Genomic DNA, 144,179 nt, shown 5'->3' on the forward strand with positions numbered 1-144,179 from the left:
CTGCTATATACATTCAATGCAATCCCAATTGAAATTCCAGCACCATACTTCCAGACCTTGAGAAAACAATCCAAAAATTCATTTGGAATAAGAAGATACCTAGAATAACAAAAAGGCAATTCTAGGCAATAAAGACAAGGCAGGAGGTATCACAATCCCCAACTTGAAATTATACTACAAAGCTACTGTGATAAAAACAGCATGGTACTGGCAAAGAAACAGACCTAAGGATTAGAGGAACAGATTAGAAGATGCAGAAACAACTCCAGACACACTCAGCCACCTCATCTTCAACAAAGGAGCCAAACTAGAGGAAAGATAGCCTCTTTAATAAATGGTGCTGGAAAAATTGATTTTCAACTTCACAAAGATTCAAACTAGAACTGTATCTCTCACCATGCACTAAACTAAAATCAAAATGGATTAAAGATCTAAATATCAAAACAAACACCAAACTGGAATGGTTGGAACAGAGCTTAGGTAGAACTCTGGAAGACAATGGCATAGGAAAAGATTTTTGTGAGCAAAACCTGAGTTGCACATGAACTAGCGCAAACAATGAACACGTGGGATCTCTTCTTATTAACAAGCTTCCACATAGCAAGAGAAACCACCAACAGTGTGAAGAGACAACCCACAATGTGGGAAAAAATTTTCACCAGCAGCTCCTCAAAGGTCTGCCATCTAGAATCTATAAAGAACTTTAAAAAGTGAGCATCTGAAATGAACAGACATTTCTCAGACAAAGAAGGAGAAATAGCAAATAAACATATGAAAAAAATATTCAACATCACTGGTCATTCGAGAGATGCAAATGAAAACAATGCTGAGATTCCATCTCACCCCTGAAAGAATGCCTGCTATCATGAAATCAACCAATAACAAATGCTTGTTGGGCTGTGGGGAACGAGGAACCTTGCTCCACTGCTGGTGTGAGTGTAGACTGGTGCAATCGCTGTGGAAATTAATATGGAGATACCTGAAAGAACTAGGATTGGAAGTCCCATTTGACCTATTTCCCTGCTTGGTATCTTCCCCAAAGAATTAAAAAGAATTATACCACAGGGATATATGTGCACCCATGCTCATAGCAGAAAAGTTTGTCATACTTAAATCTTTGAAACAGACTAAATGCCCATCAACTGGAGACTGCATAAAGAAAATGTGGTTTTTCTATAAAGTGGAGTACTTCTCAGCCATAAAGAATGAGAAATTAGAGACATTTATAGCTAAATGGATGCACATTGAGGAGATACTCTTAAGTGAAAACAATAGGATACACATGTGTAAGTCCCAAATATTTTCTCTGGTGTGAGAAACTGAAAGTCTAAATAAGTACTAAAAGGTAAAATAGATAATGTGAAATAGTAAGAAAAGGGGCAAAGGGGAAGAATGTGGGACTGGTAGGGGAAAGGAAAGTAGGGAATTGAATTAATATGAGAAAATTAAAAAATGAAAACAAATTCTTTGTAAGTAGGGAGGGGTGGAGGTGTTGAAGGGAGGGCACAGGAATGGGCAAAAAAATAAGAACCAAGATAAGAGTATGTAAAGATGAAAATTCCCAATGATGAATGTTATTATATTTTATACCTAAAATGTACCAATAAAATTAATAATATATTTTAAAAGATGCTACTGTATTTGCCAGTTATCTGACAGCTGTTGGCATTTTTGAAGATAGGGAATTCAGAAAAAGTAGCAAAGCATGATTTGGGTAAAGGGAAGAAGAGATGTAATGTGCAGGGCTTACAGCATGTAGGAAGGCTTATTTGCAATAAAAAGTGTTTCTGTTAGGAAAAAAAAAAGCATGAGAAGCAGCTGCATCCAGAAGCTGAAAGGTAACTGATAAAAACAGTAATCCACATATCCACATTCAGGGGTGCTAGGATGAGCACCAACTTTGTCCATATTGGCACTTAATCAAAAAAAAAAAATCTAAGGATTATTAGTGTCTTAGTTACTTCCCTCATCACTGGGACAAAATATCCAATACCCACAAATTAAAGGAGGAAAATTTTATTTGGCTCATGGTTTCAGTCCATACTCAGGCAACTCCAAGCCAGGATGGCATGGCAGAGGGGCCTGGAAGAGGAAAGTTGCTGATGGCATGGCAGACATGAAGCAGCAAGAGATCCAAAGAGAAGGGAAGGAGATAACCTTGCCAGGTCACACTTCAGGTGACAACCTCCTCCAACCAGGCCTCCCCTCCCAACATCACAGTTAGCTATAAACTTATCTGTGGCTATAGAGCTAGAAATAAATCATAAAGATTAGGTATATGAAAAGGTTTTCAACTTCCTTCTGGAGATGTTCCTTAAAACCCACTGGGATATACTGGGACACACCCACTAGAATAACTTAAATAAACTTGTAATTCCAAGGTTCAGTCAGAATGTAGTGGACTGTAGTGAAAAGCTGTTTGGTAATATTTATGAATGCTGGACACACTCTTTTGATATCATCATTGAACCCCCTTGGCATATGCCCCAAAGAAATCCATAAATATGTTTACCAAAGGCATGGATGTGAATTCCCCTGTTAGTGTTAATCACAGTCATCTCAAGATTTGGAAAATCACAAAATCCACAAAAAGTAGAATAGATAAATAAATGGTAACATATTCATATGAGGAATACTTTGCAAGAGTGAAAATAAATGAACTCAGTTACATGAATGAATCTCATACACATAAGATCGATGAAAAGATAAGCAAGAGAGTATATGTTTCACTATTTATATAATATTTTGCATAAAACTTCTACTTATGTAAAGTTCAAAAAACATACAAATCTATTTGTGGGATTAGAGTTGGGAAAATGATACATTTGGAGAGAGGTAAATAATGACTAGACAGAATATGAAGGGAATTTTTTTTCTGACAGCAGTGTTTAACCAATAAGCTCATTTTGTATATATTTAGATGTACGTTTATAATGTGCACACTTCCTGTATATATACTGTATTTAAATTTACTTTAAAATTTGCTTAAAACCATAGAAAACTTTACTTATAGGACAGAAAGGATTGTATGCTTTGGCAATCTCATAACTGATTCATGAAAATCTTTCCTAATAAGTTACTGAAAGGTCGTTGATTAAAAAATAAATGGCAGAAAGGGGAGGAGAAGTTTTTGATAAAAAGAATATGAAGCTTAAGTATCAAGACTCACAAGACAGAAATAAAAATATGATAGTTTAAATATTCCCTTTTTTGAAAAATATTCATAAAACCTACCTATTAATCAGGAAAGATGACACCATTATTTCTGGATTAACTTTGTCATTTGTATTAACATACTTTAAATAGGGGCACTCCAGAACTTCATGAGCAAGATTCATTATTATCTCAATTAAAAAATTTTGACATTACTCTCTCGTTTGATAAAAAATTTGAGATTCTCATTAAAATGATCTTGAACTTAGAAATGATCAATATTCAGAAACCAATCAGTATTTCTTGAATATCATCATATTGCAGACACACTATCAAGAATCCTAGGAAAATGTAGATAAATGTAAATTATTACTTTTGTCTTCTTTGAGTGTCTAATTTAGATAACAGAAAATTAAAAATAAAAGTAGATACTGTATACCCAAGTGGTGATCAAAATACATAGGGAATGTTCAAATTTTAAAATATTATAATAAAACCTATTGATCCTCTTCAAAATATCCCCTTGGCTTTATCTATGCTTATCTCATTATTTTGTCACTTTCAGAAGCAGTTTTGGAAGTCCTCTTTTGTTAGTGTCTTTATGAGGTGTGATAAAAAATAGGACATAAATACTGCTGCAGAGTGCTATGGAATAAGAAAGCAGGCTTATAAAATCATTATGATGTGTTTTCATCCACCTCATTCACTGGAACAGGCACCATGTAACTTCTGGCTTTGCCTCAAAGTCAAAATGACCATGAAAGGTACACATTTTGAATTGATTCAGAAAATGGAGGCAGCCATGATAATGCGACTAAAGACACTCATTGAAAGATTTCCAGAACTGTTTCATAAAGTGACAAAAACAATGGGATGAGTGTTCCAAGTGATGGAGTAGGGTTTTTTTAATTCATTAAATTTATTTGTACATTTTAGATATACAATATGATGACATTCATCATTGGGAATTTGTTTAATATCAAAACTAATAAATTGGCATCAGTACAGTCAACAAAGTTTCATTACCCCCAGTTATGTATACACTGTGTGTTTCTGTGGTTGTTCTGTGTGTATTTATGGCTCTATACAGTTCCATCAGCTTTGAAACCTTGTATAACCATCATCACAGTAAGACATTCAACAAGACTCCCACATAGTATCCCTTCATACACCTATCCTTCCCCTTCCCCTCAAATGTGAAACCCTGCAAGACACAGCATATATTCCATCTCAAAAATGTTACATAAGTGGAACTAAAAAATATCTATTCTATTAAAATTGGCTTTCTGTTTTCAGCATACTTTGTGTAAGTTCTATCCAAGTAATTGTGTTTAGGAAGACTGTCCTTGGTACTGCTGATATGGATATTCCACAGTTTGTTTAACCACTGACTCACTAAAGGGCACCTAAGTACTTTGTCATTTGAGGTTATTATGAAAAAGTGTCTAAGAATATCAGTGTACAATTCTTATGTGAAAATAAGTTTTCATTTCTCTGGGACAAATATTTGAGCACAACTGCCAGGATTTAGGTTAAGTCCATTTTAAGATAGTTTTTTTGCACCAGAAATTTAATGCAGGGCCTCACACTTTCCAGGTAGGCACTGCACTGCTGAGCTATATCCCCGGCCCAGGTCTATTTTAAGTTTTGCAATAAACTTTCAAACTATTCTCTAGAGAGGCTCTACCATCTTACATTCTCACCAACAATATCTAAATAATGGAATTTCTCCACACTCTTACCAGCAATTGGAATTATTATTTTTCATTTTAGCCATTATAATAGGTCCATAGCAATATCTTGTTGTGATTTTTAATTTGCACTCTTCCAATGACAAATGATATTGAATATTTTTCCCCCGTTAACTTTATTGGTACATTTTAGGTATAAAATATAGTTACATTCATCATTGGGATCTTGTACCATTAGATGAGTCTCTTGGTTCTTATTTTTTTCCCCTTCCCTTGCCCTCCCTTCACCCCCTCCAACCTTCCCTATTTGCAAAGACCTTGTTTCCATTTTTTCCTCTTCTCATATTTTTTCCTTTCCCTTTTTGCCCTTCCCCTACCCCTCACAATTCCCCTGTTCTTTTAGACCTTTTCTTCCTGTTACACAATATCAGTTATACATTTTTTAACTTACAATATTAAGATCTAGGAGACATTACCACAGATTTTACAGAATTTAAAAGGGTATAGAAAGCATATTACAAAAATTGTTTTTGAAATAAATTTGACAACTTCTAAGAAGTACCTTGGAAGACAAATTAATGAAACTAACTCTGGAGGAAATATAAAATTTGAATAGCACCTATTAAAGAAAGTATATTCCTAGCTTAAAAACCTAACTATATGACAACAACAGGCTCATAAACATTTTAACTGATAAATTATATCAAACATTTAAAGCAGAAAAAAGAAGGAACATTTCTCCCTTCATTTTAGGAAATCAACATTTCACTAATCCTAAAACTGGATAAAGATAATAGAAGAAAAAAGTATGAACATAGATATAAATTTGTTTAACAAAACAAACTCTTAGAAGTCAGATCTGGCAGTATGTAGAAAGTGGTTTTATTATAGGGATGGCAGTGTTGGTTCAGCATCGAAAGATCCACCCCCAAAAGTCATCATTTTAACAGAGGAAAGAAGAAAGCCATATGATCCTGTCACTAGTTGGAGAAAGAGTATTGGACTAAATTCTACAGCTGTTCATGGTAAAAGCTATCAGGAGACTAGAAGTAGAACAGAACCTTCTCAACAGATCAAAGACATGTACTCCATACTTCCAGCGAGAATGCCTTATATAAATGGAGAAGATATAATTTTCTCCTTAAGGTGGGGAACAAGGGTAGATATGCTTACTCTTTATCTGTCCATTAAACTTTGAAACCTAGTCCCCACCAAAATAGTCTGGCAATAAAATGACACAACTAGGATAGGATTGGCACAGCAAAAGCAAAATCTTTATATGTAGATGAAATGATCATCTACAGAGAAAATACTAAGAAATCTCTAGGAGCCCCTAGAACTTGTACTTGAATTTAGCAGGATCAGAAAACACAAGGTATATATAAAAATTCAGGTCTGTGTATACTTGCTATAAATGAAGAACTGGATATTGAAATTTAAAAGTTATGTAGGAGTACAAAGGACCCAGAAAAGCCAAAAACAAAAACAAAAACAAAAACAAGTGTTGGAAGACATTTAGCACCCAATTTTAAGACTTCTTCTAAAGCTACAGTAATCAAGGTAGTGTTGGTGTAAGGAAAGACATATAGATCATTGGAATAAAACAGAATCTAGAAATAGAACCACACATATATAGTCTACTGAGTTTTGAAAGATTATTTAACAGTAGCATTTTATAGAATATAGACTTGATTCAAGAGCTGAGGAAGAGAGAGTGCCTTCAGCAAATGGCACTAAAACACCTGGTATCCGTATATAAAAAATTAATCTCAACCCTTTTTTTCCATACATGAAAATAACTTGAAGGTATCTATGAACCTAAATGAGAAAGCCTAAAAGTGTAAAACTTTAAGAAGAAATTATAAGGGAAAATATCTGTGAATTCAGAGTACACAAAAACCACCTAGGATACAAAAAACATGATGTATAAAAGAAAAAAAATTGATAAATAAGATTCCATCAAAATTTAGAACTTTAAATGACATAATTGAAATGAAAAGTAGTCCTTAAACAGACCATATTTAAAATGCATATAACCTATGACCAGAATATATAAAGAATTCTTACAGCTCATTAATAGACAACCCAATTAAAATGTAGACATAAGAAGATGATAAATAGCCAGTATAGCACAAAGAATGGTGTGCAATTCTAGAATCAGAAAAATACTAATCAGTACAATAATAAGATTGAATTATACACTCATTAGGGAGATGAAGTCAAAAGTTTTAAAAGCCTTGTCATGACTTTTTCTTTTTGTTGGATTCTCCCCCTTTGTGTTTAATTTGTCATGCCCAATAGATTCATTCTGCTGGGTTTCCTGGGGTTGTGATCCTCATTGTCTTTTCCTAGGGTATTGTCTAAAAGTTTTTGGAGTGCCGGTTTGGTATTCATGAAGTTCCTGAGGTGCTCTTTATCATGAAAGTATCTTATTTCTCCATTAATTTTGAAAGATAGTTTTGCAGGGTACATCAATCTGGGTTGGAGGCTGTTTTCCTTTAGGGCTTGAAATACATCACTCCAAGCTCTTTTTGCCTTGAGGGTTTGCATTGAGAAGTCTGCTGTGATTCTGATGGGCTTTCCTTTGTATGTGATTTGTTTCTTTTCTCTCACTGCTTATAGAATTTTATTTTTCTGTTGGATTTCTGGAATCCTAACTATTATATGCCTATGTGTAGATTCTTTTTGATTAAGGCTAGCTGGAGTCCTATATGCCTCACTTATCTGTATGTCAAGTTCTTTTCCCCTCCTTGGGAAGTTTTCTGCCATCACTTCTGTATAGGGCACAGGGGATGGGGACATTACCAGAACCTCTGCAGTGAGTCCTGGTCTCCTGCGAGCCACAGCAGCACATGGTGAATTACAGGAAAGGTAGAAAAATGAGACTGATAAGAAGCTGAGCTTTGGGTCTGATCAGTGCTGCTCAGGGCAGCAAAGACAAAAGCCCCCAGCTTACTGCACCTTTTATTCAGTACATCAGGAGAAACAAAGGTAACAAATGGCTTGCAGAGAGTTCAGTACATCCGCGTAAACAAGATGGTAAAGGTCCAAGAATAATGAGAAACTGAGTGGATGTTTTGTTCCTCCCAGGATGTTTTCAGCTCCCAGGATGTTTCTTGTCCTGGAGAATCACAGCATCACCAGATCATTGAGGTCTCAGTTGTGACTGGAGGCCAAAATGCAATTATGTCTCGGAATTCCATAGCTGGGCTGTAGGCAGGAGAACTAGGCTAACCAAATGATTTTTCCCTAAAACTATGTAGCATTGCTCCCGACACTTCTGTAAACAGTTTTTTATGTCATTTGTACTCTCTCCTCTTTCTTCATTGACTCCAATCAGTCTTATGTTATTCTTCTTTGCATTGTCTAGCAGCTGCTGGATTGATTTCTCATGTTCCCTTACCATTTTAAAGCAATTTTTCTTTTCCTCCTCACTAATTGCAATCTTATCTTCAATATGTGAAATTCTATCCTCACATTGGTTCATTCTGCTGTGCAGACTTTTGATGGAGTTTTTAATCTCTTGGAAATCTGTTTGTATCTGTTTTATGGATTCCATTTGTTTCCTATGTTGGGATTCCATCATGTTCCTCAGATCCTCTATTTTTTTAATCTGTGTCCTCTCTAGATTTATTAATCATGTCTTGCACCATGAGCAAAATGTTTGCTGTTATCTGAGTAATTATTTCTGATTTCATTTTTCCCAGATCCCCTTTTGTTGCCAGTTCAGAGAGTCCAGGTTGTTGAGTATCAGATTGTTCCTTCTTGTTTCCCTTTGGGGTTGCTGTAGGTGATCTGGAAGTCTGTTTTTGAGGCTTGTTTATGTGTCTTCTCATTTCCACGGGGGGGGGGGTGTTTCTGATGCCCTCGCGGCTCACCTTCTCTGCCCTAGGAGCTTGGGATGGCAGCGGGGGAGCTTCCTTCTGGATGCTGGGACTGGCTCTGCTTCTCTGCCCTAGGAGCTTGGGATGGAACCGGCGAGCTTCCTTATGGGTGCTGGGACCGGCTGAGCTTCACTCAATATTGAATATTTTTTGATGTGTTTTATTTGCCATTTATCTTCTTGGCAAAAAGTGTATTTTCTCTCTTTCAAAATTGATGATTTTCCTGCATTCAACCCTCTACAAATACACCTCTTCTTGAAAGATAAACTTTATCCTGAATTTTTTTAATAATACCTCCAGCTGATTCTGATTTCAACAGCATTTAAAACTGAGAGTCCCAATGATGGGAAGAAGAGAAAGAGAGCCTGAGTAGACAGCCAAGTGACTTACTCCAATTATCCTGAGGCCAGCATTGCTCAGGGTAGGGAAGGGGAGGACAGGCAGATGCGAGAGTCTCAGAGGGAAGTAGAATAGTATCAAAGATGAATGTGATTTTCTTTGCATAATGCTCAGTCATCTGTGGTGGTGTTGAAAAGCATTCTAAGGAACAACTGCTCCTCAAGGGTGTCCTTTTGCTGGATTCAGCAGATATAAGCTATGACCTTTCTGAAGGCAGGAATGTGGGGCAAGTGAGCTTTCAGGGGTTTTGCATTTCTGAGGTAATAAAGACTATGGGAAAGTAAAGTGGAGAGTGCTCCAAAACCAGAGCTGTTAGCAAGAAATTGTAGCTGACCAAATTGGCACATTAACCTTAAAATCACCTTTAAGTCACTTTTCTTTAAGTCATTTTGTTGAATTATACTTTGCTCCTACAACAAAAGACACTTATACCTTTAGCGGAAAATGCTGTCACACTCAAGTGTAAAAGAACCAAAAAGAAGGAAGAGGCAAAACTCACAGGCTTTATTCAAGGGTGGCAAGAAACAAAAGTGGAACTTTGGACTGAAACAAGCTGAGTGAGAAAACTACTCCTCTGGTCTCAAAGGATTATTCACCAAGAGAGCTCACTGCATACTTGACCTTGATGGCTAACTTAATTTTTAAGAAGGGTAATGAACTGGACAGATTCCTACATCACTCTGTCGAAGGTAACAGAAGCCAGCTTGGAGAGTCTCCTTATCATATTTTAAATAGCTGTTGTGGACTTCATTGGTAAACTTTGGAGTTTAGATGTGCTATTCTCTCTCTCCCTCTCTTCTTCTCCCTCTCCCTCTCTGTCTCTACTGGAGTGTGGTAAAGTATAATGCCCCTCAAAAGGTGGGACTCACCTGGCCAGGCTTGGGATAGGGTCAGCCACTTAAAAACAGTAAAAGGATTTTTTTTCTCACACATTTCAATTGGAAAAGAAAAAGAAAAGCTTTTGAAAGCCAACTCTCCAAAAAGAGAGTTAAGTCCAAATGCCCCCTTTTCTCAGCAATCCTCAGCTGCATCAAGCACACTTCAGAAGCTGTTTCAGCAGAGATTTAGAATACAGCAAACCCTCAAGCCTGAGGGAATAGCATATCAAAGGTTAATGAGAAGTTAAGGCATCTTTTTTATTAAATTTCTGGTTGAAAATGTTTTAATGAATCAAGTTTTTTTTCTGTTTTTGTTTTAAAGCCTCCTGGCTTGAACCAGCAACCACATTGACCAAGTTCAGCATAATTGCCATGAGAAGAGAAATGCCTCTAGCCATCAGCAGCCTTAATTAGCTGTGACTGTAAGTTTCCAAGTAAAAGTTGTCATCATCATGTAGGGCAACAAGTTCCATAGTTTCTCTGTAGGGACACAATCAAGCAGCAACAGAGAGAGACACAAAAAAATGAATATTCTTTTAAGGTTCAATTTCATAAACAGCATAAATCTAATCCATTGTTATGATTACTTAGCCTTAACAAGTAGTGAAAGGAAAAAGAAAGAAGACTAAGAAGGTGAAGAAAAAAAAGGAAAGATCAGAGAAGAGACCAATTTAAACATAAGATGTTTACTCTCTATAGATTGTTAGTTCCCAGAGGCCTTGCAGATTTCTATGTATTTGTTATATCACTATTATATATCCATAGATAAGGCAGCCTCATGTAATGCTTGGTATTTCTTAGAATGATAATTATATTCTGCACTATTATAGAGAAAATGGGGCAAGTTACTACCAAGTATTATACATTAAATGCATGGATATAACTAGAGAAGGAAAGAGATAGGGTGCTACTTGATTAAGTGAGCACACCAGCCAGTAAACAGAATAGAGTAAGCAACTATCTCTGCAAGCCAAAATAGGTGGCCAGAGGGATGAGAAACAAGAATAGCAAGAGAGAATGACCTATCAACCCAGTGACACAGTGTTTGTGACACATGATCCTTTGTTCCATAGGATCAGCTACTCAACATTATGGCTTACAGAAGACAAAAGATTAAGTGATTGGGCTCAAGAAGGCTGGATCTAGAAAGATGCAAGAAGGCAGGACAGTGATGAAAAGAATTTAGTACTGAATTTTTGGCATATAACACAGGGTTAGCATGCCATAAACACTCAGTAGAAAAGTGACGCAGGTTTGATAGTGACAGAGCTGAGAAAGAATTCTTCTAAATGATAATCCATATTCTCTAGTTCTGGGGAATTAGGAAGGATTGGAAAATATAAAGAAAAGAACCCTATGCTTCTCAGAAAAAGAAGTGAAGAGTTACTGATTTTAAAATAAATATTTGAATAGATTTTACAGACTGAGAATTCATAGGCATTAATAATGGGTATGTATACTTTGTATATTTCAAATCCAGAGTTTTGGAAAAGTTAATTCTGTGACCTTAAAATAGTTTATGATACAAATTGCATTGGGAAATTGATATAAAATTACACAGAGAAAGGAGTTTTAAGTGAAATTTTAAAAATTCAGAGTAAGTGGACTAAACAAGCAGATTTCCTAGTCCATGACCAGAAAATGCACACACTGATGTCCACTTACCACCTCCCTGATCCTACTGGTGTACAGGAAGCAATCCTTCACAGTGCTCTCCTTTTATAAGTGTGCACAAGGCCACCTGATTCTCTGTCCTCTGCTCCAGAGAGCCATAAAGAATTTAGTAGGGCTGCTGTGTGGGATGAAACTTCTCATAATCCCAGATTCTGTCCATAAAAATCTAAGTAGCTGCTAAAATAAAACAATCCATATATTTGGCCTTAAACTTCCTAGTAGCCTAGGCAAAACCAGAGTAAGTTACATACTTCTTACTGACAAAAAAAGAAGTGAAATCAAGAGGAAGAAATGCATTTCTTAAACATATTTTTCTATAAAAGAAATTTCCCTTTAAATACATTTTAGACGAATATAACATTCTCAAAGATATGCACTTGGAAGATGCAATGGTTTCATGCAATCATAGAATATCTCAGTAAAACCCAGCTAAGAACACTCTTTGGTGGCAGAAAGACCAGTAAGATACTGTAGCCCAAGTGTCTGCTCCGTAGTACAAAAGCAGAGCATTCTGCCCTCTGGATCCAAAGACTGCCAGATCCTCAGAAAAAGCAGAAAAACATTAGAAAATGAAAGGTCCTATGTCTTTTAAAACACTTCTTCTCTCCATAATTTTGATAAGTTTGGGGTTGTAATGTGTAAATAGTGCTCATTCTTGTGTTTTTATTTTCATTAGAGATCGTGCTGCTGTTCTCCAGAAGATGAAAAGCACAAACAAGTTTTCTTACAGAATGCTTTCCTTGGAGGAATGTGGGCAAAGAGAAACTTTATTGATCTAAAAGGGTGTATTATGTAACTACAATGTAGAAACTTCTTTCCAGAACACCGAAGACAAAAGATAAACAAAAGTTCACAATTTTGATGAAATAAAATTAATGAAGGTAAGGAAGTAAATACACATTGAAATACAGACTACTCTTCCAAGACACATGATTGCAAAAGAAAAGAGCAGTACACAGTACAATGATCAATGCAGGTCAGGCTCACTTAAGTTATATTATAGAAATGCATATAACTTAAATTTACCCAGCTTCCTAATTGTATTTCCAATGTCTGTGATGTCTAGTATTATAGTTCTTTAGTATTAAATCATAAATCTTAAAAATGGTTTTAAAAGAATGAAAGACAATATTTTAAAAATAATGCATCCATTGATTAGGAACTAAATATATAGTTATTTATATTATAATATTCTCAAAAATAGTATGGCAGATTGGAAAGAGGGGAAATAGAAAATGTTCTCCAACTGCATAATATTCAAAGAAAAAGACTACAGCTAGAATTTCCATTTAAAAACACACCTTAAAAATCCATCAAGGATATGTGGTCCAAAATCTTCATTTTAAATGCAATTCTTAGAGGACTATATTCTCACTTAATTACCTTCTGCCTTCCTATGCAGTCTTACATTTATTGAACAATGAAGATTCAAGGGACCATAAGAGTTGCAACTAGCCTTCTTTAAAGAAAAGATAGAAGGATGGAGGCTACATCTTTAAGATTTGCAATATTAGGACCAAAGAACAACATGGAAAGAATTGCACAAGGAGCATCAAGGGTTCCATGAGATAGTTGGATGAGTTACAAATATATGAAAATCTTATTGTGTTGGTTTTCTATTGTTGCTGTAATAAATTAGCACAAATTTAGTGGTTTAAACCAACATATATTTATTCTCTGTTAACCCCAGAGGCCGGAAATGTGAAATCAGTTTCATTTGGCTAAAGTCAAGACATAACCAGGGCCATGATTCCTCTGGAGTCTCAAGGTTGATTTCCTTTCTTTGCCTTTTTTCAGCTTCTAGAGCTGCATTCTTTGGATCAGGGATCCTTCCTCCACCATTCAAGCCACCAGAATCACATCTTCAGATCTCTCTCTTTGCGTCATCACATCCCTTTCTCTTAGTGAATTTCCCCCTGCTTCTCCCTTATAATGACTTTTGTGATTAAAGACCCACATAGAAAATCCCAGATAACCACCCTATCTCAAGATCCATAGTTTAAACACATATCAAAGTCCTTTTTTTGCTGTATGAAAGTAACATTAGCAAGTTCCAGAATATTCATGTCTTGGGGGCCACTGACCGTGCTAACCCAAGGAAGTAGCACTTTCAAAGGGGCTATTGATGTTGTTCCAAAGGCACCTACACAGACATACTCCAGCTGTATTTATGACGGACATAACATAGTACCAATAGTTAATTATCCTCTCCCCACTTCCTCTTTTGCCTCTCATTCTTTTGTTTCAAAAGCATTTTAATGTATATGCTAATTTTTTATGTATGCTACTAGCTTCTCTTAGTTTATTGAAAAGAAAGTTTTATACTAATATCTGTTTGTTTCTTCTTTGTAAGAGAGCATTTTTGTCTATATCTTGTACTCTGAGCAAAGACTTTGAAGATAATGATATGCAGTGTATTAACAATTGTTATTCTTTTTTGTTATGAAATTTGTCTTGTTTTTTCATAAAATAAAAAAATGAAAAAAAAGCACAATACCAATAGCAAGAGGTAGTATGATTTGATTTGATATATTGGAAAGACTATGCATTCTTTTTTGGCATTTAAGTGAGTTACCTAGTGTATGAGCACAAGAAGAATATAAAAAGGAAATAATGAATCAGTAAATATTATATTTAACAAAGTACGCACTTGATAGATGAAAAATGGAGGTCCACTAATAAATTGTTTAAATTCATATAATCACCCCATATAGCATCATAGCAGAACTTGAATTCGAGGCAATTGACAATCCATCCCAGAAACTTTCATACATTAAGGAAATTCCTTTTGTTCTTCAGTAATTACTTTGGATTCATAAAAGAAAAATTAGGAAACAATAAAGAATGAGTGAAAATAATCCATCATAATTCTCCAACTCAAAGATAAAGAGCTTGCATTCTAGAGTTTATCTTTCTTATAAATATATGCTTACTTATATAAAACTTGTGCTATACAAATATACTCAGATGTGGAATCAAAATGTACAATTATACAACTTTTTTTCACTTAACAATAATGAACATCTGCTTCTACCTTCTACAACCTTAATTTTAACAGCTACTCAGTGGTTTATTGTTGAAAATAGCATTTGTCTTTATACATTTTTGAAGTAACATTCATGTATAATCTTTCTTTCTCTTTTCTCTCTGTGTGTGTGTGTGTGTGTGTGTGTGTGTGTGTGTGTGTATGTGTTTGGTACTGGGAATTGTACCCAGGGCCATTTCTTTATTATTATTTTTTAAAATTTTGAGACAAGATCTTTGTAAGTGACCAAATTGCCAAGGATAGACTTAAACTTGTAATCATTCTGCTTCAGTCTTCCAGAGTGTCGAGATTATAAGTAGATGCTACTTCGGTTACTTCTAGAATATTTATCCTAAGTATTCTAGAAAGAAAGGACACAAATAGTTAAGTTTTGATGTATATTTCTACCCATTCTTCATCTTCCATCGTGGCCTGCATCATGTCTTTGCTAACCCACTCTTCACACCCAACCCACAGGCAGAAGCATCATTTTCTGTTCTCTACTACCATGTACGATGTAGCTACACCATTGTGTCATTACTTGTTAATTTGCCCCTTTCCTCTACCATTGTGAGGTTCTTAAACAAGTAACATTTATTTCTTATTTTTTCTGTATCTCCAGCACAATAACTAACATTAAAAAAGAACATTTAAGACGCCGAATCAGCCCACTGCAGACAGGCAGGTCTGCGGACGCCCTACTGAGGTCGTGAGTCATGCAGAACACTCTGAATCAGCCCGCTGCAGACAGGCAGATCTGTAGATGCGGTCCCCAGGTTGCCAGTCATGCTGAAAACACCGAATCAACCCACTCCCCGGCAGCAATACACTGGACACCCTCCTCCCCCGACCTCTTCTCTGTACAGCCACCTGGTTCCACACTACAAAGACGCAGAGGACACCGCACCACCAGACCACGGTGCTGGGTAAGTTGGAGTCATCTTCACCTCCCATCAGGACTGGGTCTATGTTCAGGAGAAGGGCAGCTGGAACCTGCAATACAACTCTGCAGAGTTCAACCCTACAGGAGGACAGGGAGCTCAACTTGGGACTTGCAGCAAGAAATCTGCCTGAATCTCATGGGTCTGGGACTAGCTTGCTGAGACTCATTGATTTATATCTGCACACTGCTACCCACGTTGCCTATTGTGACAGTAGAGACATACCCTGAAAGAGGCCTTACATCTTCATTGTTTTTTTTATTCACAAAATTAGTATTATCAGTTTGGTTTTTTCTCTTTTCTTTTGCTCCTCTTATCTTTAATTTTTTTCCTACTCTTTGCAAATATTTGTTTTTCTCTCTATTTTTTCTTTTCTTTTCTTCTTTCTTTTCTCTTTCCTTTCTCTCTTACACTCACTCTCTTGCTCTCCCACACTGTTCATCTTCCCTTTTTGTCCCTGTTTTGGTCCTCATTTGGAGTTCTTTATTTTACTATTATTCTCTTTTTCCTTCTCACCTGTGTCCTCTGGCCATACTGTTAACCTTCCCCTATCCTTCTTCCCATCTGTCCCTCCCTCCCCAGCCCCTTCTAACTCCCCATCTCAAAGGGTAAAGTTGTTATATTGAAGAGTTTATTCACTATATGTTGGGTTGTTCCTCGATCTTGATTTAATTCACACAGCTAAAGGTGATAGATTAATAACTACCACAAAATGTCATTTTTGAAGATGTACTTGATGCAATGGTGTTGCTGATTGTATCCCTTGGGCTAAGGTGTTGTTATTGATCTAGTCAATGAACTGTCCTAGTATAAGGAAAATGAGATAGCCTTAAAGTCATTAGAGACTCAAAACTTAAAGACCAGCTATACGTGGAAGACACCTCTGAGAAGCAATCATTCCATAAGGGTTCTAATTACAAGAAACAAAGATACCTACAATAAGCAATTTCAAACAATCAACCCAGGAGTTAAACCAAGGACAGTACTAAAAACAAAAATGGGAAGACATTTAAGCAAGGCACAAACTCAGACTTCCATGCCACCAAGGGTAAATACTTGGAGAAATGAGATGGAAAAGTCCCATAAACAACCACCTCGATACCCTGAATTGATAGCACAGCAAGTAACAAAAGAGAGGAATGAGGGTCTAGAAAAATTCAAAGCAGAAATAATCTCCCAGATATCTACAGAGATGGTGAGCAGAGTGAAAGACATTATTAGAGGATCTAGAACAGAAACAGATTAAAAAAAAAAAAAAAAGATGAGCTCAGAAACATGCTGGAATCCATGAATACCCAGCATAAGAAAGAAATGGAATCCATGAAACAGATTCAAACAGATATTCAGGAGATGAAAAACTCCACTGAAAGTATCCACAGCATATTAAGGGAATCTGAAGATAGAATATCAGATATAGAAGACAGGATCATGGTTAGAGACCATGAAAATAGGCATTTCTTAAAAATAGTAAGGGACCATGAGAAATCAATCCAACAACTGCTAGACAATGCAAAGAAGAATAACATAAGACTGATAGGAGTCCGTGAAAAAACAGGAAAAACCACAATTGACATAAAAAATTCTTCACAGAAGTAATAGTGGAAAACTTCCCAGACAGAGGTAGAGAACTGGACATACAGATAAGTTAGGCATATAGAATTCCAATTAGCCATGATCAAAAAAAACTACATCTAGACATATAATAGTCAAGATCCTAGAAACCCAACAGAAAAACAAAATCCTACAAGCAGTTAGAGAACAGAAACAAATCACCTACAAAGGAAAGCCCTTCAGAATCACAGAAGACTTCTCAACACAAACTCTCAAATCAAGGAGTGAAGTATTTCAAGCCCTAAAAGAAAATAACTTCCAACCTAGACTGTTGAATCCTGCAAAATTATCTTTCAAAATTGATGGGGAAATTAGATACTTCCAGGACAAAGAACACCTGAGAAATTTCATGAACACCAAACCAGCACTACAAGCAATTCTAAACAATATCCTAGAAAAAACCAATCAAGGTCACAACTCCATGAGGCCCAACAGAGGGAAGCCACCAGGCAAGGTAAGACACTAATGGGAAAGGGGGAAAAAATAAGAAATAAAAGAGGCAACAAAAGTAAAGTAGCATGACAAGGACAAATCAATATCTATCAATTATAACCCTCAATGTTAATGGTCTCAATTCACCATGCAAACGAAATAGACTGGCAGAATGGATTAAAAAGGAAAATGCAACAATATGCTGTATATAAGAAACACACCTAACTCAAAAAGAAACTCATAGACTGAAAGTAAAAGGATGGAAAAGAGTTCTCCATGCAACAGGATCCCAGAAGAAAGCAGAGGTAGCAATCTTATTTGCAGACAAAGTAGATTTCAAACCAAAACTAATTAAGAGAGACAAAGAAGGTCACTACATCCTTGTGAAGGGAACAATCCAAGTGGAAAAGATGACAATCCTAAATATATATGCACCAAATATGAATGCCCCCAACTATGTAAAACAAATATTAATAAAAAAGGAAAAACCAAATAAACACTAACACAATTGTAATGGGGGACCTCAATACCCCACTATCACAAATAGATAGATCATCTAGACAAAAAGTTAACAAGGAAATTCTAGAACTGAACCAAGCTATTGAACAAATCGACTTCATAGATGTTTACAGAGTGTTCCACCCCACAAAATCAGAATACACATTCTTTTTGGCTACACACAGGTCATTCTCCAGAACAAACCACATGCTAGCTCATAGGACATGTCTAAGTAAATGTAAAAGAATTAAAGTTGCCCCCTGTATATTATCAGACCATAGTCCAATAAAATTGGAGATTGATAACATAAGAAATTGCAAAACCCCAACAAACTCATGGAAAGTGAATAACACCCTCTTGAACAACCAATGGGTCACAGAAGTAATTAAAGAAGAACTTAAACAGTTTCTACAAGTAAACAAAAATGCCAGTACAACATACAGGAATCTATGGGACAAAATGAAAGCAGTTCTATGCAGGAAATTCATAGCAGTGAATGCCCATATTAGTAAAACAGAGAAAACTCAGATAAATAACCTAATGCAGAACCTCAAGCTCCTAGAAAAAGAAGAGCATAACAAACCCAAAGCTCATACAAGAAAGGAAATTATAAAGATCAGAGCAGAAATCAATGCAATGGACACTAAGAGAACAATAAAAAAAATCAATGAATCAAAGAGTTGGTTTTTCAAAAGAATAAATAAAATCAATAAACCTTTAGCCAACCTTATCAAAAAAAGGAAAGAAAAGGCACAAGTACATGCAATTAAGAATGAAAAAGGTGAAGTCACAACAGATCCAACAGAAATCCAGAGGATCATCAATACCTACTTCGAGAGCCTCTACTCCAATAAAATGGAAAACACAGAAGAAATGGGCAGATTCCTAGATACATACAAATTGCCAAAGTTAAATGAAGAAGATATAGAAATTCTAAACACCCCAATTACAATGAGTGAAAGTGAAAATGTAATAAAATATTTACCAACAAAGAAAAGCCCAGGTCCAGATGGCTTCACTGCTGAATTTTACAAAACATTTAAAGAAGAACTATCACCATTACTCTTTAAACACATCAAGGAAATTGAAAGGGAAGCAAGGATTCCAAATTCATTCCTGGAAGCAAGTGTTACTTTGATTCCAAAGCCAGGGAAAGACCCAACCCAAAAAAAGAACTACAGGCCAATCTCCCTAACGAACATAGATGCAAAAATCCTCAACAAGATACTGGCAAACAGAATACAGAGGGTCATCAAGAAGATCATACACCCTGACCAAGTCAGATTTATCCCAGGGATGCAAGGATGGTTCAACATCCATAAATCAATACATGTAATACACCATATTAACAGAATAAAGGACAAAAACCATATGAACATCTCAAAAGATGCAGAAAAAGCATTTGACAAAATCCCAAACCTATTCATGATAAAAACCATATAGAAAATTGGCATAGAAGGTCTTTATCTCAACCTGATTAAGGCTATCTTTGAAAAGCCAACAGCCAATATCATACTAAATGGTCAAAAACTGAAAACTTTCATGCTAAAATCAGGAACAAGACAAGGATGCCCACTATCACCACTCCTGTTCAATATAGTTCTGGAAACATTAGCCAGAGCAATTAGACAAGAGAAAGAAATAAAAGGAAAAAAGATAGGAAAAGAAGAAGTTAAACTGTCATTATTTGTTGATGATATTATACTTTACATAGAAGACCCAAAAAACTCCACCAGAAGACTTCTAGACTTAATTGACAGATTCAGTAGAGTAGCTGGATACAAGGTCAATACTCAAAAACCAACAGCCTTCTTGTACACAAATAACAGACTCACTGAGAGAGAAATTAGGGAAACAATTCCATTTACCATAGCATCCAAAAAAATGAAATATCTAGGAGTCAATCTAACAAAGGAAGCAAAAGACCTCTTCACTGAAAATTACAGCACTCTGAAAAAAGAGATTGAAGAGGATACAAGAAAATGGAAAGACATCCCTTGCTACTGGCTAGGAAGAATCAATATAGTGAAAATGCCATACTTCCAAAACTACTATATAGATTCAATGCAATGCCAATTGAAATTCCACCAATATACTTCACAGAACTAGAGAAAACAATCCAAAAATTCATTTGGAACCATAAGAGACATAGAATAGCTAAAGCAATTCTAAGCAACAGAGACATGGCTGGGACTATCACAATCCCCAACTTGAAATTATACTACAAAGCTACTGTGATAAAATCAGCATGGTACAGGCAAAGGAACAGACCTGAGGATCAGTGGAATAGATTAGAAGATACAGAAACAAATCCAGACATGCTCAGCCACCATATCTTTGACAAAGGAGCCAACCACCATCACTGGGGGAAAGATAGCCTATTTAATAAATGGTGGAAAAACTGGATCTCAACTTGTCAAAGATTAAAACTAGACCCATACCTATCACCATGTACTAAACTAAGATTGAAGTGGATTAAAGATATAAATATTAAGACAGAAACACTAAACTTGCTGGAAGATAAGTTAGGTAGAACTCTTGAAGACATTGGCATAGGCAAAGACTTCATGAACAAAACCTCAGCAGCATGGGAACTAGCAGAAACAATCAGCAACTGGGATCTCATCTTATTAAAAATCTTCTGCACTGCAAAACAAACCACCAACAGAGGTAAGAGACAACCTACAACATGGGAAAAGATTTTTAGCAGCTGTACCTCAGACAAAGGACTACTATCTAGAATATATAAAGAATTGAAGGGGCTGTGGATTTGGCTCAGTTGTTCCACTGCCTGATGCGCAAGTGGAAGGATCTGAGTTCAATCCTCAGCACCCCCCAAAAAAAATAAATTAAAAAAAATCCAGCTAAAAAAAGAATTAAAAAAATCAGACTCCCCAAATTCAAAGACCCAATTCAAAAATGGGCATCTAAAATAAACAGACATTTCTCAGACAAAGAAGTAAAAGCAGCAAACAAATATATGAAAAATGTTCAACATCACTCGTCATTCAAGAGATGCAGATGAAAACAACACTGAGATTCCACCTCACCCCAGAAAGAATGGCTGCTATCAAGAAATCAACCAATAACAAATGCTGGCAGGGTTGTGGGGAGAAAGGAACCCTTCTCCATTGTTGATGGGAGTGCAGACTGGTGAAACCACTGTGGAAGTCAGTATGGAGATACCTCAAAGAACTAGGACTAGAGGTCCCATATGACCCAGCTATTCCCCTGCTGCATAACTTCCCTAAAGTATTAAAAGAATCATACCACAGTGATATATGTGCACCCATGTTCACAGCAGCACAGTTTGTAATAGCTAAAACTTGGAAGCAGCCCAAGTGACCATCAACTGGAAACTGGATAAAGAAAATGTGTTTTTTTTAATAAATGGAGTGCTACTCAGCCATAAAGAATGAAAAACTAGAGTCATTTATAGCTAAATGGATGCATATCGAGGCCATACTCTAAAGTGAAATATATAGGGTGCACAGGTGTAAATACCGAATAGTTTCACTAGTATGAGAAACTGATAGTGTAAACAAGGGTTAAAATGATTAAAATAAATAATTGATAATTTGGAATAGGAAAAAAGTCCAAAGATGAAGGAGTGAAGGGAGGAGAAGGGGAAAGGAAAAGAGGGAAAGGAAAAACTATGAGAAAAGTAAAAAAATGGAAATGAAATCTATGCAAATAGGTAAGGGCGGAGCGGGTGAAGGGCACACAGGTAATGGGGAAAAAAATAAGAACCAAGATACATCATGTGGAGGTACAAACACCCAATGATAAATGTAAATGAATTGTATACCTAAAATGTACCAATAAAATGTACCAATAAAATTAATTTTTTTTAAAAAAAGAACATTTAATAAATGCTCCTTGGATGGAGATTAGAATAAATGTATTAACAAATAAAATAATAAATGAAAGAATGAACAAAGAAAACTATTTAGCCTTAGCAAGTATTCAACTTAGGTTCTCCATTAACACTATATGGAAAATTCTTACCTCTCATTTTGTGAAGGGAAAGACAGTAATTTCTATACTTTCTTCAAACTTCCCTAATTCACTTGCCTGCTGAAAGACAGAGCCATTCATCTCAAAACACAGAGCCCTTTCATTGCCTAACAGACTGAGCCAAAATGATCTGGGCAGATATCATGAAGTAAAGAGAGATGGTGATCTCTTACTTTCCTATATTATACAATTTTCTCTGATAATCATCATTATCTTGGGGGAAAGTGGGGAGAGTGCCTTACATGTCATAGTCCTGTACTTACTTCCTTGAACTATAAAGGCATACTTTTTGGAAACATGATATAAAAATTTAATTATTCATTAAGAAGAAAAGTACACCATTTCAATTAGGATATGTCATCCAGCATCCACCAATGCTTACTTTTCATACACATTACTTTATATGGTACTTTAATCAAGACCAACAAAATAAGACACCAAGAAAAAATTGTTTTTCCCCATGGGAAGCAAAAAATAAAAGGACAACTCCTATTCAGGGCCACCCCCCCCATACAATACATAGATAGATTTATCTTCTTAATCTGCCAAAAGCTGTAGAAAAAAGAACTATTGTTTCATTCTCTGAGATCAAAATATATATTCCCTCCATGATCTCTTCTGTTTGATAGAAGCATCCCTCTATCTCACCTTGAGATAAAGATAGGGATGATACCATTGGCCTCTTTATCTCTCTCTGCTTTTCTGCATCACTCGCAGGTTTCCTTGTAGACTCCTGTCTCTTTCTATATGTACAGAACATGCATTAGCATCAGAATCACATAAGGAAACTTGCTATGGTTAACGGAAGAATACCAGCCCTTATGCTGACTTAGTTGTTGTCATGGGTTTCCACTTCTGTGGTGTTAAATCTCCAAATACTTGCACATTTGGGCAGCCTATTTGCTGTATCTGAGGGTTAAAGAGGGGAAGAACCGTGAAAGCCAAAGTGGTGAAAGTACTTGAGGTAAGAAAAGGCATTCAGAAAGGGTTAGCTTCTCAATTTCACTCTTCCATTCCTAGATATATCATTTCAAATATTTGAAGAAACTGACAGAGTCTGCATTTTCAAGGATGACTAGAATACACATGCTTAGAGAAATGTGTAAGGTTTTTCACAAATTTTATTTTTCCATATTAGGAAGTCACTAAGTCACTGTATTAGATTTTGTTTATATTTTGGAAAAGAGGGGGCTGTGGGTTGTAATCTTAATATTCTATTATACAAATATTACAAACAAATGTTTTTGATAAATCAAGGAAAAAGGGGCCAGAAGCATAAGATTAAGCATCTTTTGAAATCTTTGTTGTTTTGAATTTGTGAAAAAAATGTCTAACAAAACACATTGTATCATGGAAACTACTGGAAATCATCCTTAGTTGTTTGCTGAAGTTCATATACAATCTGGTTATGCTTTTGTTAAGAACTACGTATAAAAGTTTACCAGTCTCCACTTAAAATGGTAAGTTAGAACCTCTGACCTATTTTGTGATACTAGGTGTGGTTCACTGTCAGTGGACTAACTGTATTTCTTCCTCCAATTTCATTATGAATGGTGTTATGCTTTAGATCTAAAATGTCCCCCCAAAACCTCAGTGTTCAAAGAAGGGTCTTTTGGAAAGTAATTTGGCCATAGGAATGCTATAAATATCAGTGGATTAATCCATACTAGCTATTAGGAGGTAGGGCAAGGTTGAAATAGGCGGTTCACTAAGGGAATGATCTAGGGAAGGGTAGATCTCCCTCCCAGGTCCTCCCTTCTCTCTTTGCTTACTGACCACCATGATGAGAGCAACTTCCCTGCACCAAATCCATCCGCCTTTCCGTTCTTGGAGTCAGCTGACTATAAATTGAATCCTCTACAAAAATACTGTGAGCCAGAATAAAACTCTCCACCTTTAAGTTGTGAGTATCAGGTATTGTGTCTCAGCAATTAGAAAAGTTACTAAGACAAACAGTAATATCAATCCTGGTCACTATCTAAATCCTAAAATGATGTTCAAGTTACATTGTGCTAAAGGAATATATCCAGCTTTATTTGAATTTCCAATATACCACAGAGCCCCCCCCCCCAGAAGTATTCAAAACTTGATTTAAGAAGCACAGAGAATATTCTTTTTTAAGTATGGAGACATTTAAGTATGCTTGAAAGGCTACAGCTCCTACTTTCTGGAATAGATGCTTATGTTTTGGTTTCCCAACAGAGCAGGGATATTTTATATATCTGTTTCCTCAGTTTCCACAATCCAGATTGGTTTAAGATCTTTTGGAATCTTGCTACTCAAAGCACAAGCCACACACCAGCAGCATCCTGGGAGGTGAAGGAAGGAGGCTTGTTAGAGACACAGAATCTTGAGCTCCACTCCCAATGATCTTTTGAATCCAAATCTGCTTTTTAACAAGACCTCAAGATGATCCAAATGCACATTCAAGTTTGAGGAGTCTGCTGTAGAATAAAAAGAAACAACTAAATTCTACTGTCTTTCGGTCTCACATCAATGAGATAAAAGCAAATATGCAAAAGCCTACAAGGACAAATAACTGACTTCATAGGAAGGTGAGGTAGAGAGCAGACTACACAGTGTGATTTAATATTATCTGAAAGGAATTAAGCAACAGCTCATCTGTTGGAACAAACCTAAGTGAGAAGCTCTCACATTCATTTGCCATTTCACAAATATACTCTAGCATTTCAGTAGAAAACAACAAAGTGTGCAATTAAAAAACTTAATTTTCCTTTTGCAGAAATTTACCAAGAGTTTTTTCTACATGACTGGCTCTTGTGTTATACCTTTTATTTATGTTATCCCATTAAATCTCATGCAATTAATTACTCTATGGTGTTCCACCTTCATATCTCTATTATTTCTTCAGGACAGTGAAGCTACCAAATTGTGTTTATAACAGACAACCAATTTGAAAGGAGATGTTGGAGCAAGAAATCCAGAAAAATATCTTGGGCCTCAGGTTCCTCATTAGCTTTCAATCTCAGTAGAGATGTTACAAAATTCTGGTAGGTGACACAGAGGAGCCCAGGGTTGTAGAAAGAGCAAAGGCCAATAGAACATGTAAAACCACAGCAATAGAATGCAGTAAATACTATCAGTCCCAGAACCCAGAAGAAATAATACCAAAGGAATAATCAAGGCTGAAGATGCAAATTATACAGACATAGAATTCAAGACTTCCTATTTACAGGTGAAATCTTGATGGGAGTTCCTAGAGCACGATCTTGAGGCAAGGTTGGGCAGCCCTCTCTGTGACAATGACCTCCTCCACCCTACCTTGCACTGCACCCTGAAAACTAACTGTTCTCAGAAGCCACCATTTGGTACAAAGTGGACTCTGATAAAATGTTACATGCACTGATACTTATGCCGTGTAACTTAGCTTTATTTCCACATCAATCATAGGTGCTTGGGGTCTCAAAAGTATGAGTTATGATTACAATTTGTCCCAAATAACTCCAAAGGGCTCAATACACAAAAACATACACACACTTTAAAATACCTAGTTAATTATGTCTATGCAATTATAATTCTCCTCACTCCCAGGTGTTGTAAAGAAAGTTAATATTCAGATGGCATGATAAACGCTAATGACAGCTGAGCTGGCTGACTTATCACTTCCATAAATATTACCTTCTGGAAATGCTACTCTTCTGGGCACAAGTATCATTTTTTGAAGAACTGAAAGTCGAGGTTTGGGGGAAACTTTGCATTTTTATATGCCTTTGTGGCTTTAGGCATGCATAGTTAATAAGAACAAGCTTTTTAAATCCTAACAGCTGTCCCTTTAAAGCGAAAACACTGAAGCCTGCTTTACTCATTTTAAATGGTTCAGTCTGTATTTGCTATGCATGAAAAGCCAAGAGGTGTTTTCCTTACTATTAATGTCCAGTGAACCATGTAAGTAAACATAGAAGAAAATTAATATGTCTTGCCTGCACAGCAGCATCAATTAATATTAAGTTTGTCAGAAAGGAAAGAAGTCTGGGATTAGTTCCAGAGGGTGCTCTATAGGTACCAAGAAGAGTCCTGTAAAATCTCAAAAATTTCTATTTAAGGTATATGTATATTTTGACTTGTTTTCTCCCATTTTAACATAGAAATATACCTTACAATTATTATAATAATGCTAATAAATAAGTTTTATGGAATTTTACAGGATTTTTGCTAGTTTACCTGAATTATCTCATTTAACACTTACAACAACCGTACGAAGAGAAATTAATGTGCTTATTTGGTCATCTACAACATTGAAGCACAGAGTTATTTACCAACATGAAGTACAAGTTAAGAAATGATGAAGACTGAACTTAAATCCGAGTTTCCTCTGAGCCCAAGCTCTTAGCCCTCATGGTATGTCTATCCCAAAGGAAGAAATTGGTTTCCCAATCTTCTGTCCAGACCTTCAACCAGATGGGCAGGAGAAAAAGGTTCCAGCCCATCTGCTAGGTGAAGGAAGGGTTCTCTTCAATACTAGAATCCTCTAGATGCCCAACTGCTTGAAAGGGAGACCCATAACCCAGGACATTAGCTTTTATTTTCCTGAGAAGATTAATTTGTCGTAGTTTAAATGCAAAACAGTTAAACAATGACTATTAGTGGTCCTAAACATGAACACTGCTGTGCTAAGAATGACCGACTCTATAGCTCTGTATTTCCCAGAAAGTTAAAATAAGGACCTGGATCAAAATAATAGAAAAATAATTAAAGGCAGTCTTCTTCCATAGGAACCCAAATTGAACTAAGAAATAAAGGATATTTTAAGTCTGGCTAATAGCAACTAAAACACCGAGCTAATAATTTTCCAAAGAGTGAAGCAAGACTTGAAAGTTTCCTTGTGTAAGGTTTTGGGACAATTGACATCTATATGCTATAGTTGTTTTACTTTCTATGCACCTCCAGCCTCCCTAGCTGATGGTCAGCTCCACAAGGTTAGGGGACTAGTGCTCTGCATTTTGATTTGCTCATGCAATGCTAACAGGAAGAAGGAGCTCAAGAGGCAGTCTCTCTTCTCCCCACGTGCTCACCCTGTGACTCTGCTCAGCTGCTGTCTGCAGAATCTTCCGACAGAAATAAGATTCATTAAAACTGCTTTGTAAATGAAGAAAATGTATATGAATATTGTCATCTCAAGTGTCAAATCCTGTCTGTTCAAGTTAGAGATATTTCCCCAGTTATAGTTTCTATAATGGGGTAGTATTACAAGGCGTCTTTAATTCCAGTCTCTGCTAAGATAACCCAGGATGCTGTAGTGTGTGATTAAACTTGCAATCTGACATGCCTTCCAAATTCTCTACAGGTATGATTAATTCTAAGGGACGTCCAGAGGGTGCCTACTCACTAAAAAACCATAGAAATGGTTGTAGCTCACTCTTTTTTCCTTTTCTTTGTAGTGTTGGGGCTATTCTACTATGTCGCTACACGTGTGCTTCTTGCAAAAGCCTTGTATCTCGTGCCTCAGAAAATTCATAGAATACAGCTAGGCTGTCCCCATCACTAGCAATAGATAATAATCATTACCAAAACTTTTCTATCAAAATTGACTTCTTTCATGAACATTTAGAAAATCCACCCCTCTCAGAATAAATGCTGCTCTCAAAACTGGGAAGTCATTGGACTCCGTTGAGATAGGACGTAGGGTGTGGCTTTGGCTGGCTGGGAGGAGAGGTGTGGTAGGATGCCAGGAGTGACACAGTTCTGCCACTCAGGACCCCATATGTGGAACTTCCTGTGGATTCCTATGAGATGATGACTACATATAAGGACACAGACACCATGAGGAACCTGCTATCATGACTCTTTACAGTAGCCCACCTCAAGTCTCTCAAACATCTCAGACTTCTCTTTTCCTCTCTTCTTTGACCCAAGATTGCTCTGCAAAGCAAGTTACTCACTCCCACTTTTCAAATCAACTTTGGCACTGTTTTTGGCTTGTCTCCTTCAATTCTTTGTAAAAAGCCCAGAAGGACCTGGAATGCATTTAATTACTAAGCCATTTCTGAAAGGAACTATCCAAGCCCTTGATCAGGCAGATTAAATTTAGCACCACAACGTCAGGGTCCCCCCCCCCGAATTCCAGATTATTCCATTTTCCCTCACAATCTCTGGATTATACTAAATGATTTTTATTAAACCTTGTCTTAACTTTCACACTTATCAGATGTAGCTATTAAGCATCTTCTATGGAGTATGCTCTTTATCCTCCAATAGGCATCTGAAATTCTGGCTGATAGCTTGCTTCCTTTGTTAGCTCCCTTGAATATCAATATCAATGAGAACCCAGGCTCAGAAGGCAAGGCTAAAAATCTCAATCATATATAACCTTGGAGAAGTTTAACTCTCCTCATTCTGTGCACTTTTCTGAAAAGTCTGTATGAAAGTGGCTGTCTTATAGGGTAATGTGAAGATACGATGACATGCATCAGGCACTTAACTCAGTGTTTGGTATATGGATAATGCTACATAAGTGTTAGGTATGATTATCATCATCATTTCTACATAATGCATCCTCATCCACTTAATGCTTGAGTTTTAATTATCATACCCCTCTTTGCTAGCATTATGAACCTTCTTAAAATGTCACCTTGAAAGTATATGTGCTGCTGAAGCAAGCATAATGTCACCTTGAAAGTATTTGCTTCATATCAAGACACTGGAGATTGTCATTGAAGAAATTGCACTCCAATTTCCCACTAAGTATGTTTAATGTACAATTTCTCTTTACACAGAACTTCACTCACCTCTCTTCATTCTGAAGCTGACCCTGATTCAATCCCTGGTTATTTTGTGCTCATTGTTCCTTGAAGGCAGTTCCATCAACAGGTTTTAGTCTTGCTCTATCAGGTATGATTTATTGTATATCTTCAGGGTCTGGGTTAAAATAGTAAAAATGCGATTAGCTATGAATAAAAGCTAAACATGATAAAGAATGCCTCTGTCTTGTCCTCCAGGGTGTTAAGGGTGATCATATTTTCCTGTTTCAGTGAAAATAAAAGCTCATTGCACTGGAAGCATCAGGTCAATGTGATTAAGTGCTACTGTGTGTAATTTGATATTAGATAGTTTGCATAACACCTATGTCTTCCTGCCACTGAAGCTAAACTGTTTGCAAATATTAATGTGATATAATTGAATGCAAACTATTTTCTTTTGTGTCTCTTTGGCTGTAGTACAGTTAAAATGATAGCAATAATCATAAAATATGTGGTTTGTAAGGCATATGATTAACAATAAAGATGAATAATAACTTTTTATTAAAAATTAAAGTAAATAACAGATGGCTGAACCCTTGGATACCCCAACAGTAAAAAAAAATCCTTTGGTATTCTACATTGAACACTCTGGGAAATGTGTATGGTACTTACTTTCTGATGAGCAACAGCATGTAGCATTGTTAAGCTTGATTAAGCAAATTTAATTAGTGTTAGTCAATGCATTTTTGTAAGTGGATAAAATATATTTCAGTTTAGGTGTGACTGTTAATCTTTAATTTATGAAATAAAAGTTAAAATGTAACCATAAAATATTAAAACTCCAATAGGCTACATTTAAAGGAAACAGGTCCTTTTTGTAACATTTTCTCAGTTGGTTTTTAAACCTATAACTTAATAGAAATTGCTTTACCATTTTCCTCTTTCTTCCTATTCACTATTTTATGGAAGACAGTGGAGTAAAGTGGCAACATGGCTGTGAATTCATAATCAAAGATTTCTACCTTCTAAATGGCCCTAGGGCCACATTAATCCATGACTAGACTTTTGATAGTCTTCAAACATGGATTTTCTGTTTATAAGGCTTATTTAGGGTCCTCAAGACCAAAGACAGTAGGAGAATCTAGATCTTATCCTAGAAAATAAAATGACATTTGGGAAAATAAATGAAATAATGAATTTTAAAAATCCAAAAACTTTTCAAACAATATTCTCAAGGCTGGAGGATATCATATCACAAGATTAACGAGATTTTTCAAATCTAAATTAATTCTTTAACTACTAGTCACTAATACTTAAGTAGACCCTGACAGAGTGTAAGGACTTCTGCTCTACAATGAGCTTTTCTGACCAATACTACAGCTTGATCCAGGATAGGCAAAACTCCTGGAGTTTTGAAAGTTTGAAGGAATTTTCTGGAATGTATGTATCACCAGCAACATACTAAGATAAAGGTTTGGAAAAACATTACTCTATAACGTTGCTTAAAATGATTCTCCCTCTGACTCTTCTTTGCTCCAACTCTCTTTCTTAATCTCTTTTTCTTCCAGAAAATTACTGTTAAATTATAAAAAATGAGAATATTGATAATTATCAATTCTACCTCCCATAAGAAAAGTTATAAAGTCCCCCAAAGAATTCCAAATATGGCATCCACACACATTGTTCCCAAGAGCATGCCTTGCTTCATAGAGACTCCACTCCCCTAGAGTAGGAACAATGAAACTACAGACCTTCAGAGACATATGGTCCACCACAAGGATATAGAGAAGAAAGTGTAATTAAAGAAAACATTGTGCATAGCCATGGTAAAGTGGTGGATATAAAGTCAGAACTGGAAACTTACCCTCATTTAAAAGTGACTTCATTTATTCAGTCAGTCAATATTATGCATCTATTTTAAGTCAGGCACTATGCTAACTGCTAGGGTTGTGACCCTAAGCAAAACTGACACCATTATTACTCACTGTGGAACTTCCAGATGATTGAGCCACCAGCATACAACAGGAAGGAAATAAGAAAACCCCACGCAATCCTTTATTATGTGGCTCTTGTCTACTTCTTTATGTCACCTCACATCACTCCTGACTCACCACCTCTGTCTCATACCCACTAAACTAATTGAAACTTTACCAAAGTGCATTACACACTTCACCAACACTGTCACCTCCGCTGGGAAGTTCTTGGCTTCCTTTTTCTGATTTGGAACAAACTATGATTCTACCTTTTTCAATGGCTAAGTATAAGAGCCTACATGTGTCAGCTACATGTATTATTATTTTTTGCTTAATTTCTTTAAAAGTTATATGATAGATAAAAGCAAAAATTATAACATTGAAATTAGAATGCTGTTATAGATCTATGGGTATAAAATTATATCAATATAATAAAAAGGCTGATCAAAATATACCATGTGTATTTAAAATTTATAAATTCACTACAATATAAGCTAGATTGCTATTAATCCTCTTCAGAACTTTCTCTCTAACTTTTAATACATGTATCCCATCCTTCTTGCCACTTCTAAAGCAGATCTGGAAGTACTCTTTCATGAGTATCATTACCTAGTATGATACAAAAAGATAGTGAATGCTATCAAATGTCATCTATTGGCAAGGCAGGTTTGTAAAAATATTCATCTACCGTATACACTGATCTGTCACTGTGTGACTTCTGGCTCTTCCTCAAAGTCAAGCAACCATGAAAGGTAAATATTTTGAATTTATTCCGGACACTAAGGCAGCCACAACTATGCAATGTAAAAAAGTAAGGTAATTGACATGACAGAATTAAAATTTTTCTGTATTTTACTGGAAGTAATTCACTGGTTACTTTTAATATCATTTCAATGTCTTTGTTGTAAATTTTACTATATCCCCCTGGTAAAATTTCTTTAGTCATTTTTCTACTAATAACAAAATATATACTTAACTTTTCATAGTTTATTAGGAATCATTTTGCCACTTATAATTCAGAATGTTTACAATTATACAGGCTTCATTAGTTTTCTTCTTTATGTTATAGTTATATAGTTTATTTTATAGTTATCATAAACTTATACACATATATATAAAGTATCCATATACATTGAAAACTACATCAGACATATGTATTTTTGTTTTCAATTGTCGAATATATTTTAAAGAATTCAAGAGAACATGTGTCTTATATTGTAGTAACTTGCTTGCTTTTCTATTATTCCTGATATTATAGGTATCTTTTTACTTTTTATATTTTCTAGTCCAAAATTTCTATTTCGTTCTCTGTACATAATATATTTTATCATGAATCATTTCCATTTTGACTTTTATTTAGAAACTGTAATCACACTTCCAAGTACTTTATATTAGCTATTTTAAAGTCTTCACTTAATTCCTCTCTTGCCATTGGCATTTGCTGATTATATTTTCCCATGTAATTTGACATAGATGTGACTATTTTTTGCAGCATGATTTCTTACTCTTCCCTGGATACTTTGAATATTGCTTTTTGAAAATCTATATTTTTTACACCCTAAGGAAAATGTTGATATTTTTGTTTTTTAACAGTCAGTTTCTCAGGTAATCATCCCATAGGTCCCAAGTCATCTCTGTAGCCTATGGCTTCAAAGTCAATTAGGATATCATTGCAGTTAGGGTTGCCAGAAAAAATACAAGATGACAAGTATTGGATGAAAGACACACTCACTAAAAATATATATATTATTTATCTCTAATTCAAATGTGGCCATGAGTCTGTATTTTTATTTGCTAAATATGGCAACCCTGCAGTGCTACTAGAATTTCTTTTACATGTTACTACCCACTGATGAACTATATGGAGCTCAGTACTCAAAGCTATTTGTAGGCTAACCAGGACAAGGATCGTCCTTGTGCGAGGCAAAGGTAAGCCCTGGCTCTCTATCTCAGGCTTCCCCCTTTCTGTTATTCCTCTAGAAGAGTCTTGTTCCCTGGAACTAGCCTTATTATCAGTTTTCCAGAAACTGCCCACTTCTGCAATTGCTCTGCATCTCAGCTGACAGAGCGCTAGGCTAGCAAGAGAAGAAAGGAAAACTCAACAGGCTCTAGCTCCCTGGGGCCACTGGAAACTAACAAAGATCACTGTTCCTCAGCATGCCACACATTCACTGAATGAGAGTTTGATCTTGAGGGTGAGTGATCAAGACAGAGAAAATTGGATCATTTTCTCTCTTGGCTTTTTTCTACTCCTCAAGTCAGAATTGGAGGATTTCTGCCTTTTTCTCTATGTGTCATGCAGTTCTCATATCAAGGCTTTAGACTGGAATTAAATTCAAGTTAAAGATCCTTGAGGGAAAAAACTGGTAAGCTCTCTGCTAGTTGTGTGTATACTTCAAATCCTGGTAGTCTTTCCTAATTTATGTGCTCATCTTTACTTTTCAGAACTCATAAAAAGCTGCCTATGTGTTCTTTCAAGTGTTTTCAGTAAGAAGCCACAGCTTCCAATGTGAATCCTTAGAAGACTGGAGGAGTTACAGATATATCATAATCCCTAAAAAAACCAGTAACATTTGTACCACTCCCAACCCAGAGGAAGGGGATTCCAGGCAGCCCTTCCACCACTCCCAGTGCAGAGAAGGTGAGCAGTGCGGGCACCAACCATACCCCCACCCCATCAAAATAAGACAACACATAAACAAGTCTCAAAACCAGGCTTCCAGATCACCTACAGCAACCCCAAATGGAAAGGAGATGGAACACTCTGGTACTCAATCACCTGGACTCCCTGAACTGGCAACAATGGAAAAAATGAAATCAGAAATGATTTCTCAGATAACAGCAGAGATTGTGCTCATAGTGCAAGACATGACTAATAAATCTAGAGAGGATCTGAGGAACATGATGGAATCCCAACATAGGAAACAAACGGAATCCATAAAACAGATACAAACAGATTTCCAGGAGATTAGAAACTCCATTGAAAGTCTACATAGCAGAATGAGCTAATGTGAGGACAGAATTTCAGATATAGAAGATAAGATGGCAATTAATGACTAGCAAAAAGCAAAATTGCTTCAAAATTCCAAAGCATCATGGAAAATCAATCCAGCAGCTGCTAGATGATGCAAAGAAGAGTAACATAAGACAGATTGGAGTCAAAGAAGAAACAGGAGAGAGTGCAGATGACATAAACAAAACTGTTCACAGAAGCAATGGCACAAAACTTCCCAAGCAGGGCAAAAGAACTTGACATACAGATAAGTAAGGCATATAAGACTCCACCTAGCCTAGATCAAAAAAATCTACATATAGGCATATAATTGTTAAGATTCCAGAAACCCAAAAGAAGAACAAAATTCTACAAACATTTAGAGGAAAGAAACAAATCACATACAAAGGAAAGCCCATCAGAATCACAACAGACTTCTCAACACAAACCATCAAGGCAAGAAGAGCTTAGAGTGACATATTCCAAGCTCAAAAAGAAAACAGCCTCCAATCCAGACTGATGTATCCTGCAAAACTATCTTTCAAAATTGAAGGAGAAATAAGACACTTTCATGACAAAGAGCATCTTAGGAACTTCATGAATACCAAACCAGCACTCCAAAAAATTCTAAATAATATCCTAGGAACATACAGTGAGCATCACAACCCCAGGAAGCACAGCAGAATGAATCCATCAGGTGCAACAAGAAATTAAATGTAAAGGAGGAGAATCCAACAAAAAGAAAAAGTCATGGCAATGATAAAGTAATACATATTAGTTATAACCATCAATGTTAACGGTCTCAATTCACCAATCAAAAGAAAAAGACTGGCAGAATGGGTCAAGAAGCAAAATCCAACAATATGCTGCATACAAGAAACACACTTAATTCAAAAGGAAACTCATAGACTGAAAGTTAAAGGGTGGAAAACAATACTCCATGCAATGGGAACCCAAAAAAGAGCAGGAGTAGCTATCCTCTTTGCAGATCAAGTGAATTTCAAACCAACACTGATTAAGAGAGACAAAGAAGGACACTACATCCTTGTAAAGGGAACAAATCCAAGAGGAAGAAATGACAATCATAAATATCTATGCACCAAACACTAGTATGCCTAACTATAAAAAACAAATACTAACAGACATGAAAAGTCATATATGCACTAATACAATTGTAGTGGGGGTCCTTAATACGCCACTGTCACAAATAGACCAACTAAACAAAAATAAGTAATGAAATATTAGAACTCAATTGAACTCTTGAACAAATGAACTCAACAGATGTTTACAGAGTGTTCCATCCCACAAAATCAGAATACACATTCTTTTCAGCTGCACACAGGTCATTCTCCAAAGTAGACCACATACTCACTCATAGAACATGTTTAAGTATGTGCAAAGGAATTGAAGTTATCCCCTGTGTATTGTCAGACCATAGAGTGATGAAATTGGAGATCAATAGCAAAAGAGATCACAAAAATTACATAAACACATGGAAATTGAACAACACACTTCTGAATAACCAATGGGTCACAGAGGAAATTAAAAAAATAAATCAGTTCCTACAATTAAATGACAATGAGAATACAACATATGGGAATCTATGGGGCACAATGAAAGCAGCCTTACGAGGGAAATTCTAGCAGTGAATACACATACTAGGAAAACAGAGCAAGCCCAATTAAACAACTTGATGCTGAACCTCGAGCTTCTAGAAGAGCAGGACAAACCTAAAGCTCATACAAGGGAGGAAATTATAAAGATCAGAGGAGAAATCAATGCAATGGAGACTAAGAGAATGATACAAAAAAATCAATGAAGCCAAGAGTTGGTTCTTCAAAAGAATTGACAAAATTGACAAACCCTTAGCTAACCTTATCAGAAAAAAGGAAAGAAAAGGCCCAAATCCATGCAATTAGGCATGAAAAGGGTGAAATTACAACAGACCAAGCAGAAATACAGAGAATTGTCATACCTACTTCCAGAACCTATACTCCAGTAAGATGGAAAAATCAGAAAAAATGGACAGATTCCTAGACACATATGAATTACCAAAGTTGAATGAAGAAGACCTAAAAATTCTAAACAACCAATATCAATCAATGTAATTCCAAAGGTAATCAGAAACTTACAAACTAAGAAAAGCCCAGGTCCTGATGACTTCATTGCTGAATTCTACAAGACATTTAGAGAGGAACTATTGCCACTACAGTTTAAACTCTTCAATGAAATGGAAAGGGAAGCACTACTCCTGAATTCATTCCTGGAAGCAAGCATCACCTTGATCCCCAAAGCAGAGAAAGACCCAACTAAAAAAGAGAACTACAGGCCAATCTCACTAATGAACATAGATCCAAAAATACTTAATAAAGATACTGCCAAATAGAATGCAGAAGATCATCAAGAAGATCATACACCCTAACCAAGTGAGATTCATCCCAGGGATGCATGGATGGTTTAACATATGCAAATGAATCAGTATAATACACGATATCAATAGAGGAAAGGACAAAAGCTATATGATTATCTCCATAGATGCAGACAAAGCATTTGACAAAATCCAACATGCATTTATGATAAAAACACTACAAAAAATTGGAATAAATGGTCTCTATCCCAATCTGATAAAAGCCATCTATGAAAAACTAACAGCCAATATCATACTAAATGGTCAAAAACTGAAATCCTTCACACTCAAATCAGGAACAAGACAAGGATGTCCACTATCACCACTCTTGTTCAATATGTTTTTGGAAATATTAGCCATGGCAATTAGACAAGAGAAAGAAATAAAAGGAATAAAGATAGGAAATGAAGAAGTCAAATTGTCATTATTTGCAGATGACATGATATTCTATGTAGAAGACCCCAAGAACTCCACCAAAAGCCTTCTAGATTTACTAACCAAATTCAGTACAGTAGCTGGATACAAGGTCAGCACACAAAAATCAATAGCTTTCCTCTACACGAACAACAGACTCATTGAGAGAGAAATAGGGCAAACAATTCCTTTCACAATAGCATCCAAAAAACTGAAATACCTAGTAATCAATCTAACAAAAGAAATCAAAGACTGTTGCCTGAAAACTATAGCACTCTGAAAAGAGAGATTGAAGACAATATCAGAAATTGGAAAGACATCACTTGCTCCTGGGTAGGAAGAATCAACATAGTGAAAATGACCATACTCCCAAAACTGTTATTTAATGCAATCCCAATTAAAATCCCAGCAGCATATTTCGTGGACTTTGAGAAAACAATTCAAAAATTCATTTGGAACAAAAAGAGACCCAGAATAGCAAAAGCAACTCTAGGCAACAGAGACATGGCAGCGGGTATCACAACCCCCAACTTGAAACCATATTACAAAGCTACTATGATAAAAACAGCATGGTACTCACAAAAAAACACACCTGAGGACCAGTGAAACAGATTAGAAGATGCAGAAACAACTCCAACACACTCAGTTATCTCATCTTTGATAATGGAGCCAAACACCCTCATTGGAGGAAAGATAGCTTCTTTAATAAATGGTCTTGAAAAAATGTCATTTCAACTTGCCAATGACTCAAACTAGACCTATATCTCTCACCATGCACTAAACTAAAATCAAAATGGATTAAGTATCTAAATATTAAAATAGAAATGCTGAATTGCCTGGAACAGAGGTTAGGTAGAACTCTTGATGACATTGGTGTAGGAAAAGATTTTATGAACAAAATCTCTTTTGCCCATGAACTAGCACAAATTATCAACAAGTGGGATCACTTCTTATTAAAAGGCTTCTTCACAGCAAGAGAAACCACCAAGAGTGTGAAGAGACAACTCACAATGTCGGAAAAAATTTTACCTGCTGTTCCTCAAAGGTCTACTATCTTGAATCTACAAAGAACTTAAAAAAAATCAGACCTTCCAAATTTAAAGACCCAATCCAAAAATGGGCATCTGAAATGAACAGACATTTCTCAGACATAATAGTAGAAATAACAAATAAACATATGAAAAAGTGTTCAACATCACTGGTCATTCAAGAAATGCAAATGAAATCAATGCTGAGATTTCACCTCACCCCAGAAATAATGGCTGCTATCATGAAATTCACCAATAACAAATGTTGGCTGGGCTGTGGGGAAAGAGGAACCCTGATCCACTGCTAGTGGGAGTGTAGACTGGTGCAATCACTGTGGAAATCAGTATGGGGATACCTCAAAAAACTAGGACTGGAAGTCCCATTTGACCCAGCTCTTCTCCTGTGGGGTATCTTCCTCAAAGAATTAAAAGAATCATACCACAGTGATATATGTGCACCCATGTTCATAGCAGCACATTTGTAATAACTAAAACTTGGAAACAGCCCAAATGCCCACCAACTGGAGACTGGATATGAAAATGTGGGTTTTTTTATAAAATGGAGTACTACTCAGCCATAAAAAATGAGAAATTGGAGACATTTATAGCTAAATGGATGCATATTGAGGCAATACTCTTAAGTGAAATAAATAAGACCCATGTGTAAATACTGAATAGTTTCTCTGTTGTGAGAATCTGAAAGTGTAAATAAGGACTAAATGGTATAATAGATAATGTGAAATAAGAAGAAAAGGAGCAACCGGGAAGGGGAAGTGGAAGGGTTTGGGGAAAGGAAAGAAGGGAATGGAATTAATATGAGAAAATGAAATGCAAACAAAGTCTTCGCAAATAGGGAAGGATGGAGGGGTTGAAGGTAGGGCGGGGAAAAGGGAAAAATAAGAAACAAGAGAGATTATGTAAAGGTGCAAATTTACAATGATGAATGTCATTATATTGTATACCTAAATTGTACCAATAAAAACAAAAACAAAACAAAACAAAAATCAGTAACAAATAATGAAAACATATGTAACAATAAAGCCAAAAGAAAAATTAAAACAACATACTGAAAAGAGTTAATTACCATAGATGAGGGTTAGAAAAGAAAAACCAAAAGCAATAAGACAAACAAAAACTAATTAGCAGTATATACCAGACCCAAATACAACCATATCAATAATTATATTAAATGAAAATAAGACTAAAGATTAGCAAAGAACATATTATCAGTAGTTTCTTAAATTTAACGTAGGATGGAGCTGAGAGCATGGTGGTCAAGAAAAACCTTAACTATTCCAATCAGTTGTCTGTGGGGAAAAAGGCAAGGAAGGTAAAATTCCTTGAAGAAATCTTGGAAGTAATGTGCCTATGATGCCCACAGAAGTAAAAAAAATTGAATAATTTCAGATACTTTTGGATTTCTGAGTTTCATCTTGTCATTCTCAAGCAATATTTGGGCAATATACACTCCTTTAAATTACACTTTTCTCAGAAGTTCAGAAATCACTAACAGTAGCCAAAGCCTTTGGCAATTTGTAGCTGTCAGGTATCACACTTCTATAGATGGATGAGGGGATAATGGATGGATGGATAGATAGATAAACAGACATATCCTCTTTTCATATGTAGTCAAAAGGCTGCATAGTAGATAGTGAATGCTTATTTTATAGTTGAAGAAATAGAGTGATTAAAAGGGTAAATAATTTGTGCTGGCTTCAGGAGCACATATACTAAAAGGATAAATAATTTGCCCAAGATAATACAGCTATGAAGCAGTAGAATTCAGATTTTGAATCCAGGATTATCTCTAAATCATACCTACACTTGTCCACTATATACTGTCTTTTTTTCAGTGTTTAGTAGACCTTAGCATGTACAATAGATAAAGTGAAGATTTTTTTTTTTTTGTACCGGGGATCGAACTCAGGTCCTTGAGCTTGTGTAGCAGGTGGTGAAACAACTGAGCTAAATCCTCAGCCCAAGTGAAGATATTTTATTGGGATCATCATATATCATTGAGAACTCTGTGTAAGACTTACAAATTTAAAATCCAGTGACCTAAAGATGGGTAAAAAAGCATGAGGTTAACTGATGACCTTTTTGACTTACTCCTCCACATTAATTTCATATTGACAGGTCTCCCAGGGAAGGAGAAAATGTCTGACTAGTGATTGAAGAGGTAAACAACTAAGGCAAATATCAACATTTCATGAACAATTACCGAAAACATGTCAATATGCACAAGTCTTTTTTATCTGAGAATTATTCAATTAAAATAAATCATCTTCAAAAACAAAGCCAATATTATTGCTGCAAGCATAATACTCACCATCTCTAACAAATTTTAATAGTTCAATGGCAAGGCCAAATTAAATAATACTATATTGAAACTAAAATCAAATTAAAAGTGTAGAGACACTGAGCACTAGGGAACAAGTTTTAGCAGAGCTTTGACAAATAAAACTTTAAATGCATGTAATAACTCAAGTGCCTTTAACCTTTTAACAAGAGTTCTGCTTCCATTTTTAAGACACAGCAAAATAATTTTTAATTCAATCAAATTTAGAGTCATTTTCTTCTCTGTGTTCAACGTGTAATAGAGACATTCAATTTAATTTTGGGGGAAAGATAATGTGAAAATATATCCATTGAAGAAAAAAATGTGTGATCTGACCTATGCTTCTACATCATTTGAAATGACTTAATACTGTTGATGGTCCTGCAATGTGCTGCCATGACTTTATGGAATTAAACAAGACTATATTTACAGCAGTGAAATTCTTTTTATTGACAAACTAGTCATCTTCCTCGTCTGTTGCAGTTATTCTAGGCTGTCCTCTATGACTGAGAAAAGGGTGTGGTTAAAAAGTGAGTCAGCAAGGGTGGTCAGCATGAATTCACTGAGGACTTCTGGAAGGAAAGTGAACAAGCTATCTCATCAAGGAATCTGGGTAATTGCTCCTGGAGATATATGAAAGAGTCAGTCTACTTGCTTTTTACAGTCTTAAGATGGGAAAAAAATACCAGAATTTTATAAAGCAGTCACCATGAATCAGGCTTTGAAATTAATGTGTTTAAGCCTTACAAGTAAACCTTTTTTAAAAAAAGAACAGGTGAGGAAATAGATGCACAGAGCTTCTCAGATAACATAGCAAAGATATTTGCATTCTTTATTGAAAAACCAAAGTTCCTTAGCTGTATTATACTATGCTTCTATCTTCCTGAGAGGCTGTAGTATCTATTAACATAGGAATTTATTCCAGTCACAAATCAAACTAGATGTCTGGGATTACCAATATGCTCTGAATCCTATCAGTCACTGTCCTAAACTGTTGACTTTTAGAACAAGATTGACAACTTTATGGAAGTATTGTTAGGTATATTGCAAACTGTTTCAACACAAATTCAGAGATTTCTTAAATATAATGTTTGGGATTATCTCTGGTACAACCTATCAACAGTAGAAAATTTGAATTTAAATACTTTAAAATCTATCCTGCGAGCATGCACACAGTGATATGTACAATATGTATGTGAATTCCAATTTTGTTTTTAATATTGACAATTTGAAGCAAGGTAAATATCTAATAGAAATAAAAGAGTTAAATTTGCAACTCTATCATGAAATACCATACACTCATTAAAATGATTCAATCTGCTTTTACTGATATACATAATGTTATTGATGGATAGTATGATTGTATTTTGTAAAGACATGAAGTGATGTGTGTATATGCATATATAAAGATGTTTAAGTTTAGATATTATAGTAATTTTGCCCAGATAGTAAAAGGAACTGTGCTATTATAAAAAGAAATGATTTCTGCCATATGAATAAAATTAAAGGTGACCTGTAGCAAATGAAAGTGACCTTGAGCAGAAAGCCAATAAAAAAAGACACCATTCCTAGAATCACAAGAAATTGTATTTAGCAAACAACCTGAAAGGACTTGGAAAAGGACTGAGTTTTAGATGAGAGTTGGGCTAAGATGTTGATTTTTTCTGTGTACAACTCTGAGCAGAGGAGCATCTTTGTTGTGCTGACCTCCAACCTACAGAAGCATAAAATGAGAAATATGTGCTGTTTTAGTTGTTAATTTTATAATAATGTGTTACCCAGCAACAAGAAACCAATACAATCATTTAGCAGAAAAATTACATAAATTCTTATACAATCTCAATTTTAAGAATCTGTAATATAATAAACAGAGTAAAAGGGTGGATTTAAAATGATTGTTCTGTTTACTACATTGAATACTGTCATTAAAATATGTTCCTGTTAGGATTTAGATGAATAGTGACCCCTAAAGCTTCATGGGTTCAGGAGGCTGCTTTGAGAAGGTGGATGGGGCTGCTGTACTCAACAGTGGATTAATCCATTGATGAATTAGTTCACAGCTGAATGTGATGTTTGGAAGTGGAGCCTGGTCAGAATAAGTGCCCACAGTGAGAGGACTGGTGTGACCTGGAAGGGCATAACCCCAACCCAGTCCCTCCCAGTATGCTCTCTGTTTCCTGTTCACCATGAGTGAGCAGCTTTCCTTGTCCAGACTCTTCCACTAAACTCTTCCTTTCCTGGAGCCTGTTGAATATTGACTGAATCCATTAAAAATTATAAGCCAAAATAAACTTCTTTTTTAAGTTGTGAGCACTGAGTATTTGTTGTAGCAAAGAGAAAGTGACTAAGACAGTTCCTGAGCAGAATTATAATTGAAATGTCATCAAAAAATATATAAAGCTGTACACGTTTGAAGTCACCTACATTTTCAGCTTTTAAAATATTTATGAATATTTTCCACTTAAGCAACATTAAAAACAAATAATGAATTTTGATAACAGATTGGTAAATTTTGATTAACAAAAACTAAAAATGTTAAGGTTTCAAAAGCATTCACTTTTGTTTTAAGGCAATTGGAAACCTACAATGCTATCTCAATACAATCAAAATAAATTGTAAACTTCATCTGACAATATTCTTCACAACTGGATTCTGATTTTTTCCCAATCCATTGTCTGACCTCATTTTATGGACTGTATACTTATTTTTTTCTTCGATTTTTATTATCTTTGCTCAAGATACTCCCCCAACCGACCCTACAGTTGAGTCTTACTAACTAAGCAAGATTCAGCTCAATTCCTGTAAGACATCTGGCCTCTTATTTACCTACTGCCAATAAGAGTCATGTCTCACTCAATCTTTCCGCATATTTATAAAATCTTTGTTGTTTTTTCTATTAGAGAATATATTCTTCTCCTCTTTTAGATTTACATAAGCATGTGATTTCACCCTCATTAGACTGAATTCCAAAATGTCAAGGATTGTCCTATGCCTGATCTGTCATACATCTAGTTCATGGTCAAACGAGTGAATACTAAATTTTAAAAACTTCCACCTTGCCAATATTACAAGAACAAGGCATAAAGGATAATGTACATCATTTTCATTTAGGAAAGGCTGAGTCAAAATAAATATCTGATGAGAAATAGTGGGAGAAATTCAGGATTTTTTAAATGAGGAGAATGATTTTATTCAGAGATTGGACAGATCACAACAATTGCTAAATGAAATTATAAACACAGTAAAATAAATTCAAGAGAGGAGAAAGTTCATACTTCAGAACTAGAAGCAAACCACAATATGTATAACATTCATTACAGCTCTATGATTTTTGCTGTAACATTTTACATTATTCAAATCTTTTTATTTCTGCTTGTAACAATATTTGCCTCCCTTATGAATTCATTTTCAGTACTGTCTTGTCTTGTGGTTGAATTTGAAAGATATTCTAATTTAAGATTATCAGAAGTAGACAGAAGACCGTGTGGCATCCAGCTGAACAACAGTTCAGCCATGACTGAGTAAGAGTGGGGAAGTTGTATGCATATGAAATTCAAAGTGCCTCAAACACGGCTAAACCACTGCAACCCCAAGAGACATGTAAAATAGTATGTACTAGTCACAATTTACTATCTCCAGTTCATATTCAATTATTTTACAATTTGAAAAATATTTATGTACTTGTATAAAACACAAACAATATAAAAGGCTATGTGAGACTCTCCACTCATTTAGTTAAGTAGTAAGTATGTATGTATACAAGATTTAGTATTATAGTCTATAAAAGATACAAATATATAAAAACAGAAAGGATAGGAAGAAAAAACAGACTGTTAATTAAATGCATTTCATGTTTAAGAATTACAGGTCTTACACAGTTCTTGCATACAGCACTTGAGGGTCCATTATACCTAGATAGTTCTTGAGTATTATGCTAGATATAATTCAAAATGTTTATATAGATTGCATCATTTAACTTGAAAAAAAATTTATAACTTTAAAATCATATTTTCTGTTCTTCAGATAAGAAAATCACAGCACAGAGATTTACTGGCTGAATACAACAGAACTAACAACTTCAAGGTTAAAACTAAAATTTGAGTCTTCAAACACTACATATTTAAATTCTACATTATATAGTTCTTGGCTGACTTCATTATTTCCATTTTACAGAGTAGAAACTTGTGGTTAAGTGAGGTTAAGTAAGTTTCCCAAGTAAATATCTCTAATCAATGACACAATCAGAGATCACTGATCCAAATACTTTGCTCATTTCTTTATATTTGTGGCCCTCAACCTTTTTGGCACCAGGGACTGGTTTTGTGGAAGACAATTTTTCCACAGATGCTGGATGGGGGTTGCAGGATAATTCAAGCCCATGACATTTATCGCATACTTTCTTCTTTTATTGTTACATTGCAGTATATAGTAAAACAATTATACAAATCACTATAATGCAGAGTCAATGGCAGCCCTGAGCTTGTGTTCCCGCAACTAGATGGTCCCATCTAGGGGTGATAGGAGACAGTGACACTAGAAATGTGTTCCTATGTCCAATCTATTCTAACCATGTTTATGTTGCTGTCACTGAAGAAAATGTTGCTCACAAAGCTAGGATGTGCAGGCCTTTCAATGTTGTTGTGACACTCTCAAGACATTCCACCTTGCCTTTAATCCAGAATATATGGATATTTGAAGTGTTCTTAAACTTTAAAGGCTACTGTTATTTGCAGTCTCAAACAGTTAATCTTCTCCTAGGACAGAAAAGGTGAATCACCTGGATTATTCACAAATAGGTCATAGATCCATTCCATCCCCGTTTGTATGTACGTTCTAGTTGGAAAGTAATGTTTATACTTTTGAAAGCTGAAAGAGGTGATCATGAACAGGCTGGAATAAAGCAGCTCCTGGCTCAGTCTCCTTCAAATCTCTGCTAATGTTTGTAACATGTCTAAAATCCCATTGTTCCCTTCCCATCCCCATAGCTCTAGTTGGCTTTGATGTAGCTGCTTTATCTGCTGACTTAAATATAGTGCCCTTCTCCCATAAAGTGACATATTAAATTTGTTGAACAGATTCAATATGTCACATGAATAAACAAGTTTTGAGACCTATTCAGTGTCATTGAAATGTGTTACCAGCTGTAACTGTTTTCCTAAAAGAAATCTCTGGAGCAACTCTCATTATTCAAATACACTGGTCAGTGATCTACCTTTACAAAACCATCTCAGTTTTGTGTGTAAGAAAAAATATGTACGCTCTACATCCATCTCCGTACAGAGCTGTGTGAATAAATGTACGTTAAAGGCACATACTTTAATGTGGCTGATAATTTTAATCACATTCTGCAAAATGTTAAAAGCTCAGGTGACATTTTTCAGTGTTGCTCTATACATGATACAGCGCACAGACTCATATTCAAAAGGGATTTCTTTGACCCAAGTTGTGAAACCAGAAAATTTTTCAGTAATGGCAACTGTTCCATGTGTGCAAACACAAACACAAAATTACCAATTCAGTTTTCTTGATATGTATTCATTCAAATATTTGAAGGGTTCTGCAGCTGTGGTGTTGGCTGGCAAAAAAGTGCACATCTTCCTGAAAAAAATATTACACAAAAGCAAACATTGTTGTCTTATTGTCATCATTGGAAGACACATCAACCTGGATCACAGTGAATTATTAATCCTCTGAAACAATTGTTCCTTGATATCCTTCACTATTTTATCAGTTTGTTAAGTTACAGTGCTATTGGGCCTGGTATGTAGCTCAGCAGCACAGAACCTGCCTACCAAGTTCGATTCCCAATACCAAAAATGAAAAAAAAAAAGACCTAAAAAACCCTTTAAAAAAAGTTACAGTGCTAGTTTAAAGAGGAACATGTACTACCTTTTGAGCTGTATCCTCTCTTAAAAGTTCACAACAAATGTCCTTAGCAAAGGCAGAATCAACCTTTCACCAACAGTAAAGGGTTTCTTAGCTTTAGCAATGCGGTTAACCACTAAAGATGATGCTCTCAGTTAAGATATATTTGATAAAGTGTCATCTTTCAATAAAAATAATATTTCTAGGGCCGGGGATTTAGCTCAGTGGTTCTGCCGCCTGCCTCACAAGCACAAGGATCCGAATTCGATCCTCAGTACCAAAAAAAACCTGACCTCAGAAATAATATTTCTATTCTTGATGTTCTCATTTTCTTCTTTTGAAAAATCCAAAGGCAAGTCTTTCAATGCAGGGTGCTTGGTCTCCAAGTGGCAAGGCAGCTTTGAAGATGTCATACCTTCTTTGAATAGCCAGTTGCCAGATATTATACAAAGTAGACTTGGAGAATGTGAATCACCTGTTGCAATATACCTGTAATTAAAATAGTACTTTTTGTTTCAAAGGAAGCTCTCTTTGTGTTGGTAGTCTTGGAGTCTTCTATTGTCTCATCAATGAACCTTTTCCTCTTGTCAGAGAAGCTCTCTGATGACATTTGTTTTTTTATTTTGATTCATTTTGGCTAGGGTTAGCTTGTGAGTTTACAAAACCTAGACTGAAACAAGTATGTAGTGTATAAAAGAGGTACAGATACTACTGATAAATAAAATATTTATTTTATAAATATTTTAGCTCACACATAAACTACAATAAGTATCAGATGCTGGCTTAAACCCTGTCTCAGATCCAGTTGTACAACTGAAGTACATCAACTCACTTGCCACTTTAAATCAAGACACTAGATGCAGCTTATTTGTCACTTGCCACTCACTGATAAGGTTTTGATATGAGTCTAAAAGTAACTGATTTATTAAAGTATCTTTGCAGCCAAACCTTTCTGTTAATGTTAGCCTGTCATGCATCTGCTTCCCAGTACTAATGTCCCCACATCAGCTCCACTTCCAATCATCACACAACCCAGGCCCCTCACACACAGAGTCCACAGCAGGGTTTGCACTCCTATGAGAATCTAATCCCACCTCTAATCTGACAGGAGGCAGAGCTCAGCTAGTAATGTGAGTGATGAGGCACAGCTGTAAGTACAGATGGAGCTTCATCCACTTGCCCTCTACTTACCTCCTTCTTTTTTTTTTATTTATATATTAATTGGTACATTTTAAGTATACAATACATTTACATATATCATTGGGTGCTTGTACCTGAACATGATGTATCTTAGTTCTTATTTTTTCCCCATTACCTATGTGGCCTTCACCCCCACCACCCTTCCCTATTTACATAGACTTTGTTCCATTTTTTCTCTTTCTCATAATTTTTCCTTTCCTTTCTTCCCTTTCCCCTTCCCATCCTGCCACCCTTCCACCTTTGGACCTTTTCCATTTCAAATTACCAATTATTCATTTTAATCATTTTCATCCTTATTTACACTTTCAGTTTCTCACACTAGAGATACTATTCAGTATTTACACATCTGTGTCCTATTTATTTCACTTAAGAGTATAGCCTCAATGTGCATCTATTTAGCTAAAAATGACTTGTTTCTCATTCTTTATGGCTCAGTAGTACTCCATTTTATAAAAAAAAATCCACATCTTCTTTATCCAGTTTGCAGTTGATGGGCACTTGGGCTGTTTCCAATCCTTAGCTATTACAAATTGTGCCTCTATAAACATAGGTGCACATATATCGCTGTGGTATGATTCTTTTAATTCTTTGGGGAAGATACCCAGTAGGGGAATAGCTGGTTCAAATGGGACATCTAGTCCTAGTTCTTTGAGGTATCTCCATATGGATTTCCACAGTGGTTGCACCAGTCTTCACTCCCACCAACAATGGAGAAGGGTTCCTTTCTCTCCACACCCCCACCAGTATTTGTTATTGGTTGATTTCTTGATAGCAGCCATTCTTTGTGGGGTGAGGTGGAATCTCAGTGTTGTTTTCATCTGCATCTCTTGAATGACCAGTGATGTTGAACATTTTTTCATATATTTATTTGCTGTTTTTACTTCTTGTCTGAGAAATGTCTGTTCATTTCAGATGAGCATTTTTGAATTGGGTCTTTGAATTTGAGGAGTCTGATTTTTTTGAATTCTTTATATATTCTAGATAGTAGACTTTTGTCTGAGGTACAGCTGCTAAAAATTTCTTCGCATATTGTAGGTTGTCTCTTAGCTCTGTTGGTAGTTTCTCTTGCAGTGCAGAAGCTTTTTAATAAGATGAAGTCCCAGTTGTTGATTCTTTGTGCTAGTTCCCGTGCTACTGAAGTTTTGTTCATAAAGTCTTTTCCTATGCCAATGTCATTGAGAGTTCTACCTAATTTATCTTCCAGAAAGTTTACTGTTTGTAAACTTTTGATATTTAGCTCTTTAATTGACTTCAATCTTACTTTAGTGCATGGTGATACGTACGGGTCTAGTTTTAATCTTTAGCAGGTTGAAATTCAGTTTTTCCAACACCATTTATTAAACAGGCTATCTTTTCTCCAATGAGGGTGATTGGCTCCTTTGTCAAAGATGAGGTAACTGAGTATGTCTGGAGTTGTTTCTGCATCTTCTAATCTATTCCACTGATCCTCAGGTCTGTTTCTTTGCCAGTACCATGATGTTTTTATCACAGTAGCTTTGTAGTATAGTTTCAAGTTGGGGATTGTGATAGTCCCAGCCATGTCTCTGTTGCCCAGAATTGCTTTTGCTATTCTAGATTTCTTCTGCTTCCAAATGAAGTTTTGGATTGCTTTCTCTAGTTCTGTGAAGTATATTGTTGGAATTTCAATTGGTATTGCATTGAATCTATATAGTAGTTTTGGAAGTATGGCCATTTTCACTATATTGATTCTTCCTAACCAGGAACGAGGGATATCTTTCCATTTTCTTATATCCTATTTGATCTCCTTCATCAGAGTGCCATAGTTTTCAGTGTAGAGGTCTTTTGATTCCTTTGTTAGGTTGATTGGTAGATATTTCATTTTTTTAGATGCTATTGTAAAAGGAAATATTTCCCGAATTTCTCTCTCAATGGGTCTGCTATTTGAGCATAAGAAGGCTATTGTCTTTTGAGTGTTGACCTTGTATCCAGCTAGTCTACTGAATCTGTCAATTAGGTCTAGAAGGCTTTTGACCAAGTTTTTTGGGTCTTTTATGTAAAGTATCATATCATCAGCAAATAATGACAGTTTCACTTCTTCCTTTCTTATCTTTATTCCTTTTATTTCTTTCTCTTGTCTAATTGGTATGGCCAATGTTTCTAGAACAATATTGAACAGGAGTGGTGATAGTGGGCATCCTTGCCTTTTTCCTGATTTTAGCAGAAAGTTTTTCAATTTTCAATTTTTCAATTTTCAATTTTACTCATTGTTATTGGTGTGTTTAGAATTTCTATATCTTCTTTATTTAACTTTGACAATTTGTATGTATCAAGGAATCTGTCCATTTTTTCTGCGTTTTTCATTTTATTAGAGTACAGGTTCTCAAAGTAGGTATTGATGATCCTCTGAATTTTTGCTGGATCTCTTGTGGCTTCACCTTTTTCATTCTTAATTGCATGGATTTCAGCCTTTTCTTTCCTTTTTTTGAAAAGGTTGGCTAAAGGTTTATTGATTTTATTTATTCTTTCAAATAACCAGCTCTTAAATTCATTGATTTTTTTGTGTCGTTTTCTTCGTCTCCATTGCATTGATTTCTACTCGGATCTTTATAATTTCCTTTCTTGTATGAGCTTTGGATTTGTTATGCTTTTCTTTTTCTAGGAGCTTGAGATTCTGCATTAGGTTATTTAACTGAGTTCTTTCTGTTGTCCTAATATGGGCATTCACTGCTATGAATTTCCTGCATAGAACTGCTTTCATTGTGTCCAACAGATTCCTGTATGTTGTACTGGCATTATCATTTACTTGTAGAAACTGTCTAATTTCTTCTTTAATTTTCTCTGTGACCCATTGGTTGTTCAGGAGAGTGTTATTCAATTTTTATGTGTTTGTTGGTGTTCCACAGTTTCTTATGTTATTGATCTCCAATTTTATTGCACTACGGTCTGATAATATAAAGGGGACCACATCAATTCTTTTACATTTACTTAGATTTTCCCTATGAGCTAGCATGTGATCTATTTTGGAGAATGAACCGTGTGCAGCTGAAAAGAATGTGTATTCTGATTTTGTGGGTTGGAACACTCTATAAACATCTCTTAAGTCCATTTGTTCAATAGCTTGGTTCAGTTCTAGAATTTCATTGTTAATTTTTTTCCTAGATGATCTGTCTATTTGTGATAGAGGGGTGTTGAGTTCCCCCACTACAATTGTGTTAGTGCTTATTTGGTTTTTCATCTCCATTAATCTTTGTTTTGTATAGGTGGGGGCATTCGTATTTGGTGCATAAATATTTAGGACTGTCATCTCTTCCTCTTGGATTGTTCCCTTCACAATTATGTAGTCACCATCTTTGTCTCTCTTAATTAGTTTTGGTTTGAAATCTACTTTGTCTGCAATTAAAATTGCTACCCCTGCTTTTTTCTGGGATCCTGTCTCATGGAGAACTGTTTTCCATTCTTTTACTTTCAGTCTATGAATTTCCTTTTGAGTTAGGTGTGTTTCTTGTATACAGCATATTGCTGGGTTTTGCTTCTTAATCCATTCTGTCAGTCTGTTTCTTTTGATTGGTGAATTGAGCCCATTAACATTGATAGTTATAATTGAAAGATACTGACTCATCCTTGTCATGATGTTTTACTGCTGTTGGCTCTTTTATTCCTTATTTTTCTCCCCTTTCCTTTTAGTTTCTTACCTTGCCTGGTGGCTTCCCTTTGTTGGGCCTCATGAAATTGTGACCTTCATTGTCTTTTTCTAGGATATTGCATAAAATTGTTTGGAGTGCTGGTTTGGTGTTCATGAAATTTCTCAGATGTTCTTTGTCCTGGAAGTATCTAATTTCCCCATCAATTTTGAAAGATAATTTTGCAGGGTACAACAGTCTAGGTTGGAAGGTATATTCTTTTAGGGCTTGAATCTTCACTCCAAGCTCTCCTTGATTTGACGGTTTGTGTTGAGAAGTCTGCTGTGATTCTGATGGGCTTTACTTTGTAGGTGATTTGTTTCTTTTCTATAACTGCCTGTAGAATTTTGTTCTTCTGTTGGGTTTCTGGGATCTTGACTATTATATGCCTAGGTGTAGATTTTTTTTAACATGGCTGGGTGGAGTTTTATATGCCTCACTTATCTGTGTGGCCAGTTCTCCACATCGGTCTGGAAAGTTTTCTACTATTACTTCTGTGAACAGTTTTTTTTATGTCAGTTGTACCTTCTCTTGTTTTTGCGTGGACTCCTATGAGTCTTATGCTATTCTTCTTTGCATCATCTAGAAGCTGTTGGATTGATTTCTCAAGATCCCTTACTATTTTTAAGAAATGTCTGTTTTCATGGTCTGCAACTATGATCCTGTCTTCTATATCTGATATTCTATCTTCAGATTCTCTTAGTCTGCTCTGCAAGCTTTCAATGAAGTTTTTAATCTCCTGAATATGGTTTGAGTCTGTTTCATGGATTCCATTTCTTTCTTATGTTGGGCAATCATGGTTTCCATTTCTTTCTTATGCTGGGCATGCATGGCTTCCAGCATGTTTCTGATCTCATCTATTTTCTTGTCTGTTTCTGCTCTAGAGCCTCTAATCATGTCTTTCACTCTACTCACCATCTCTGTATTTATCTGGGAGATTATTTCTGCTTTGAACTTTTCTATAGCCTCATGTATCTGCTTTGTTACTTTCTGTGCTATCAGTTCAGGGTGTCCAGGTGGTTGATTATCAGATTTTTCCACCTCATTTCCCCCAAAATTTCCTTTTTGTGATGTGGAAGCCTGCATTTGTGCCTTGCTTAAATGTCTTCTCATTTTTGTTCTTGGTACTGTCCTGGGTTGATATTTCAAAATTGCTTAATGGAGGTATCTTTGTTGCATGTATTTAAAACCCTTGTGGAATGATTGCTTTTCAGAGGTTTCTTCCAGATATGGCTTCTGTTTAGGTTTTGAGGCTCTAATGACTCTGAGGTTATCTTATTTTCCTTATACCAGAAAGGAAAACTGATTAGATCAATCACATCATGTTAAGCCAAATGTTACAATCAGCAATACCATAGCATGAAGCGCAGCTTAGAAAATGACAACTTGTGGTAGTTATTAATCTATCACATTTACCCATGTGAAGTATAATCCCCTGTGCCTCTGTAGTGAGGGACCAGGTAGCAGAAGAGCCATAAGGCTTTGGGGGGGTCCTCAAATTGGGCCTTGCAGGCACCAGTATGGCTAATGCACTGGGTGAAGGCAGGGCTCCAAGCCACTCCCAGGACCTCACCATGCTTCGGACAGGAACCGGAACACAGCTGAGGAGCCTCAGGCTGCTTGACCCTACTTACCTCCTTCTTATACCACCCTGCTTATACCACTGCAAAAACTACATGATATAAAATATTAACAAGACATATTGGAACTACATTCCATTCTTTATATTACTTAAATGCTAACTGTATTTTTTTCCTAGCTGTGTGACATAGGGCAAGCCTCTTAATCCTTCCTTTAGTTTTTCCCTGTAATATGGGATGGTGATATGTCAGACTTCAATATAAGTATGTGAAAGATTGCCATCATATATAAACCAATTGAATAGTACCTGGCATAAACTTATTTTTTAATTATCATTTTCATTATTATGATTACTATTCATAAACTTTTTATACTTACAGAGGAAAGGAATATTAATTTTACGTATAGACCTAGTGCTCAACTAAGTAATGTTTTCAACTTTATCTCATTTTAACAACTCCATTAGGCTACTGCAAAATTAATCTGTAAAACAGTAAAAATAATGAGAGAACTCAACATTTTATGTATGACCAAAGAGAAGCTACAAGAAGCTGAAGAAGTTGCTCAAGATTGTGTAGCCAGCAAGTGGCAGAACCAAATATCACACTTGGGTTTATGTGACTTCAAGACCCACAAGGTAGTATGTGATCCATATCAAAAGAAAGGCAGAATTCAAATGCTACAGAAATTAAGAGCATGCAGCACACTTCTTGCTTAGATGATTGAAAAGGTTTTCTCTGGGTGGGTTGACGTGCACTTCACTGTGAAGGAAGGATGAATCTTAGGAGAGGAGATGTGTACCTCTCACAGGACAAAATGCTTAACTGGAATTAATTAGTAAAAGTCTGGAGACAGGATATAATCCATCTAGCATTGTGGGTGCAGAACTAGAATAGGGAGCTGGAAAGGTGAGATAATATGAATCCCACAATATGAATCCCATAAGTCTGTGTTTCTAGAATTGTGCAATTTAGTATCATTGGAATGAGACTTTATGGCACCTAAAATGAACCTAGGGAGACTAAGGGACTGGATATTAAATTTCATTTAACTTTTACTAATTAAAATTTAAATATAAAATCTAATACTTAATTCAGTTATTAAAAATCTTTTAGTATGTTAGGAATAACTTAGATATGTGGGTCTACTTTTTCAACTCTATGTTTTATGAAATCCTAACAAAAATTAAGGATTATCAGTGAAAAATATATAATTTGAATTGAGAGGCACAGTAAATAGGAGTATCCATTGGATACTTAGTATTTATTTTAGAAAGAAGTAAAATATTTCACTAATATATTTTAACATTGATTATAGTTTGATGTTATTTTATAAATTTTCATGTTTGCTAAAATGCATTATTAAAATAAGTTATTTTATTTTTACATTTTAAAATGATTACTAAATTTTTAAAAATTATATATGTGACATACACTACATGTCTATTAGACAATGCTGTTCTAACCTATTTCTGGCAAACATTTAGTACTCCATAAAATATTTGTTAAACCACTGTATTAGGAACCAGATTGCTACCTCAAAGCCAGAATGAAGATCTTGTATTTATATTAACTAGACAAGTGAACCACTGAAACTTCTCAGTAGGAGAAGAAATATGGTCTGAGAACTATTTTAGAAGGCTCTATCTGGAAGAACAATTCAGAGGAGAATCTGAAATTAGGTTGGAAGCGTACTGCAATATTAAAATCCAGCACGAACACAGCCCTGTCTCACAAAGTCCTCCGATGCAACTCCGTCCAGCAACGTAACATTTTGTAAGTGTTCTATGTTTCTCAGGACAATTACAAATACTTGTGGACATCAAAGGCAATTACTTTTTAGGGGAATTTTACACCTCTATACACCTAATTTCATCCCTGTTGCTTTTTTTTTTTTTTTTTATCACTGTTGCTTTTAAAGAGACAGAATCAACATGCTTTATCTCTGTATAAAGTTATGTGAGATAGAACTCCCTTTAAATGGTAATTACATGCCAAATATAGCTTCATAGTATAATTTACAAATATACACAGATGGAACTTTAAGTATGAAAGAATTTGAAAACCCTATTGTTCATCCAGCAAAAAGAGTTTTCTTTTCTCCACCATTATTAATTTAATTTTTAGTGAGTAGGAGTCACTACATTTTGCAAAAATGGAAATACCACTACTAAAAACAGAATACTATAAATAAAATGATGTTTTTGTTTCCAAGGACTGACTGTACACTAGAGCAATGTGAATAATAATAGTGAAAGTGAAATATTTCATGGAAAATTATGGGTGCAAAGTTTTATCTGCAGGAATGGAGTGTTTATCTGTTTACTAAAGAAAAAATGAGGAAAAGAAAAAAGAGAAAAGGAAGAAGAGAGAAAATGTGAGATTATTCCATTATCTACTTTTTATTAGGAAAAGGCAAATACTAAACAACATGCTCAATTCAAACTTAATTTAAATAACTTTCCTCTAAATGTATAATGGTAAAAAATTAAACTAATGAAACAGTTAAGTGATTCCCACTGTTGGCCTGAAGAGAAAATTTTCAGAACTAAGCTTTCCTTTAAGACCTTGAACAATTTATCCTATCTCATATGACAACTTGCAGCTATTGTGGTAATGCAAGAAAATTGGCTTGATTGAAGTAAATCTACTTCTTATCAGACCCAAAGTGGTTTAGAATAAAAGACACCTCATCAGATCATTGTGTCCCAACCTCAATCTAGCTTCTGGAAGGAAGAGGGTTGACATCAGCCTTAGCTTGGAATTGGCACTGACCTTGTAAAAGTTATTGCCTTCCTGTAGCTCAGTTTCATCTCTGCCTCTGGACAGTAATGAGGATAGAAACGCTTGGAGACTAGCACATGTGTACTCCTTGACAGGATGTTTCAAGAAGACATGTGTTGGGCGTTCAGGAAACAATAAGCCAAATGCAGTACTTTAGCATGTTGGGTACTTTGAACTGAAGGACATGGGAAAGGCTTCTATAGTAATGTTTCCTTTTGGTCTTTTGCCCTTCTTTCTCCTACTTTTCTTTCTCTTGCAAAGCAGAATATAAACTAAAACTTCTCTTCCTAAATTGAACTATAAAAGGTAGAACTAGGACTTTTACTTTCTCTAAGAGTTGGCCATAGAGAAATTCTCTGTCCAACCTTGTCTAGCAGTAGATTGTGAGACCTTTATTCCATAAGGGGTTCTGTCCTATACCCTGGAGAAAAGAACGATGCACAGAGAAGCCAACAATCCGAACAGAATGGCCTTGCTGGGTTTCCCTGTTAATCTTTTAGCACCACTTCATACAATCTTTGTCCAATCATGTTTCTACATGGTTGCTCACTCTTCATCAAATCTAAGCATAAAAATAAAGTTTTCTGTGAGTCTTTGGGCCTTCACTTCTGAGGGCTCCTATGTTATACAAAACTTTGATGAAATATATTTATTTTTTTGTTATGAATCTGTGTTCTGTTATCAGTGTATTGGCCATACTCCTTATGATGGGTAAGGAAAGATATCACGAGTTCAACCCCTACACCTGTTTCTGACTCCACAGAGTGATGCCATGAAAGGAAATTTCTTAGGAGTAAAATCTGTATCTTCCTCAATAATGAAGGTAATATAAATATTTGACATTCCCACAGTGATCAAAAGTGTTAACTCTTGACCTGAATAATTAAATTTCAAATCCTGGATCCTCCACTTTACTGACTGTGTGATCTTAGGCAATCTCCCTGCACCTCAGTTTCCCCAACTTCAGATAAAGTTAACACTTAACCCCATAATGTTGCAAGGATTGAATAAGCTGGACTTTGTAAAATACTTCTGTACATTTGGGCCTAGCACACAAAAGACGCTATACATTGATTAGGGTTAATAAACAAATACGAGAAATATAAATACCTTAGAAACACTACCTAAAGTTACAAATAGTAAAGAGAAGACAGAATAGAAGAACAAGTTTTTACAATCTATAAGATATACATGAAGTAATGTGTAATGTCTCAATTTTTTTCACTATTTTAAATAACAAGCTGGGCACAGTGGCACATGGCTGTAATCCCAGCTACTCAGGAGGTTGAGGCAGGAGGATTTTACGTTTAAGGCTAGCCTGGCCAACTATGCAAAACACTGCATCAAAACAAATAGATGTGGGTATGTAATCCTGTAGAAGAACACTTGATGAGCAAGTACAAAGGCTTGAGTTCCATCCCCAGTACCACAAAATGGTAATTATAATGATGATAAGGTGTGGGACATGATTATCTTGGTTTCTTGAATCAATAAGATGTTATATTAAATAGTATTCTCCTACTTGGGAAATATCTAATAAAATTTAAGACACCTGATAGTTTCTTTATAAACCAGTGCATCTTCTCTCAATCTAACTAATGTTCCTAACAAATATTGCTTCAAATATTTTTAGCAAAATATTAATTATATTTAAGGAGTTTTATAAAGATATTATCATCACAGAGACAAACATCGTATGTTCTATAAATCCTAAAAAAGTTTGGAAGTACCCAGTGATCAAGAAGTGCTGTGCCTTATAAATGCTATCACTTCCTTCGTAAGCTCTCTCTTCATCAAATGTCTGCCTCTATCCAGGAGCAAGAGATTGTAACATCCAATTTTAAAATAAAAAGGAAACAAGAATATTTTAATTATTAGACCTCATAAGGACCTTATTGGTTGCCATTGATTTGCTGTTGCTACTTAATTTTAACATAGTTTATGAGACTCGAATTTCAGAATAAAGTAATTTTTCAGTCAATGTAAGAAAGGAAAAGGGATGGTAACAGAGCATCACATTTCCCAGCCTTGATCAAAGTGTCATTTTAAGGTTTTGGTTATTTATTATGAGAACTAGGCATTTGGCAAGGCCTTACAAAGACCGGAGTTTTTCCCTCCTCTGTGTATTGTCATTTTGAAAATGTGCTAGGAGAATCCAAATACTACTAGAAAGAAAAAGAAAGAAAGGTAGGAAGAAAGGAAGGAAGGAAGGAAGAGAAAGAAAGAAAGAAAGAAAGAAAGAAAGAAAGAAAGAAAGAAAGAAAGAAAGAAAGACTATCACATGATTATCATGACTAATGAGGTCAAAAACAGTTAATTGAAAAAATTAAGCAGATCTCTGTTACTGTGAAGTTAATAAAAAATGTTTTTATTTCTATTTTATTTCACAATAGCACAAAAGTAAAAAGAGAAAAATGTTCTGCAACTTCTTCATTGATAAAAGCCCAAAGTATTACAGGCCAGCTATTTTCCGGCTATTTCCCACTAGCATACTGACTTTCCTCCACAGAAATCGGTACCAGTGTGATTCAATGTGTCACATATCCTATTCCTACTTTTAACCATCCAAGAGAAGAATTCTGCAGCCAAAGGAAGCTGAAGAAACTTTATAAAAGCAAGGATGCTGAATGAAAACCCAAAGCATACCTAAAGCCTTAACTCACTGACTTAGTCAAAAGCAAACTTAAGGGGAAAAGGGAGTTTATAGAAAATATACAGTTATCCCTCGAAATCCAAGGTCAAAACATGCAGCTGGCCCTTGTGAGAAATTAGAACGAAGAACAGGCAAGTCAGCAGGAGTCAATACAGCTGCTGTTTCCAACATTTTTATTCCCTGTGTTTCTTGCTAGCAAGGCTTCTTTATTCAGTCTTGATACAGATCTAATTGCAAACAGATCACCTGAAAACTGTCCTCACAAATGCCTGGGAGGGAGAGTTTAATTAGAGAAGATAAGTTTCCAGATTGGTTATTTTGGTACAATAAGTATTGATCATTTGAGTTACAGAAATACTGAACAATGAGGGTCATGTCAATAGGCTGCGAGTAAAGGAGCCATTTTTTTTTCTGTGAAAGGTTACATAGTAAATATTTTATGCTTTGGAAACCATAGATTCTTTGTCAATTCTGCTATCACAGCACAAAACCATAGAAAATATATACATAAATGAATATTCTAATAAAACTTTATTTAAAGAAATAAGTGGAGAAGAATTCATTCTATAAACAATAGTGTGGTGATCTCTGCTGTACAGATAAACAGTGAGCAGGAGAGACTTTTTAATTCTGCTATCACAGCACAAAACCATAGAAAATATATACATAAATGAATATTCTAATAAAACTTTATTTAAAGAAATAAGTGGAGAAGAATTCATTTTATAAACAATAGTTTGGTGATCTCTGCTGTACAGATAAACAGTGAGCAGGAGAGACTTTTTAAGAGGAAGGTGCAGCAAGTTGCAATGGGTAATTACCTCCAGCATAACCACCAATCACTGAACACTGGAAGCCGAGTTCTGTAAAGTGCAGGGAAACCCGAAGTGTGGCTGCAAGTCATAAATAATCAGCATCGCGTTCAGAGACGAGTTTTCAGTCTACCAGCAAAATCCCACCTCACAAACGTGCCTTCATCTCTTTAGCATAGGTAGGAAGGAAGTGCTCCAACAGGGATTAGCTAATTCAGCAGACTGAGCCAAATACAGACATTCACGCTGTTGTAGATAGGACAGGTTTTCAGAGATATATGACTGATGAACTCATATCTAGCTATAGCACCTCTGGGAACTATATTTTGCAGGAAAACTGGTAAATAAACTCACAAAGTAAAGTTAGAAAACAATGCAATAGGCAATTTTAAAGTCCCATTTTGAGCTAGGAAGAAAAAGGGATATAAATATTGCATGAAGGAATATTTTGAATGATATTCTATCCATTTCAGTAAACAAGGTACTCAGTATTTAAAAGCACCTGAAACCATCTGTGACAACAATAGGAGACACATGCACTGCTGGAGTAGCTACTACAACAGCACTAGAAAAGACAAGAACCAAACAGGCATGTTTACTTAGTGCTTTCGCTAAGCAACTAGAGTGAGCAAAGGGTTCTGTAGAAATGCATAGACTTTCTGTTGCCCTTTGCTACTGCCCAAATAAATCAGCGAGACTTAGTTCTATAACCAGTGGAAGAAGACAGAGATGGATTTCAGTGACCTCTCTTGGCAACAACTTTCTTCTTATGCCGTCAATGGCTTCAATATATTCACTGGTTTTAGCTGTCTCCTTGACAGGACTGTTCTTCCTCTCCCTGCTACACAAGATAGGCTAGAATCAAGATGCAGGTGGAAACTACTGAATCCGGAGGATGTGACATATCTTGTAAAAGTTGAGTACTTGATATCGTAAAATCAAAATTTAAAATCAAATGGCTTCCAAGTATATTTCCACAGTCTGAAGACAATACAGTTTAATGGCTAAAAGCAAGCCCAGGTTCATGCCTTAGCACCAGCCATCTGTCAATTGCTGAATGAATTGTCTTATCTCAATTTCATTTTCCTCCTCTGAAAATTGGCAACAGGAGTAATACTGCCTTATAGAATTATTGTGCCTCTAAAATAAGATGAAATACATAAAGAGCTGAACTTAGCATACTTGTGCTCACCATGATTGCTAATTATCTTATCATACATTATTTATATACTATATATTATTGTGTTTATAATAATTTAAAATAGAAGTTAAAGAGATATTAGCCTATCATTGTGATATATGTGAGGCAATGAGGACTCAGAAATGTCAAAAGAGATCTTAACTTACTCCTTGAAGCACTGTTTACAAAACTCCAGCCTTGGCTACTTATCCCAGAAGGAAAATGGTGATGATTAGCTGCATTTGATATTGCCTTGTGTACTGTCTTCTATGTGATAAGTTTCATTTTACCATGCCATAAGAGTCCTATGGAACTGAAAAGCTGACATTCAATCACTCACTCGTTATTCAGCAAGAATGTCCTATGTCACATCTCCCTACATTACTATGCTGCACATTTGAAATATAATCATAACAGAACTCTGGCCATATTTCCTAGGAGATTATGATCTATTCCATAGTTATATCCTAGCAGAGTGACTTGGATCTCATCTGTATACTGCAAAAAGGGATGTCTCAGACCATAAACCACAAGGAAACAAATGAGGTTAAGTTTATATTTCTATAAATGAACTCAATTTGTACTTAAGACCTCATTCTGTCTTGTAGCTAAAAATGCAATTTTGGTGAGCTTAGAATGAATTCCTCTATCACTTCAGGGTTTCCACTTCTCTTTTTCATGTAGGTTCACTCCCATCCCATGGAAACATCAAGCTATCAAATGGCCAGGAGAGTTGACTGTTTCCTGGAAGCTATATGTCCACTCTGACATTCCCTGGAAGATTTATTGTCACATTGTCTCCTGCACCTTACTGTGAACTTAGACCAACAACTTCAAGATACTCCACGTTCCCATTGATATTTAGCAGCACAGTCTACACTTCACCCTTGCCTCAACATCTCATCAGTTTGCATTCTCAGCTTTTGATTTTCACTGATCTCAGAGTAACAGAAAATAAAATATCACCTACCCATTCGGAGGCTATCTTAGGACCTTTCTGTTCTGTATCTCTTGAAATGATCTTCCATGACAATTTCACATTATGGTAATACAGGATAATCCATAAGGGTGCCACATCCAGGAATCCAGATAAGAAGTAAGCACAAGTCTCCTTTATTCTCACATCTCTGAATCTTTATTCTATTGATCTCTCCAGTACAAGGAGGCAGAGGCAGGGTCTCCTCTCAGAAGTCTATACAGAAACTCATGTTGTTTTTTGTTTGGGTGGGATTTTTGTTTTGTTTTGTGCTGTTTTTAAGCCATAGCTTAACTGTATTTTTCTCCTATAAATTTCTTCCCTTTCTCCCCAAACCATAGAAATTTCTTCACTGCTGCAGGAAAATAGGTATCAGAAAGTATCCTTTTAATTCTTTTGTTTTATTCAAGTCCTTAGGTATGAAATTCAAACATCAGCTAGTTAGTATTTTTTTCCTTTATCTACATGGGGAGTTCATGTGTTATTTCTAGATATTCTAGTGAAATAGTTCCATGAGCAAAGTAAAATTCCAAAGATTAAAACATAACAAAATATTATTTTATGGAAATGTTAATTCCTTGTTTGAGGGAATGAGCTCCTAAATGGTTCAGAGAATGAGGCACATGTGAAAATCCTGTAGTAATAAGCATTGCTTACATATCTTCTTAATGGAATTTTTTCAGTGCTTAGCTAAATATTATGTATAGTCTCTATACCCAACTGTTGAATTATGTTTCTCTACACAGTTAAGGTCCTTACCCATGATACCTGTGGATATAAACTTATTTTGAAATAAATTTTTTACAGATTACTCAAGTTAAGATGGGGTTATTAAGTTGGGATCTACACCAAAATTGCTGATGTCCTTAGAGAAACAGAATAAGCACAGAAACACAGACAAATGAAGGGGAAACAACACATAATGACTGCAAGCAGAGATTGAAACATCGCAGCTGTAGTCCTAGAAATGCCAATGACTGAAAGCTACCACCAGGAGCCAGAAAGAAGCAAGGGAGTGTTGTCTACTAGATCCTTCAGAGGGAGTACAGCCCTGTTGATATGTTTATTTATGTTTATTTCTCCAGAACTGTAATAAGATAATTTTTTATTCATTAAGTTTATTGGTACATTTTCAGTATACAATATATTTATCATTGAGAATTTGTACCTTTACATAATGTATCTTCTTTCTTATTTTTTTCCTCCATTTCCCTGCCCTCTCTTCAACCCCTCCACACCTTCCTATTTACCAAGACTTTGTTTCTATTTTTTTCTTTTCTCATATTTTTCCTTTCCTTTCTTCCCTTTCTCCCACCCCTCCCACTTCCCCTTCCCCTTTTTGTTCTTTTAAGTCATATGTTCATGGTACTTTGTAATGGCAGTCATAGGGAACCAAACCTCTGCCTGTGTGATATCATGTAGCCCCATAATGTTAAGTATTACCCATATGCCAATGGATTTCAAATAGTGTCTAACGTTTGGAATAAAACTAGACTTCTGTGTCCAACTCTCACTTTAGGCTTTCCATACAATTGCTACTCTGGAACCCAAATTTTACATTCCCTTTTTATTTATTTATTTTTTGATTAAATTCTTTTATTGGTACATTTTAGGTATACAATACATTTACATTTATCATTGGGTGCTTGTACCTGTACATGATGTATCTTGGTTCTTATTTTTCCCCATTCCCTGTCCTCCCTTCACCCCCTCCACCCTTCCCTATTTACATAGACTTTGTTTCCATTTTTTCTTTTCTCATAATTTTTCCTTTCCCTTCTTTCCTTTCCCCTTCCTGTCCCACTCTCCCTACCCCTTTGGACCTTATCTTCCTATTTCAAATTATCAATTATTTGTTTTAATTGTTTTAATCTTTATTTACACTTTCAGTTTCTCACACTAGAGAAACTATTCAGTATTTACACATGTGTCCTATTACATTCCCTTTTTATTGTTTGACTTTAATCTTTGGTTTTAATCTTTATTTTTAATCATAAATTGACAGATTAGAGTGGTACACATTTATGTGGTACAAAATGATATTATGGTTTATGAATACAAACTAGAAAATTTAAATCAAGCTAATTAACATATCACTAATTTTAAATACTTATCATTTATTATGGTTAGAACATGTGAAATTTACTCTATTAACAATTTTGAAATTTACAATGCATTATTAACTATATCCAACATGCTGTGCAATACATCTCAAAGAAGATAAAAACTTATTTCCCCTATCTGACTTAAGCTTTATACTATTGTCTACCCATTCTCCAATTCCTTAACCTCTGATAATAACCATTCCACTCCACTTACTTCTTTGAGTTCAATTATTTTAGATATTTAGATGGTATTTGTCTTTCTGCACCTGACTTATCCTATTTAGCCTAATGTGATCAAATTCCATCCAAGCTGTTGCAAATAACAAAGTTCTCTCACTTTTTAAAGCTGAATAGTATTTCATTGCATATATATGACATATATGTCATATTTTTTAACAGTTCATCCCTTGATGGACGTGTAAGTTGACTCAATATCTTCTCTAATTTGAACATGTTGAAATGAATGTAGAAGTGCAGATACCTCTTTCACATACTGATATCAAATAATTTGAGTAAATACAAATAGGACCATTGAATCATACGGTAGTTCAATTTCCAGTTTTCTGACCAACCTACACACAGTGTTCTATAGTGGCTATACTAATTTATCCACCAACAATGTACAGGATTCCATTTTCTTCACAGCTTTACAGTTCTAACTCAGAAGATCTGACTCTCAAGTACCCTGCCTACCAAAGCTCTACCTAATCTTTTTCCATCTCAGTAAATGACACTCTATTCATCCATTTGATCCATCCATATGCAATTCCTGTCAATTACACTTCTAAAGTATATTCTGTTCCTTAGTTACCACCCATCTTACGACAATATGATCTGTCACTTGGATGCTTACAGGAGTCTCTTTTTAACTTATAGTCAATTTTCCCTTTAATCATCAGAATAATTTTTATTTGATTCTTTTAAATTTAAAATATTCACATATTCAAATTGAAAGGTTAAGCAGATTACTAAATTTTAACCTGGGATCAAGGAAACTTAATAGAAAAAAATCAAACTATCAAAAACTTGTTATGTTGGTATTATGGTTTGGATCTGGAATGCCCTCCCCCCAACCTCAGGTATTCAGAGATGGAGCATGTGGAAGTGACTGGTTATGGGAGTGCTACAGCCAACTTCCTGTTAGGCAGTGGTACCTGGGCTGAGGAGGACCACCAGAGCGTGACCTGGAAAGGATATTTCCATCCCTTGTTCCTCCCTTCCCTCTCTGCTTCTTGACCACTATGATGTGAGCAGCTTTTCCTCTACCATGCCCCTCTGCTATGCTGTCTGCTTTGGGGCCATGGACTGCAACCAAGAGCCAAATAAACCTCTCCCCTTTTAAATTGTGGCTGTTGGGTATGTGTCCCGGCTATAAGAAAGTGACTAAGACAACTAGAATCTATAATATAGGCCAGAATTTTCTAAAATGAGATCTGAGGAAATGATCCTATAGTATTCAAGAGGAAAAGAAGTGTTCATGCAAGAGACTCAATATCTCCTCCCTGGAGCTTCACAATACATTTGAGAACTCTGCAATTCCAGAAAAAATTTGACAAGGATACCTAGTCAACATCAGTTAACCCTGTATTTGGGTACTCTGCAATTCCAGAAAAAATTTGACAAGGATACCTAGTCAATGTCAGTTAACCCCAAATCTTATATAGTAGTAGAATATTTTGACTTATACTATTAATATATTGCAGCATTTAGAAATAAGAGTTTAGGAAATGCTGTCATAATCCTGAGAATTTCATAGCCTGGGTTCCACTCACAAATTCCAAAGCATAAACTGGCACATATGCATGCATGTGCATGCACACACACACACACGCACACACACACACACATGCACACACACACACACATGTACATATGTGCACTGCTGCTTGGCCCTTCCTAGTTTGGGGGATTTTGCAGCAGGCAAAGTTTTAAGGGCTCACCTATTGCCATAACAGGACCTTGCTTTCAGTACCTCTGGTGCCAGGTGCTAAAATATGAAGAGAAGTTAAGGCAACCTTTCATGAAAAGTGGGCAAAAGGAAACCCTGACCATCTGGAATTAGTGATAAAGGAAACGGGACATGCACCTATTAGTAGTTTACTTATCGAGAGACAGGTGTTTGGCCAAAGTGTTATCAGAAGAAGTTAAAAATTAGCCTGCAAGATTGAAAAGAACAAATATGTAGCATTTACCACTTAGTAACTTCAAAATCACAGTGTGTGACAGGTTAATTGACATATTTATTGAGCCACATGTTATATTAATTCAGCAACACCACAGATTTGTGGAGGGTCACCAAAAAAGTCAGAATGAGCATTTCATAAGGATTTCGTGTTCAATGTTTGTATTTTTGAAAAACAATAAAGGTAGGAATCAGCATATAAATTATCTGAGGGTAACAGCTTCCAAAGGCATTTAGTAAATTGAGCTTTGACTAATAGAATATGCTTAATTCAAGAAGGTAAATTGCAAGAAAGCAATTTTAAAACATTGCACATTGCAATAAAATAATAGACTGTGAAAAGAAAGCTTTTTCTAAGTGTAAACACTTTCCATTTGAGGGGATAAAAAATGTATCAGGAAAATTTTGGAGAGTGAAGTATAAAATGGTAGAAAATGAAAAATGATAAGTGAAAGGAATTGATATTTTCAAGGAAAGCTAAAAGCTGTGAAATTTGGAATGAATAAAATATTGTCATAAATATTTTAAGGGGAAAGGAGAAGCAAGACTATATGTAAGCTCCTTAATAAATTAAAACAATAAACCCATGATGGGTAAAATGCTGAGGCAGTGAATTCATTTTAATTATCCTTTACCTAAGAAAATAAAGTGAACATTTCCAGTGCACTAAAGAGCAAAATGAGAATCATATGGCCCCTTTGGGAAGCTGAGAGGGAACACGTTCTGTTAAAGAAAGGAGATGTACAGGAAGAAGGCAGGTGGTGTATACTTAGAACATATTTCATTTATTTAGCTCCTTCAAAATTCTAACTTTCAGTTGTTGAAATGGATCCAAAGTTACCCAGGCTTCACCACAAAGTATGCAGTAGACAGAGTTTGCTAAGCAAATTACCAGTGTAAACACAATTAAAGACAGCTATTGTTGAAACAAATCTGGCAGCTACTTTCCTTGCAACCTTGGTTAGCCATTAGTCAGTGTTACTGATTAACTTACCCCTCTACATCTGCTCTCTTCTCTCCAGTTTCTCTCTCAGAGGGAGCTTCTGTCCCTGTGACTTACACTGTCACCTCTTGCTAACAATGCCAAAACTCATGTATCCATCTCTCAATTCTTTCCAAGCACTAGCCTCACAATTTCAAAAGCTAAACCAAATTCTGTGTTCATAAAATCAAATCACTTTGTCCTTCTTGCCCAATTTACTGCCACTTGTCCTAACTTCCTTATTGTAGTCAGTGACACCAACCTTCTTCTGGCCAGTTAGTCTTCATATCTTAGGCCATTATAGTGTTATTTTCTTCCTCATAGTCCACATGTAGTAAATTCCCCACTTCTGCACTCCAATAACCCCATCCTAGACTACAGACCCTTTGACTCCTATTGGAATGGTTCCTGGGGTCCCTTGCCTCTTTCTCTTCCCCTAAAGCACATGTCCTTAAATATATTATTTCTTGTGTCAATTCTCTGATCAAAACTTTTTATTTCCTCCTTATACCATATTTATAATTTATCAAAGAGCATCACAGACATGATAGGAGTATGAACTCTGGAACCAGATTCTTGAGTTCAAACCCTAGCCCTGCAACTTCTTAGCTTTAAGGCCTTTAGCAAATAATTTCATCTTTCAAGGATTCTGTGTCCTCCTCTGTAAAATAGAGTAATAGATATAGATACTATTATTATTATTGGCAAACATTACTTATTATTATTATTATTATTATTATTGTGGCCACACACCTCAGTTTAATTTTCAAGGTTGCTTAAATTGAACTTCACCTCAATCCAATTGTCTTCTTTCATAAGACTTTATAACAGGAACTTGCATTTATTGAGCAGGACCAGTTTGTCATTAGGTAAGATTGTGGGATTTCCTGCCTCAACACCTTTGCTGTGAGGAGCACCTGTGTTTCTCACCACTCAGAATCCACTGGCTCCTAACCTACCCCAGCCATACCACTACCAGTTTGATTGGTCAGTCTGTTTGCTGAGATACCAAAGTATGTATAGCCAACAGTTTAGATTTTAATTGCATACTGTTTTAGAGTTCATTCCCCTTTCATGTGTATGATTCATCTTTTCATGGTATAGAGCATGTACAATAAAAACAGCCCTGGAATAGAGTCAAATTTTGTACTCTCAGCCAATAGTTTAAGCACAGTGATATTATTGGCTCTGTTTAGCAGGCAGTACCTGTCAAATTGTGAGCACTTAATAAATATAGATAAAAGATCAAGTTAAAAGAAATGAAAAGGAAGAATTGAGTGGTAGATTATCACGAAGCTGAATTTCAATTAAATTCTGATTTGTACTCTTTCTTTTCTCTTTGCTTTATTTTAGAACAGCATTGAGAAAAGGAGATAAGGAACAGAGACAGAGAAGGGATTGACCAACTACTTTGTAATAAGCAGTTTACCATATGATCATAAAGTAGATACAATTACCACCATTATATGAAGAATTTAAATTTAGGCCCCAGTCAGAAGCCCTTGGGTAGACAGGCCCCAGCCAAAGGGCCGCCCAGATATCATCTGTAAGGGCATACAGGCCCTGGCCAGAGGCCCACCAGGACAGTAGTGCTGTGCAGGGATCCAGAAGGCCATCATTCCAAATCCAAGAATTCATGCATTGGTGAGCAGTAGAGAGAACGCCTCTCTGAGGCTTGTTGAGAATTGAAGCCCCCTGGGAGAGCAAAGAGTCACCTCAATAAAGGTGCAACATACTGCAGTAGTTGAGGAGTTGTTGGGGTCAACATCTCTCACTAGAACCAGACTTTGTTGCAGGAGAAGGGTGGCTCAAACCTGCAGTAGAACGGTGCAGATTTCAAACCTGAAGGAGGCCAGGAAGCTTTATTCTAGCCTCCTAGCCAGAAACCAGCCTGAACTTCAGTGGTCTATGGCTGGCTTGCTGAGATCGGTTGACACAGATCTGTATTCTACCCACATTGTCTGCCAGGACAACAGAGACATGCCTTGAATGGGACTTTTTTTCTTCTTTTCTCCTTCTTCTTCATTCCTCGCTTTTCTCATTTCTGTTTTTGTCCTGTTTTTTCTCTATTGTTCTTATTTTTACAGGAGCGAGAATATAGTTTCTGCTTTTTCTGTTGCTGTCAGTTTGTTCTGTTCTTATTCTTCCTTCCTTCTCTCTTTTCCTTCTGTCTTTACCAGTTTCCCAAAGCTTGGATGATCTTCCTGTGTCCTCTAACCTTACTTCTAACATTTTCCTCTCCTTCTAATTCTCTAGCCTCCTCCCCAAATTCTTCTTAATCTCCCCAAAGGGCAAATTCACTATATTGAAGGGCTTTTTTATTGCAAATATATTTCTGGGTGGGTTCTAGATTTTGATATATAACCATAAGTCTGGTTCATGTAGTCAAAGGTGGTAGATTAATGGTTACCACAATTTGTCATTTTCTAGGTTGTGTTTGATGCTATTGTTGATGCTGATTGTATTACTTTAGCCACAGTAATGTGATAGTCCTAGACAGTTGTCTTTCCTGATATACCAGGACAGAAATTACCTAAGGGCCATTACAGGCTCAAAACACAGAGGCCATCTAAAGCTGGAAGACAATCCAAGAAGCAGCCATTCCCTAAGGGTTCTAAATACTAGCAATAAAGATACTCACAATAAGCATTTTACAAGCAGCAACCCAAGAATGAAACTAAAAAAATTGATAACAACAACAACAACAAAAAATAGAACTTGAAAGATACCAAAACAAGATTAAAACCAGACGTCCAGATCACCAAAGGCAACCTCAAGGGACAATGAGATAGAACACTCTAAACTTAGCCACCTGGACTCCCTGAACTGGCAATGAACAACTACCTGGAAAAAACAAAATCAGAAATAATTTCTCAGATAACAATAAAGATGCTATGCATAGTGAAAGACATGGTTAATAACTCTAGAGCAAACACAGATAAAAAACATTGAGCAGCTCAGGAATGTGAGGGAATTCCTGCATAAGAAAGAAATGGAATCCATAAAACAGATTCAAACAGATTTCCAGGAGATTAAAAACTCCATTGAAACTTTATGCAGCTGAATTAGCCAATGTGAGGACAGAATATCAGATATAGAAGAGAGCAAAAGAAAGATTTTTTAAAAATAGCAAGGGATCAAGAGAATTCAATCCAGCAGCTGCTAGATCATGCAAAGAAGAATAACATAAGGCTGATCAGAGTCAATGAAGAAACAGGAGAGAGTACAAATGACATACAAAAACTGTCCACAAAAGTAATGGCAGAAAACTTCCCAAGCAGGGGAAAAGACTTTGACGTACAGATAAGTGAGGCGTATAGGACTCCAACTAGCCATGATCAAACAAATCTATACCCAAGCATATAATAGTCAAGATTCCAGAAACCCAACAGAAAAACAAAATACTACAAGCAGTTAGAGAAAAGAAAAGGAAAGCTCATAAGAATCACCATAGACTTCTCAACACAAATCCTCAAGTCAAGAAGAGCTTGGAATGAAGTATTTCAAGCCCTATTAAAAATCAACCTCCAACCCAGAATGATGTACCCTACAAAATTATCTTTCAAAATCAATGGAAAAATAAGATACTTTCACAACAAAGAACACCTGAGGAACTTCATGAATACAAAAGCAGCACTCCAAAAATTTTTGAACAATATCCCAGGAAAAGAACATGAAGGTCACAACCCCATGAAGCCCAACCGAATAAAACCATCAGGTAAGACATAATGGAAAAAGGAAGAATCCAACAATAGAAAAAGGTCACGACAAAGATAAATCAATATATATCATTATAACCATCAATGTTATAGGTCACAATTCTCCAATCAAAAGAAATATACTGGCAGAATGGGTAAAGAAGCAAGATCCAACAAGATGCTGATACAAGAACCATGCTTAATTCAAAAAGAAACTAATAGCCTGAAAGTTAAAGGGTGGAAAACAATACTCCATGTGACAGGAACCCGAAAAAAAGCAGGAGTAGCTATCCTCTTTGCAGATCAAGTGGATTTCAAACCAACACTGATTCAGAGAGACAAATAAGGATACTACATCCTTGTAAAGGGAACAATCCAAGAGGAAGAGATGACAATCATAAATATCTATGCACCAAACACTAGTGCAGCAAACTATATAACACAAATACTAATGGACATGAAAAATCATATAAGTACTAATACAATAGTAGTAGGGCACCTCAATACCCCACCCTCACAAATAGATTAACGAGACAAAAGTAAGCTATGAAATACTAGGATTCAATCATCTGTTAAATTCATTTGTTTAAGAGTTCTTAAACAAATGAACTTAACAGATCTTTACAGAGTGTTCCACCCTACAAATCAGAATACATATTCTCACTTGCACATGAGTCATTCTCCAAAATAGACCACATACTTGCTCATAAAACATGTTTAAGTAAGTGCAAAGGAACTGAAGTTATTCCCTGTATATTATTAGATCATAGTGCAATGAAATTGGAGATCAATAGCAAAAGAAACCACAAGAACTACATAAACACATGGAAATTGAACAACACACTCCTGAACAACAAATGGGTAACAGAGAAAATTAAAGAAGACATAGACAGTTTCTACAATTAAATGATAATGCCAATACAGTATATCAGAATTTGTGGGAAACAACAAAATCAGTTTTAAGAAAGAAATTCATACCAGTGAATATATATATTAGGAAAACAGAGCGAGATTAAACAAATGACTTAATGCTGAACCTCGAGCTTCTAGAAAAAGAAGAGCAGGCCAAACCCAAAGCTCATACAAGGGAGGAAATTATAAAGATCAGAGCAGAAATCAATGTAATGGAGACTAAGACAATGACACAAAACACCAATGAAGCAAAAAGTTGGTTCTTCAAAAGAATAAACAAATTGATAAATCTTTAGCCAAGCTTATCAAAAAAAAAAAAAAAAGGAAAGAAAAGGCCCAAAGCCATGCAATTAGGAATGAAAAGGGTGAAATTACAGCAGACCCAGTAGAAATTCAGAGAATCAACAATTACCTACTTTGAGGACCTATATATCAATAAGATGGAAAACACAGAAGAAATTAACAGATTTCTAAATACATATGAATTAACAAAGTTGAACAAAGAAGACCTAAAAATTCTAAACAACCCAATATCAATCAATAAAATTGAAAACATAATTAAAAACTTATCAATGAAGAAAAGCACAGGTCCTCATGGCTTCACTGCTAAATACTACAAGATGCTCAGAGGAGAACCATTTCCACTACTGTTTCAACTCCAGTGAAATTGAAAGGGAACCAATACTTCCAAATACATTCCAGAATCAGCCATCACCTTGATCCCCAAAGAAAAAGACCCAATCAGGAAAGAGAAACATAACCCAATCTCCCTAATAAATATAGATACAAGAATCTTCAATAAGATACTGGCAAAGAGAATGCAGAAGATCATACACCCTGATTAACTGGAATTGATCCTAGGAATGCAGGGATGTTCAATATACACAAATCAAAAAATGTAATACATCTATATTAACAGAGCAAAGAAAAAATCCATATGATCATCTCAATAGATGCAAAAAAGTATTCGACAAAATCCAACACCCATTTATGAGAAAAACCCTACAAAAAATTGGAATAGATGGTCTCTACCTCAATCTGATAAAAACCCATCTATGAAAAACCAACAGCCAATATCATACTAAATGGTTAAAATCTGAAATCCTTCACACTAAAATCAGAAACAAGACAAGGATGTCCTCTATCACCACTCCTGTTCAATATAGTTTTAGAAACATTAGCATGGTAATTAGACAAGACAAAGAAATAAAAGGAATAAAGATAGGAAATGAAGAAGTCAAATTGTCATTATTTTCAGATGACATAATATTCTACATAGAACATCCCAAGAACTCCACCAAAAGTCTTCTAGACTTAACAACCAAATTCAGTAAAGTAGCTGGATACAAGATCAACACACAAAAATCAATAGTTTTCCTGTACATGAAAAACAGACACTGGGAGAGAAATAGGGCAAGCAATTCCTTTCACAATAGCATCCATAAAACTGGAATACCTGGCAATGAACCTAACAAAAGAAATCAAAGACCTCTTCTCTGAAAACTATAGCACTCTGAAAAGAAAGATTGAAGATGTCAGGAAATGGAAAGACATCCTTTGCTCCTGGGTAGGAAGAATCAACACAGTGAAAATAGCCAGACTTCCAAAACTGCTGTATAGATTCAATGCAATCCCAATTGAAATTCCAGCAGCATAATTCCAGACCTTGAGAAAACAATTCAAAAATTCATTTGGAACAAGAAGAGACCCAGAATAGCAAAAGCAATTCTAGGCAACAGAGACATGGCAAGGGGTACCACAACCCCCAACTTGATACTATACTACAAAGCTACTGTGATAAAATAGCATGGTACTGGCAAAGAAACAGACCTGAGGACCAGTGGAACAGATTAGAAGATGCAGAAACAACTCCAAACCCACTCAGCCACCTCATCTTTGACAAAGGAGCCAAACTGGAGGAAAGATAGCCTCTTTAATAAATGGTGCTGGAAAAATTGGGTTTCAACTTGCCAAAGATTAAAACTAGACCTATGTCTCTCACCATGCACTAAACTAAAATCAAAATGGATCAAAGATCTAAATATTAAAACAGATACACTAAACTTGCTAGAAGAGAGATGAGGTAGAATTCTTAAAGACATTGTTGTAGGAAAAAAACCCAAGTTACCAGCGAACTAGCACACAGAATGAACAAGTGGAATCTCTTCCTATTAAAAAGTTTCTGCACAGCAAGAGACTCCACCAACAGTGTGAAGTGACAACCCACAATGTGGGAAAACATTTTTACCAGCTGTTGCTCAGCCAAAGGTCTATTATCTAGAGTCTACAAAGAATTTAAGAAAATCAGACCTCCCAAATTTAAAGACCCAATCCAAAAATGAGCATCTGAAATAAACACACATTTCTCAGACAAAGAAGTAGAAATAACAAATAAACATATGAAAAAAATGTTCAACATCACTGATCATTGGAGAGATACAAGTGAAAACACCCTTGAGATTCTACCTCATTCTAGAAAGAATGGCTGCTATCATGAAATCAACCAACAATAAACACTGGTGGTGTTGTAGGAATAAAGTAGCCCTCCTCCAATGTTGGTAGGAGTGTATACTTGTGCAACTGCTGTGGATATCAGTATGGAGATACCTCAAAATCTAGGATTAGAGGTCCCATTTGACCCAGCAATTCCCCTGCTGGTATCTTCCTCCCAAAATTAAAAGAATCATACCACATGACATATGCACACCCATGTTTATAGAGGCACAGTTTGTAATAGCTAAAACTTGGACACAGTTCAATTGCCCATCAATTGGTGACTGGTGACTGGATAAAGAAAATGTGGTTTTTTATATAATGGAATATTAGCCATAAAGAATGAGAAACTACAGACATTTATAGATAAATGGATGCACACTGAGGTGATACTCTTAAGTGAAATAAATAGGACACACATGTGTAAATATTGAATGGTTCTCTGGTGTGATAAACTGAAAATGTAAATGAAGATCAAAAGGCATAATAGATAATGTGAAATAAGAAGAAGAGGTCCAAAGGGGAAAGAGAAGGGGAAATGGGGGGTGTTAGGAGAACGGAAAGAAGACAGAGGAATAAATATGAGAAAATGAAAAAATGGAAACAAAGTCTTTGTAGACAGGGAGGGGTGGACGGGTTGAAGGGAGGGCAGAGGAATGGGGAAAAAAATAAGAACCAAGAGAGATTATGTAAAGGTACAAATTTCCAATGATGAATGTCATTATATTGTATACCTAAAATGTGCCAATAAACAATGAATTTAAACAAAAAAGAATTTACATTTAGAGACATGAATAAAATCTGGAAAAATATGCTTCATTAGCAAGTTTCACACATGGTCAGATTCAAATCTTGAGTAGTTTAAAGGTAAAACCCATTTCTTTTCACCATCTCATACTACTTCCTTCGTAGTACTTGCCCAGTATACAATTGTGATAGTTATTATTTCCTGTAAGTAATTGAAAGTAAGTCACAGTTATTTTAAAATATGAACATCTAATCGTGCTGTACTACATGCTCTATAATGTGTGGGGATTGTTTTATATTTCAGAAATTTTAATAATTCATTCACAGTTGTCCTCAATATTTCCAAATTGGAGGCCAGGGATTTAGCTCAGTGGTTTCACTGCCTGCTGCGCAAGCACAAGTACCCAAGTTCGATCCCCAGGGATCGAAAAAAAAATAAAAAGGGCCGGAGATTTAGCTCAGTGGTTTCCGTCGCTTGCCTTGCAAGCGCAAGGACCCGAGTTCGATCCCTTGCACCCAAAAAAAACCAACCAAACAAACAAACAAACAAACAATTTCCAAATTGGTAAATGTTAGATAAGCTTAATAAGTTGAAATTTTGTGTTGGGTTATGTCCTTTTTTATCCAAGGCTAATTTTCTTAAACTACCGCATTAAATTACTAATTAGAACAGCTCTCAGTTAAATAATTTGAATTTTAAGTTATAAAACTGAAACAATTCATGGGCAAATTACTGACTTAGTGACCACTGGCTAAATATAGGTTTTGAAGAAATTCTCTAATTTACTATATCAGCCACAAACAACATAAAAATTGGATGAGTTAGAGAAACAGATGGCAAAAATCTATAAAAGAGATATGCAAATAAATATGTTAAAAAGAATAGCAATTGTGACATTGACCACAGAATAATAGAAGCAGGGGTACCTTGGGTATGAAATCAAACATCTATGCACTAGCTTAGCTACTTCCTGAATATATAACATTTTTAAAATCACTTTACTTCTTGGACTAAATTGATTGCTCATCTAATGATTTGTTACTTAGTCTGCATGTGCACACGTGTGAATACTATTTACCCAATTTACTGCCACAAAAAATTAAATTATATGTAAATATGTAATAAAGATTATATCTTGTACCTGTAAAATATAAAGGGATATTAAATAGTGATACAATTATTAATCAAATGGTTAGAGTGTAAATTAAATAGTATAAAAGCTTTGTATATCAATGTGATCTTTTTAAAACAGTTCAATCAAAAGCAAATCATTTTTTCAAAAACATAATTGGACAGTAGTGAAATTGATAGATTCTAGTATGTTTTAATGAAGATATTTTGGAGTCATATTACCAAATTTTTGGAGGAAAATACTCCATTTGATATGACCGAACAGTATATAGCTTGAAAAGCACTTAAAGGACAATTTCACATGATGAGAAACAGAAAGAAAAAAGAAAGAATTCCTAAAATCATTTGGGCCATCAGATTGAGTTCAAATTTTTCTTTGACCTTCAAATAATCTGAAAGAATATTGCTGACTTGGCTCTCAAATACTAGGTACACCCAGGTTGGCAGCAAGAGAGAAGCAATAAACCTCTTTTCTATGCAGAGTCACAACCAGGAAGAGCAAAGAGGAGTACCCCAAAGCAATGTAAGCTTCATTCAAGTAGTCAAACATTTTGTAGAAGTATTTTTCATGCTTCTGAAATTCATCTTTGCTTTATATCTCAATATGAACCACCTATTTAATCTCATAATCACGTAAGCATATTCTTTTGAATATTTCCCCCTTAAAGGTAAAGTGGAGGCAGTTAATATTAATGTTTAGATTCCTAACCTACAGTAAACCTTTGAAATCACAGTAGTCTTTGAAAACCTTCTTTCATTTACTGACTAGCAAAGACTAATGAGAATTATATAATTGTTAGTAAAAAGTTCAAAGTCATTGAGAGTTTATATTTTTATTTGCCCTGGAAATCCCACGCATGCATTTTTTTAAAAGCTGGTTAAAACAGTCTTTTAAATAAAGATTGTGGGACTTTTTGTGAGAAAATTAAAGACAGGAAGATAATTTCCATTAATTGGAAAGTATTTTGTATACTGTATCCATTAAAATTTTTGTCTGAAATTCTAAAGGGAAAAAGCACTAGTAGCCACCTCAAGTACACCTGAATGAATGTTCTAATATAATTCTTCCCATAAGGTCGGAGGTGGATGAAGTGGGAACAGCACTAATTGCCAGGCTTTGAAAAGGGAAAAGAGGGAACAGCAACATGAGGGGTTGGTAAGGGCAGAGGACCAAATACAGTATTGACTAAATCTCTTCCCACATGTTACAACTAACTAAGCAGCTGGCAATGTCATTTGTTTTCCTTCACAAGGACAAGGCATGTTTTGCTTGTTAAATCATCCAATAGCTGTTTTGGTTGATACTTTAAAAATAAAATATTTGTGCTGAAAATAGGAGAGGGATTCATACAAGACTGATAGCTTACCTGAGATTTTTTCCAAAGTATATGTAGAAAGAAATATTTTGGTAGAGGCATAATACATGAGCCATTCAATAATTCATGATTAAGAGATTTATAAATAAAGGCTTTAGATAACACCACTTACATAAATGATCAGATCAATTTGGACATCTTTGCTGAAGACAGCAACCCCTTTTTAATTGTTAAGCTAGGTCTACTGCAGCTTCCTATTCATTTACAATTATCCACCTTGCTTGAACTATGACTTGAAATCATCTAGCACAACATTCTACATGATTGATCTTAAGAAGTCCCTGATAATACTTGTTAAAAACGCAGTTACCTCTGCTCTATTCCAAAACTACTCAATCAGAAAATTATCCAGAGAATTTTTAATCCCTAGGTAATTTTGATGATTAGGAAATTTAAGCTAACTGCTTCCAAACATTTCTGTGGTCATTTTTTAACTTGATTCTGTATCCTGCTGTCTCTTCTGCTAACATACATATCAAAGTGAGGGAAACATAAATATATATATTTAACTTTAATTCAACTTGAATTAAATAAATTTGGTTTTCTATATTCTAGGAAGACATTAGCATTTCTCCTTAGTGCTTACTGGGACAGAATCTTTGAACATCTTTTTCTATTGGATAGAATTTATCCAATAAAATCATTAAAGATCAAATGATCTATTTTTAACTCACATTCTTCAAAACATTCAAGATTGGAAAAGAAAAGCCACCTGTGAAAGGAGGCCATATATGTATACATACCACAATTTTACTTTTGTCTGGAATGAGCCAAAGATTATAGAAGACTATTTAACATCAGGAAGTGAAATTATGCATGGTTGGTTGAGCTTGAAGATTTGTTGAAAAAGTCTAACCAATAGTAATTTGGAAGATAGAATATAGATTCCTAGTACATAAGTTACAATAACATAAGAAACCACCTGGTTCAGAAGCTAGTCTGTAACTGTTAGTGTCCTAAACTAAGATAGTAATTATGAGTTATATTCTTCAAAGATTTACAAGGACAGGAATTCACTGGGAGTACTGTTATATTGCCTCTACAGCATGACCTTTTTATGTATAACCAATATATAATCTCTTTTTTAAAAGTTCAGATTCACTGGATTTGTTCATTTGGACACATTCTTAGTGTAAGATTGACAATTGGGAATTTTAGAGATAATCAGGGGAAAAAGGGCTACAACTAGCTATCAAACCAAACTATTCATCTAAATTCTCCCTACATTACTTCAAAGGAATATTTAGCTTTGGTTTGAATATTTCTAGTAAGATAGCCTGTGCATCTACTGCCACTTATATTGGAAAGTCCTTTCTTGTCCTATGTTGAACAAGTCCCATTTTCCATAACTTTTCCCATTGCTCCTATTTGAACTCACTGAGGTCATCCATCTAGAGAGTGTTTAATTTTTCTGCATTTGACATCTCACATGGACTATATCTAGATGTCTCCCAAGAGCATTATGCACTCTCAGGCAGGCCTTTTGGAAGGTGACTGAATTGTGTGGACTTGCTGTTAGGGCATGGGGTCTGGTGAGAAGAGGTGGGTCACTGGTGGCAGGGCCTGAAAGGATTTATCTCCCTCCCCAGCTTCTCCCTTCTCTCTCTAAATCGAATGCCAAGGGTGAACAACTTTCTGTCCACCATGCCCCTGTTTTGTGCCATACTTTCCTGGGATTGGTTGAGTATGGATTTAAATGTGAGCCAAAATAAACCTCTCCTCGAAGTTTCTAGTGTCAAGTATTTTGTCCCAGCAAGAAGGAGGAAGTAACTAAGACACATCTCCTTCAAACATTGTCATGAAGTCAATTTGAAGCTTAGTACTTACTGGTTAAACTTCACTACAGCTTTAACTCTTCCATATGTGATACCATACTGCTGCTTATCACACTCTGGTCTGTTTTTGTCTTAAAAGTTGTGAAAACCCAATAATAGTCCAAGACAGCACTACCATTCGTTTCCTCATCCTTTGTTTTGTTGTTGTTGTTGTTGTTTTGTTGTTAAATTCTTTTATTGGTACCTTGTAGGTATACAACACAATTACATTTCTCATTGGAAATTGTACCTTTACATAATGCATTTTGGTTCTTATTTTTTCGCCATTCCTGGCCCTCCCTTCACCCCCTCCACCCTTCCCTATTTACAAAGACTTTATTTCCATTTTTGCCATTTCTCATCATTTTTTCCTTTCCCTTCTTTCCTTTCCCCCGCCCCTCCCACTACCCCTACCCCTTTGGACCCTTTCTTCCTATCTTGCATTATCGATTATTCATTCTAATCATTGGTACATTTTAAGTATACAATATAATGACATTCATCATTGGAAATTCGCACCTTTACATAATCTCTCTTGGTTCTTATTTTTCACCCTTGCCTAGCCCTCCCTTCAACCCCTCCATTCCTCCCTATTTACAAAGGTTTTGTTCCTATTTTTCCATTTCCTCATATTAATCCCATTCCCTTCTATTCTTTCCCCTAGTCCTCCCACTTCCTTCCCGTTTGCCCCTTTTCTTCCGATTTCACATTACCTATTATACATTTTAGGCCTTATTTACACTTTCAGTTTCTCATACCAGAGAAACTATTCAATATTTATACATGTGTGTCCTATTTACTTCACTTAAGAGTATCACCTCAATGTGCATCCACTTACCTATAAATGTCTCTAATTTCTCATTTTTTATGGCTGAGTAGTACTCCATTTTATTTTAAAAAACACATTTTCTTTATCCAGTCTCCAAGTGATGGGTTTTTGGGCAGTTTCCAAGTTTTAGCTATCACAAACTGTGCTGCTATGAACATGGGTGGACATATATCACTGTGGTATGATTCTTTTAATTCTTTGGGGAAGATCCCCAGCAGGGGAATAGCAGGGATAAATGGGACTTCTAGTCCTAGTTCTTTGAGGTATCTCCATACTGATTTCCACAGTGCTTGCACCAGTCTACACTCCCACCAGCAGTGAAGCAGGGTTCCTCTTTCCCCATAGCCCTGCCAGCATTTGTTATTGGTTGATTTCATGATAGCAGCCACTCTTTTTTGAGTGAGGTGCAATCTCAGCATTGTTTTCATTTAGGTCTCTTGAATGACCAGTGATGTTGAACGTTTTTTCATGTATTTATTTGCTATTTCTATTTCTTTGTCTGAGAAATGTCTGTTCATTTCAGATGCCCATTTTCGGGTTGGGTCTTTAAATTTGGGAGGTCTGGTATTTTTAAGTTCTTCATAGATTTGAGATAGTAGACCTTTGTCTGAGGAACAGCAGGTGAAGATTTTTTCCCACATTGTGGGTTGTCTCTTCACACTGCTGGTGGTTTCTCTTGCTGTGCAGAAGCCTTTTAATAAGAAGAGATCCCACTTGTTGATTGTTTGTGCTAGTTTACAGGCAACTGAGTTTTGTTCATAAAATCTTTTCCTACACCGATGTCTTCAAGGGTTCTACCTAAGCTCTGTTCCAACTGGTTCCGAGTTTCTATTTTAATATTTAGATCTTTAGTCCATTTTGATTTTAGCTTAGTTCATGGTGAGAGATATAGTTGTAGTTTTAATCTTTGGCAAGTTGAAGCCCAATTTTTCCAGCACCATTTATTAAAGAGGCTATTTTTCCTCCAGTGAGGGTGCTTGGCTCCTTTATCGAAAATGAGATGGCTGAGTGTGTCTGGCATTGTTTCTGCATCTTCTAATCTGTTCCACTGGTCCTCAGGTCTGTTTTTTGCCAGTACCATGCTGTTTTTATCACAGTAGCTTTGTAGTAGAGTTGCAGGTTGGGGATTGTGATACCCCCTGCCATGTCTCTGTTACCTAGAATTGCTTTTGTGATTCTGGGTCTCTTTTTGTTCCAAATGAATTTGTGGATTGTTTTCTCAAGGTCCATGAAGCATGCTGCTGGGATCTCAATTGGAATTGCATTAAATCTATATAGCAGTTTTGGAAGTATGGCCATTTTCACTATATTAATCCTTCCTAGCCAGGAGCAGGGGATGTCTGTCCATTTTCTGATATCATCTTCAAACTCTCTTTTCAGAGTGCCATAGTTTTCAGAGAAGAGGTCTTTGATTTCTTTCATTAGGATGATTCTAGGTTTTTCAGTTTTTTGGGTGCTATTGTGAAAGGAATTATTTGCCCTATTTCTCTCTCAGTGAGTCTGTCATTGGTGTAGAGGAAAGCTATTGATTTTTGTGTGTTGACCTTTTAACCAGCTACTTGACTGCATTTGGTTAATAAGTCTAGAGGACTTTTGGTGGAGGTCTTGGGGGCTTCTATATAGAGTATCATGTCATCTGCAAATAATGACAATTTGACTTCTTCATTACCTATCTTTATTCCTTTTATTTCTTTCTCTTGCTAATTGCCTTGGCTAATGCTTCCAGAACTATATTGAACAAGAGTGGTGATAGTGGACATCCTTGTCTTGTTCCTGATTTGAGTGTGAAGGATTTCAGTTTTTGACCATTTAGTATGATATTGGTTGTTAGTTTTTCATAGATGGCTTCTATCAGTTTGAGGTAGAGACCATCTATTCCAATTTTTTATAGGGTTTTTATTATAAATGCATGTTGGATTCTGCAAATGATTTTTCTGTGTCTATGGAGATAATCATATGGTTTTTGTCCTTGGCTCTATTGATATAGTGTATTACATTGGTTGATTTGCATATATTGAACCATCTCTGCATCCCTGGGATGAATCCCACTTGATCAGAGTGTATGATCTTCTTGATGATCTTCTGCATTCTGTTTGCCAGTATCTTATTAAGGATTTTTGCATCTATGTTCATTAGTGAGATTGGCCTATAGTTCTCTTTTTCAGTTGGTTCTTTCTCTGCTTTGGGGATCAAGGTGATGCTTGCTTCCGGGAATGAATTTGGGAGTATTGCTTCCCTTTCAATTTCACTGAAGAGTTTAAACAGTAGTGGCAGCAGTTCCTCTCTAAATGTCTTGTAGAATTCAGGGTGAAGCCATCAGGGCCTGGGCTTTTCTTAGTTGATAAGTTTTTAATTACATTTTCAATTTCATTGGTTGATATTGGGTTGTTCAGAATTTTTAGGTCTTCTTCGTTCAACTTTGGTAATTCATATGTATCTAGGAATCTGTCCATTGCTTCTGTGTTGTCCATCTTATTGGCGTATAGGTTCTGGAAGTAGGTATTGATGATCCTCTGGATTTCTGCTGGGTCTGTTGTCATTTCACCCTTTTCATTCCTAATTGCATGGATTTGGGCCTTTTCTTTCCTTTTTCTGATAAGGTTGGCTAAGGTTTTGTCAATTTTGTTGATTCTTTCGAAGAACCAACTCTTGGCTTCATTGATTTTTTGTATTGTTCTCTTAGTCTCCATTGCATTGATTTCTCCTCTGATCTTTATAATTTCCTCCCTTGTATGAGCTTTGGGGTTGTCCTGCTCTTCTTTTTCTAGAAGCTTGAGGTTCAGCATCAGGTTGTTTAATTGGACTCATTCTGTTTTCCTAATATGCATATTCACTGCTATGAATTTCCCTAGTAGGACTGCTTTCGTTGTGTCCCATAGATTCTGATATGTTGTATTGTCATTGTCATTTAATTAAAGGAACTGTCTGATTTCTTTTTTAATTTCCTCTGTGACCCATTGGTTAATCAGAAGTATCTTGTTCAATTTCCATGTGTTTATGAAATTTTTTGAGTTTCTTCTGCTATGGATTTCCAATTTCCTTGTACTGTCATCTGATAATATACAGGGGATAGCTTCAATTCCTTTGCACTTATTTAAACATGTTCTATGTGTGAGTATGTGTTTTATTTTTGAGAATGACCCATGAGCAGATGAGCAGAATGCATATTCTGATTTTGTGGGGTGGAAGACTCTGTAAACATCTGTTAAGTTCATTTGTTCAAGAGTTCGATTGAGTTCTAGTATTTCATTACTTGTTTTTTGTCTAATTGATCTATCTATTTGTGACAGTGGGGTGTTGAGTTCCCCCATTAAAATTCTATTAATGCATTTATGACTTTTCATGTCTGTTAGTATTTGTGTTATATAGTTGGGTGCACTAGTGTTTGGTGCATAGATATTTATGATTGTCATCTCTTCCTCTTGGATTATTCCCTTTACAAGGATGTAGTGTCCTTCTTCATCTCTCTTAATCAGTTTTGGTTTGAAATCTACTTGAACTGCAAAGAGGATAGCTACTCCTGCTCTTTTTTGAGTTCCCTTCACATGGAGTATTGTTTTCTACCCTTTAACTTTCAGTCTATGAGTTTCCTTTTGAATTAAGTGTGTTTCTTGTATGCAGCATATTGTTGGATTTTGCTTCTTGACCCATTCTGCCAGTCTATTTCTTTTAATTGGTGAATTGAGACCATTAACGTTGATCATTATAACTGAAACATATTGACTTTTCATTGCCATGACTTTTTCTTTTTTGTTAGATTCTCCCCCTTTACATTTAATTTCTTGTCATGCCAGATGGGTTCATTCTGCTTTGCTTCCTGGGGTTGTGATCCTCAATGTCTGTTCCTAGGATATTGTGTAAAATTCTTTAGAGTGCTGGTTTGGTATTTAGAAGTTCCTAACTTGCTCTTGAATGATAATTTTGCAGGGTACATCAATCTGGGTTGGAGGCTGTTTTCTTTTAGGGCTTGGAATATGTCACTCCAAGCTCTTCTTGCCTTGATGGTTTGTGTTGAGAAGTCTGCTGTGATTCTGATGGGCTTTCCTTTGTATGTGATTTGTTTCTTTTCTCTCACTGATTGTAGAACTTTGTTCTTCTTTTGAGTTTCTGCAATCTTAGCAATTATATGCCTATGTGTAGATTTTTTTTGATCAAGGCTATTTGGAGTCCTATATGCCTCACTTATCTGTATGTCAAGTTCTTTTCCCCTGCTTGAGAAGTTTGTGCCATTACTTCTGTGAAGAGTTTTTTTATGTCATCTGCACTCTCTCCTGTTTCTTCACTGACTCCAGTCAGTCTTATGTTATTCTTCTTTGTATCATCTACCAGCTGCTGGATTGATTTCTCATGTTCCCTTATAATTTTGAAGCAATTTTTCTTTTCCTGGTCATTAATTGCAATCTTATCTTCTATATCTGAAATTCTATCCCCACATTGGCTCATTCTGCTGTGTAGACTTTCAGTGGAGGTTTTCATCTCCTGGAAATCTATTTGCATCTGTTTTATGGATTCCGTTTGTTTCCTATGTTGGGATTCCATCATGTTCCTGAGCTCCTCTCTAGATTTATTAATCATGTGTTGCACTAGGAACATAATTTTTCCTGTTATCTGAGAAATTATCTCTGATTTCACTTTTTCCAGATCCCCTTTTGTTGCCAGTTCAGTGGGTCCAGGTGGTTGCGTATCAGAAGGTTCCATCTCATTTCCCTTTGGGGTTGCTGTAGGTGATCTGGAAGTCTGGTTTTGAGACTTATTTACATGTTTTCTCATTTTGACGGGGTTGAGGGGTGCTGTTGGCATCTGCATGGATTACCTCCTCTGAGCTGGGAGAGGTGGCACAGGGGCCAGGGGTAGTGGTAGGGATGGTGGCCCAAAAGCCCTTTTCTGTGGGCTGGGAGCATCAGGAGGGATGGTGGCCAGGAATCCCTTCCTCTGGACCAGGAGCAGTGGGATGGCGGCTCAGAAGCTCCTACCTCTGGATCCGGAGTGTCAGGACTCAGTACCATGGTCTGGTGGTCCGGTGTCCTCTGCGTCTTTGTAGTGTGGAACCAGGTGGCTCTACAGATGACCGGGGAGGGGGGGTGTCCAGTGGATTGCTGCTGGGGCGCAGGCTGATTTGGCGTGTTCTGCTGGACTGGCAACCTTGGTAGGGCATCAGCAAACCTGCCTGTCTGCAGAGGGCTGATTTGTTGTGTTCTGCACAGTTGCAACCTCAGTAGGGCCTCCTCATCCTTTGTATTGTGCATCTACTAAATTATCTACGACTGTTATTTTCTGTGGTCATTGCATCACATTGTTGCCCCACAATCCTTTGGCTATAATACAACAGCCCTCTTTTTACACATTTCTGCTAAAAAGTCATCTAAATCGTCATGTGTGGTTATGTCTTGGGGCCTAGGAAAAGCTCTCACATTTGCTTTTTATTACGATTCATTTTGATAGGTATGACCCCTTATTTCAGTCTGTAAAGATGATCTTGGTGTTGATTTTGTCATTTCCATCTTTGGATCATCTACAAATCTAACATTTTCATAGATTACAAACTGACTGCACAGGGCTGAAGAATACCAGCACAAGTCCTGAAGCAGAAGAATTTGGAGTCACTGATTACTGCTTTTTGAGGAGTCCTTCATCCAGCTACAAATATTTTAACTGCCATATCAGTAAAATAACTTTCACTTACAATCTATGGAAATCTTTATACATATGCAATAGAATTAGAGATCATTTGGAGAATAATGAAAAACATCCTGGTGTTGTGGTACACACCTATAATCCCAGCACTGAGGAGGCCGAGGCAAGAAGATCAGGAGTTTGAGGCCTGCCTGGGCTACATAGTGAATTCTAGGCCACCCTGATCTACACAGTGAGACCCTGACTCAAAAAAAAAAAAAAAAAGACGAGAAAAAACTATGATTGGAAATTTCTGAATCACTTAAGATCCTTTCAGGAAGAATTTTTTCAACCGAAATTTCTATGACCTTATATTTCAGTTGAATATTTAGTATTTAATCAACTTCCTTGCCCTATTGCAATCTTTTCATAAATAAATACCAATTCAGTGTCTTGTGTTATCAAAGATATAGACAATATTCTCCAAGAGAAAGGAATGTAAACCCTACCTAAACATCAAATATTGAAAGTAGAAAAAGGTTGTCTGATTACTATCAGCAGATCAAAGATTTCTGAAAGCACTATGATGCACTTTCTGAATCACATATTAGCAGGCAGCAAAAAGGGCAGTATTTCTAGCTAGAAATAGAGTTTTGCACTTTTTCATTATTTTCACATGTGATGATCTGATTTGTTCCCATAACAGAGGAAAATAAATCCAGCTGGCAGTTCATGGAGCACTGGCAAAGTAGAAAAGGTAACAATTTCTTCAGATGGAGCCTTCTTGGCACTGGTGTTCACAAATTCCTGCTGCCTCTGAAGAGGTCTCAAGTTCCTCAGAATCTGGGGCTCCAATTCAGAATGCGGCTTCATCCATTATTCATCATTACTTCACACCAAATTTCTAAATTTGTGTCTGACCTGGAAAAAGAAAAGGCTGGCTTCCTTAAATTTGAGGAGTTGTGCAGTGTTTTGATGGGAAGTAACACAATGTGACAGATCAAAGGAAGGGTACCAGTTGAGATTTTGAAACTCAATTTGATTTCTTTAAAACCCACACATAAAACATCTAGTTGCCAACCATTCCTAAATACTCTCATTTCCATTTGTCAAAATAATAGTTATCAAGGCCTGTTGTGAATTCCCACTATGCTTTCTAATACAAAGTTTGGCATTCCTTCTACTGACTGCTTATATGGAAAAGAGCTAAGTTCCTATCATTTTGGTTTAAAGAGAGGAGATTTTGTTAAAAGAAATGAAAAATAAGACTAGACCAAGATAACCACATGGCATAAATATCCCATTTCTTTCTTTTGGTCCTAGGAAGTATGTTTTAAGGAAATCTAATAGTTACATAACCAACACCATTAGGAGGTTTTCAGTTGGACTTGTTTTTATGACAGGGTCATGTTCAACCTGTAGCAGCACATGTAATGAGTGAAATGCAAATGTTCCAAGTGTTTGCCATTGCAAATCAGAGAATCTATTTAGAAACAGAAGAGCTGGACTGTAGAGGGGGATCCCTGATCCTGTAGAACCTAAGATTACTATTTTCAATTTAAATAACAGGACCACACACAACTTGTTAATTGCCAGAAGGCAGGTTTGAGGGGTTCACTTAATTAGGATGAATAGATTTCTGTCCGAATTTTTCAGTTTACTGTAAGAGTTTCTTTCCATTGTCTTCTCCGAAGCTGACTCATTTAGGAGCCAGGTTTGAACGCTGTGTGCGGTGTATGCAAATAATTTCAAACCGATGGCCTCTGCAGAAAGACCCAGGTAGTCTTATTACCAATGTTAATAACATTCTGCTTGTCAAGTGCTGGGCTGCATGCATCCCAGGATTTGACATCTTTGCATTTCCACACATTGTATGCAGATGTGGCCACAGTCTTGACACACAGGGAGGAAGCACTGTCTTAACAGCAGGACAAAAAGCTATGAGCATTGTGCATAAACACTATAGTGTGATGCATGAAGATGCAGAAATGTCCATGGCACCACATCTGCCACAAGAGACCCCTTACTGATGAATAAATAACAATAATACAGATGGAGAATCAGCAAAGGGGTCTAAATAATGAATCTAGCCAAAATGATGAAAATAAAGCAGACTCGATAAAGTCTCTATAATAGAAGCCTGCTACATTTTTTAAAATGAATGAATGAATAAATAACTATAGGATATACATGCTGCATTTTCTTCAACAGGCAAAATCATATTACAATACAAATAATGTTACATGTGATTAGCTTTACCAAATTATCTACCTAGATTACTATGAACATGATTAAAAACATTGTTTTTATAGTGTGGTACTGGTTAGAATGGGTGGTTCCAAAATATATGTGAAGTGGGATCCTTTCCTTTCAGGAACTTGAAAAATTTATTCAGACTACATATATTGACTCCATATATTGACTAGTCATGGGAAAAGCAATGGTTGGTACCTAGGACAAAGAAAAAGGAAATTAAAAAGCGAGAGTAAAATTCTTCCCCTTAGTGCCTGCCCTCTCTGGTGGAGAAAAAACTAGTGATTTTGAATAACTAGCACAAGAAATGGGCCTTTTGGTCAGGGAAAGAATGTGTCATTTGGGTTGAAGGCTTAGATTTTGTCTAACAATGAATCAAATTTCAAATCATGGCTCTGTTGCTGACTACACAAAGCTCTTGAACAATTTGCAGTTGTCTGATGTTTAAAGTAGTGATAAAACTCAGAGGCTAAAATGCTGTGAGGCTGAGGTAAAGCAATATACTGTATGTAAAACATTTACAAGAGTGCTTGCCTCATAGTCTCAACAAATGGTAGTTAATATTGTATTAGCAGGAAAACTAGAAGTGACAAGAAAAGCTCCTTGATACAAAAAACTATTAGCCATCAAAAATACATTATACAGAAAATAATTTGTTTTCAATCAGTGGCACATATCTTGATGCCCTGTTAATTACCATATATATTGCATTACCGTTCTCACTGCTGAGACACAATAGCCAACACCCACAACTTATGGACCAGAGGTATAATTTGGCTCACATTTTCAGAGAATTTAGCCCCTGTCTGGCTGGCTCCAAGGCAGAAACCCGAAGGCATAGCAAAGCAAAGCTGCTTACTTCATGAAGGCAGGGAAGTGATGAGGAAACAGTACCAGAGAGAAGGGGCCAGGTATCATGCAAAGTACACAAGTTCATGCCTCCAAGACCCACTCAGACACATCAAAAGTGTGCTTTACTAATTTGCTAGTCATTTTGATGTGAGAGAAACATAACTCACAACCTGCTAGATGTCAGGTGTGACGATTTAGTGTCCCCTGAAATTGAAGAATGAATTCCAAGGGACGACAGAGGCTAATAGGAAAGTTTATTGAGAGAGAGCTTCTGAGAGACAGGAGGGGTCCTGAAAGTATGTTGCCACCGAGGCCCTTTGTCAGGAGTAATTTAGATAGCAAAGTCACAGGTCAGATACAAGGTGGGTCAAACTATATTCAACCTATAGGATTACAAGTATAGCTGCTTAGCTAATATTGGTCCAATAAGGAAAGGAGACACATAGCAAGGGTACATGGAAAGAACAAAAGGACTTTTGGGAAGGGATGGATCTGGATGTTCTGGTCACCCACCTGGGTAACTGATGTCTTACTTAGACTTAATTGGACCAGGTGATACCAATGACAGTACACTTTCAAGTTACCATTTATCCCTTGGGGAGCCATGTAGGCCTGGTCATTGCATTTTTGTCTTGAGGCCTAGTCTTCAATGGTTGTTTCTTCAGCCACAGTTTTGGTGTGCTCTCATCTTTTTCACTGACTTTCTCCAGGGCCTGTCCCTGTCTGTGTATTAATTTCTAATTTAGTTACCTGTCTTAGTTACTTTTCTTTTTTGTTCCCTTAAATTCTTTTATTGGTACATTTTAGGTATACAATAGGTTTACATTTACCATTGGGTGCTTGTACCTGTACATGATGTATCTTGGTTCTTATTTTTTCCCCTTTACCTGTGCACCCTTCACCCCCTCCACCCTTCCCTATTTCCATAGACTTCGTTTCATTTTTTTTTCATTTCTCATAATTTTTCCTTTCCCTTCTTTCCTTTCCCCTTCCCCTCCCAACCACCCCTACCCCTTTGGACCATTCCTATTTCAAAGTATCAATTTTTTATTATTAATTCTTTTAATCCTTATTTACACTTTCAGTATCTCACATTAGAGAAACTATTTGGTACTTACACATGTGTGTCCTATTTATTTCACTTTAGAGTATGGCCTCAATATGCATCCATTGAGCTATAAATGACTCTAGTTTCTCATTCTTTATGGCTGAGTAGCACTCCATTTTATAAAAAAACAAAAAACAAACGACATCTTCTTTATCAAGTTTCCAGTTGATGGGCACTTGGGCTATTTCCAAGCTTTAGCTATTACAAACTGTGCTGCTATAAACAGGGGTGCACATATATCACTGTGGTATGATTCTTTCAATTCTTTTGGGAAGATACCCAGTAGGGGAATAGCTGGGTCAAATGGGAACTCCAATACTATTTCTTTGAGGTATCTCCAAACTGATTTCAACAGTGTTCACATCAGTCTGCACTCCCACCAACAATGGAAAAGGATTCCTTTCCCCCCACACCCCTGCCAGCATTTGTTATTGGTTGATTTCTTGATAGCAGCCATTCTTTCTGGGGTGAGGTGGAATCTCAGTGTTGTTTTCATCTGCCACTCTTGAATGACCAATGATGTTGAATATTTTTTCATATATTTATTTGCTGCTTTTACTTCTTTGTCTGAGAAATGTCTGTTTATTTCAGATCCCTATTTTTGAATTGGGTCTTTGAATTTGGGGGGTCTGATTTTTTTCAGTTCTTTATATATTCTGGAGAGTAGTCCTTTGTCTAAGCTACAGCTGCTAAAATTTTTTTTCCCACATTGTAGGTTGTCTCTTAGCTCTGTTGGTGGTTTCTCCTGCAATACAGAAGATTTTTAATAAGATGAGATCCCAGTTGTTGATTCTTTATGCTAATTCCCGTGCTAATGAGGTTTTGTTCATAAAGTCTTTTCCTATGCCAATGTCTTCAAGAGTTCTACCTAATTTATCTTCCAGAAAGTTTAGTGTTTCTGTCTTAATATTTAGATCTTTAATCCACTTCAATCTTAGTTTAGTGCATGGTGATAGATATGGTTCTAGTTTTAATCTTTGGCAGGTTGAGATCCAGTTTTTCCAACACCATTTATTAAATGGGCTATCTTTCTGCAAATGAGGGTGGTTGGCACCTTTGTCAAAGATGAGGTGGCTGAGCATGTCTGGAGTTGTTTCTGCATCTTCTAATCTATTCCACTGATCCTCTGGTCTGTTTCTTTGCCAGTCACATGCTGTTTTTATCACAGTAGCTTTGTAGTATAGTTTCAAGTTGGGGATTGTGATACTCCCAGCCATGTCTCTGTTGCCTAGAATTGCTTTAGCTATTCTAGGTTTCTTCTGGTTTCAAATTAATTTTTGGATTGTTTTCTCTAATTTTATGAAGTATATTGTTGGAATTTCAATAGGCATTGCATTAAATCTATGTAATAGTTTCAGAAGTATGGGCATTTTCACTATATTGGTTCTTCCTACCCAAGAACAAGGGATGTCTTTCCATTTTCTTATATCCTTCTCAATCTCCTTTCTCAGAGTGCTACAGTTTTCATTGTAGAGGTCTTTTGCTTCCTTTGTTAGATTGATTCCTACATATTTCATTTTTTGGATGATATTGTGAAAAGAATTGTTTCCCTAATTTCTCTCTCAGTGAGTCTGTTAATTGTGTACAAGAAGGCTTTTGGTTTTTGAGTGTTGACCTTGTATCCAGCTACTCTACTGAATCTATCAATTAAGTCTAGAAGTCTTTTGGCTGAGTTTTTTGGGTCTTCTATGTAAAGTATCATATCATCAGTAAATAATGACAGTTTTACTTCTTCCTTTCCTATCTTTATTCCTTTTATTTCTTTCTCTTTTCTAATTGCCATGGCTAATGTTTCCAGAACTATATTGAACAGGAGTGGTGATAGTGGGCATCCTTGTCTTGTTCCTGATTTTAGCGCTAAAGTTTTCAGGTTTTGACCATTTAGTATGATGTTGGCTATTGATTTTTCATAAATAGCCTTAATCAGGTTGAGATAAAGACCTTCTATTCCAATTTTCTGTCGAGTTTTTTTTTCTTTATCATGAATGGGTGCTGCAATTTGTCAAATGCCTTTTCTGCATCTATTGAGATGATCATATGATTTTTGTCCTTGACGCTGTTAATATAGTGTATTGCACTTATTGATTTATGAATACTGAACCATCCTTGCATCCCTGGGATAAATCCAACTTGGTCAGGGTGTATGATCTTCACGACCCTCTGTATTCTGTTTGCCAGTATCTTGTTGAGGATTTTTGCATCTATGTTCGTTAGGGAGATTGGCCTGTAGTTCTCTTTTTGGGTTGAGTCTTTCCCTGGTTTTGGATTCAAAGTAACACTTGCTTCCAGGAATGAATTTGAAAACCTTGTTTCCCTTTCAATGTCCTTGATGAGTTTCAAGAGTAATGGCAATAGTTCTTCTTTAAATGTCTTGTAGAATTCCATCAGGACATCAGGAAGCCATCAGGACTTTCGCTTTTCATTGTTGGTAAATATGTTGTTACATTTTCTATTTCACTCATTGTAATTGGGGTGTTTAGAACTTCTACATCTTCTTTAATTTTGGCAATTCATATTTATCTAGGAATCTGTCCATTTCTTCAGTGTTTTCCATTTTATTAGAGTACAGGTTCTCTAAGTAGGTATTGATGAACCTCTGCATTTCTGCTGGGTCTGTTGTGACTTCACCTTTTTCATTCTTAATTGCATGGATTTGAGCCTTTTCTTTCTATTTTTGATAAGGTTGGCTAAAGGTGTATCAAGTTTATTTATTCTTTTGAAAAACCAACTCTTTGATTCATTAATTTTTGTATCATTCTCTTAGTCTCCATTACATTGATTTCTGCTCTGTTCTTTATAATTTTCTCTCTTATACAAGCTTTGGGCTTATTATCCTCTTCTTTTTCTAGGAGCTTGAGGTTCTACATTAAGTTATTTATCTGAGTTTTTTCTGTTTTCCTAATGTGGGCATTCACTGCTATGAATTTTCCGCATAGAACTGCTTTCATTGTGTCACATAGATGCCTGTATGTTGTACTGGCATTATCATTTACTTGTAGAAACTGTCTAATTTCTTCTTTAATTTCCTCTGTGACCCATTGGTTGTTCAGGAGGGTGTTATTCAGTATCCATGTATTTGTAGGAGTTTAGCAGTTTCGTATGTTACTGATCTCCAATTTTATTGCACTATGGTCTGATAATATACAGGGGGCAACTTTAATTCTTTTACATTTACTTAGACATATTCTATGAACTAGCATGTGGTCTATTTTGGAGAATGACCTGTGTGCAGCTGAAGAGAATGTGTCCTCAAACTTCTTTTGTGACTCCACAAACCAAAACTGTTTTCATAACAGTACTAAGATGCCATTTGCCTTTCTCAGACTTATTCTCTCACCAGTGTACAGTGGAATTTTCCAGAGGCTACCCAATATGGAATATGACAGCACAATGTTTTACAGAACAAGAAGGCTCTAGCTTTGTTCCATTAAGCCAGACTAAGATACTTGCAAAATTTGAAGAAACCACATTATCTTACTATTTGTTTTTTTTATTTTGGAAAACAGAGAGAGAGAGAGAGAGAGAGAGAGAGAGAGGGAGAGAGAGAGAATAGTCTACTATTATTTTGAATAAAAAATAAATGAATAAACTTTTGAAAAATTTCTGAGCTAAGTTTTATTAAGGCAGATATACATAGATACAACTAAAAAAAATAAAAGCTATCTGAACCTGAGTACATTATGTTAATTAAAATAAACCAAATACAGAAAGACAAATACTGTGCAATTTAACTTGTATATATAATCTTAAAAAGAAGATGGAACTCATAGAAGGAGAGGAGAATTGTAGTTACCAGGAACTTAGAGAGATGTTTGTTAAAGAACGCAAAATTTCAATCAGACAAAAGGAATAAGATCATCATGGTTGACTATAGTGAAAAATAATATATTATATTCTTGAAAATTTATAAAATTAAATATTAAAAATTTATAAAATTTAAATACAAAAATTTATAAAATTTAAGTATAAATTTTTTTTTAAAATTCCACTAAATATATAAGCATGAGTCCTTTTGGGATTCCTCATAAATTTTGTTTTGTCTTATTATTCATCCAGACTATGGGACTTAACTGCCTTATCTTATTTTATTTTATTTTATTTTTGGTACCGGGGATCAAACTGGTCCTTGCGCTTGCGCAGCAGGCGGTGAAACTGCTGAGCTAAATCCCCGGCCCTTAACTGCCTTATCTTAATAGTGAGCCTTGAAATTACAGCGTAGTTCTTCAAAGTGTTTGGAAGAAGATTTTTGTTGCTATTTCTGAAAGATTTTAAGATTAATCAGTGAATTTTGTTTGAAAAAGTATACTAGAAGAAAATTTATGCCTTTGGTCACGATTAATGAGGCCCAATTTACTTTCCTACATTTTATTTCTTACAAGTACATTTTTGCAGTACATAATGATTACATTCCTTGTGAGAAGGTGGTACATGTACATAACACATCTTGCTTTTTTCATCCTCTTTCTCTACCCTACTTCCACCTCCCTCCTCTCTTCATCCCCTTCCCATTTGAGAAAGATCCATCTCCTTACATTTTCTACTATCTTTGATTTTGCTGAAGCCATGCAATATTTAAGCTTATGTGTCTGATTTATTTTAACATTATGATCTCATGGTCCATCCATTTTCCTACAAATGACTCAAGTTTATATTCCTTTATGGCAAGTAGCATTCCATTGTGGCTTTATCCATTAAGCTGTTAATGGATATATAGGCTACGTCTAAGATTTGGCTGTTATGAGTTATGTTATTATGAACATGAGTGTGCATGTTTCACTGTAATATAATGTCTTTCACTCTTTGGGGAAGACACCTAGAAAGGGAATTGCTGAATTGAAAAAATTTCTAATTTTAATTTTTTGAGGAATCTCCATACTGACTGCCATAATGGTTGTACTAGTTTATATTCCCCCTAACAATGTAGTAGGGTTGATTTTTTCCTGCAGCCTCACTAGCATTTGTTACTGTTTGATTTCTTGATAATGGCCATTCTTTCTGGGCTGGGATGGAATCTGTTTTATTTTAATTTGCATTTCTCTGATGGTATGTGATACTGAACATTTTTTCATACATTTACTGGCCATTTATACTTCCTCTTCTAAGAAATGTCTACTCATTTCAGTTGCCCATTTTTGATCAGATCTTTTGGTTTGGGGATGTAGAAGATAAAAAATGTTTTTCAAAATGTTGACCACCAAGCAATAAAGAACAATGATCCCTGAGAAGTTAAAATTTAAATGAAGTAAAGACTAACTTGCCTCAGCTTATTGCCTTGAAAGAGTGTTCAGGCCACAGTCCTGGCAGGATGACACTGAGAAAATGGGGCTGAACATCAGGGAACACCAAGACAGCTAGAGTAGAGAGGGCACAGAACTGGAAAGCAACACGGTGTGGAGGGAGAAACGTGATCTGCACAGTGCCTTCCCTTCAAGAATTGAAGAGAGTACTTATCTAAGCATGCAAGTGAAGAAACTGACAAAAGCTGGAGAAAATGTTCCCAATGAGATTAAACTGAAGACTCAGAATTTACAGTGGGATAATAGAAAGCCCTCTTTCTGCCACTTAGATTGGAAAACTTTCTTGGGGACATTGGACAAAGTACTCAGAAGGTTCTTGCCTCAGAAATGATATATCATTTGTCTTACATATAATGGTATTTCAATCCACCTAACAAATTTTAAAAGCAAGAACCAAAAGGATCAATCTGTTTCCAAGTAACTTTTATTCAACACTGTATAAGAAGATATTATTGCCAGCCATGTTGGCACATACCTGTAATCCTAGCACTCAGGAGGCTGAAGCAGCAGGATCACCTCAAATTCAAGCCCAGCCTGAACTACATAGTGTCTTAGTTACTTTCCTTTTTGCTATGACAAAATATCTGACACCTAAAGTTAAAAGAAGATAGGTTTATTTCATTCACCGTTTGTAGAGGTTTAAGTTCATAGTTGGCTGGCCCCAAGACAGGATAGTATGACAGGAGGGCATCACAGAGGAGAAATAGTTTATGGCAGGCAGAAGGCAGCAAAGCAGTGAAGTAGTGAAGAACCACCAAGCAATGACAGAAGCCCTCTTTCTGTCCCTTATATTCTATCCAGGCTACATGCCCTTATGGTAGGTAGCACCCACACCCAGGGTGGACCTTCCCATTATCCACACCCAGAACTATGCCAAGCCAATCTGTGGACTAATTTAATAATCATATGTCCTTAATCCTAGCATCACACACTTAACCCCAACATCACATCCAGCCACCTCTGAAATGCCTCATCTATGACCACATCTAGACACAGGTCCTAACAGTAAGTTCAAGGCCAGCCTGAGCTACATTTCAAGACCTATCTCAAAACAAACACAAAAAGATATCATAGAAGATAAAGAGACAACAATAGAAATTATCTGAAATGAAACAAAGTGAAAAAGATTCCAAATAGTAAAAATATCAGTGAGACATAGAATAATTTCCAGCAGCCCAACATAGTATCAAAAGAAAAGAAAAGGGAAAAGATCAAATATCAGTAGAAATAATGGCCAATGTTTTCTAAACATAGAGATCTACCTATTTAAGAGGCTTGGTGAACTCAAAATAAATGAAACATGAAGAGAACTACTCTTAGGCATATATAAAGCATACTTATTGAAGATAAAATCAACTAGAGAAAGAAAATACCAAAATATATATATGGTAAAGATAATGACAGTGGCTTTTGAGAATATAGTGAAATAATTTTAAAAGTACCTTTAAAAGATGAATCTAAAAGTCTTTACTCAGCAAAAATATTGTTCAAAAGTGAAGGCAATAGTCTGTTTCTGAAGAAAAAAACATGAAGCAAATTTCAATACCCAAACATTTTACAAGATATCTGATCAGTACCCTCAAAAGCATGGGTCATGAAATACATGAAAATCTAGTACCATGACAGCTAAATGCACTGTGGTATCCTGAATGCTGTTCTGGAATAAAAACAAGACTTAGATTTTAAAAAGATCTGAACAAACTTCACTTAATAAGTAAATAAACTGAATAAACTTTACTTCATTAAATGTAGCAAATATATCATGCTAAAGTAAGATATTAATAATAGAGAAAAATAGATATGGGGCCTATGGGAATCTCTATACTATCTTCTTAATTTTTCTATAAATCTGAAACTTATTAAAAGTAAAAGTTACAAAATATGAGGGTAAAAATAAACTTTTTGAGACAAATGAGAGCCAAAAGTATAACACCAACAAAACCACCTATAAAAACCATAAAGGGATCATTCATGCAGAAGAAAAATGATACAAAATAGAATATGAATCTATACAAAAGAATGAAGAGCAGCAGAAATTATAGCATTATATGTAAATATAGGCTTTTTCTCAACATTTAAAATTCTTTCACAGATAATTGTCTTAAAAGTTAGGTGAAGACAAGTACAATATAACATCAGGCTGTTAACACGTGGGTAAGTAAAAGATATCAGAACAATCGCATCCATCCATACCAACAGGGAAGAAATGCAGTACTGTGAGGTTACTGAGGTGCTCTTGTACTCCCCTCCTCTCCTAAGATTGGATAATTTCTATTGATCTCCTTCTGAATTCACAGTCTTTCTTCTGCCATCTAAATCTATCAAATCCATGAAGTGAATTTTACCATTTTAAATATTGCATTTTTAAGTTTCACAATTTCAATTTCATTCTTTTGTATTCATATTGTCCTCAGGACCAGCATTGTCACTCCCTAAAGTGCTTGTCTACTAATTCCCACACCTGCTTACCTCATCATCTGTTTCTACTGATAGTTATTTTACCTGATTATGAGTAGCATTTTCTTCTTTCCCCAGATATCTAATAATGTTTATTTTATACTAGATACTGTGGATAATACATTATCAAAACTGTGGGTTTTTTTAAAACATTTGTAAAAAGGTAGATTTTGTTATGGGAAGACATTACCTTGACTGCACTCAAATTCTAATCTCTGCTTTTTCTGTGATGTCTTTTCAGCCTGCCAGCTGTTTTCTTTTTTGTTTGTTTGTTTGATTGTTTTAGACCAGCTCTTCTACTTCAAGTCTGTCTTATGCATACACATTTTACCTGTAAGATCACCCAAAATTTGAGCAATGTTTATTTACAGATTTTGAGGCTCATGCTCTATGATTACCTCCTTTTCTAGAATTTTTCTCCATTGTTTTCTAGTACTAGGGCAGCACTGAATGCCATCTTTTAGCTTCTCACTGTCAGTGGAATTGTAGTCTTCTACTTTATGTTAACTGGACGGGTATTGCCACCAGCCTCACTGAAGGTGGATGTTTCATAAATGCTATCTATATACTTTATATTTTTATTCTCAACATCAAATGTAACATGAATTATCATTAAATACGGACTTGCAGATGTCTTCAAATGAAAAGCCAGATAAAAATCAAACTCCCCTTCTGAGGTCTTGCTCTTTCAAAGCCTCATAAGTTCGTCACTCTCCTGTGCTCCACTTTGTGTGTGTGTGTGTGTGTGCATGCATGTGCATGTTCTCATGCCTGTGTGCAGGTGTGTGTGTTTTGGGTTTTTGTTTGTTTTCTGTATTTCGGGGTTATTTTTTACATTTTGTTGAAGGGTTATCATTGTTATCTTTCTCAGAAAGATTGGCCAATAAAAACTACTCTAACATTATTTAAAGTATAACCTCTCCAATACATTTTAAATTTGTAAAAGCCAAACATGTTTGCCATACAGCTGCACAAGAGGACTGGAAAAGGATTGCTTTTTTTCCTTTGAGCTGAAATGTTATGAATCAAGCATACACACACTTATGACTTACTGGTCTCACTTGTCTTTCAATATTCATTCAAAAATATATTATCAATCATATTCCAGGTGCTCCTTTAAAAACTTAAGATTTAATAGTGAAGTAGAAGACTTCAGATGTAGAAGAGGTGTAATATTCATGTTGGATGGTGACAGAAAACCTCTCTGCTTAAGTGAACATAGCTAAAGCTCAGACCTTCGTAATCACAGAGAAGTAGGCTTGAGAAAATCTAAAGATAAATTTCTCAATCTCTTCAATATTGACATCATAAGCCAAATGATTATTTGTTGGCGAGGTGAAGGTTGCACTGCAGGATGGGTAGCATTAACCTTATCCTCTACTCACTTGAGAGTTCTCCCCCCCGAACAGTGGAGATAAAAAAGTCCTAATACATTGCCAGATGTCCCATTAAAGATAAAATCATACTCAGATATGAACCATTGATCTACATGAAGAATAGTTCAAGCACAAGTTCCAGCAAAAATAAAGATTTAGAGGTAGGAACAATTTAAGCAAGGGTGACAGCTAGTGAGTGAGGAGAAACACAGTCAAGATAGAATGAGAAAACCAAAAAGGGTCATGTAATTGCTTACATTTTAAAAGGAAATTAATTACTTTATTAAATATTAAATTTAATTAATTTACTTTTTTGAATTTTATAGTAAATGCTGTGTATATTTTTCAATCATTTATCATTATCATTTATTATTATCCACGAGAAATTATGAAATATTTGTGGATTCTTTTAGAGTGCAACAGGATGTAACCTCAAGAAGCAAGGAGTCACAGTACAAAGTTTAAAAGACAGGTTATTTAGGAGTTTGACCCATTTTCTATAGATGGCTTCTGTCTGCCATAGAAAAATCACACATGGATTTTGTCAGGTAAAAAAGCCAAAAACCAAGACCAGACCAGGCCACAACAAGCCTTTATTGCAGGGACAACCTGCTGGGCTGTCTCTGAACAAAGGAAAGGCAAAAGCAGTATGGCCAGGATGGAGAGTGCTTCTTATAGGACCTGGAGTGGGGTTGAGTGAGGTAGTGGCTAGGGACTGGAGGAGCCTGTGACATTACTAGCTGTTAGGAGGAGAGCAATTATTAGGTTACTCTTTTGGTGGGAAGAGGGGCCTGTTGGGAAAAAGAAGGTTGTCCTTTGGTGAGAGAAGCCATCTTGGGGTGGCTTTAGGTGGGGAGCAGGGCATTATGGGAAGAAGAAGGCAGCTATTATTTATAGCAGCCACCCTAAATCAGAGGGAAATCTATCAAATTTATTCATGGAGTAACACAATGAAAAATTCTTCACAACCAACAACCTGAGGCTCACTTTCTTGTATAATATAAGGATCACAGCTACTAACACAAACACAAATTCATAAAAGTTTAATTAGAAATCAAACAACCTTTTGGTAGGTATTTCTGAGTCCATATTTTTATTTAATATGCTATCATATAGTTTATTAGAAATTTAAGGGAAGGAGAACATGAGTTTAAAATTGGAAGTCAAAGCAATCTGTCTTTTTAATCTGAAAGTAATCTCAAATTCCATTCACTCAGCAAATAAAGTTCTAGTTTATTTCCTTTCCCTTTATGCTGATAGCACTCTTTAAGGGCAGAATTTTTTGTTTAAAAATAAATTCTACTTTGGAGGAATTACTGACAGATTGTAAGGTATTGTACTTAGATTAGCCAATTCCATTATAAATTTTCTTTCTTCTGTTCTATTAAATTTCAGTGCATTTTCTCATCTGTTAAATGAAACAAATTTGTTTTTAAATGCTGAAATGTTATTACAGCAATTCTATGGATATGTTCCAGCACATATAGTAACAAGATATTCTTTCAAATCCCTTTATCTTATGTAGAAAGTATGACATGGGCTTTCCCATGTCTGTAATGGTATTAAAGATGTCAGTCAGTGTGAAATGCTATTTCACATTTCTAGTATCCATTTTCTGTCTTGAATTCCTTTAATGTTATGTATTTAAGTTGCACCTGAACTTGCATCTTACAAGCTTATGACAGGCTGGGAAGATATATCATACATTTACTTGTAGCTTCACCATAGTTTTTGACTAAGTAAAAATATAGAACAGCTGGATATGTTAGTGCATGGCTGTAATCCCAGCACTGAGGGAGGCTGATGCAGGAAGATCACAAGTCTGATCTCCACACAGACAACTTACCAAGACCATGTCTCAAAAGTTAAATTTTGCAAAAGATGTAGCTTAATGGTAGAGTGCCCTTAGGCTTGATCCCCAATACCAAAAAAAGTTACATATGTGTGTTTGTGTGTATGTATGTGTGTATATAGCTGTGCATTTAAAGAGATACAATACCAAAAATAATGATTTGTATTTTAGTGATATCATATGCTTTTCATGCAATAGGCACTTAAATATAATTGAGTAAGTGAACCAATCATGTCTTATACCAGCAAGAGATCAAAAGCATCATCTAGTTCAACCCTCTCAATTTATCAAAGAAAAATGCTTAAGCCCAAAATATTTGATCAAAACAAAGTAAATTTCCCAAAGCTTTATTAATAACAATGTCAAAGAACGGATGTGATAAACCTTTCAGATTTCTTTTGCTTACACTAATTATATTTGACAGTTATAGCCAACTATTGACATACATTTATTCACAGAGTGATTTGTTCAACTTTTTTGAAATCACTGAACATTTCTAAAGTACAAAATGTGGTCTTTGGTACTATGGGGAAAAAGGAAAGTAAACATCATCTGTTTGCTTTAGAAATTTAGAGATAAATATATGTAAAAACAATTAAAGGCCAAGGCATATCCTGGCAGAGGTAGGGACATTTTTATGAGTTCACAGAAGGATACATTGATTCTACATGAAAAATACAAGTATTGTTCCTGAAAGGTGAATGGTTGTTGGCTCTCAAGATTAAGTAACAGTATGACAGACTCAATATATATATAAAAACTTTCTAGTTAGAGAAGCCCACAACACATTTGGGGAGCACTGACCACATGCTGAGGGATGGCAGGGATGAAAATAAACATATGCTGGCATACCCTACTGAGGTCCCCAGTCACACAGAAGATGCCAAATCACCCTGCTGCAGACAGGCAGGTCTGCCCATACCCTACCAAGGTCTCCAGTTGTGCAGAATATGCCCAATCAGCCCGCTGCAGACAGGCAGGGCTGTGCACACCCTACTGAGGTTCTGAGTCACACGGAAGACACCGAATCACCCCGATGCAGACAGGCAGCCACCTGGTTCCACACTACAAAGATGCAGAGGACACCAGACCACCAGACCAAGGTACTGAGTCCTGCTGCTCCCGGCCCAGAGGTAGGGGCTTCTGAGCCGCCGTCCCACTGCTTCTGGTCCAGAGGAAGGGGCTTCCAAGCCACCGTCCCTCCCACTGCTCCCAGGCCACAGGAAAGGGCTTTTGGGTCACCATCCCTACCACTGCTCCTGGCCCCACTCCCACCTCTCCTGGCTCAGAGGAGGTAATCCGTGCAGGTGCTAACAACCCCCCACCCCAGTGGAAATGAGAAAACATGTAAATAAGTCTCAAAACCAGACTTCCAGATCACCTACAGCAACCTCAAAGGGAGATGAGATGGAACACTCTGATACTCAACCACCTGGACCCACTGAACTGGCAACAAAAGGGGATCTGGAAAAAATGAAATCAGAAATAATTTCTCAGATAACAGGAGAAATTGTGCACCTAGTGCAAGACAGGATTAATAAATCTAGAGAGGAACTCAGGAACATGATGGAATCCCAACATAAGAAACAAATGGAATCCATAAAACAGATGCAAATAGATTTCCAGGACATGAAAAACTCCATGGAAAGTCTACACAGCAGAATGAGCCAATGTGAGGACACAATTTCAGATATAGAAGATAAGATTGCAATTAGTGACCAGGAAAAGAAAAATTGCTTCAAAACTTTAAAGAAACATGAGAAATCAATCCAGCAGCTGCTGGATGATGCAAAGAAGAATAACATAAGACTGACTGGGCTCAATGAAGAAACAGGAGAGAGTGCAGATGACATAAAAAAATCTCTTCACAGAAATAAGGGCAGAAAACTTCCCAAGCAGGGAAAAAGAGCTTGACAGACAGATAAGTGAGGCATATAGGACTCCAAATAGCCTTGATCAAAAAAAAAATCTACACATAGGCATATAATTGTTAAGATTCCAGAAACACAACAGAAGAACAAAGTTCTACAAGCAGTCAGAGAAAAGAAACGAATCACATACAAAGGAAAGTCCATCAGAATCACAGTAGACTTCTCAACACAAACCATCAAGGCAAGAAGAGCTTGGAGTGACATATTCCAAGCCCTAAAAGAAAACAGCCTCCAACCCAGATCGATGTATCCTGCAAAACTGTCTTTAAAAATGGATGGAGAAATAAGATACTTTCATGACAAAGAGCACTTTAGGAACTTCGTGAATGCCAAACCAGCACGCCAAAGAATTTTACACAATATCCTAGGAACAGATATTGAGGATCACAACCCCAGGAAGCAAAGTAGAATGAACCCATCTGGCATGACAAGAAATTAAATATAAAGGGGGAGAACCCAACAAAAAGAAAAAGTCATGACAATGACAAGTCAATACATTTCAGTTATAACCATCAATGTTAATGGTCTCAATTCACCAATCAAAAGAAATAGACTGGCAGAATGGGTCAAGAAGCAAAATCCAAAAATATGCTGCATACAGGAAACACACTTAATTCAAAAGGAAACTCATAGACTGAAAGTTAAAGGGTGGAAAACAATACTCCATGTGACAGGAACCTGAAAAAAAGCAGGAGTAGCTCTCCTCTTTGAAGATCAAGTAGATTTCAAACCAATACTGATTAAGAGAGATGAATAAGGACACTACATCCTTGTAAAGGGAACAATCCAAGAGGAAGAGATGACAATCATAAATATCTATGCACCAAACACTAGTGCACCCAACTATATAAAACAAATACTAATGGACAAGAAAAGTCATATATGCACTAATACAATTGTAGTGGGGGACCTCAGCACCCCACTGTCACAAATAGATAGATCAACTAGACAAAAAATAAGTAATGAAATACTAGAATTCAATCGAACTCTTGAACAAATGAACTTAACAGATGTTTACAGAGTCTTCCACCCCACAAAATCAGAATTCACATTCTTCTCATCTGCTCATGGGTCATTCTCCAAAATAGACCACATACTCACACATAGAACATGTTTAAATAAGTGCAAAGGAATTGAAGCTATCCCCTGTATATTATCAGACGACAGTACAATGAAATTGGAGATCCATAGCAAAAGAAACTCAAAATATTTCATAAACATGTGGAAATTGAACAAAACACTTCTGAATAACCAATGGGTCACAGAGGAAATTAAAGAAGAAATCAAACAGTTCCTTCAATTAAATGACAATGACAATATAACATATCGGAATCTATGGGACACAATGAAAGCAGTCCTACTAGGGAAATTCTAGCAGTGAATATGCATAATAGGAAAACAGAATGAGCCCAATTAAACAACGTCATGCTGCACCTCAAGCTTCTAGAAAAAGAAGAGCAGGACAACCCCAAAGCTCATACAAGGGAGGAAATTATAAAGATCAGAGGAGAAATCAATGCAATGGAGACTAAGAGAACAATACAAAAAATCAATGAAGCCAAGAGTTGGTTCTTCGAAAGAATCAACAAAATTGACAAAACCTTAGCCAACCTTATCAGAAAAAGGAAAGAAAAGGCCCAAATCCATGCAATTAGGAATGAAAAGGGTGAAATGACAACAGACCCAGAAGAAATCCAGAGGATCATCAATACCTACTTCCAGAAGCTATATGCCAATAAGTTGGACAACACAGAACAAATGGACAGATTCCTAGATACATATGAATTACCAAAGTTGAACGAAGAAGACCTAAAAATTCTGAACAACCCAATATCAACCAATGAAATTGAAAATGTAATTAAAAACTTATCAACAAAGAAAAGCCCAGGCCCTGATGGCTTCACTGCTGAATTCTACAAGACATTTAGAGAGGAACTGCTGCCACTACTGTTTAAACTCTTCAATGAAATTGAAAGGGAAGCAATACTCCCAAATTCATTCCCAGAAGCAAGCATCACCTTGATCCCCAAAGCAGAGAAAGAACCAACTGAAAAAGAGAACTATAGGCCAATCTCACTAATGAACATAGATGCAAAAATCCTTAATAAGATACTGGCAAACAGAATGCAGAAGATCATCAAGAAGATCATACACTCTGATCAAGTGGGATTCATCCCAAGGATGCAGGGATGGTTCAACACATGCAAATCAATCAATGTAATACACTATATCAATAGAGCCAAGGACAAAAACCATATGATTATCTCCATAGATGCAGAAAAAGCATTTGATAAAATCCAACACGCATTCATGATAAAAACTCTACAAAAAATTGGAATAGATGGTCTCTACCCCAAACTGATAGAAGCCATCTATGAAAAACTAACAACCAATATCATACTAAATGGTCAAAAACTGAAATCCTTCACACTCAAATCAGGAACAAGACAAGGATGTCCACTATCACCACTCTTGTTCAATATAGTTCTGGAAGCATTAGCCATGGCAATTAGACAAGAGAAAGAAATAAAAGGAATAAAGATAGGTAATGAAGAAGTCAAACTGTCATTATTTGCAGATGACATGATACTCTATATAGAAGCCCCCAAGACCTCCACCAAAAGTCCTCTAGACTTAATAACCAAATTCAGCCAAGTAGCTGGTTACAAGGTCAACACACAAAAATCAATAGCTTTCCTCTACACCAATGACAGACTCACTGAGAGAGAAATAGGGCAAATAATTCCTTTCACAATAGCATCCAAAAAACTGAAATACCTAGGAATCATCCTAATGAAAGAAATCAAAGATCTCTTTTCTGAAAACTATGACACTCTGAAAAGAGAGATTGAAGATGATATCAGAAAATGGACAGACATACCCTGCTCCTGGCTAGGAAGGATTAATATAGTGAAAATGGCCATACTTCCAAAACTGCTATATAGATTTAATGCAATTCCAATTGAGATCCCAGCAGCATACTTCATGGACCTTGAGAAAACAATCTACAAATTCATTTGGAACAAGAAGAGACCCAGAATCACAAAAGCAATTCTAGGTAACAGAGACATGGCAGGGGGTATCACAATCCCCAACCTGCAACTCTACTACAAAGCTACTGTGATAAAAACAGCATGGCACTGGCAAAGAAACAGACCCGAGGACCAGTGGAACAGATTAGAAGATGCAGAAACAATGCCAGACACACTCAGCCATCTCATCTTCGATAAAGGAGCCAAACACCCTCACTGGAGGAAAGATAGCCTCTTTAATAAATGGTGCTGGAAAAATTGGGCTTCAACTTGCCAAAGATTAATACTACAACTATATCTCTCACCATGCACTAAACTAAAATCAAAATGGATTAAAGATCTAAATATTAAAATAGAAACTCGGAACCAGTTGGAACAGAGCTTAGGTAGAACCCTTGAAGACATCGGTGTAGGAAAAGATTTTATGAACAAAACCTCAGTTGCCTGTGAACTAGCACAAACAATCAACAAGTGGGATCTCTTCTTATTAAAAGGCTTCTGCACAGCAAGAGAAACCACCAGCAGTGTGAAGAGACAACCCACAATGTGGGAAAAAATCTTCAACTGCTCTTCCTCAGACAAAGGTCTACTATCTCGAATCTATAAAGAACTTAAAAAGATCAGACCTCCCAAATTTAAAGATCCAATCCAAAAATGGGCATCTGAAATGAACAGACATTTCTCAGACAAAGAAGTAGAAATAGCAAATAAATACATGAAAAAATGTTCAACATCACTGGTCATTCAAGAGATGCAAATGACAACAACGCTGAGATTCCACTTCACTCCAGAAAGAATGGTTGCTATCATGAAATCAACCAATGACAAATGCTGGCAGGGCTGTGGGGAAAGAGGAACCCTGCTCCACTGCTGGTGGGAGTGTAGACTGGTGTAAGCACTGTGGAAATCAGTATGGAGATACCTCAAAGAACTAGGACTGGAAGTCCCATTTGACCCCGCTATTTCCCTGCTGGGGATCTTCCCCAAAGATTTAAAAGAATCATACCACAGTGATATATGTGCACCCATGTTCATAGCAGCATAGTTGTTGATAGCTAAAACTTGGAAACAGCCCAAATGCCCATCAACTGGAGACTGGATAAAGAAAATGTGGTTTTTTTTTATAAAATGGAGTACTACTCAGCCATAAAAAATGAGAAATTAGAGACATTTATAGCTAAGTGGATGCACACTGAGGTGATACTTTTAAGTGAAATAAATAGGACACACATGAATAAATTCTGAATAGTTTCTCTGGTGTGAGAAACTGAAAGTGCAAATAAGGACTAAATGTATAATAGGTCATGTGAAATAGGAAGAAAAGGGGCAAAGGGGAAGGAAGTGGGAGGGCTGGAGGAAAGGATAGAAGCGAATGAGATTAATATGAAAAAATGGAAAAATAGGTACAAAATCTTTGTAAATAGGGAGGAATGGAGGGATTGAAAGGAGGACTGGGCAAGGGTGAAAAATAAGAACCAAGAGAGACTACGTAAAGGTGCAAATTTCCAATGATGAATGTCATTGTATTGTATACCTAAAATGTACCATTGATTAGAATGAATAATCGATAATGTAAAATAGGAAGAAAAGGTCCAAAGGGGTAGGGGTAGTGGGAGGGGCAGAGGAAAGGAAAGAAGGTAAAGGTAAACTGATGAGAAATGGAAAAAATGGACATAAAGTCTTTGTAAATAGGGAAGGGTGGAGAGGGTGAAGGGAGGGCTAGGAAAGGGGAAAAAATAAGAACCAAGATGCATTATGTAAAGGTACAATTCCCAATGAGAAATGTAATTGTGTTGTATACCTACAATGTACCAATAAAAGAATTTAATAAAAAAAATAAAAATAAACATATGCTGCAATGCTACATTGTAGAAGACCTTATGAGGAGCCAGACTTTAGAAGAAAGCACACACTTCAAAGGAACTTTCAACACTGGAACATAGTGTTTTTAAAGATACCAGTTGGCAGTAAGAGGATATATTTGAGACAGACAGTGGCAAGGAAAGAGTTAGAAGTTTAACTAAGAGTCCAGATTGAAGATAATGGGGCCAGGCTAGACAGAGAAAGGAAAGAGCCCTGGGTGGATGGTTGGGTCAGGCAAGGAAACCGGACAGAGAAGATAAAGGGAATTGAGGTCTCACAGATACTTGGAAAAACTAATTGAATTACTTTTCTTTGCCGTCCAGTTTTCTTTTCACTCTTCATTCTTTTTTGTTTTTTTCCAGTGCTGGGGCAGAACCTAGGGCCTTGTATATGGCAGGCATGTGCTCTACCACTGAGGTACACTCTCAGAACTTTGTCATCATTCTTAAAAATATTATAAATTAATTGTTTTAATCAAAGTAAAAGCTGCATATACATGTATAATTATTGTCACCTCTCTCTATTATGTTATTAACTCTCTGAGATTAAGGGTTATGTTCTCTTTTTATTCACAACTATACCCCAGCACTTAGAAGAATGTTCAGTAAAAGTTCAATAAATGTTTTTTAAATGAATGCAATCCATGAAAAATGAATTTATTACTATTTTTTATATCAAAACTATTGATTAATGTTTTAACACCCTTTAAGCCATGTTTCTAAATCTTGTAATTTACGTCTTTATTACAGAAAAGGTACAGAAAGGAAAGAACTTTGCCTTTTACTTTCTTCACTTAATTCCACCCAATTGTTTGATGAATCTATTTTTAGTTAGTTTCAGACTTTCACCTTCTGTGTCTTAGAATATGACAATGTTGACTAGGCTTACACTATTCATATAAAGGATTTCATTTTTCACTGTGATGGAGTCTATCTTAAATCTTTACCCTTCACAATATTATTTAAATTATATTTCAACTTTATATAAATTCATCCTCATTTACATCCCAAGAACTTTTTAGGAACTCATTCTTCTTCCTTTTCTTCTTTACCCCTATACCTACTTTCTAAAAATTTAAAGTTGATCCTCCTTTTTCCTCTATTACCCCTTCATTTTCCATTCAGATCCTGTGCCTGTCCTTGCCACTACTCTTACATCCTCAGAATTAAGAAAAGAAAAATGTGCTACATAAAAACGTTACATCTTACTTTACCTTATTTAGATATCTCATGATATACATCATTTCAATTTAAAATCAAGTTAAAATTGAAACAACAATGTGCTATTACACTTGGAAGATAACACTATTATTGTGCTCAGATTCTGTGCCAGGCCCTGGAGCTAGAATGCATTTGTACATACTATGTTACACATTGCTCAGATCATACAGATATGTTGATATGTTAAGGTGGGTATAAATTATTTTTTTAAACTGTGAGAATACTTGGACTAAGGGATGTCCAATGACTTGCAAATAGTTGCACAACTACTATTTGGCAACACAAGAATCTGAATCTGATTCTGATGCAAATCCCTATATTTTTGTAAAAGTTAGGATAAATGTTTTAATAAAAGAACTGTACCAAATTTTTCCTAAAATTTCTTTAAGCACAAGTATACTGTGGGTCTAGATGTTCATGCAGTGATATTTGCCTATGACTATAATAATTTCAAAACAAAGCAACTTCAGTTATTCACTTTAATCTGATAACGAGGGTAAATTAAGATAAGCAAAGATCTGTAAGAAGAAAACACAAGAGTGTTTCTGGGAATGGAAAAGTAAAAAGCTCTCTTCCTAGTAATTTTTCCACCACATTCCAAGTCTATTCATGGCATCTGTTTGGAGTTTAAGAGACAAGATTTAGACAAGCGGAGAACCTAGGGTTTAACTTAATATTGTGTCAAATATCAGCAGTATGCAAAGTATAATCTTGGATACTCACACCCTGCCTTGTCATCAGAAAAGTATGCTATTAGTACCAAACTAAGATAAGTAAGTATGATGTGTCCTGCCCTTCAGCTTCAAAGCAGAATTGCTAAAGATCAAGACACCAGCATTAGAGTCCTTGGTAATCCCAGTTAACTTGGCTGGGTCCCTGTGCTGTCCATATAGGGCAATGGCATGCTCTGTGATTTACAGCCAACAGGCTCTACAGAGAAAGCTAGCTCTGGAAGGCCTGTAGGTCATGAACACTGAGTGGCACCTGGGTAAGTGAGCAAATGGTGCATTCTTCTCATTTGCCAAACATGCCTTCATGAAGTCAGGAGTAAATTTTTCTCTGGAATAATCCCCACTTCATTACCACCATTTAAAGAAAGGGACGGAATGTTTGAGCTTGAGGAACAGTTGAATTCATGTAATGTAACCTCCTGGATTTATATAGCTATCAGAGAGTGAGTGAAAAACCCAAAGTTGGAGTGAGGTTGAGGAATAAGGGCCTCAATTGCTGTTCTTTTTCATTTCTTTCTGAGGGTTACATTCCAAAGGGGCTAAGACCGCTACATTTGGCTGTCACTGTGCCTGGAATCCTGCTTCTGCTTTATGTTAACTGAACAGGTATTGCCACCAGCCTCACACAGGGTGGATGTTTCATAAATGCTATTAATACAAATTATGTTTTTATTCTCAATATCAAATGTAATATGAATTATTAATAAAAAGGGAGAAGAGATGAAGAATAGGCTATTTTTAGTATTTTATGCATTTGTTTATTTGGAGAATCATCTTATTCTATGTATATGGCATAAAACTCCTGGAACCAGCAATTCTGTCATCACTTGTACATGCAGCCTCAGAGTCTGATCAGCATAAGGATTTTGACCACCCCTACAGCTAGCAGGATCCAATTAATCTAAATTTCAATAATTTCAATTATATTTTCATTTCAATTAAAGTGATTGGAGGGATTTAGGTTTGCAAAATGCAATGACTAGATTTATTAAATTATAACACAGAGCACAACCTTATACTAGTGAGGTTTGGCAAACATTCATTCTTTTTTCTCTTCTAAAACCTTACTCTTCTTTCCTGAATCTCCCTCTTAGTGCCCCCACACAGGTCAGGTGACTCTTCCTTCCATAAACATTTACAACTTTCCTGGCTAGACATCACCAACTTTGTACTAATCATTACCAGAGGTCTGAAAAAAATCAATGGAATTGCTCTCACGATGAGATCATTCACAACAGAATAATGCATGAACCCTCCCAAAACATTTATATTCAAAAGCATCAAAAGTTTAGCAAGAAAGTATCCTTCAGTTGTAGAAATTTCAGTAAGTATAACACAAATATATTTTGAAGCACATGGTTTTTTCCAGTTCCTTACAGATAATGCCATTTCAAGATCTCCTTAGTCTATTGATGGGCATTTGGCAAACACTTCTTCATCTTTTTTTTTTTTTTTGCTTAAATTCTTCTATTGGTACATTTTAGGTATACAATACATTTACTCTTATCATTGGGTGCTTGTACCTGCATATGATGTATCTTGGTTCTTATTTTTTCCCCATTCCCTGTGCTCTCTTTCCCCTCTCCACCCTTCCTTATTTACAAAGACTTGGCATAGTTTCTCTAGTGTGAGAAACTGAAAGTGTAAATAAGGATTAAAATGATTAAAGTGAATAATTGATAATTTGAAATAGGAAGAAAAGGCCCAAAGGGGTAAGGGAAATGGGAGGGGAAGGGGAAAGGAAAGAAGGAAAATGAAAAATTATGAGAAAAGGAAAAAATGGAAACAAAGTCTCAGCAAACACTTCTTAGGAGAAGAATCTTTCTTAACGATTAAAAGGAAATCAACATCCTGGATGTTTAAGTTTAATTTTTTGTTTTATTATTTAGTTTTCTGAGAAAGACTAAGGCTACCCAGTATCTAACTTGAAAACAATAGCTGTCCGTAACACCCCCATGATGAGATTGTTTACTTGCTAGCATCGACTAGTCCAATAATTGAACTTGCATTGTGCAAGGCAAACTACTAGATGGCTTAAGGATAGAAAACTAACTTTGCTTTTTTTTTGGACAAGTGACATGCACTTACAGGCTTCTCTTAATCATAAATAAACTTACTTGGCTATCTGTCTTCCAATTTATTTCTTTAACATTCAATATTAGTACCTACAACCTTAGTTAATTGTGTTGTAGTTGTGTTTATGTCTGCCTTTCTCATTAGATTAGACATTTCCCCACAGTTGGAACCATTTTCTAGATGTTTCTGCATGCCCAATTTACACATTACTTAGTCCATAATAATTTTTGATAGCTACATCTGAAAATCTCAACCCAAATAAGCATCCCCCAGAGCAGATAATCAGGTACTTTGCAATGAGGTCTCTGGGATAAAAGACCTCCTTTAAATAAAGTAGCTCAGTTATTACAATGCAGACCTGGGGATCAAGTAGAAATGTATCACATTTATTATCTATATGTTTCATGAAAAAATTTGAGACACAGTTTTAAATAATATTTCCTGATTTTTAAAGTAATATTTAAGGTTATATGACAACATAAAATTACATCAATTACGTGAATGAATACTCTTTCCCAATAAAACAAAAATATATTAAATATAACACAAATTAATTAAAAAGATCATTTAAAATTAGGTTATAATTTTGATGATTTTCCTACTAGTAAGATTGGTACCTTACTAAATTTAAAGACTTCAGTTCATTTGAAAAAAATACTGTTTTCTCCTACTACAAATCATGAGAAGTCTCTATGGTTTTCATTTGGTTTAGGAATATTTTCAAAGATCATATATTTTATATTGAAAAGTCACTACTTAGGGAAAATCACTCTTCAATTATAGCATTTGTACATAAGAAGGCAATGAATCCACATAATTTCTTAATGTTTGGAATCCTAATGTTCTCATGCCAAACAATTTCATATCCTTTTAGCCACTTCTGGTTTGTAGTCTTTCTCTTCTCCTCATTCTGCTTACAAACTCTCACTAAAATATAATTTTAAAACATGTTTATTTAAATGATCACATCCTTAAAAAAATGACTCTTTGAATTTACAAAAAAGAAAAAAAGAAAGAGAGAGAGAAAGAAAGAAAGAAAGAAAGAAAGAAAGAAAGAAAGAAAGAAAGAAAGAAAGAAAGAAAGCGCGAGCCTCTGTTTTCTTCCTCCACATTAATAGGGCCTAGAATGAATGGATTTTTCTTTGAATACATAAAGGCATATCTAATTCCCAATGAAGCAATATTTGTTTTACTTCTACTTTGTGCACAATATCATCACTTGTGATTACTGGTTATTTTCTAAATGGAGTATTCCTTTTACTCAGTTGACTAGAAAGCATATGTTTTCTTGATTTTTTACATTCATTTCAACATTAAAATGAAATATAATTTCTTTTGAACACACTTTGAAGAACACTAGCATTGTAGGCAAAGTAGCTGCCTTCAATTACACTTGGAAATATCTGCCCTCTTATCACCTTGAATCGGTGACTCAGCTTTGCCTTACTCAGGCAAATGCACCAATTGCCCTGGTACAATGAGAGGGAAGCATTTGCAGATAACATCACTAGGAAAGCAAGGAAAAGTTACTGTACCTGTTTCTAGGAGTACGTTGTGACCCTTCATACTTTCACTTGAATCATTCCATTGGTATTGCCAAAATGTTGGAATTCTTGAGACATTTTGGTGCTGTAAGACACTACAAGATAGGATTTTAAAATCAAGGCTGTCCCAGAAAACTAGTGAATCTGATTTAAGAACCCCACAAATAAAAGAGCAAATTATGTTTTGTGGGGAAGTTTTCAAGATTAGAGCTGACAAGACAGCTAAAACTTGGCCACCATTATCCAATTCCTTTCTCAAAAACAGAAGCACTATGACTCCTTAAGGAAACAATTACATTCATAATTACTGTTCATCTGTCAATCAATTATTGCCAATTGGATATGCCACTTTAGGGGAAGGGGATTATTAGTCCCAAAGTGAAAATTGCTAATTTTTGTTGTATCAAGCTATAGAGAAAGTGTTTGTATAAAGTAGTAGGCTGTGCCCATACTGGTTGCAGTCACTTCCATCAAGTTCAAAATAATGGATTAGATATATGGTAGTACAGGTCCACAGGCTAGTTCTCCTTATGTACCTATAATTAGGCTAGTTCTCCTTATGTAGCTGGATATGCATCATTCCTAGTCATTTTTGTATAATTTGTGGTCTAGAAAACAAGAAGAAACTGGAGGGAACTTAGAAATTATACATGATATCTCTATCAGTGCATTTTCTTTCACTATAGCAGAACACTTAGGCCTGAGTTAATTATAGGTATATGAGGGGTTTTTGCCCCATGGTTCTGAAGTCCAACAGCATGGTATCAGTAGCTCCTTGGCTTCTCCTGAGGGCCTTATGGTGGATGGGTAAATAAGCACATCCAGAAGAGAAGCATGTATTGTATAGAAAAGGAAACAAAGGAACTGACTTACTTTATAACAACCTACTATTCTGAAAACTAACCCACTGTCATGGAAACTACATTAATCCTTTCGTAAAGAAGAAGTCCTAAAGACCTAATTACCTCTTAAAGATCTCACCCTGCTCAACACAGCTACACTGGGGACTGAGTCTTAGCATGAGTTTCTGTAGGCACCAACCATATTAAAGCAGTGATATCTGAATCTTTGATCTATATGGCACAGCTTGCCAAAATTTATAGTTCCAGGTGATGTGATTAGAAGGTCAGAAGCATGGCATGCTCCTTCCTGGGAAGAGGATGTGGTTGGACTTCTCCCTGGAAAGGCAGAATCCCCTTACCCTACCCAGCTTGCCTGCTATGTGGAGCTGGGAGTCATGAGGAGACACATTCAGCTCACATTACCTAGGATGTGGCCTTGCTCAGAATACATCATTTTAGCTCATTCCAATAAACTAGAACTTCTGTAAAGGAAAAATAAAGCATGAATTTGAGCTTCTTGTACTGTCTCACTGAATGAATATTCTTGTCCCCTTTGTTTATAGATATATATCAATGATGTATAATAGAATATTAATGTAAAACAGTACACTACAGTAGAAAATAGTACTAATGCACTAGCTAACTATTCAATACTAGCTCTTTTTCCTGGTGATGCTCTATATCACAAGAATTGACATTCATTTCAAACTAATGTCTTATAAAAATTCAATAATACTTATTAGGAGTGTCCAGGGTATCCTCAGGAGAGGATAGAGCCAATCTGGAATTTAAGGTTCAGAAATGAAGACACAGCCATAAGGTATGGGGCTGCTATTATAAGGAGTAGAGGTAACAGCCTGTATCATCTTCCTCTAGAATATACTGTGCTACACTAGAATTTTCCCAATTTGGACAGGTAAAATCCAAAACTCCATTGGATTCCCTTCATTTAATGTAATAGTACCAAAGGTAGAAAAGCTTGATGTTAGTGTGGGTTCTTCCATGGGCTTGTTTTAAAAATTTATAAATTAATGTTTAAATTTATTCCACAATAATTTATGGGGTACAAACTCTGTATCACATACATTTTTACTTGAGTTATAGGCAAACAAAAATAGAGGGTCCCTATCCTTCTAAACCTTACAAATGAGCAAGGATGACAAATATTAAGTATTATTATACAATGTGCAATACATAAACAGAAAGCAGTTGATTAGGGATTCCAACAAAGAGACTGTAGAGTTAGGAAAGGCCCCTCTAAGAAAGTGACATTTAAACCAATAGTTCTGGATTTCATACATGAGAATCACCTGGGTGGTTTTTAAAATATTATGAAGGACAAACCCCACACCAGATTAAAGGAATTGGATCTAAGAATGATGGCTTCTAAGTGATTATAATTTGGGGCTAGCCTTAGGGTCCACTGATTTAATTGGAAAGCAAGGAACTGGGTAGAAAATAGAGGGAAAATTTTTCATGGCAAAAAGAATCACCTTTGCCAAAGCATAAAGAAGAGCCTGATACTTTTAGAAATAGAAGATGGCAGTAGAAGAGGGATTAGGCAGGGACAATGGCTCCTCAATTGAGTAATCCAATTTGAAGGAGTGTAGATTTTATCTTACTTATAACTGAATTATATGAAATATTTAGCAGGAAGCCACAGAGTAGGCTTTACAGATCACAGTATCTCTTCTCCAAAAAGAGTATGGGAAGGGGTGAAAGAGGAGCTGGAGACTACAGAGGTGACAAAGGATGATAGTGCTGGCATTGAGTTTGCAGCAAAAGTGACAAATGCATCATTTTGAGCTACATCAGAAGTAGATTTGAGGTTTGCTGAAATAAAAAAGGAAAATAATGGAGAAGTGTGAGAGGATTTTTGAACAGGTGATAAAAGATGCACATTTGCTGAGATGATCAACACCACAGGGGAGGAGAATGAAGGTCGCTCTGGACCTGTCAGCGTGAGCTCTCCATGACACTGACATATCCGAGGGGAGGTGCCAAGTAGGAAGCTGGGTAAACAAGTCTCACAAAAAGTCTAGAAATACCAATTTTGAAGGCACCTACATAGAGATAGAATTTGAAACCATGTGTGATATGAAAACTTGGAGCAATACTGAATAAGAGGGTGCAGTTAGTCCTAGTTTCAGTGGTATTATTGTAAAATAAAAGAATTACAAATGACCAGCATTTCTCAAACTTTAGTGTGTTGCAGAGCCATCCGGGGGTTCATTGAAACTTTTCCAGGCCCCACTACTTATAGCTTCTGATTTTGTGGATTTGGGCTGGGGGCTGTGAATTTGAGTGCCTAACATGTGTCCCAGGTGACACTAATTCTGCCCATGGGAGCTTCTTCAGAGCTACATGATCTAAGATCATCTTTCCTTCCCTAATACCATTCCATGGTAAGAATACTGGCCATCTGCAAAAATTCACAAAAGCCAGAAAGAAATTTTATCATTGTAAGATGAAAGGATTTTAAAATGAAAACAGAGGTATGAGAGAAAAGGAGTAGAACTGTTTTATGTCCTCATAATTTTTTTTTAAATACTGGACAAATAGGACCGTTGACAAGTATTTACTCAGCAGCTTCTCTATGCAAATTATTTTACGGTAAGATAAGCCTGTTACTCTCTCAAAGTAAAGTGTACGCATTCTCCTGTTGGTGTTGCAGCTGCTTTTGAAGAACATAATGAGGCTTAGAGATTTCAGTTCTTAAATCATCATTTTTCTTACACACTCAAAGGCACCTGATGTATGACAGTAAGAGAGAGAAGCATGAAAAACAATGCAGACTACAAAATAAGCATATTTGCATTCACCACACGCAGACAAAAATTAAGATTGCGAGAATATTATTTCATCTTACTCATTACTTTTTATTATTCAGGCTTGATAATAATAAGATAAATAGCTCATTACTTTAAGGAAAGTTTAAAGTATATTATTGTTTTTAGCTATTGCCAATGAAAATTTAAAATAAAAATATCTTCCTTGCTGGACTACTCCACTGTCACATCATCAAATATGTGTTACATGTTAAAGGTCAGTAAGGTATTCAATTTTAACTTACCTCTTCTTTGAATGGTTCCTTGATAAATGAACCTATTGCTAAAAGGAGACTACTATACCAACTTTCCAAACCCACTTCAGAAAACCGTACTACTCTTCCAATTTCTAAAGCAACCTAATGATATTATCTACCCTGATTTAGCCACAAATTCTTTCTCCAAAACCTTGGTTTTTTCACACATAGTGTTTGTGCTACAAGGTGATTTAATGGGATAAGGTGCTGATTCCATGAAAAATGAAATAGATTGAGGCATTTTAGAAACGTGCTGAAGTGAATAGCAACTCCCTCACTTTGGGTTAGGCATTTGCTCTGATTTTTAAGATGTCATTGAAGAAAAGTTGCAGCCTACCAAGAGACAAAACCAAAGGTTGTTTTCTATTCCTTTTTTCTATATACAGATCATACAAATAATATTTGCATTGCTTCCAGTCCTTAAGTGAAGATTGGCTTGCATCAAACATCCAAAGTCCAGGAACTCCAAATTGGTAAATATGACTGGATACCCAGGCATACCCCCCGCCCCCAGCTCCTAATGAAAAAGACCAAGTATTTTAAAGAGAAACACTTTTCATAGCTACCAGATATGGAAGTCATAGCCTTAGGTAATGACAAAATTCTCATCTTATATGACATAATTTTAATTGATATCAAACACACTTCCTAATTCCACTCAAGATATTCCAGGAAAGCTTATCTTTATTCTCTAGAATAAACATAAAGTTATAAATATGCAGATTTCTGGGCCAAGAGAGTTTTCTCATGGGAGTCATCCAAGCATTATATGTCCTCTCTTCATCCCATACTAAATAACAAGGGAAAGGGCATAAAATCTTGGTTTGATCTAGTGTTTCTTAATGCATTTGCTTCCTATTAAAAGGAAAAAAATAAGTATTGTTTTTTTCATGGTCCTTCAGTCTATTAAGTTTAATTATGGATTCTTCAGGCCCATAAAGGGAAATTTGACTTGAGATCTCCAGTTATATACAATTAAATGGCCGACAAAGATATAGAAACATAATTAGCAGAATGTTCTGAATCAGAATCATGAAACTAAGCAGAGACACAAGAACTTGTATATGTGATATGCAAGTGGAAGCAAGTAATATATTTAATATGTTTCCAAACCATCGATTAGATGAGACAGAAAGAAGTGGCTGAATCCTCCATTTCCTGTGCTAGCCAGAGGACAGTGTGGTTTGCCAATGGCTGTCACACCTCTTCCCCTTCCCCTGCAAACAGACTGGGACAACTTGGCTCCGTGTTTTCCCTGGATATTTGGCGGTAGCTTTCCCAGTGATACACCGACATGAGCTACAGCTCCACTACCAGCCACGGTGCCCCTCTCCCATTCCTACCACTCCAGACCCTGATGTCGCCTCTTTGTAGAAAGAAGAAAACCCTGTTGAAGTGAACAAGATCAGGAAGGGAGGATTCTCGTCTTACTTATTAACATCTCCAAAGTTTCCAGTCCTCAATAGCTGTGATGAACATCGCTAGCCCTCCTGAAGATCCACAGTTTCAGCGCTGCCATTATTTGCCCAGACATAACAGCTGCCAATCTAACAGTTCACATGCTGCCCTGACAGCTGAGTTGTCCGGGGCGCCTTGCAGCCAGATGGACCAATCACAGCCCTGCGCTTGGACCAGTCAGCAGGCCCATTTTTGAACCAATCACATGCCGGCTGCAGCCCTCCCCTTACACGTCAAGGTTAGTCTAGAATGGCGCCCTCCTGTGTACAAATCCCCACTCCCTAGTGCTCAGGTCCTGTAAAAGCATCACTCTGGAAGTCCTGTAGATCTGCTCAGGATTGAGTTCTTGGGTAGTATGGGCTCAGAAGTTCTTATAAATTTCAGGATCTTATCCTAAGTTGGGTAGACAGAGCAGGCTCTTTAAAAGAAAGAATAATAAACAACGAGAGCTGTTAGCCCTGAAGAGGTCCAGACACCCCTGGCCAGCAGTGACAGCATGCAGCATAACTGGTGTCACCCAGTGTCATTGGGGCTGCTAGCAGAGGTGTACTCTGCTGATTCATTATTTCTGTTTGGGCTAATCAAAATAAAGAACTCTTAACTGATTGGCAGGAATAGATAGCTATGTTAGTACACGTTCTCTGAGAAACAAATATCAAGACAGGATTAGACATACAAGAGATTTACTGATATTATAAATTCAAAAGTTCCCATTTCCCACATAATCTATCCATGCCCCACTCCTAATTTTTGTAACTTTTTTTCCTAATGATTATAGTTTAGAAGGAAAGAATAACATTGCTTTATCTGAGTAATGATACAACCAGTATTTAATGAGTTTCTATCAGGGACCTGATACCTCTGTGCTCTGTATTTTACATATACTGTGTCATTTAATCCCCACAACAAACCTATGTGATGCAAGGAGGGAGATGTAATTCATTTAACAATGAGGAAATCGATTTAAACAATTTACCCAAATGTTACAGCTAATAAACATAAGGGTTAAGATTAGTCTAGTTGTCATACCCCACTCTCTTCAGCTGAGTTGTCTCCTTAAATAAATAGGAAAAAACTAGTAAATGTGTAAATAAGCACTGTAAGCACCTACTGTGTTCTCAGTGCTGTAGGGGACATTAAAGAACAAGGGTCTCTGGTCTATAACTTTACAATATAAAGACAAGCAGAAAACAAATGTTTTATAGATAAATGGTATAAGGTTATATATAATTAAGTAGTAATATGTGGCTGGAAGTATTACTGTGGCAATTCAGATGAATGATTAAAAATATGTGCTGAAGTGACGTGGAACAGAATCCCTAAGAAAATGGGACTGGAACTGCTCTTTGTGTGATGCATATAGTTTAAATCAACAGAATGTAAAGGGAGGCCTTAGAGCCCCAGAGAATAAAACCTACAATTTAGGAGCATAAATGCTGACATATTTCCAAGAGCTTGAGATGCAGAAGTCACCGGACAGGCAGCACATCTATCTGCTCACAGAAGGTGAATTTTGGAATTCAAGTATTCTGTGGCCATTCTCTGAATTAGTGAATCATTTAGTAAGTGTATGAGTAAATAATGACCATATTTATGAAATTATAAAAAGACCAATTGATAACATTACATTCTCTCTTTAAATTAAATTTAATTTATTCTTTCATTTTTGTATTATGTTTAAAAATAATGATAAATGCTATAAAAAGGTTAACAGAAAATTCAATCTCTGGGATCAGTATATTTTGACTGAATTCATTTCAAAACACACTCCTAAAAAATCAGGCACCTAGTGTGCTAATGCTACCTTCGTTTTCAGTTTCTCTGATTTTAGCCACCATATGATTTTAATAAGAAGAAAAGCATTAACAATATCCTCTAGTGAAGCTGAATCTTCAAATGAAAAATTCTTTAAGCAATAGGCCACATCAGAGAATATGAGAAGCATAAGGGAACAAAACAAATTATATGTCTTAAATGAGAAAAAGGAATTTGACACCTAAGTGTTTTATTTTAGGTAAGTTGAAAAACATTTCCTATATATACATGTGGGAAGCTAATGGTAGCTTGATAGGTTAATTTAAAATTTCTGATGTGAAGCATTGTTGCAGGTTGAAGGAATTGGGGTCAGAGGATACATACTCTCTTTCTTTATCAGGCAATAGCTCATGCAATGACAGCTTGTGTGAACAAGCAGCATCTTCAGAATCTCAAGGCTATAGGAAGGTCAGCGTGTGACAAAGTGTGCTTTGTTTTCTGTCTCTACTCAGGCTTAGAATGTTTTGTGTGTAACAATGTTAGAGAAAAAACAAACTTAAAAATAACCTTTGCCATGAGGGGAAAAAATAAAACCTCCCATGGCTTTGTTAAAATAATCATTACTATTTAATTCACATGATTCATTTGGCTGATTCTACACTCCCACCCATGAACTTCCAGCAAAATTGATACAAGTTAAAAAATGCAAACCTTATTCTCCCTCACCTCCTGCAGTTAGTGAACAGAAATGTATTTAGTAAATTAGTAAATTTATTAAAAGAGTTTCATAACCAATCAAGTTTAGTACTTTGAAACATCAGTGGTGGCACAACTCTGTCAAGGATTCTCCTGACAACATGGAACAGTAATTCTCAATTACAGCCTTAAAAGATATTAAAGAAATTTAGTGGCTACATAAATTATGTTTTCTTAACCAGACAAGTTCTAAAGGCTATTTGTATTAATGGAAGTACTAGGTCTATAAGGTGTTCACAACTACAACAGGAAGAAATGGTCCTATGATTAAAGGCTGAATGCAGCATAATGTCTCTCAACTAGGCCTCTCTGCCTCCTTCACACAATGATGCACATTGTTAACATCAAAGGGAAATAGTATTAGACATTTTCCCAATTTGCTTGTTATAGTACCAACTTCTAGTGAAGCATAGGATAAACTCCCAATAGTCTAATTTAGGCATTTTTTTTAAAGGAAGAAGGAACAGAAAGATATAAAACCCCTAAAAACGAAGCAATTCTATTGGAACCCGCCAAAGCAATATTTTTTTTTCTGTTTTTGTTTTAATTTAAACTGAAACTAAAAGATTCTTCAAAGTCAAAGTACAATTGAGTTTGGCAAAAGTATGATTTGATAAGGTACTATGTTTTTCTTGCTTCCTTTTCAATTCTTCTAACCAATTTGTAAAAAAAAAAAAAGTTTTCTCTAGAAGTAGAATTTTGTGTGAAAATTAAAGCCTTCAAGACCCAGAGATATATTTTTAAATTAAATTTTTTAGGAGAAAAATTCATAAAATAGCAAGAAAAAGTACCACAAAGCAAGCATAAATAAGAACTTGAAAACATTCTTGATATTTTGCCACATTTCAACTTGTTAGCATCCCAAGTAAAAGCAATGACTTAAAATAAAATTTTCATAATTATTTTCTATCAATGTTAAACAACAGAAATGGAAATTATATTTGACTGTAATTTGGTCATAGATGTTTATAATCGTTTGACAATATTAATTTTAAAATTTAAAGTATATGCTTTCTAAAAAACAAGATAAAAAAATTAAAAAAATAAAAACAAGATAAAACTAAATCTATGGATACATACTATTTTAAGAAATAATATCCAGAGTTTATAATACCTTTACATTTTTAAATTATGTTGCAAAGTTTCATGAAAATTACCTTTTTAAATAAAGATTTCAATATTTTGCAGTAGCATTCAAACAATCAACTGCTATTTAAAATTTTTCAAAGAAGAGTTGGGAGAACTGATTTACTTGAAAATAGCTGAGAAGAAGGATTTTGTAAAGAAATAGAAGAGTAAAAGAGGAACAGAGAAGAAGTGAGACAAGGAAAAGAATAATGAGGGCCTGAAAAGTTCTTTAGCTTGTTAGCTAGCAGCAGGATAAAATATGAAGGTACTCTCTGGTTTGAGCCAAGAAACATCAGACAGGGTGTTCCTCATTTCAATCTCAATCAAATTCAGAATACTGAACCATATATTCTTAATTTATTTTAACAGATTGTTTTTAGTATTCAAGGAATATTTATTTGACAAAGTACAGTCATTAAAATGAAGAGGAAGGAAGAACCCATACAAATATTATGGAAGAAAATCATGTATTTTCTCCCATAATCATGGAAAGGAAAAAGAACTTGATACATTTCCAAATGTTTGAATCTAAGGATTTTCACAACAGATGGAATATGAAAAGGTGTTTTGAATATTCACATGAAAATATCACACTAAGTGCCTAAATCTTTTTTCTCATTCTGATCTCTGACTCCACCTTTTTTTGGTCATGTATTTAATTAAATGAGTACATATTTTTTAAAAATAAAATTAAATATACTGGTATTAGTTAATTCCACTTTCCTATGCATTAGGATATTAATTTTAGATTCTCTTAGCTCTAAGGAACCAAACCCCTGTTTCTAACCCTGTTTCTTATTTTACAAAACAGGAAATCTAGCAGTGGGGAGATATAAGGACTGATTGATCTGTCAGATCAGTGATAATAGGAGAAGCCCATATTTCCTCCTCAGCTCTGCCATCCCCAACATGGGCACTACCACTAGTCGTAGTGCAGTGTAGATACTATATTTTCAGAAAATATCCAATTATGACAATCTCCGGAGTTGTTATTCTTATGTAGTTTTTCTTTTTTAACAAGGGGAACACTTTCTATAAGTTCTTATAAAAATTAAAATAAATCATTTTCTTTTTAAATTGTTTTTATACAGTGTTACCTCAGTCCAAAAACGTAATTTGTTCCATGGTTTTGCCAATGATGGCCACATTTATGTTTGTTCAGGAAAGATGGCCACAGTGTCATTCAATGTAGAATTTTCACACAAAAACAAAATTTTGCCAAATGCTTTTTTTTTGCAAATCAAACTGTTAAAAAAAATGTTTGTGAATGGAGGCAACACTGTATTTTGTATAAGTTAGGGTTTTCTGGAGAAATAGAATCAATATAAAATATATGCATAATTATATAAAGGGATTTATTAGGTATGCTTACCAGATTGGAAGAGGAAGAGTCACAGTGGCCATCTGCTGGCCCAAGGACAGAAGAATTCAAAATGGCCATCTGCATGCTGGAGAGCCAGAGGATCCAGTAGCAGTCAAAGGTTGAAAGCCTGGAGGCTCAAAGTAGAGTCACCACGCACGTCTGCATCAAAAAGCCAGAGAGTCTATGTTGGAAGACTAAAGAAGCTGGAGACCTATATCCAGAGGCAGTGCTAAAGACCAGAACTTCTTCAAGAAGGGAACACTTACATTTTATTTCTCTTTTTATTCCATCCAGTCTACAAGCCTATTGTTCAATGCCCCTCATATCCGGGAAGGGTCTTCCTCAGTTTGCTGACCTACATGTCAATCACAGATATACCTGGAACTTTACTAATCCACTAGACAGTCCCCACTCAAATCAAACTGATATATCACAACTAATGATCACATATTTTATTTTTAAATTATTGTTAATTCTTATATGTCATTGGCCAAAATTGGTTTCTAAACCTATTCCTTAAGGAGTCACTAGTATTACCATTTGTCAAATGAATACACTAAAGAAGCTGAAGGTAAGATTGGCTTCTCCATACATACATGTATGGTTTAGGAAGAGATATATATCTGAAAACAATTGTTTTAAGGATTCTTTTATGAAGAAGGAAAGAATGAAACCTAGATTGAAACGAACAGCGTCTTCCACAAATATATATGTTGTCCAAATTTAAAGACAAAAGACACAAATTTCTGGAATTTATACATAGTAATACTAAAAAAGATTAATTTAAACCAAATACCTGAATACAGACCATATTTACATATTTTCCTCTATTGGGGAAGCCAGTAAACTCCTAAGCACTCGGTTTCTGGGAACTTCATTTCTTAAACATTTATTTGGATGCCCTGTTCTTTCCTTCTAATAGCCTGCCAACATAGTTCCTTGCAATAACTCACTTAAGAATAACGGCAATGCTCTCAGGCAGTTAATCTAATCAGCTTCCCATGGAAAGCTAAATTGTGACTTAGAGATGTTGGTGGCTCCCGGAGGTCTACTCCAGCACTATTCCCCATGTACCCATGAGGTGCTCCATAAATACCAGTCAACCAGTGTCCCTTTCTCATCTGGAGAACTGGTTGTTTACTGTTATTAACAAATCCTGTTAAGGTGGTAATGGATAGTTAACGGTGGTGCGTAAACCCAATGGTAGGAGTGAGATTTAAAAGATAATACTCTTTACAACAACTGCTTCAAAAGGACAAAGATGAATTATCTTTCATTTCCATACAGCATGAGATGAGAGGGACCACAAAGGTTTGCTGGGATCAGAACTGACACTAAGTGGAAATGACAAATGACTGTTAAAACATGAGGAGAATATATCCTATCTCCCCAAGAGGAAAGGAAATTGTTTCAAAGGTTTCTGTTGGCTTCAGCTTTTTGTCCTACACTAAACTTTCCTCTGGTGAGAAGCGTATCTTTAAACTCAGTAACTCACAGAAGTTCTTCTATGAGAGCTGATGGATATTGGCAAGACAAAGTGTTGGATAAAAAAAAAACTGAAAAAACTGGTAAGTTTTCCTTTCCAAGAAATGCAGGGATCAATGTGATATAAAGCTTGCCAGTTGGAGTACAAAGCATTACAACAAGATTATAGGCAGAAGAGTAAATGAGAAAAAAAAAAAACTCAAATGAAAAGCTTCTATTACACATGAGAAGTTTGTGAGGTGCTAAGAAACAAATATCCAAGCTAAAAAATTAAAGAAACGTTTGCATTTTACCTTGAATTACCTAGCCAGTTGTTATAGTTTGTATTTAGATGTCCCCTCAAAGCCTCATGTGGTTAGAAGTGGGGCTTTTGCAGGGGTAGTTGGATCTAAAGTGTGTAAATATTTCATGGTGCAATCATAGGATTAAGTGTGCTAGGATTAAGGGTGAGTGATTACTAAATCAGTCCACTGATTAGTTTGACACCACGCTAATCTCCAGTAGCCTAGATAGAATATAAAAGGGGCAGAAAGAAGTTGCTAAATTCCTTTGCTTGCTTTGTTACCTTCTGCCTGTCATGAACTGATTTTTCTCTGGGATGCTTGTCTGCTATGCCACCCTGCCTTGGTGCCAGCTGATTATGGACTGAAACCTCTATGAACTATAAGTCAAATAATTCACTCTTCGTTAACTTTGTGTGTAGGGATTTTGTCTCAGCAATGAGAAAAGTAACCAACATAAAAATCATTAATAAGATTTAATTATTTCCAACAATGGAGCAACTCTATGAGCTTCTGGAAGCTATAAAAACAAGGGAACATGCTCCATAGAGAAATTTTATGCAACTTTGAAATTCCAACTACTCCCATCATTGAAGCCTGTCTTTAGGACTAGAGACAGCATGAGCAGCTAGTTTTCCCTTCACACTTGGAAATCTCCTCAGTCTAAATAAGAGGACAATGTTTTCTCCTAAGAGAAAAGAAGCAAATCAAAGCAAAGTGGTATCTCTAGAGCTTGACTTGATACCAAAGTCTTTGGCCATACAAAAGTTTTAGTACTTGGCAAACCACAGTACTATTATTTTCATCCATTTTTTCATCAAGAAAAAGGAAGCTTTGAAAGACTTCATGTTAATAATGACTGATAGAACATTTTTGAAAATCAGCTAGGTGTAGTGGCATAAGCCTGTGATAGAACTGTTGGAGGCTGAGGATCTCAAATTCAAGCATACCCTGGGCAAACAATTAAGCAAGACTCTGTCGAGAAAACAAAACAAAAATGAAACCAGGAGTTATAACAGTCGAAAAACCTCATATTGAATCCCTGGTACTGGAAAAAAGAATCAGTGGTACAAAATAGCGAACATTCTTTCTAGAATATTCCATTTAAAACAAAATTTTAACTTCAAATTTATAACAAATTAGTGGTAAACTCTGTTACACAAAGAAAAAAGTAGTGGCCATCCTGTGACTGTTGCCCTTTCTTCTAAGAATCCCACCCATCATTTCGCCTGTCCCTTAGTCTTTACGCACTTTATTACCTCTCCCCATTCTCTCAAATGTGCCTTTATTAGAGCTATTTTCAGCAAAGGGAGGAGTAATTTTTGTATTTTCCTAATTAAAAATTGTGTATAAATAAATGTTTTCCAGAAAGACTGAAAAATATTTCTGTAACTCATGAATTGACAATTCCTTTAAATGAATAATTTCAATGTTTGTAATTTCAATTCATTTTAAGTGCTACAAAATCTTATTATCAAACTTTTTTCTTTTTAATTTTTTTTTCATCTATTTTAAATCTAAAGATGTAGTGTTTTGGATTTCTTGAACTCTAGCTAAATTTTTAAAAAGGAGAACAACATAATGTTATCTTTATCTCCTTAAATTGATTATATTCTACTTATCAAAATATTTATATTAATCTCATTAAAATCTGAATAAGTGTTTTATGGTGCTTGATATTACAGAGATCCCTAGAGCTCTTTTAATGCCTTCCCTTGTATATTTTCTAGATTATAGATCACCACAATGCCACCTTCCACATTGCCTCATTCATCTTAATAATCTAAAGATCTTCCAGTAATTACATCTCAGAGATATGCTTTCATTTGAACTTCTAAGCATCATAACAGTCTCATTCTTTTATTTTAACCTTTTGAGAAGTAGGTATACCTTAAAGGTGCCACAGGGTAATAACTAGAATCATTTATCCTAATTCAATTCTCACATTCATTATCCTCATCATTCTCATATGTGTAATATGTAAAAATTGGGCCAGATAAATTTCTAAAGGCTATGTGAGAGGTTCTATCTTGTCTTCTGAATTCAAGGTATCCTTTAATTCAGTATAGAAACACTCCAAGTACAATCCATTTCTTAGCAGCACTGATTTTCCGTAGGCTTATTTTAGCAAGTGAGATCAAATCAAGGAGACTTAGGCTGTAAACACTAAAGCGTAATTTCTACCTATTAACTCTAAGGTGTACAGAAATTTTCTTAGAATATTAGAACTCAATGTTAAATTTGAATCTCCTCAAATCATGTCCATAGTTTCATTGTTAGATGGAATTTTAGTAGTGTAAGGAACCAGGAGACCAATCTTGAGTTGATTTTGGACTGATGGACAGTCATTTGGCAAGACTGATTAAACTTCAGAGGGTATTACAAACTCTCCAAGTAAGAAAACTTAAGGGGTGCTTCCATTACCAGTGATGCAGTTACTGGTCATAGACCTTTATTTATTCTTCCATTTAGTGATGATAGAAAACCAATTGTAAGAAATTTAGAAGAAAGAGCCAAGAGTCTTTGGCTGACAGACTGATTAATCTGAATTACAATCCAGATCACATTTTTTATTTAATGTGAGTTAAAGCTTTATTTGAAAAATTTTCATATGAAGAAAACCAAACCATTAATAATCTCTAAATTACATTACAGAGTTTATTGTTCATGCAGAGCTGTAATTTGAGTAACTCTTTGAAACTATTTACATAAGGAATTATTAATTATAAATAATTATGAGTATCTTTATTGCATGTTGTTCTATGTTAAAATGTTCATAATCAGGAAGGCATTATCTTTGAGCATATACACAGAACAGAGTTTTTTAGGTCATATGGTAGATCTCTTTCTAATTTCGTTAGGACTTTCCATCTGTTTTCCACAGTGGTTGCACTCTACATTCCTACCATATGTGTACCAAATTTATGAGTTCCCTTTTCTCTACCACCTAACCAACATTTGTTATCTTTTGTCTTTTTGATAATAGCCGTCTAAACAGATGTGTGGTAATAACTACTTATGGTTTTGATTTACATTTATGTAATGATTAGTGACACTGGATTTTGAGTATTTTTCACATAATGATGGGCTATTTTTATGTCATTGAAAAAATGTCCATTCAAGTTCTTTGCCTATTTTATAATGAGGCTGTTTATTTTTCTATTGTTGGGTGCCTTTTTATATATTTTGCATATTAATCCTATGCCAGATTTGTAAATATTTTCTCCCAATCTATAGGATCTCTTTCTTGCTTGCTTGCTTGCTTCTGTTTCCTTTGCTTTACAGAAGCCTTTTAGTTTAATGACATCTTTTTTTAATATTTGCTTTTGTAGCCTAAGCTTTTAGTATGATATTCAAAAAAATTATTGCCAAGGCCCCATGTTTTCTTCTAGGGATTTTTTTTCTGTGTATAAGTTAATATATTTAAGACTTTTGTCTATTTGAGTTGATTTTTGTGTATGGTATAAGGGATGAATTTAAGTATTTTTCACGTGAATATCCAGTTTTCCAGAGTTGCCTCCTGCAGAGATTATCTTTTGCCCCATGTGACCTCTTCATGCCCTTCACAACAATCACTCTAAAGTGCATGAAATTTTCTTACAATATTAGAATTCAACTTTAAGTTCACATCTCCTCAAATCATGAATTGGGATAGAGGGAAAACAAAATTTTCTAGGTAAAAGGATGACATGTACCAAGCCAGGGAGGCATGCCTGTTTTCTATAAGTATTGACTTTCTCTTATACACTGAGACAAGCTGTCATATTCAGGTCCCCTCCAGTTTCGAGGCTTCAGTTATCACCAGTACCATCACTAACTAATTTGAGATTGATAGAATGGGCCCTAATTCAATATAACTAATGATCTTATAAAAAGGAAAATTTTAAGTACAGAGATGTAAAACTAGAGAGGGCACATGGAAGAAGATAAAAATTGAAGATAAAACACAGAAAGTTTTCTGTAAGCCAGGAAGCATGAAAGATTGCCAGAAAATGGCGCAAGCTAAGCAAGCATCATGGAACATATTTTCTCTCACAAACTTCAGAAAGAAAACCCCTGCCAACACCTGATCATGAGACTTCTACTGTCAAAAACTGTGAAAAACTAAATTCTGTTGTTTAAATCATCTGGTGTATTAGTCAGAGCTCTACAGAAAAAAAGAACAAATGGAATGTACATATGTACAACATTAATATAAATATATATATAAAAAGGGGAGAGAAAGACTTGTGTTATAAGGCATTGTTTCATGGGATTATTGAGAATGAGAATTTTCACAATCTGCTGCTAGAAATCCAAAAACCCAGAAGTGTAGCTCCAGTCAAAACACCAAAAGACCAGGAGTACCAATAAATGGCAAAGTTGAATTGTCACAGTTTTTTATTATTAGTAGTAGTAATAGTAGTAGTAGTGGTACACATGTTTGCAGTACATGAGGTTCACATTCATTTTAGGGAGTATGTGCATATATATAACACAGCCTGATTCTTCTACTTCCCACCCACCCCCCTCCTTCTGTCTCTAAATATTTTTCCTTCATTTTCATTCCTATTGTTACTATTATGATTTTGGTTTGTGACATATCATATTTACATTCATTGTGGGTATTTGATACAGGTACAACCTAAATCTTTTTATTTCACCTTTCCCTCAGTTTCTGGGCACCCTTCTCATTTGCAAAAAGTCTATCTCCTTGTCTCTTTCTATCAATCCTTCATTTTGGTCTTTATTTGTATCTACCTTACTCAAATGAGAGACAACATATCATATGTAAGCTGGTGTGTCTGATTTATTTCATTCAATATTATATTTCCCAGGTATATTCATTTTCCCACAAAAGCCTTAAACTTATAATTCTTTATGGCCAAGAAGTATTCTATTATGCATACATACAACATTTTCTTTATCTATTTGTCTGTAGATGAGTATACAGCCTGCTTCCAGCTACTATGAATTATGCTGCTAAAAATATTGATCTGCATGTGTCACTATAGTATGATATCTTTAGCTCTTTGGGGATAATACCTAGCAAGAGGATAGCTAGGTCATATGGAATTTCTAATTTCAGTTCTTTGAGAAATCTCCATACTGATTTCCATAATGTTTGTAATAATTTACATTCCCACCAACAATGAAGGAGAATTCATCTTTCACCACAACCACACCAGCATCTGTCACTGTTCGATTTCTTAATGACTGGAATTCTTTTCAGAGTAAGATATAATCTTAGTATTCTTTTAATTTGTATTTAATTTGCATTTTTCTAATGGTCAGGGATGCTAAACATTTTTTCATATATTTGTTGGTCATTTGTATTTCTTGCTCTGTGAAGAGGTTAATCCATCTAAAGATGTCTCTTTCCTTTTATGATAGATTCTTCTGTTCTGAGTCTCTCCAACATGGCTGTCCTCTACTCAGTCATGTTATATCTTCCAGATCATTCCCTCTTAGTGGATTTCTGCTCAGTTTCAATGATATGATGCCTCATCTAGTCAGCCATGTCAAATCCCCTATTCCAGACTTTTGCCTTGTCCAAGATCAGGTCTGTTGTTTGGCAGGCACTTCTGGTATCCCATGCAGAGAGGAAGAAATGTAGAGCCAGCTTCATGTTGGTGATAGCTGAGCCAAAGTGTGAAATCCACTGTGGTGGAGTTGGTCAGAGACCAGCCCGCAGGTCCAAGCATTGAGAATTTATGTTCTTTGTCTTGTTCACATTGCCATTAATTTGGGGAATTTGAGTCCTATGTCGGAGAGTGTTTACCCTCTCAAGTTATATTTATCAGTTTCAGTGCTTCTGAATAAGTCTTGTCTTTTTCTTAATCTTCCCAATTAAGCTGTCTACACCTTTAATCATACCTCCACCTGCAACTTTAGACCAAGTTAATCTCTTTCTACACAGGGAAATTATAGGAACTAATTCATCCAGTGCTAAGTAGCCTTTCTATAAAGTTGATTTACTAATTATTTTTCTCTGGTCCTTTATTTTAGTTCAAGAAATCAAGCTTATTTTCTTATGCCTTATAAGGAATAAGGATCCTCACTTTAAGTTACATATTATTAGGCCTGTGGTTTGATTTTTCCTTTGGTCCATAAAATTTCCTCAAAATATCAGTTTTTAGATCAATTTTGTTTCTACTAGTTAGAATTAATCTGTTTTTTATACAGGCACAAAGTTTCAGAACTTCCTTTAAGTTCCTTCTGTTGATTACACAATAAGGGTGACGCATGGCACACTTGTTTTTTTCTCCACTCCTGCATGGGTGGAGTGAGAGAATTCCCAGCCATTGGAGAAATGTGATCCCCAAATTAAACATGATAAATAGAATTAGAAAGCAGAATGAGGAGAAAAAGTCCTACTTACCTGATATAAGATACAAGTTGCACACTACCATTTATTTATATTAGCAACTGTTTTAAAATATAGTGTATCAATAGAACACTTGAAGAATACTAAAGCAAACATATCAGGAAGTGACCGCCATTAGAAACATGGCTTATTACTCACAGTTCCGAAAAGGAAGGAGCACCCCATGCGACTGGATTTACATTGGGAAAACATGGAGTTGGTCAGGAAGTAGAGGAAGACAACTATGGAAAAGAACATTTTTATAGTTTTCATGGGAAAGAAGATGGGAGCACAGTAAACTGCTTAATATTGATGGGCTTTGGGACAGAGGGGTTGCCCCTAGTTTTCCCTTACCTGGCCAAGACATAATTAGGATGGGTAGAGAGTGGCCCAGAATGCGAGAACCCAATGAAGGAGATGCTCAGGATTGTTTAGTTTGTACTTGAAAAATGTGTTTACAGGCAAGTTGTTTATTATCTTTACAATTTGCCAGCCCTGAGAAGAACAGTCCCTGCAGAACTGGATGTGAAATGATCAGAGTATAGATAATAAAAGTCACAGTTATCTCACTAACTTAATGACCACTGAATTACGGAATAGTAGACTGTGTAAACATTTTTACATTTTTAAATTTAAATTATTGATACTTATTAATTATATCTTATTATTTTGATACTTGATAATATTTTAGGAAAAAACATTTTATGAACAAGGAGCACTGAAGAACTACTGGCTGGATCAGATTTTCTTTAAGAAATAATGACAAATGCTGTAATAATTATTCATTTAATAAATATATCAGATGCAGCACCAGGACAATGTTTGAACATGATATGCAAATTTTATAGTACATTTTTAAAGGATGTAAGAAATTGTTGGTTATTGCATTTCATGATTTATAGTGAGAATTTGGTATAAATTCTTGAAGACTGAATTGCATTAACTCAGACTGTTGCATCAGTGTATGAGTAATGAAAGAGAAGAATGGTCTTGACCTTGGAAAGCAAGTTATCAGTGAGACTCCATCCTCACCCTATCCCAACCTGACTCTTCATTCCAGCCCTCCATGCTTCTCTAGGGGAGTTCTTCTGACAAGGCTGCTTTCCTTGTGATTATTCACATGCTGCCAGGAAGCACAAAGGGCAAAAGAAGGTTAAAGTTCTATGTATCTCTGGGAGAAAAGGCTTAGTTCTGTGGTTTGTGCTGGCAATGTACTTTGATTAAGTACTTCTGTTCAGTTCCCACAATCTGCATTACTGCTCATAATTTTCTATTTTAGGAACCTCAGTCTAACTCACTGAGAGACTGTCAAAAGCTATTGTAGTCAATGCTCCTTAACACACTGACTTTACCTAAGTTCTATATGCGTTTATATCCACTAACCACCCCACACACACACATTATATTTTTGTGTGTTCCCTCTCTTTTTCAGGCTGGCCCTAATTAAAAATTCCCCCAAATTTAATATTTTGCTCACCTGGGAGGTGTTTATGCAGATAGGAAGACTACTGATAATTGCAACCTCCCAGAACCCCACTTATAGAAAAGCTATGCTTCTTATATTCTCCAGAAGCCTGCACAATATCATATACTGGTTGAAACCACAGATTATACTTCAAAGGAATAGATTCCAGATTACTTAAAAAAACAAAGGAAGAAAATATATATATTTATGAGTTTCAGACTTAGAGACATGAGTTTAAGTTCTAATGCTTAGAAAGCTAGTAAGAAAATCAATTTCCCTTCCTTCTTTCTGTGTGCACAGCCAAGGGGGAAAAAATAAGAACTAAGATACATCATGTACAGGTACAAGCACCCAATGATAAATGTAAATGTATTGTATACCTAAAATGTACCAATAAAAGAATAAAAAAAAAGAAAATCAATTACCTACCGTTGATGTTTTTTTCCCATATATTAAGTGGGGGAAAACAATTACCTTCCTAAAATAATAATCAAGTTAAAACAGTAAAGTGACTTACTTTACTCACACGGTAAAGAGAAAGAGAAAATATACTCAAAGGAAAACACTGCAGGTATTTGCTTTACCAAAAGCTTTTCTTTAATCAAAGACTTATATATAGTCTTAAAGGGGAAAGAGTTTGGATGTTTGTTTTTAAGAGGACTGAACAAATTGTGTACAAGGCCAACATTCATAATCAATCATGGATAGAGACTACCTTGAAGAAATAGATTTCATAGTTAGAGGTTTAATAAGAAAGGGAGCTGGCTTTATGGAAGACACAACCAAGAGCTATATTTTCCCAACAGTGCTACACAGGTAAGATGCAGTTTTTACATTAACATATTGTCAAGAAGAAGTTGCATTCACAAAAGGAGTTCTGCTTTTTGTTTACCTTTTCTGCCCAGATAAACTTTTAATTGCTGTGCTAAGCACTGTTTCTGTTATAAGTTAAAATAAGCAATTCTTTCATAAATATTTAAAAGAAATCACCATATTATGCCTTAAAATAGCACTACACAAGAAAATTTCCACAATCATAAATATAAAAAAATATGTTTAGACATGTCTCAAGTCCTCCAGAACTATATAAATGCCTCAAATATATAAATGCTTTATAAACATTTTATCAATTTCTGAGATAAGATTCCTACTAATTAAAAACCCCCACAAAAACATGTTCTTAAAGGGAGACATCACTCAACCAAAGAAATGAGTTACTTCAAAAAAGCAGATAGCTGAAAGGAAAAGCTAACACACACAACACACACACACAAGGCTACATACACATGAATATGATTTGTATATATAAAATATATGCAGATATGTATCATTATTAACTAAAGATCTAAGTTGTAAAGTATCATTCCAATTCCATACTAACTTAAATGAAATTTCAAGAACAAATTTTTTTTAAGTATACTTGGATAGGCATTAGAGCAATCTGTCTGGGAAAAGGCAGAGGTACTATTTTTAAGGCTATTTACAACCTACATTCTTTGATTCACTGAACATATAGTCTTGTTGATATGGTTAGAAATTAAATACACATTTTCTTTAAGTGAATTATTATCTGAAACTCATTGTTAAGTCAAGTATTCCTAAAATTGTGTAAACATTTCCTATAAATTAGTAACTTTTCTACCATATAAAACTGTTTTGGACTTAAATTTTCAATTTTTCATTACCTGATTAGCAAGCTACTTAGCAAAACAAAACCCTCCTTCAATGTAATCAAATGCCTGCTTTCTGTATGTTTTCAGGGTAGAAAATGTGAATCATTCAAAGGAATTATTTTAGGAATAAGTCTAACAAGTGCACTAAGTGGAAATATAGGTGTTGTGTTGTAGGTAGAAATGTGCCTTTTTCTACCCTATGATATCAAGTGTAATGGGTACCACTAATTTTAAACACTATTAGTCTTTTGTTGGCCTTTCTCCATTCTGGAAAAGGGCATTAATAAGAACTAATAGCAAATATATTAGATAGCTAAAATATTAGCATCAAAACATGCAAAGATATTTGGAGATTTTGCTGGTTCTACAATTGCTAATGATTTTTCTCTCCCTCTTCTTCCCCTTTTCCTTTCCTCACAATGTTGAATAAGAAATCAAATAAGCAGGAGTATGTAAAAAGAATAGACAACTGTCACTCAGGAATTCTTAAAGCTGGTGGCTAAATATGCACTATCAACATCATCGATGCCTTCACTCATGTACTGATACATCTGTCCTTTCAGTCACCAAATACTTGCTAAGCAACTTTAATAGATACAAAATTTTGAAGACCAAAAAGGTCCATTTTTCTTCTTAATCAACCCACACTTTTATAGAGACTTGACTACAAAATACTATTAAGTTACTGACAAGTTAAAACTGTGGCATTTTCCAAAAAGTTCAATGGAGAGGAAAATGATAATAAAATCTTAAAATTATACCTTATTACTCAATTTTTGATGTACAACCTCATGACTCATCAATATAGAAAACCATCCACATACTTAGGCAATTGAAGAGACTGACATGGATCAAGACCAATGGTGAGCCTCCTTTGCCTGCTGGAAATTAGAGTACCATTTTTAGGTTAGACTTTTTTTTTTTTTTTTTTTTTTTTTGGTACCAGGGATTGAACTCAGGTCCTTGTGCTTGCTCAGCAGGCAGCAAAGCCACTGAGCTAAATTTCTGGACCCTAGACTCATTTTTTATCCTTTATCCATCCCTCAAATGGCTGATTTGAAAAAAAAGTTTATATTAAGTAAAAAAACGTGTCACCCTATATTTCTGTCTTGGTAATCTGACTTTCTGTCCTTAGAGACCATATTTCAAAAATAAAATCAACACCTTTCTATTTATATATACTTATATATAAAGAAAATTTAATTTTTTAAAAAAAATTGTTTTATAAATTTGGAATTTGCCACAAAAAAGATTTCTCTATTAATTTTCCACTATCTGATAAGGGCCAAAAAATATAAATAGTGTACAAATCTCTTTGAAACGTTCTGTGCAGCTTAATTACAAGGCTTTAAGATCAGTGCCAAGTCAACATAACAAATATGATACTGTATAACTTTCATTGTTAAAAGTTTAAAATCCTGAAATGAACATTTCTTTTTTGTTTGTCAATGCAATGTAATTTAAGATTCTTCAGCTCCTACAGCAAGAGAAAAATACTTTAAAAAATTATAATTTATTGGTTCTGTAAATTGGGCTCTGGCTTCCTAAAATGAATATTTTCTACTTTTTCTTATATAGCTGTCCTATAATAGCTGAAAGATGTCTTTAAATCAGAGACAGAATAGGAATATGAATTTCAGAATGTGTAAAGGACAATGATCAACTAGGGAACAATCTAAACGAATGATGCAGGAAGGGGAGAACTGCATTAGTCTGGAAGGTTAATTTTGATTTGGGAAAAAGGAAGCAGATCATCGCTGACTTCCTGCCATGAGTTAGATCATATCATGATTTTACATAATGTTCATGATAACTGATTAAGAGAGTTTTTTCTCAATTTTACAGATGAGAGAATTAGGCTAAAATAAAATATCCAAGATCCCACAGTGCCCAAGCTGTGAATGGAATCCAAGTCCTGTGATTACAGAGCCTGCCTTCACGCCCTAGTAGATAAGAGAGTAGGTGCTAATTAAGAACGATTATCCCAGAAAATAGGAATTATTTGATTCTGACCTCAGGAATTCAAAAAAACTACAAAAATATGATCTATTTTAAATGACTCAACAATGTTTTATTTCAAAAATTCTATTATTTTTGCAATGATCTTTACATTTTAACTTTGAAGCTTTCTCAATGTAACAAGTATTAGGTCATGAAGGAGTGAGAAAAGTCTCATTTTAGGTTGGGCTTTTACTGATAAACTTGCCAAAGAATATTCAAATTTATCCCTTGTTCTAACTTTAAAATGTTTTTCATGGTATGATAAAATTCTGGGATATTAATGAGTTCACACATGTGGCATCTCTAGAGTTCTCTGAAATAAAGGAATAAATGTAAAAGTAATGTTACTCACTTTTATTTTCTTTTACTTGATGTCTTGCTGTAGTTGACTGAATATTTGTGTCTTGTTCATTCTGTTAGTGAACAAAAAAAAAAATGAAGCTACATTTCAATGCCCAAATAAGAATAGCAGTCAATTAATGATTTAACTTCTACCTCCTGCCATCCTGGAACAAACATTTCAAGGATGTTTTGATTTCCTTACCTTTGGTGTATATGGATTGGCCTTACACTGTGATATTAGATTTACTTAATAAAAATTTAGAAGTGCCAGTCAGGTCAGAGATTGTGAGCATCAAAAAGATTGTCCTGACAAAATTTGAGCACTACTTTTCAAGATTGCAGGAGACGAAGAGATAGAGAGAGGATTACAGTAGTTGTTAATGGGACCAAGAATATTCTGAGTACCCATATTTAACTTCACAAAGTACTGAAGATGTCATCAATTTTGTGAACCAGAAGGCAAGCTCACAAGAAGAAATATCTTTTTGACAGGATAATGTGTTGTCTATAAATGGACTGTAAATGCACTAGATATTGTTTATATGTGGGATCATATTACTTGAAAAGCTAATCACAGAATTCATAATGAATAGCAGATACTCTCTCCGAATCAAAAACTAATTTTAACTGAATATCTGAAGCTGATGATTTTATTTGTCTCAACTTCATCCAGCCTTATTTGATCTTATTTTGCTTTGTACTTTTTCATTAGGGTCATCAGCATCCCACTTTCTACAGATTTGTTTCCATCCAAATTTAAATTTCATTAGTGTATCAGTTAGCTAAAATTTTTTTCTTCAAAATATTTCATGTTTATATATAGCAAATACTCGATACATATTTGTCTAATTAAATAATGCTTTTCCAGAACTGGATATTTTCTCTTGCAAGCCTTGTAACTTGATTCATGATTGCTTCCATCTATATGTAACAAGAATATTTTTATCCACAGATGCCTTCCAAATCTATATTCTTAGGTATTGTCTTGTCTTACAGTCCAGTCTCCTATTTATTCAAGTATCTAAAGCTCATTACCCAAATGTCTCACAGAACTCTGACTAAAACTAACTCCTCACTTTCCTCTCCAAATCTATTTTTTTTCTTTGTCTTCCCTATCTCAATGAGAGCTCCATCCACTTTGCTTTCCAAGCCAGGGTCTTTTATCCTTCCCTGCTTCTCACCTCCAATATTTCATAACTGCATATTGCCAATTTTACCTTCTAAATATTTCATGGATCTATCCATTTCCCTCTGTTTCACAGGAACTACTTCAGGTCTTATCACCAATATCTGCCTCAATTACTAAAACTGTCTCTTACCCTTCCCATGTCTTGTGAAGGCTTGATCTAATATTACTAATGATAAATACTGTGTTTTCACTTTCCTGTCCAAATCACTGCCCTACAATAAATGATCCATTCTTTATTATAACTTGTGAATATTCGTCTGCATCATTTATGCCTCCTTTTCCTGTGTTGTAGGGAAATGAGATAAGAGAGTTGGTATTTTTTTAAACTGGCATAGTTTCATGTTCTGACCTTCAGGCATACAGTTCCCCCTGGGACACCCTCTCCTTGTTTAATTTCTCCCCAACCTAACAAAGTCCTTAACATTCTTATGCTGTCAATTTTTTTTTTTCGGTTTTGGTTTTGTTTGGTTTTGTTATTTTTTTCCTGGAACATCCTCTGAGTTGTCTAGACAATTTTAGCTTCTCCTATATTGATTTTTTCTATGTTATTACTCATCAGACTAATTCTTGCATACTTGCATTTTTCAGTAGAGTTCAAAGTTTTCAAGAAAGTAAACCAGGTCTCTTCTTGATCTTAATCTATCCAAAACTTCTAATACTGAGATTTTCAAGTAGTAAGTGCTTAATAAAAATTTGTATATAAATAACTATTATAGACAGCTAAGTTAGGTAGAAATGTTGTAGGTAGTCAGATAGGGCTGGGCCTTTGAGAAACTCAGTGCAGAAGAATAAAACATGACAACTGTGACCAGAGGTGCAACAGTTGGAGGACAGGCCTCAAGATAAGAGGAAATGACTACTCCTCCACACTTCCCCAAGAGATGAGATAAGTGGAAATACTTAGTCTAATGAAATCTAGATAGACATCAGTCACCTTGGTAGGTGAACAAGACCCTCGGGCTCATCACCTTCCTGAGAAGTTCTTTGTTCTTTTCATGAACACTTGCTATGTGACGTGCTTCCCCATTGGATCACTATTACCTAAGGGGCTATACTTTTAACCTTATTGGTTGATCATACAGTTAACCCATATCGTACCCACATGGTTCTTGCTTTATAAAACTTCTCCTGAAAAGTGGGGTCATTGGCAACCCATTCAGGACCCCTCCTACCACTCAGGAGCTATCTCTCAATAAATATTTCCTACTCTTAAACTCCATTGTTCCTCAGAATTCATTCTTTGATTTTGGGGAACACAAACTCAGCGAATCTGACATCTAGCAGGTGAGAGTGATAATATTTTCCCTATACCATTTGGAGGTTCAATATCATTCCTATGCTATAACTACATCCAAAATAAAAAGTAGTGTCATTTAAGGGTACAATTCTTAATAGTTGATTGCATCTTTTCCTTATATCATAGAATATAGTGTCAGATCCCTCTTGATAGCACAACTGTATTATTAGTTATCTATACTAGGCCAGTTTTCACAGCAAAAGAAAATAATAGAGTAAACTGGAAGCAAAGGAAGGAATATGATCACTCTCAAGAGCAAGGCAGATAATACAAATAAATAAAGCACAAGCACATCTGCATTTTTTGAGAGGAGGGTGTGTTATTATTGATTTGGAAATGGTAGGAACTATGCAACTCCAGAAAATATTAGCATGTAGAAATATAGACCCAGTCTCATTAGATCCTCTAATTTGTCAAAACAAAAAAAGTCTTTATTTTGCCTTAGTGCTACTCACTGAAAAAAATTTAATGTTAAGAGTTCTGACTATGGGAAGAAGTTAAAATAAAAATATGTAATCATCTACACAGGTCTGATACATAGAAATTGATTATCATTTTAGTGTGAGAATGTAGCAGGCCGAGGCCTTTCTCCTTCACTTACTGAAGAGTGGAGAGGATTGGAAAGTCCTGAGCAAAAGACCTAGGCAAGGAGGACAGTAGAATGCACTCCTGGGGCCTGAAAACGTAATATTGTAACCCCAGAATGGCCTCACCTAAATGTTATGCCCGGTATAGAAGTCCTCCAGAATGGCTTTTAAAAAAAATTTCAGGATAGTGTAATTATTGTTATTTTCTTACTCCTTACACAATCATTTCCTATATGTTGACTGTGTTTCATTTGTTCCTATGAGGTAGTACATTCTTCAGAAATTTATCCTATCTCCATCACAGTTTTACTAGTCAATTGATAAATAGTTATTCTTAGTTACCATGACCAAAATGATTAGTTTGGTAAAAATAACATGTCCATCCACAGCTCCTACCTCACAATTTTCAGAATTTGTCTCATAGTTGGAGACAGATAGTTGGAGCTGCAAGCTGTTTCTTAATCTAGTAATAAATATGTATGGAATGATTTCACGATATAGGATGCAATGAGTCATTCCCAAAAGCTTGTGTTATTTATGTTCTATTCTTCAAATGTATACAAAACAGATTTACAGAAATGATTATGCTGAGGATATACTTAAAGAATGAGCAAAGAAACTTTGAGATCATCCAGTGTGGCCTCTTCATTTCACAGGTGAAGAAACTTCACTCACAGGAAGTTGAGAAAACTCCTGAAGGTTCTATGACTTGCCAGGTACCTTTTTAAAAATTCCCAGTATATTACCAGTGTTTGTGAATCACGAAAGTCTTAGCCTGTAGATGGGAATAATGATTACACAAAATGCAGTTCATGGAGGAAATTTGGGGACCAGAAGTAGTTACTACCTTGTTACCAAAGATAGATTTTGCTTCCAGGGAAACAAAGTAACATGCTGTGACCTCACTGCAAAAAGGGGCAAACTTCCCATTGAGGTATGAAAACCTCCCCAGTCATCTTTGGAGCTGAATGTCCTTCACAAGGAAAATTGCTCTTACCACAGACCCACCGAGTACAGGAGTTTTTTCAATCTTAATTTTGCACCTTTGTTTCCATCAACTTCCAAATTTTCCACTGTGCTTATTTATCTCCTCCCCCACTCTCATTTCTATCTGGTTTAGTTTCTCCTTAAGTGACTTTATCTGATTCATTGCCACCTTGTCCCATAGCAACCTAATTAAATGTTCTCATTTGTTTTGTAAGTTTTCCATGTAAGAGTCCATTATCTCCTAACTGAAACCCGGATTTCCTGTTACAGAATCACTTCACTTAGAAACTTTCAAGTTAGCTCTTTTTTATTGTCTTTACTGCTTCCCATTTCTTTACTCCCGGAATCATTCAAAGCCCAGGTCACTCTTGGCCTATCCTAGACTCCTGTCTCCTCATCACTGCCCTATTTGAAAAAAGAATCTGCCTTCTCCTCTTCATGTCTCTTAACTGCTGTCTTAGTTCACGTATTTAGAGCTTCTAATTCAAGACTTTATAATGGCTCTTGAATAATCCCTTCTTCTCCTCCAAATCAGTCTATTCTCCATATGGCTGGAGTTTTGTTAACTCAACCACAAAGCTGATGTCTATAGCATATGTATCTCATAACTTCCAAGATAAAGTTAAAATATCTTTGTAGTAAAAATGCTCTGGCCTGGTGAATTATATGTTCTTATGTGTTTTGATCAAATGAATTAATTTAAATAAATTTATTCTTAAGAGATAATCAGAGATTTAAGAAATGTTTATCATCAATAATATCATCTATGATATTATTCAGAAGAACCTAAACAAAAAGATGGCTGAACTGGAGGAGAAAAAGAAAGAAGAGTCAGAGGAGGAAACAGCCTGAATATTAATAACGACCAAGACAATTCTAAATTTTCCAATGACTCTAAAGTGGATTATAACAACTCAAAATTATGTTTATAAAAAGTTCCATTGCCAACCAACACAAGTAAATTGACTATAGCTTAGTTTCTCAATTGATTATAACTAAAATCTTCAGACCAAATGCAGAAAGTAATTCCTTCAGGAATCTAAATAGTGTACAAAAGCAGGTAGCTTGAAAAAAGGAGGGAACTGTTATGAGTGTGGCTTTCTCAGAATTTTTTTTCTTTTCTCTCAGGATATAAACCTGAGAGTGAACAGCAATCACAGAAATGTAGAGATGGAATGGACACTTAAGATTCCAGGAGAAACCTAACATTTGGGCCAAAAGATTAAGCACACTGTCCACTGCAAGACAAAAGAATGTAGAGAAATCCAGTAGAACAAAGTTGAAGAATTGAATTCTCTAACTTACCAAAGACTATATCTATATCCATATCTCTATATCATGGCAAAATTTGTAACCTCATCTCTCAGCTGTGAATGTATGGGGAGGACCCATAGTGGCATACCAAAATCTTTGCAATTTGAACCATGACATAAAACACCGCTCAAGATTCTGATTGATCCCTATGCAGCAGGTGAGTGGCACAGAACCAAAGCAATGGAGTAAAGGTCTGGAAATTAAACTTATAATAAAACCACCATCAACTCAACAAAGGTACGAAAAGAACTGTGATAAGACCCTATAAAGGTTGAAAGTCTTCTAAAACAAGAACAACAAAATCAAAAATTTTCTCAACACAATTTTACTAAAAACCAAAAAACTAATGTCCAAAATGAACATTATATAACCCCAAAATACTAAATGTACAAAAATCTAAAAATCAAGGAAAATACAATAATTTGTCAAAGGAAAATACAATCAACACATAGTTACTACAGAGCAAATCAAATGTTGGAATTACACAAAACAACTTTACAATACACAATATTACTGCTCTATTAGGTTACAATAAACAATCTTGAAATAAATGGAAGGATAGTAGCTTTCAGTAATTAATTAAAAGTATTTTAAAATCAAAACTTTTGGACAAAAATATGGTATAGGATTTTTTCAAAATTCACTAGCTCGATAGTAAAAGCAGATGAATCTGGGAACCTAGAAATAGATGAATATAAATTATCTTTTTAAGGAACAGAAAGGTAAATATTAAAAATAAATTACAGAAACTGTGTATTTGTAGAAAATATCAAAAGTAAGATAACCTGATACAGAAAGGAATACTTGAAGACATATCAGCTGAAATATCTCAAATTGATGAAAGACAGAAGGAAAGATTCAAGAAAGCTCAGTAAATCCCAAACAAGATAAACTCAAAAAGAATTAAAATCAGACATATCATGATAAACTGGTAAATACAATAACATAAAGAAAAAATCTTTGAAACAATCTTCAAAGCAGTGAGAGGAAACAAGATCATCTTACTGCATGGGTAAAATGTCTTTGAGAAAATTCAGCATTCATTCATAACCTCTGCAAATGAGGAAGATAAGGAATTTCTTAGTTTGACAAAGGTCATCCACCAGAATACATACATACATTTATACATACATAAAAACTATACTGACATAAAACTGAACTGTGAATATGTGAAAGGTCAGGAACAAAGCCAGGATGTTCATTCTTTCAGCTCTGTTTTAACACTATATTGAAAGCCCTAGACAGTGCAATAAAGCAATAAACTGAAATAAAATGTAGACATATTGGAAAGGAAGAAAATTAAACTCTATTTTCAGACATGGTCACACAAAATAATATTAAGAAATTTACAAAACTTATAACTAATAAGCGTGTTTAGAAAAGTCAGACATACAAGCTCAAGTATGTCTAGAACTGGTGTCTTGAAAACTATAAGGAAAAAAGAATCAAAGACTTAAATAATTGAAAGATAATCTTGTTGTTCAACATCATTGGCCATTGAGAAATGAAAATTTTAAAAATAAAACACTGAGATTCCATCCTACCCAGAAAGAATGCCTACCGTCAAGAAATCAAATAAAAAAATACTGGCGTGGCTACAGGGGAAAAGGCACCCTCTGGCATTGTTGGTGGGAGTGTAAGTATGTACAACCACTATGGAAATAAGTATGAAAACTCTCAAAAAAACTGAAGGTACAAATTTCATTTGACTTAGTTATTTCTCCCTAGCTATCTTCCTCAAAGTGTCAAAGATATCATATGACAATGATATATGCATACGTAGGGTTATACCACCACTATTCATATTAACTAAATCTTGGAAGCAGCCTATATGTACAAAAAAAGATGAATGAATAAAGAAAATGGGACTACACAAAATGGAGTGCTGGTCTGCCATAAAGAAGGAAGAACTTGAGCCATTTCTAGGAAAATGGATGTACTTTGAGATCATAATGTTCAGTGAAATAAATCACACACACAAGCTTAATGTGACATGGTTTATCTTATATGAGAAATCCATAATATAAATGAGGAATATACAAGATGAATAATAAGAAGTAGGGAGATAGATCTTTCTCAAATGGGAAGGTGATCAAGAGCTAGCGGGAGGAAGAACAAGGTGAGGGATAGGGGATAAAAAAGAAATAAGATGTGCTATGAGTGTGCACCAACTCCCCACAAACAATTTAATTATTATGTACTATGGACATGGACTAAATTTGTTATTGGAAATATGCATCTTTACATAATCTGTCTTAGTTATTATTTTTCCCCATTCCTCTGCCCTCCTTTCAACTCCTCATTCTACCCAGTTTACAAAGACTTTGTTTCTATTTTTGTATTTTCTCATATTGATTCCACTTCCTTCTTTTGTTTCCCTACCCCTTCCACTTCCCCTTCCCCATTGGACCTTTTCTTCCTGTTTCACATTATCTATTATACTTATTAGTCCTTATTTACACTTTTAGTTTGTCATACAAGAGAAACTATTTGGTATTTACTCATGTGTGTCTTATTTATTTCACTTAAGAGTAGCGCCTCAATGTGCATCCATTTAGCAATAAATGTCTCTAATTTCCAATTTTTCGTGGCTGAATAGTACTCCA

Source organism: Heterocephalus glaber, unplaced genomic scaffold (genome assembly GCF_053883595.1).
Source record: "Heterocephalus glaber isolate CG9 unplaced genomic scaffold, H.glaber_assembly_v1.0 deba00000122, whole genome shotgun sequence".
In the NCBI taxonomy this organism is placed as follows: domain Eukaryota; kingdom Metazoa; phylum Chordata; class Mammalia; order Rodentia; family Bathyergidae; genus Heterocephalus; species Heterocephalus glaber.